Here is a 111,774-nt window from a genome sequence, read left to right on the forward strand (position 1 = left end):
TTGTTAGCTCCTGAACGTGTTGTGGGGTTTGACTGCGGCTGTGCTCCAGCTGCATCAGCGTAACACAAACACCATCCAGCCACCGCCGCGCCAGGAACTGCAGCTGCAGCAGGGGGTTCTTTGGGAAATTCTGCCCAAATCGTTTGCTCCCGTAGTCAGAGAGCAAGCGGTTTTGAGGGCGCTTGTGCACACACATCCATTCAGAGGATGCAAGAGGAACTGGGTGAACCAGAACAAAGAAGAAAATTGTTCCTTACGGTTGGCTTTCCTCTCTGCAGGCAGTGTCGCAGGCTCTTCCCCACGCATCGTTTATCTCCTCCTGTTTTCCCAGTTCTGTCCTAAACCTTCTAGGTATTCTTGAGATGGGCCCTCCTTGGTTCTCCCATTCACTGCGACTTTAAAGTTGTCTATAAATAACAAAATCAATATGAACCGTGCTAATTTTAGCATCATTTTTTTCATTGATCTGAAAATGTAACAGTAGAACAATCACAAGTGGAAGTACACATTATTAAATCAGTGTGTAATATGTAATCATTTACAGGCAGCTGTACCTGGCTGCCCACAGGACCAGCCACTGCACAACCAGACTTGAAACAGTGCCATGTGCTGTACAGTTGTATTTTAAAGAACCCTGCTAGAGTGCTTACAGTCTGAAAGGGGTGTGTGTGCACAGACACAAAGATGAAGGGCCTCATTTTCTTCAACAGTCAGTGACAGGTATCCTCCGTTTGCAACGTTTTATTGAAAAAAAAATCCTAATATTTATTATTTTAATACAGTTCGTCATTTGACTTTATAGATTCTGTTCCAACTGGCCGAGAATCAAAGATGTTAAAAAAAAAAAGAAGAAAAATTAAGAAGCATAGGGGAAAAGCTTCATGTCAGTTTTTATTACTGATACATTTTTTTAGACTCTTGCAGTTTAATGTGGAATAATAAGCTTTTAAAATAACTGTTTATATAGGACCTACATAAATGTTTGGGGCTCCTACACAATAGTTTGATAGCCATTCCTTTGGGCTAATTTAGGAGAAAGACCTGCTACTGAATAGCTTGAACAATATAGCAGCCAGATGGTTTTTGATAAAACATTAATAAGACCAGATGGTTTGTCATAAACTATTATAGAAAAAGACTTTTAAGACATGCAAGAAACGCCATCTACTCCTAAGTCTTCATTTATCATTATTGTAAAAGAAAAAAAGTTCTGTGGCTGCCATAGAACCTATAATTTAAAGTTAGAAGCACTTAGTTCATGCAGCTTCATGCAAACTGTCCTCTATTATTGTTAGAGACATCACTAGATGACTCATTAGGTAACCACAATCTATTAGACATCATCATTTTTGAGAGCAGCCCTGAGGAGAAGGACTTGGGGGGGTTAGTTGATGAGAGGCTCAACATGAGCCAGCAATGTGCGCTGGCCAAGCACATCCTGGGCTGCATCAAAAGCAGCGTGGCCACCAGGTCGAGGGAGGGGATTCTGCCCCTCTGCTCTGCTCTCCTGAGAGCCACCTGGAGTGCTGTGTCCAGCTCTGGAGCCCTCAGCAGAGGAGGGACATGGACCTGTTGGAACAGGTCCAGCGGGGCGCCATGAAGATGATCAGAGCACCTCTGCTATGAGGACAGGCTGAGAGAGAGTTGGGGTTGTTCAGCCTGGAGAAGAGAAGGCTCCAGGGAGACCTTAGAGCCCCTTCCAGTACCTGAAGGGGCTACAGGAGAGATGGGGAGGGACTCTTTATCAGGGACTGATAGGACGAGGGGTAATGGTTTTAAACTGGAAGAGGGGAGATTTAGATTAGATATTAGGAAGAAATTCCTTACTGTGAGGGTGGTGAGACACTGGAACAGGTTGCCCAGAGAAGCTGTGGCTGCCCCATCCCTGGAGGTGTTCAAGGCCAGGCTGGATGGGGCTTTGAGCAACCTGGTCTGGTGGGAGGTATCCCTGTCCATGGCAGGGGGTTGGAACTCAATTATCTTTAAGGTCCCTTCCAATTCTAACTATTCTATGATTCTATGACCCTATCCTCCCCTTTCTGCCTATTTTCTTAAAATCATGGGAAAATCATCAAATAACCACAAGGTTTTCATAGGTAGTTGTTTAGAAAGTTACATCTACTCCAAAACACAGTCACCGCAGGGATAGGAGAGCTTTTACAGTGACAGATAGGAGCCCTGTGCCACAACACCCGCACTACAGAAAGACAGACATAGCACCACTTCCCCAAATGCCAACTTCAATACTGGAGGCATCAAGATCTGACCAAGTTGGAGCAAGCAGGCTAAACCGAGTTAAACTGAACATCTGCCTCCTCCTGTGTCTGAGTGTGGCACTCTCTGGTTGTCCTTCCAAGGGACTAAATGGTCCTTTCCTCACATATGTCCCTAAAGGCAGCAGGGCTGAACCTGGCAATAAACCAGTCTCTAAATAGGGGCAAACTCATCTCACAGGCAGAATCTTCAGGTGGGTTAAATACGCTGCCTTCCCATCACTGCCATCAAGAGCCAAATGGACAGAAACTGACAGAAATGGGTGGGGAAATGCAGCAGAAGGGCTTTCTGGCTGCCCTGAGCTCACACTGTCCCTCCTGGCTTCCTGCACCCTCCCACTGATGTCCCCTGAGCAGGACACAGTCACTCAGCCTGTCACAGCCCTACCAGCAGGAGAGCGAGAGAAGGCTGTTGTTTGCAACAGGAAATGTTTCTGAGGAGTGAATGGTACTGGGGGAAGCTACAGAGCATCCCACCAGAACAGGAGATGAATTTTAATGTGAAATACAAATGAGGTTGGTGAGTTGCTTTGAAAGAAGTGAAAAAACAAAAAAAAGCCTCCTCGGATCTTTTATTCTTGCAAAAGGAAATGGGGGGAAAAAAAGACATTCATTCTTTTTGCTGGTGATTTGGCTTACGTTGCTGGACACCTTTAAAAAGATTTGCTACCCCAAATAGCCGCCTTTTCTAAATGGAAGCCCAAAATAGTTTGACTTCATTTCCATTTCCTCCACAGAACTGAAGCCAGCAGACCCTTCTCCAGCCAGTGTGAGGCTTTATAAAAGCCTAGTGTGCAGCAACAGAGAGCTCTGGACAAGCTCCTGACACCTCAAAATACAGGCTGAATTTGAGCGAGCGCCTTCCAGCCAGGCGGGATGCAGCCTGAGACACCTCACTGATGGCTACAAGGCATTATATACCATTAGTAGTGCTGTTCGTACTGAGCCCATAAAAGCATTTGGAAAAGTTTTTAAGATAGAAACCGAAAAGAAAATATGAAATAGCCATTTAAGAAACTCCCCTTTGCAGCCAATTTTGGACTTACACCCTAATGTCAATGGTTGAAAAAAATAAGGCCAGATTATGCCATCGTACAAAAAAAAATTATAAAAATCTAATACCAAACGCTTAGAGGATGCAAAAACCGGTTCTGCACCTGCTGGAACAACCATTCTGCAACGCTGACACCTCGTGGTGGCCTGTGAAGGAGCGCCTGTCTTCGTATCACACGAGGAATTTCACACAGAGGTGGAATAAGAGCATAATTGTGTTCAGTTTGGTTTCTTTTTCCTTTCAGACTACTCTTTTTTTTAGTTATTACTCACTCATTATGTGTATTACTCATTTTTCATGTTGTGGCTCTGATGTTCTCACCTCAATTTCGTCATTTATTGAAATGAGGTAGCCAAATCTTGTCCCGTACCAAAAGCAGTTTGTCCCAGAGGCAAAAGCTTCTGTTTTTCTCCTTCTGCTCTTTCTGCAAGAGGAGCTTCTCCTGCAGGGGTAATGCAGAAGGGTCTCCTAATGCAGAAGTGATGCCCTTCCTGCTTCAGCTCAGGAGATGGAGCGTGTGGCAGACAGATCCCAATGCAGACCCCACTCAAAACGTGTATTTCTCTCATACGATGAATCCTAAATGTCTCCTGTTTGCAGCCAGTTTTGATAATATCCTTTGAAGCTTCTAATTGCTGTATAGCCCAAAAACTGTTTGCTAACACCCAGACCTACGTTTCTGGCTCTTCTAATTAATGAGAAGCATCTTAAAATCATCCTATGCTGGCCTGTGTCTTTCAATGCTTCAGCTCAGGAGATGAAGCGTGTGGCAGAGAGATCCCAATGCAGACCCCACTCACAACGTGTATTTCTCTCATACAATGAATCCTAAATGTCTCCTGTTTGCAGCCAGTTTTGATAATATCCTTTGAAGCTTCTAATTGCTGTATAGCCCAAAAACTGTTTGCTAACACCCAGACCTACGTTTCTGGCTCTTCTAATTAATGAGAAGCATCTTAAAATCATCCTATGCTGGCCTGTGTCTTTCAAACGGATAGATTTCTGCCTGAAGATTTTTCTTGAAAAGATGCAAATATCCCTGGTGTGGGCACCCTGTCTTTGGTGTACACCCAACTGTCAGTAACGTCCTTAAACTGACTAGCAACTGTCACTGTTTTTATTTGCCTCCTCCCTCCCCAGGGAATATTTCCATGGTAATGCAGTTCAGTGCAACTTCCTGGCTTGGTTTCTCAAAATGTGCTTCGGCAGACACTTGGCATTTGAAATGAATCACACGTTGCCACTCCCTGGAAAAACACATGATGGCTGATGAAACGTGGGCTATTACTGGCCACTGTGGGGGGAGTTTATTACTGGAGCTAGCGATTCTTCAGCTCGGTGCTGATCCTAAAACGAGGTCTCCTGAGGATGTGTGGGTGCTTTTTCTCAGGATGAGGCTCTAAGAACGGTGCTTTGTGTTTTTTTTTATTAGTCCATAAAAAGTGAATTATCACAAATGCAGATACTTACTCAGTTCCATTCAGGCTATTGGTTTGAATTTCTGTAAGCAGGTGCAAACCCAGAAGGGAAATCAATTTATCATTGATTCACTACAGATGTCACCTGGGGAAATTAGAAAGGGGTGATGGATTAAAACCTGCTGAAATTAAGTGGAAGTTTTGGGTAACGTACATAGGTAAGAGTGGAATAAATGAATGCTACTTTAGCTATATGCATTGACTGTTACCTCTCACCCAGGGCTGTTCATTTAAGGACCTGCAACTTTCAGCTTCTTTTTGTGCCAAAGCCCATTAAGATCTGGTGACAGGGCACTTATGACTATATCCTGCAGCCTCCAACACTCTCCCTTCAAACCACAACAGAAGTACCTGGCCTGTGGCATGGTTCACTTGAAAAAAGATTTCTTGGATGTTTATTCTCTTGAAAATCTATTCCTTGAGTTTCTGCAGACATCTGTTTCTCACCACATTGGTCCTTTGCCACCATCAACCCACCAAGCTGTTTCATTCTGGTGTCCCACTGCATTCAAAAGGCTGAGATACAGCCACGGTGCTCAGTATTTCATCCTGTAGTTTCTGAACCTGTGGTTCATGCCCCCCACGCTCCATGGACCACATTTCTCATTTTCCACAGTGCTGCTCTTCTTCAAGGTCCCTTGGGCCGGGGACAGAACCTTGGCTTGGAAGCCCCCCTTCTCATCACTGCGCCTTCGCAAGGCCAACAGCACCAACCCTCAAGCCGCGAATCCCCCCTCATGGCAGGATTCTCAACCTCCCTCAGGCAAGGGGCCCGGTGCTGGCAGGCGGAAGGGATGCCGAAAGAGACAGAAATTGCCCCGGGATTTCTCAGGAGGGCCATGGCAGCTGGGCTGGGGCGCTGCCGTGGCCCTGAGGCGGCGGCCCCGCGCGCTAACATGGCGGCAGCGCCTCCGCCCGCTCCCCGGGGCGCCGCCACCGCCGCCCTCCCCGCACAGCCCGGGCACCCGGGCGGGGCTTGAGCTCCCCTCGCCTCGCCATGGCGCCGGCAAGAAGCCCTCAGTCCCTTCAGGGCTTCCACCGGGCTCCTCGCTGAGCTTCGCCCTCGGCTACCTGGCCTCGGGGCGCGGCGCGGCTCGACACACCCCCGCGGGCGGAGCTCGCCGCATCCTCGGGGATCGCCGGGAAAGCCGTGAGTAACGGGAACGGGACGGGGGAGGCGGTAGGGGCCGGGCGAGCCCCGGCCGCCGCCCATCCTCCCTTCCCGGGGGACTGAGCCCCCCGCGCCCCTGCGGCGGAGCGGGGCAGGTGGAGCGGGACCCCGCCGTCCCGCCCGAGCTCGTCACCGCGCTGAGGAGGAGCCGCTGCGGCCGCCGCGCTGCCGGCCGGAGCTCGGCTTTCCTTCCCTGCCTCGCCCCTGCCTTCCCGGCGGGGAGAACAAGGCTGAATATCGTCAGTTTCAGGCGTGGTGGCTCTGAGAGGGTCCTGCGGGGCCGTAGGAGCGTGTGAGGAGGGTCCCCGCCTTGTGTGAGCGCCCCTTCTTTGTCCGCTGAGGACAAGGGCGGCTTTGTCTCCCCTTCACACCCCGGGCCCGGGCCCCGAGTGTGCGGCTGCTGCCCCCGGGCCCTGCCGCCTCCACCTCAGGGCGGCAGCTGCCAGCCTGGGGAAGGGGCGCCGTGTTCCCCCCGGGTGCTTCGAGCCGCTGTGGCGGTGGCAGGTCTTTGGAGGCACCTGCTATAAAGTCCTGGAGGCACAACAGCAGGCTGTGTCCATGGGTAAAATTTATTGGGGGTGTTTTCAGGGACTGTGTGCATTCAAGGACTGAAATTTCTTGCGTGAGCATGGAAAAAATAGAATGGTTTGGGTTGGAAGGGACCTTAAAAGATCATTTAGTTCCAGCACCATGGGACACCTTCTGTTAGATGAGGTTCCTCAAAGCCCCATCCAGCCTGGCCTTGAACCCCTCCAGGGATGGGGCAGCCACAGCTTCTCTGGGCAACCTCTTCCAGTGCCTCACCACCCTCACAGGAAAGAATTTCTTCCTGATACCTAATCTAAATCTCCCCTCTTCCAGTTTAAAACCATTACCCCTTGTCCTATCACTCCACTCCCTGATAAAGAGTCCCTCCCCATCTCTCCTGTAGCCCCTTCAGGCACTGGAAGGGGCTCTAAGGTCTCACTGGAGCCTTCTCTTCTCCAGGCTGAACAACCCCAGCTCCCTCAGCCTGTCCTCACAGCAGAGGTGCTCCAGCCCTCTGATCGTCTTCATGGCCCTCTGCTGGAATCGCTCCAACAACATCCCTGCTAGGCTTTGCATATTAGCTTTTATGGCTGCTTTTTAATTTAGATGGGCTAGAATGGAGGTGAAAATAACTATAAGGTTTTGTAATAAAACACACGTACTGTTTGTCATGGCTTTCACATTTTAGTTGCCTTTCGGCGTAAACTCCCAACTTCATTAGGATTCAAAGGCCATTACCGCTGCTGCACAGCAGAGTTAATGCCCAACAGCTCCTCTGACACCGTGGCTCCTGCATGGTCATCTCTGGCCTTCAGGGCTTGTATTTCCTCACAGCTTGGATTGGCGAGGGGTGTGCTGACATTTGGCAATCCGGTTGTCACCCTCTTCCCAAATTCCCTGTACGCTGGGTAATCTTGTATTAAATAGGAGGAAAAAAAAAAGCTTTTCTGTATTTTTTGTAAAGGTCAGTGTATGTGTATACAGAATGTAAGAAATATTAGGCAACTGTTGAGAAATTGCTTTTTTTGCTGACAAAGGTAAACACTAATTATTCATAAAATGTTTCTTTGTCTGAAGTCGCACTATATTGAATTAGGGACCTGTGATAAAGGAAAGAAGCAGGGGAAGATTTGTTTGCTTAAGTAAACAATGAAGTTGCTGTAAATACCTTTGCTTGATCTCATTCTCCTCTTTACTGAATAATCCTCCCATAGCCCAGGTTCAGGCTATTTTTAAATTTCTCAGTAGGCAAGGAAGGTGGTACTCCTTTTTCTGTTTTCACGCTTAGCTATCCATCTGCAAGAGTGAATTCACTCTGACAGGCTTTTCCTACTACCATCGACACCTTCCCTTTTAATTCTGCCAAACCAAGCACAACTCTAACAAAATTTCTAGAGGAAGAAACTCCAAAGGCAGAGTCTTCTTCATGCTCCGTAACCGTGTCCATAACCGCTCCGTGTCCATTTGGTCGGGATGCCCTCGATCCTGGTAGCTGCATTACCTCCCTGATGTTGGCTAAGGGGAAATGCAATTGCTCTATGTCTTTGTTTTGTGAACTAGTGAAACAAGATAGTTGGGTGCATTTTTTATGTTAAAGGCACTATATCCAAAGAGACATAAACGGGATTTTGGAGAGAGTATTCTTGCTTTGCAGGTACAGCTGCACCAGCAAATATGCTCCCTGCAGAGACATTCCCAGCACAGCCAAGTGTGGGAGACCCTGACGTTGTTGCTTTGAGGCTGAAGACAGTCCCATCTCTGCTGCTTGGTGAGTCTCGGCCATCCTCATGAGCACTCTGTGGTCCTTCCCAGATGTCCCAGTCCAAAGCATAGTGAGTAGGAGTGAACTGTGGAGGAGTGAAGACAAACCACCATGAATTGGAAGTTTTAGAGGATGGTGTTAATGGTTCTTCTCATGAGATTTAGTGAGCATGTAACAATTCCAAATCATAGGAACTGTTGTTTTTTACTATTTTATCTCTTGTAAACTCCTCAGAAATGGGTGGACCTTTTTTTTTTTTGAGACTATACCCATGTGAGTTGATTACATAGAAATGGGATCAGAATGAGTGAGCAGTCATGTAAAGCACAGAGATGTTTGAAGAAGGTTATGCTGAGGAAAAGCTGCTAATGCAGGCAACGAGGATGTTTTTGATGGTCCCCTCCATTACAAATCAGTCATCTGGTTGTGAAGTACACAGTCATGCAAAAAGCAGTCCCAGGGAAAAATAAAACTATTTTTTTTGGCTGCTGGGGGTTGAGTTGTCTGTTTTGAATTATTTTTTTTCTGCTGCAGTGGAGCTGTATTACTTATTCTGTTAAAGTGTTCTCGCTGCGATTAAAGCCGGGGAAATTAAGGAGGAGAAATTTAAGAATGCAGAAAATCAATCTATCTCAGTTGAGAGTTTAGGAAAAGGTCAGAGAACAAGAAAGTCAGTGGAAATATTCCCAGTGCATGTAGGTGGGGCTGTGCTGCAGGTTTGTTGCAGCCACAATTACAATGAGAGTCAGAGTCCCAGAAGACTCTTCAGTAAAATGTTACAAAACTTTGACATTGTTCAAATCCTTTCCATGCAGGTGCTGTTGGGAAACACTCTTTACTTGCTTACATAGAGAACTAAGAGAAGGCTATAGGGATTTCATGAGAAGGTAGATACTTCAACATGAATTGGTAAATGTAATGTAAAATATTATCTGAAATGGGATTTGAGAAAAGCTAATGGAAAGGTAAGTTCCCATATGCAAAAAAAGCACTTTTTTGTTTTTTTCTGTCCTCCAACTGATACTAAAGCATGGGGCCTGTAGTCCAACCACTAATATCTTTATTCAGTTTTCCATTTTCTCTCAATAGTCCTGTGTGCTCACTGCCACATCAGTTTTTGTTTGAAGCCGATTCTAACTTACTCTGGCCAGTATTTGTAAATGACAAATCTAACATCTCTGCAGAGTAAGGCAGGTGATTAACCATGAGCGTGTGGATACCCAATTAAGATATCTTATGATCTTAGTTGACCTTTCTGGTCATTGTCAGCTGGGGGATTCAGAGAAATGCTGCCAACTTAAAAAAAGCTGATTTAATTCTGGAAATATTATTAGATCAAATAACAGAGTTGAAAAAACTCGACAAGATTAGATTTTTTTTAAATGATCAACAATTAGTTTGTTAGAATTGTGTGTTTAGCACTTGTGAATGGTCATTTTTACCATTTCTCTCATGAGTTTAGCCACTTTCCGTTATTGAAAAAGTTCCTTGTAAATACAGCAAAAGGCATTGCTTTGGAAAAAGGAAACCTTACATGATAGGAGTTGCCAATATTTTTTTAATTTAAGATATTTGAACGCTAGAATAACATAATGTATGTAGCTGTTTAGCAGATATAAATAAGAGTTGCAAATAACATATGTTCAATTTAGCTGTAGTTATGCTAATGGAAAATAGAAAATTGGAAAACATTGAAGGTAAAAAGGTTCAGAAAGAAAAATATTAATTGGATCGTTCCAGGGGCGTAATTCAGAAACAAAACTTAGTCACAAAGATGCCAGCACAAATATTTGTTGCTATTTATAGGATTATTTTTACTATCCCTCTGTGTTTACTCGCTATTAAAAAGATCAAGATAATTTGTGTGAATTACCTTATATGGAGTCAGGTGACGTTCTGTGAGGTAATAAAAGAAGGACTCTGTTCTCCTCATCCCTGCCAGTCTCTGCGGGGTGCTCATTAGTAGATGCTTTTTCTTAGAATTTCAGGTAAGTTTTTGAAGATTTTTTTTCCTCCCTAGCAGATTAATTACCTCTTGAGTGTTCCTTGAAGAAACTTTTCAGCTGTAGGTTGGAATATTTATTTTTTCACGCATTTATTTTTTTCTTCGTTATTTGCATGATGATAAATTTCATGCATTATTATTGTAATGTTTAGGCCTTGCATATCATGTTTACAGTGCGTTGTTCTTTGCTTATTCACTGTTGCTTATTTAAAATTTTAACTAAAATTCTTTCATCTGTTATTGTGAAAACCTTTTAACTTTGGGATAAGTGGTATGAACTGTCATGATTCCACCTCAGAGTGGAGAAGATTTGGTGAAAACACTAGCTGTTCCTGCAGTAATACCAATACTATGAATAACTCTTAGAGTGGCAGTGTAAATATTTATACTTTCCAACTGCAGTTGTTGAAAAACACACATATTCTTTCAGGCTTTAATTGATTCCCCAAGATGTTTGCAAAAGCAACAAAGAATTTTGTGAGAGAAACTGACAGCGGAGGTGACCTGATCCCTGTCTCCCACCTGAACGCCTCAGACAAACTGCAGCTTCTGAGCTTAGTCACAAAGAGGAGGAAATTCTGGTGCTGGCAGAAGCCAAAGTATCATTTCTTGACAGTCACCCTGAGTGATGTGCTCACTGAAGACAAACCGATAAAACCAGGTAAAGCCGTACTCGGGCAGCGCTTTTATTGCAGATAAAAAGAGAATACAAAGCCTGATCTTCTCTGCTGTTATTCTCAATCCTGTTACTAGAGGGCTCCTTTCACAAGAATGCTCTGCAGTATTCTCCATCCGTGGAAATGAGATGACTAGATCTTTTCTTATTTTACTATTCATTTAACTAAAAGCAGTAGTAATAAGTGTTTGTTTAAAAAAAAAAAAAAAGGTTTTGCCTGCATAGTCTACTGAAATTGAGTGCTGAAGGTTGTTAAGCCATACAGTCCTGCTGTCTAGTAGCAAGCCACAGGAGCTCCCCGAGAATATTTTTGGGTGATTCCAGTATGAGATAGCATGAAACTATACTGCGCTCTGGGTCAAAAAGCACTGGATAAACAGTTGTCCTGTTGGTGACAGTAGCCCAGGGAATGTGATAGCATGAAACTATACTGCACTCCGGGTCAAAAAGCACTGGATAAACAGTGTCCTGTTGGTGACAGTAGCCCAGGGAATGCTTGCACAGGCAAGGCCAAGCAAGTTTTACGACTGCTTCCTTTCTTCTTGCACAGACTGTTAAAAATGGTCGACCCTTGTACTTCTTTCTTCATCCAGCTGCAACAGTCCTAACCAGGTTTTAGGATTAATGAGCTGGAATCCCATATTTCTGGGCATGCCACAATTCCATCCAGGAAAATAAACAAGTCCCTAAGTTTAGATTTTAATTGTATCTGGCTTGGAAGATTAGCTGATTCTGAGTCAGTTCTTTGGTTTATAGGTGTATAAAATTCAGGGTTGGTTTAAGCCACTTAGATGCTTCCACTGGCTTTCAGTGGGCTTTGGGACAGGCCTGTAATGAGATATGTCAAGATAATGGCAAAATATTAACTCTATTATAGCAGCAGGTCTGCTTTGTAGTTTTCCCTAGTAGCTGAAATAAGTTTCAATCGTTCCTTGTAAATCTTCCATAGTACTTAAGCTCAGCATTTCAATCACCTTATGTTTTTCTAAAATGGCAAACTATAAAAGACAGCAGAGCAAAGATGATGAAAATATGGAGGCAGCAGGAGAAAGAGTTGTAGAGCTGTCAATTTCGTTATTTACATGCTCTATACTGTTCCTTGCCTTCATTAACTTGTCATATTTTCTGTAAGTTTCGTTTTTTCAATCACTTCAGGACTGTTTCAGCCCTTCTCTTCACAGGTTGAAGTTACTTTTATTGCTTTTCTAGTAATTGTGGAGTCTGACTTTGCAAAATACATGGGGAAGTTTGAAGATTTTGTTCAAGGAAGTATTGGAACTTCATTTGGAAACATCAGCCTGGGAGCTGGAGGGAAGAGCTATGTGGAAAACCAGTCCTCGTTTGGAAACCTGAGGAAGCAGGAGATTGACTTGCAGCAGCTTATGAAAGACGTCAAGGACAGGTACGTTTTTAATGTGGGCATTGTAATGGCCTGGAAAGATTTCTGAGCGGAAAGATTTGGGCCAGCTGTGGTCACTGAACAATTGTTTCTGTCGTGTTACCATAGTTTGAGAATTATTTTTATTGTAAACTCTTATTTTCAGGTGCTAAATCATATATGCCAAAATGAAAATGTCCAGATTTTAAGAGCTTGGTCAAACCTTTCACTTTTCATTTTAAGAACATCTCTTTGCAGTTTCATCTTATGTATTTGCATTAATTACTATGTGAAACAAGGGTCAAATCCTTCTTTGAGGGACTGTACTGAGGTGACAGTCTGGGGGGGGAAAAAAAAGGGATTAGTTTCTCTGTGTTACTGAGGCAAATTCTATGAAAACTGAATTCAGAATTACCATACTTTATATTTTTTGTGTGTGTGTGAGCAACTGTGCTAGAAAATTGGATTATTTGAAGTTGAAGTAGTAGTAAAGGTGAGCAAGCATAATCAATGCATGTTCTAGTAGTTGAACAAAACATAGTTTATTGCTCGCTGTTACATGCTGTTCTAACTGGGAGGAAACCCCCAGATTTTTCTGAACTATAATCTTAAAACCAAAACCTACCTGGCAACCAGCTGATGAGTCAGGGGTCTACTGTGTGTTGCTGAGGGACCTACTCAGGGGAGATCAGGGTGGTTCGTTGGTGACAGCACTGCACCCTAAATCTCTAGGAGGAGGTGTAATAAATTTTAATAGCCTTTGCTGATGCTCTGGAGATAAAGTTGATAGGTTTTTGTTATCAGTGGAAAAGTTATCAGAAGCAGTATAAATCTTTAGATACACTGGTGTTCTAGAAATAATCAATTCTCCATTTTCGCGGGAACAAATGGCTGCTATTTTTATCATGAGCATTCACAAATCAACAAACTTATTCCAATAAAGCACCTTGCTATCTTTGTACTTAAATATCTTATTAAAAGCAGAAAATACTGGGCTAAATATGGAATATAGAAAATACTGGCCCCTAAAATTAGTATGCATGTAGTATCAGAAAAATAGTGTCAATCAAGATTTAAAATTTTGTTTCTAACACTAGGCAAGAGTCCTACAGAAAACCAAACTAGAGTAACTTCTGCTTAGATCAGGAAGCTTTTCCTTAGTTTTCTGCAGTAAGTTAACTACTCGTTTAAAACAAATAATTCTCCTATAGCAAATCAAATTTACTTCAGCGCAGGTTATAATCCTGAATGTAACTAAATACTTAAAAATATATTGTCCACTTTTGAGTGTGGAAAAGCAGTAGCTCTACACTGATCTGAATATAACTGTAAATGAGGTTAATGTGTGTGCCCCTTTATACAAGGAGCTAATTCTTAGATGCTCATAGCTTATTAAGGCTTATGATGCAAAGTGTAGAATTGATATCCAGTCCATCTGGCTTCTGCCAGGTCACTGAAAATTATGAGGAAAACAGAATTTTTATTTTAATAATAATAATGCCGAGGCTCACTGGAAATTGTGACAGTCCCTTACAAATAAAATTCCAGTTACTCATTCGTAAGTATTCTATGATTTATGATAGATTGTGTCCAAGCTTCTAGCTTTTGTCTCATCCATGGAGCAGTGTGTGGAATTAGGAATTCAGCAGTTGGGAGTGCTGGGGCCTACAAGTTACTGGGTTTTGGATACCAAGCTTTGTGGTAGTAAGAGGACGTTTACTCCTCAGTCCTTGTGAGATGAGAGTCAGCAAAGTGTTCTTGATTTCATCTAATGACATACGTTGGTTGTGCTTGTTTGATCAATTATGGTTTCATTTATTATTTCTACATATATAGCCTAATTAAGTTCCATTTTAAAATGTTGTTCTTGTGTTAGGCTGTTCAAGTCAAAGTTGCAGATAAATAGCAGAAAGCAAACAAACAAAAAAAGTCAAAGCTGATGTGCCTTCTGAACTAAGTCATTTGAGTCTTCAAGGTTCCACAAGCTGGAAGTGCTGAGTGGCAGCAAATCGGTTTCCTGTCACTTCTTATGTGAACCTTCTCAAGGAGAATCCTACTGATCTTTTAATTAGATTCCAGATGCCACACGGGCTCTCCTTTTCTGAAAAGGGATGACAGCTGAAGGATGCGGGGTGAGATCCTTCCTGATTTGGAGAAGGAATGATATTGGAAATGCAGAACACACGTATTAACGTAATAAGCAATACAAAAAATCAATTAAATGATACTTTTAGGTGTATAAACAGCATAGTTTATTTTATATTATCCTTGCTTTTTGTATCGCATCGCACTTGCTAATTCACAGAGCAGTGTAACATACTGGTTTCAGGTCAGAGTCCTGTGCCTTTAACTCGGTGGCATTGCTACGGATTTAAGAGTATATTCCATCTTCTATTTTAAGGCTTTCAATACTGTCTGCCATAAGATCCTGAGAGAGAAGCTGCTGAATTATGGGCTGCATGAGCAGACAGTGAGGTGGATTGAAAACTGGCTGAATGGCTGGGCCCAGAGGGTACAAAGTCTAGTTAGAGGCCAGTGACTAGTGGTGTACCCCAGGAGACAATACTGGGTGCAGTCGTGTTTAACATCTTCATTATTCATCTGGGGGATGGGGTTGATGAGTGTACCCTCAGCAATTTTGCTGATGACACAAAACTGGGAGGAGTGGCTGATAACACCCAGAAGGTTGTGTTGCCATCCAGAGGGGACTCAACAGGCTGGGCTGGTGGGAACCTCATGCAGTTCAACGGGAAGAAGAAAGTTCTGCATGTGAAGCAACCCCAGGTACCGGTGTGTGGTGGGAGCTGACTGGTTGGAAGGCTGGTTTGCAGAAAAGGACCTGGACATCCTGGTGGACACCAAGTTGGACATGAGCCAGCAATGCATCCTTGCTGCAAAGAAGGCTGCTGGTCTCCTAGGCTGCGTGAGGAGGAGTGTGCTGGCAGGTTGGGGGAGGTGATCCTTCACCTCTGCTCAGCACTGGTGAGGCCACACCTGGAGTAATGTGTCCAGTTCTGGGCTCCCCAGTTACAGGGGAGAGATGGACATACTGGAGAGAGTCCAGTGAAAGGCCAGGAAGATGATGAAGCAACTGGAGCACCTCACATTTGAGGAAAGGCTGAGAGACCTGAGAAGAGAAGGCTTAGGGGGTGATCTTATTACTGTATAGAAATACCTGAAGGACGAATTCAAAGAGGACTGAGTCAGGCTCTTTCAGTGGTGCCCAGTGACAGAACAAGAAGCAATGGCCACAGACTGAAACACAGGAGGCTCTTTCTGAACATTGGGAAATGCTTTTTCACTGTGAGGATGACTGAGGACTGGTAGAGGTTGCCCAGAAAGGTTGTGGAGTCTCCATCCTTGGAGACATGATCCTGGGCAGTCTTCTCTAGATGGCCCTGCTTGAGCAGGGAGGTTAGACTAGATGACCTTCCAACCTCAGTTGTTCTGTATTCTCCCCTCCAGTGAAAAGGATTGTGAGGAGGTTATAATCTCTGGTTCCCATGGATTAACAAATTAACTTGTTTGTTTTTCCTGTTTCACTAAGTTGTGTAAGGTGAATGAAATAGAAGTCCTGAGAGGACAGTGACAGCATAGAGAAAGAAACAGGACCAAGTGGCAGCAGTCAGTCAGTCCCCATCAGCTGCAGAAAGGTTTGCCTGTCACACTTCATCATTTCATGTAAGTGATTCCTAACCCTATGATTAGCATATTAGAAAAACAGGCTAAGTGTTATTAGTGGTGTGCTCTAGCACAATTGAAAGATATTTTTATATTATTGCATATTGCACTTTAAATATGCACTTTCATTGACTCAATTATTGTCCACACTGAGACAAAAACAGTGCCTGTTCCTAATCAGAGTACGGTGGAAACTCAGACCATTTTGTTATTTGTTCTTTACAACTCCTTGGGCACTTATGCATTATGATGAGAAAACCATTCATTTTTCTACCAAAGGTGCTACATAAGAAGTCACAGAATGTTATGAGACAGGATTGAATAAAATCAATTGTGTGTGTCTGTGACTTAAAAAATAAGGAGGATGCCAAATAGAAAATAGAGGAACTATCTGTCACTTGCATTCTTGGGGAAGGTGTTCTATGAAGTACTTGTCAGGGTATTCTGTAGGGAAAATTGTGACATGCTATCAATAAGCTGACTATAGCAGATACTGCGTTGCAGAATGACTGTAAGAAGTAGGTCAGAGAGGTTATATTTGAAATGGATTAACAAAAGAAATAGTACACACCTGTGCTTGGTGGAAAGTGTCAGCGTGAGGTCTGGTGTGTTTTACTCCATGGCACTCCGTCTAGAGGTCTTTACTGGAGAAAGAACAAAGCTGGATGAAGACCCTCACTGTGCAGCAAGCAGCATTTGTATGGAAAGCATTAACTGTTAAGCATTATAAATGAAGTGGAGACGACTGAACAAGCTGATGAGTTCTGGCTGTGCAGTGAGAGATGTTTTGTAATTAGTCATGGGGATGTTATGGAAGAAGTTTCATTTGGGTGAGGCTGAGAGTGGGCCACCTGTGTCTCTGCAGCTGGGAGAGGAGGTGTCTTGAGGTGACATTTCCCTGTGCAGGGCTGAAAAGGTTTTTTCACTTGTGGGTGGTTTGGACTAGTGAAATCTTGTGCAGGCAGGCAACAGTGCTGACTTCAGTGTGAGGATGGAGAGTACTCAGAGCAGTAACCATTCTTTTTGGTATTCCTGGTAAATTGGCAGGTACCTTGCTTTGAGAATTTGTAGGCTTGGGTTACTGAGAAGACTGGAGAGGATTTGATGGAAATATGGTCCTAGCCCCCCTCCTTTGTGGACAGTCCAGTTGGGGATTCTGCACCTTAAGAACAGACATTCAGTCTCAGCTGTGGGGTTTGGAGTTGGCTCCTGCTCTCTCCCTTCTTTTCTCTACTGCTTTCCTCATGCAAGAAGAAAAAGGTTGAATAAAAATGAGGGAAGCCTTCGCATTACCGGAGAGTGGGAGTGTTTAATCCAACTTAATGTGTAGAGAGCGAAACCAAAACTCAGATTCATTTCTACTCATATTTGACCTGTAGAGCTCCCAGCATAGTAAATCATTGACCTCAGGAAGGTTATTTACACAGAACAAACAACCAAACAAAGCCCCACATCTTTTAAGTGATCTTTATTTATACAGACTCATACCCTGCGTGTTGATAATGGGACTTAGCAAAGCAGCATCTCATTGTATTATACATAGTGTTTGTTACTCTTGAGTACTTCAGCTCGGATTGTCACGGTGGGAAGGAGTAGTGTGACGTAGTGCGGGTCACACAAGATTGATGAGGGCTCTTGTACAATAGATGGTGAAAGAGATGGTGAGAGTGATAGCTGTAGAACAGGAGGAAAAGCTCTGAAACTATACCTGTAAAATCCTAAAAAATAATAATAAAGAAAATACAGTGCAATTCATGTGTCTGCATGCAATCTCAGGGATTTAGCTCCCTTCATTCAGAGATCTTCTTGATATTCAGAGTGTTACACTAGCAAATGCTCTTGCAAAAATACAGTCACAAATGCAGCAGCCATTGCCCTGCAATACTTTAAGCCCTGCTTTGATTGTCAGACTTTAACCCTGTTGCATTTTGCTTTTGATAGCTGCTTTCAGTGATAATTTAGATAAGGTGGGTATTTGCTTACCTCATGTTGTCTCCTGTTTGAATCGCTGGAATAGCAGAATGTTTTGCCTTCCCCAGACTGTGCCCCACTGATAACCTGGGATGTGTCTACACGCAACCCTAGAGTCTAAGGGGTTTTATGATGGATAATTCAGTGCCAAAAGTCTAGAGGAGAGGATTTAACTGTGTTGTCTTGAAAGAAGAGGTATTTGTGACTGTTAATAAGGGTATGTGTTACAAAGCTCTGAATCTGGTGGGATTTACTCACCAAACTTCATGGGAAGAGAAGAGCATTTCTGCCAGCCTTACAGCTGAACGTGTCCCACTGAAGTCACTCAAGTCGTGATGCTGAGGCCATGGCCATGTCTCTGCCACACAGGTCCCCAGGCTGGCTCCAAGGCAGGGTGCTGGTGGCAGCGCTGCTTCAGGGACCGAAGCTGGTGGCTCTGTGTCCCCATGGTGGTGGTGGTGTCGCTCTGTAGCCTCTGGGCTGGGGCAGCTCATCCAATGCTGTCTCAGAAATTTCTTCACTGCACTTCTTTGCATGTTTACCTGTATCTTTCTCGGTCTGCTGGTAGTTCTGCATCTGAACCTCAAAGCCAAGAGCATGAGGGGGTCTGAACCAGTACCCCCTCAGGCAGAACATGGCAAGAGTAGATGGAAGAAAAAGTCTCTTTATTTCGGTCATTCATTTGTATAGAGTTAAATCATGCTCTGTGTGCTTCTTATGTTAACGCTCATTTAGAAATAGCAAATCTCTATTTAATCTGCATTTTTCTACCTTTGATTGTTTTGTTTCTTTTGCTCTGGCTTATGGGGATATCTGGAGAGTTTGTCATCCTCTAAAGCAGGCAAAAAATACATCGTGTGAAAGCAAATGACAAATTGCTTTTGTACTTCTTCATTGTATTTTTTCCCCTGTGGCTGCTTAGGTCGAATGTTAAAATTGCAAGTTCTTAGTGCATTAATTTGTATTTTCAAGATGCTTAGCACACCTCTTCAGAATCATAAATAATTATTGTGAAGTATGTGATGTGCTTGATGGTCTGTTATTGTAGTAACTAATAGCTGTGGTTTGGCAGACACTTCTGAGAGCAGTGGTGTTTGGGATTGTTTGACATTTCTTCACTTTTTCCTTAATCCAAAGATTCATTGTGTTCCAAGCATAAAGCATGGTTTTGCACCAAAAAAAAAAAAAGTTATATTAATAATCTGAGGAATGTTTGGGGGTACTTTTCCAGTGGCTGCTGCATTGCTTCGGAGGTATTTTTCTTTCCCTTGTTTAAGCAATCAACTTTAAGGTTTTCAGACAGTCCATTCCAACTGATTGAACTTTAAGCATGTAACTCTCCAAAGATCAAAAATTGCCTCAGGATATTTTTAATTTAATAAAGAAGCAAGCTGACTTCAGACTTACACAGACCGCATAAATCCAAACCCCCAGAATCTAATAAATCTAAAACTTTTTAATTAAAAGTGGAGATATCTTGATTTAAATAAAGCGGAGTCAGACGTGTCTTTCTGTCATATTTTTGGGGAATTGCCATTTAGCCCCATGAATAGCCATTTACAGTAAAAAGGAGGAAAGACTGAATAACTTGAGCCAGGGATAGCAGTCTTTTAATCTTCCAACTGTCTTGCTAGAGATATCTCTTCATAGAAAATATGACATCTCATCTGAGAACCTCCAGTGAGTATTTTGCAAAAAGTATAATGTAATTGACACCTTATAATCAATTAAATGCAGTTAAGAAGTTGCTTTAACCATTGCCAGTAAGTCTGTTAGCACCTTGAAGACAAGGTAGTGAATTTTGTCATCTTTTCTTAGTTATTGTTCCTGGGAGTTCACTATCCTTCATCTGCTCATTCTAGGAAGACTCTAACTTTAGAAATATCTCCAGCAGGATTTAAACTCATGCTGAATGACGTTGTGGAGTAGGGATGACTTGTTAAGTTGGAGGAATGAGCTAGAGATTGGAGGTCAGTTAGTTTTTGACTGTGGCAGGTCTTGGTCATTAATTGTAAATTGTGAGGTTATACTGATGAATAACACAGGAGTTCATAGCTGGTGGGTTTTTTCAGTAATCTTCTCCATTCCCAAATCCATGAAATCTTTTCTGTATTTTCTCATCCAGCCCTTTGAAGAACTTGGTCAGTGCTGATCCTACTCAGCCAGTTCAGGGTTTAAGGGAATACTGGAACTGATCCATGGTGAGCTGTGAGGGTTGGCATTGAAGTGTCACTCTCTCTGTGTTCATCCCTCAAGGGGAAATTCTGGTTACACAGAATTTGACAGCAGCATGTCAGGGCACCCCTTGGCCTGCACATGGGCCTTCAAAGGCCAAACCTGTGTTCCTGTGTTGGTCACCTCAAGCTGTCATTGTCCATTGCTGAACATCAGCACGTGGGTGCAAAGGATCCCATGTAACCTCCCCTATTGAGAAGTGCCTGATGGCGTACCTGCAGGTAGAAGGACGCACAAAGACAGGGGTGACAGGACTGAATGGTGACAAGGAGGTAAATGAGACTGAGTTTGGCCAGAAAGTAGTAACGATGAACTGTGGGAAGGAGGGGACACTGAGGCTGGGAGCGGTGAAGAGCTGGTCTCATCTTAGGGTAGAAGGTAGCACAGAAGTCACGTGAAGAAGGGCTGGAGAGCTGGTGGGCTGTGGGACAAAGCTGAGATGAATGAGAAGCGGGGGGAAAGAAATGGAACTTGATCTGGTCAGGCAAGACAGAGAAAACCAAGAGGAAGAGTGGGGTTTTTTTTACAAAGAAACTAAGCAGACTGGAAGATTGCTTGTTATATATTTCCTAACTTCCAGTAGCTTGACTGGAGATGAGGAGAGGGTTCTTCACTGTGAGGGTGGTGGAGCACTGGAACAGGTTGCCCAGGGAGGTGGTTGAGGCCCCATCCCTGGAGATATTCAAGGAGAGGCTCGACGAGGCCCTGGGCAACCTGGTCTAGTTGGGGGTGTCCCTGCTGACTGCGGGGAGGTCAGACTAGATGACCTTTGGAGGTCCCTTCCGGCCTGGGCAATTCTATGATTCTATAACTGCAACTTCACTTTCTAAGCTGAGCTTTGTGATGTGTGGATGCTACAGTTATATTACGTGCTTATTATGTATTATGCTATTATAGGTATCTCCAGTGTGTGTATGTGCATAATACATGCAGCAGTGTGCCAGGCTGCAGGGAGTTCCTAATGCAGACCCTGAGCGCAGGTCTTCTGTTTGTACTCCCTAGTAACTTTTTTGGTTGAAATTATTCTTTTGGGTAAAGACTGCAAGATGTGACCCATTGACCGACTGACACTTTGTGCTGACGTGAGACTCTGGAGAGTTGGCTGGTGTCCCCTGCCACGGCTGTGTTAATGTCACTGTGAGTTCATGGTAGCAGAGGACTCAGTCCAGTGCCCAAGAACCTGGCTGGCTGTTTTCGTATTGTGCTGGAAGCTTAAAGTTTTTTTGTTTCCCCTTGCTTTTTTCGCTCAGAAAGTAGCCAGATAACTGCCATTTTTGCTCAGAGTAAGGAATCAAGAATTCAATACGTGTGTTGGGGCTTACTGTGGAATACAGATATTTACAGCTATGCTTGCACAGGCAAGGCCAAGCAAGTTTTACGACTGCTTCCTTTCTTCTTGCACAGACTGTTAAAAATGGTCGACCCTTGTACTTCTTTCTTCATCCAGCTGCAACAGTCCTAACCAGGTTTTAGGATTAATGAGCTGGAATCCCATATTTCTGGGCATGCCACAATTCCATCCAGGAAAATAAACAAGTCCCTAAGTTAAGTTTAGATTTTAATTGTATCTGGCTTAGAAGATTAGCTGATTCTGAGTCAGTTCTTTGGTTTATAGGTGTATAAAATTCAGGGTTGGTTTAAGCCACTTAGATGCTTCCATTGGCTTTCAGTGGGCTTTGGGACAGGCCTGTAATGAGATATGTCAAGATAATGGCAAAATATTAACTCTATTATAGCAGCAGGTCTGCTTTGTAGTTTTCCCTAGTAGCTGAAGTAAGTTTCAGTCATTCCTTGTAAATCTTCCGTAGTACTTAAGCTCAGCATTTCAATCACCTTATGTTTTTCTAAAATGGCAAACTATAAAAGACAGCAGAGCAAAGGTGATGAAAATATGGAGGAAGCAGGAGAAAGAGTTGTAGAGCTGTCAATTTCGTTATTTACATGCTCTATACTGTTCCTTGCCTTCATTAACTTGTCATATTTTCTGTAAGTTTCGTTTTTTCAATCACTTCAGGGCTGTTTCAGCCCTTCTCTTCACAGGTTGAAGTTACTTTTATTGCTTTTCTAGTAATTGTGGAGTCTGACTTTGCAAAATACATGGGGAAGTTTGAAGATTTTGTTCAAGGAAGTATTGGGACTTCATTTGGAAACATCAGCCTGGGAGCTGGAGGGAAGAGCTATGTGGAAAACCAGTCCTCGTTTGGAAACCTGAGGAAGCAGGAGATTGACTTGCAGCAGCTTATGAAAGACGTCAAGGACAGGTACGTTTTTAATGTGGGCATTGTAATGGCCTGGAAAGATTTCTGAGCTGAAAGACTTGGGCCAGCTGTGGTCACTGAACAATTGTTTCTGTCGTGTTGCCGTAGTTTGAGAATTATTTTTATTGTAAACTCTTATTTTCAGGTGCTAAATCATATATGCCAAAATGAAAATGTCCAGATTTTAAGAGCTTGGTCAAACCTTTCGCTTTTCATTTTAAGAACATCTCTTTGCAGTTTCATCTTATGTATTTGCATTAATTACTATGTGAAACAAGGGTCAAATCCTTCTTTGAGGGACTGTACTGAGGTGACAGTCTGGGGGGGAAAAAAAAGGGATTAGTTTCTCTGTGTTACTGAGGCAAATTCTATGAAAACTGAATTCAGAATTACCATACTTTATATTTTTTGTGTGTGTGTGAGCAACTGTGCTAGAAAATTGGATTATTTGAAGTTGAAGTAGTAGTAAAGGTGAGCAAGCATAATCAATGCATGTTCTAGTAGTTGAACAAAACATAGTTTATTGCTCGCTGTTACATGCTGTTCTAACTGGGAGGAAACCCCCAGATTTTTCTGAACTATAATCTTAAAACCAAAACCTACCTGGCAACCAGCTGATGAGTCAGGGGTCTACTGTGTGTTGCTGAGGGACCTACTCAGGGGAGATCAGGGTGGTTCGTTGGTGACAGCACTGCACCCTAAATCTCTAGGAGGAGGTGTAATAAATTTTAATAGCCTTTGCTGATGCTCTGGAGATAAAGTTGATAGGTTTTTGTTATCAGTGGAAAAGTTATCAGAAGCAGTATAAATCTTTAGATACACTGGTGTTCTAGAAATAATCAATTCTCCATTTTCGCGGGAACAAATGGCTGCTATTTTTATCATGAGCATTCACAAATCAACAAACTTATTCCAATAAAGCACCTTGCTATCTTTGTACTTAAATATCTTATTAAAAGCAGAAAATACTGGGCTAAATATGGAATATAGAAAATACTGGCCCCTAAAATTAGTATGCATGTAGTATCAGAAAAATAGTGTCAATCAAGATTTAAAATTTTGTTTCTAACACTAGGCAAGAGTCCTACAGAAAACCAAACTAGAGTAACTTCTGCTTAGATCAGGAAGCTTTTCCTTAGTTTTCTGCAGTAAGTTAACTACTCGTTTAAAACAAATAATTCTCCTATAGCAAATCAAATTTACTTCAGCGCAGGTTATAATCCTGAATGTAACTAAATACTTAAAAATATATTGTCCACTTTTGAGTGTGGAAAAGCAGTAGCTCTACACTGATCTGAATATAACTGTAAATGAGGTTAATGTGTGTGCCCCTTTATACAAGGAGCTAATTCTTAGATGCTCATAGCTTATTAAGGCTTATGATGCAAAGTGTAGAATTGATATCCAGTCCATCTGGCTTCTGCCAGGTCACTGAAAATTATGAGGAAAACAGAATTTTTATTTTAATAATAATAATGCCGAGGCTCACTGGAAATTGTGACAGTCCCTTACAAATAAAATTCCAGTTACTCATTCGTAAGTATTCTATGATTTATGATAGATTGTGTCCAAGCTTCTAGCTTTTGTCTCATCCATGGAGCAGTGTGTGGAATTAGGAATTCAGCAGTTGGGAGTGCTGGGGCCTACAAGTTACTGGGTTTTGGATACCAAGCTTTGTGGTAGTAAGAGGACGTTTACTCCTCAGTCCTTGTGAGATGAGAGTCAGCAAAGTGTTCTTGATTTCATCTAATGACATACGTTGGTTGTGCTTGTTTGATCAATTATGGTTTCATTTATTATTTCTACATATATAGCCTAATTAAGTTCCATTTTAAAATGTTGTTCTTGTGTTAGGCTGTTCAAGTCAAAGTTGCAGATAAATAGCAGAAAGCAAACAAACAAAAAAAGTCAAAGCTGATGTGCCTTCTGAACTAAGTCATGTGAGTCTTCAAGGTTCCACAAGCTGGAAGTGCTGAGTGGCAGCAAATCGGTTTCCTGTCACTTCTTATGTGAACCTTCTCAAGGAGAATCCTACTGATCTTTTAATTAGATTCCAGATGCCACACGGGCTCTCCTTTTCTGAAAAGGGATGACAGCTGAAGGATGCGGGGTGAGATCCTTCCTGATTTGGAGAAGGAATGATATTGGAAATGCAGAACACACGTATTAACGTAATAAGCAATACAAAAAATCAATTAAATGATACTTTTAGGTGTATAAACAGCATAGTTTATTTTATATTATCCTTGCTTTTTGTATCACATCGCACTTGCTAATTCACAGAGCAGTGTAACATACTGGTTTCAGGTCAGAGTCCTGTGCCTTTAACTCGGTGGCATTGCTACGGATTTAAGAGTATATTCCATCTTCTATTTTAAGGCTTTCAATACTGTCTGCCATAAGATCCTGAGAGAGAAGCTGCTGAATTATGGGCTGCATGAGCAGACAGTGAGGTGGATTGAAAACTGGCTGAATGGCTGGGCCCAGAGGGTACAAAGTCTAGTTAGAGGCCAGTGACTAGTGGTGTACCCCAGGAGACAATACTGGGTGCAGTCGTGTTTAACATCTTCATTATTCATCTGGGGGATGGGGTTGATGAGTGTACCCTCAGCAATTTTGCTGATGACACAAAACTGGGAGGAGTGGCTGATAACACCCAGAAGGTTGTGTTGCCATCCAGAGGGGACTCAACAGGCTGGGCTGGTGGGAACCTCATGCAGTTCAACGGGAAGAAGAAAGTTCTGCATGTGAAGCAACCCCAGGTACCGGTGTGTGGTGGGAGCTGACTGGTTGGAAGGCTGGTTTGCAGAAAAGGACCTGGACATCCTGGTGGACACCAAGTTGGACATGAGCCAGCAATGCATCCTTGCTGCAAAGAAGGCTGCTGGTCTCCTAGGCTGCGTGAGGAGGAGTGTGCTGGCAGGTTGGGGGAGGTGATCCTTCACCTCTGCTCAGCACTGGTGAGGCCACACCTGGAGTAATGTGTCCAGTTCTGGGCTCCCCAGTTACAGGGGAGAGATGGACATACTGGAGAGAGTCCAGTGAAAGGCCAGGAAGATGATGAAGCAACTGGAGCACCTCACATTTGAGGAAAGGCTGAGAGACCTGAGAAGAGAAGGCTTAGGGGGTGATCTTATTACTGTATAGAAATACCTGAAGGACGAATTCAAAGAGGACTGAGTCAGGCTCTTTCAGTGGTGCCCAGTGACAGAACAAGAAGCAATGGCCACAGACTGAAACACAGGAGGCTCTTTCTGAACATTGGGAAATGCTTTTTCACTGTGAGGATGACTGAGGACTGGTAGAGGTTGCCCAGAAAGGTTGTGGAGTCTCCATCCTTGGAGACATGATCCTGGGCAGTCTTCTCTAGATGGCCCTGCTTGAGCAGGGAGGTTAGACTAGATGACCTTCCAACCTCAGTTGTTCTGTATTCTCCCCTCCAGTGAAAAGGATTGTGAGGAGGTTATAATCTCTGGTTCCCATGGATTAACAAATTAACTTGTTTGTTTTTCCTGTTTCACTAAGTTGTGTAAGGTGAATGAAATAGAAGTCCTGAGAGGACAGTGACAGCATAGAGAAAGAAACAGGACCAAGTGGCAGCAGTCAGTCAGTCCCCATCAGCTGCAGAAAGGTTTGCCTGTCACACTTCATCATTTCATGTAAGTGATTCCTAACCCTATGATTAGCATATTAGAAAAACAGGCTAAGTGTTATTAGTGGTGTGCTCTAGCACAATTGAAAGATATTTTTATATTATTGCATATTGCACTTTAAATATGCACTTTCATTGACTCAATTATTGTCCACACTGAGACAAAAACAGTGCCTGTTCCTAATCAGAGTACGGTGGAAACTCAGACCATTTTGTTATTTGTTCTTTACAACTCCTTGGGCACTTATGCATTATGATGAGAAAACCATTCATTTTTCTACCAAAGGTGCTACATAAGAAGTCACAGAATGTTATGAGACAGGATTGAATAAAATCAATTGTGTGTGTCTGTGACTTAAAAAATAAGGAGGATGCCAAATAGAAAATAGAGGAACTATCTGTCACTTGCATTCTTGGGGAAGGTGTTCTATGAAGTACTTGTCAGGGTATTCTGTAGGGAAAATTGTGACATGCTATCAATAAGCTGACTATAGCAGATACTGCGTTGCAGAATGACTGTAAGAAGTAGGTCAGAGAGGTTATATTTGAAATGGATTAACAAAAGAAATAGTACACACCTGTGCTTGGTGGAAAGTGTCAGCGTGAGGTCTGGTGTGTTTTACTCCATGGCACTCCGTCTAGAGGTCTTTACTGGAGAAAGAACAAAGCTGGATGAAGACCCTCACTGTGCAGCAAGCAGCATTTGTATGGAAAGCATTAACTGTTAAGCATTATAAATGAAGTGGAGACGACTGAACAAGCTGATGAGTTCTGGCTGTGCAGTGAGAGATGTTTTGTAATTAGTCATGGGGATGTTATGGAAGAAGTTTCATTTGGGTGAGGCTGAGAGTGGGCCACCTGTGTCTCTGCAGCTGGGAGAGGAGGTGTCTTGAGGTGACATTTCCCTGTGCAGGGCTGAAAAGGTTTTTTCACTTGTGGGTGGTTTGGACTAGTGAAATCTTGTGCAGGCAGGCAACAGTGCTGACTTCAGTGTGAGGATGGAGAGTACTCAGAGCAGTAACCATTCTTTTTGGTATTCCTGGTAAATTGGCAGGTACCTTGCTTTGAGAATTTGTAGGCTTGGGTTACTGAGAAGACTGGAGAGGATTTGATGGAAATATGGTCCTAGCCCCCCTCCTTTGTGGACAGTCCAGTTGGGGATTCTGCACCTTAAGAACAGACATTCAGTCTCAGCTGTGGGGTTTGGAGTTGGCTCCTGCTCTCTCCCTTCTTTTCTCTACTGCTTTCCTCATGCAAGAAGAAAAAGGTTGAATAAAAATGAGGGAAGCCTTCGCATTACCGGAGAGTGGGAGTGTTTAATCCAACTTAATGTGTAGAGAGCGAAACCAAAACTCAGATTCATTTCTACTCATATTTGACCTGTAGAGCTCCCAGCATAGTAAATCATTGACCTCAGGAAGGTTATTTACACAGAACAAACAACCAAACAAAGCCCCACATCTTTTAAGTGATCTTTATTTATACAGACTCATACCCTGCGTGTTGATAATGGGACTTAGCAAAGCAGCATCTCATTGTATTATACATAGTGTTTGTTACTCTTGAGTACTTCAGCTCGGATTGTCACGGTGGGAAGGAGTAGTGTGACGTAGTGCGGGTCACACAAGATTGATGAGGGCTCTTGTACAATAGATGGTGAAAGAGATGGTGAGAGTGATAGCTGTAGAACAGGAGGAAAAGCTCTGAAACTATACCTGTAAAATCCTAAAAAATAATAATAAAGAAAATACAGTGCAATTCATGTGTCTGCATGCAATCTCAGGGATTTAGCTCCCTTCATTCAGAGATCTTCTTGATATTCAGAGTGTTACACTAGCAAATGCTCTTGCAAAAATACAGTCACAAATGCAGCAGCCATTGCCCTGCAATACTTTAAGCCCTGCTTTGATTGTCAGACTTTAACCCTGTTGCATTTTGCTTTTGATAGCTGCTTTCAGTGATAATTTAGATAAGGTGGGTATTTGCTTACCTCATGTTGTCTCCTGTTTGAATCGCTGGAATAGCAGAATGTTTTGCCTTCCCCAGACTGTGCCCCACTGATAACCTGGGATGTGTCTACACGCAACCCTAGAGTCTAAGGGGTTTTATGATGGATAATTCAGTGCCAAAAGTCTAGAGGAGAGGATTTAACTGTGTTGTCTTGAAAGAAGAGGTATTTGTGACTGTTAATAAGGGTATGTGTTACAAAGCTCTGAATCTGGTGGGATTTACTCACCAAACTTCATGGGAAGAGAAGAGCATTTCTGCCAGCCTTACAGCTGAACGTGTCCCACTGAAGTCACTCAAGTCGTGATGCTGAGGCCATGGCCATGTCTCTGCCACACAGGTCCCCAGGCTGGCTCCAAGGCAGGGTGCTGGTGGCAGCGCTGCTTCAGGGACCGAAGCTGGTGGCTCTGTGTCCCCATGGTGGTGGTGGTGTCGCTCTGTAGCCTCTGGGCTGGGGCAGCTCATCCAATGCTGTCTCAGAAATTTCTTCACTGCACTTCTTTGCATGTTTACCTGTATCTTTCTCGGTCTGCTGGTAGTTCTGCATCTGAACCTCAAAGCCAAGAGCATGAGGGGGTCTGAACCAGTACCCCCTCAGGCAGAACATGGCAAGAGTAGATGGAAGAAAAAGTCTCTTTATTTCGGTCATTCATTTGTATAGAGTTAAATCATGCTCTGTGTGCTTCTTATGTTAACGCTCATTTAGAAATAGCAAATCTCTATTTAATCTGCATTTTTCTACCTTTGATTGTTTTGTTTCTTTTGCTCTGGCTTATGGGGATATCTGGAGAGTTTGTCATCCTCTAAAGCAGGCAAAAAATACATCGTGTGAAAGCAAATGACAAATTGCTTTTGTACTTCTTCATTGTATTTTTTCCCCTGTGGCTGCTTAGGTCGAATGTTAAAATTGCAAGTTCTTAGTGCATTAATTTGTATTTTCAAGATGCTTAGCACACCTCTTCAGAATCATAAATAATTATTGTGAAGTATGTGATGTGCTTGATGGTCTGTTATTGTAGTAACTAATAGCTGTGGTTTGGCAGACACTTCTGAGAGCAGTGGTGTTTGGGATTGTTTGACATTTCTTCACTTTTTCCTTAATCCAAAGATTCATTGTGTTCCAAGCATAAAGCATGGTTTTGCACCAAAAAAAAAAAAAGTTATATTAATAATCTGAGGAATGTTTGGGGGTACTTTTCCAGTGGCTGCTGCATTGCTTCGGAGGTATTTTTCTTTCCCTTGTTTAAGCAATCAACTTTAAGGTTTTCAGACAGTCCATTCCAACTGATTGAACTTTAAGCATGTAACTCTCCAAAGATCAAAAATTGCCTCAGGATATTTTTAATTTAATAAAGAAGCAAGCTGACTTCAGACTTACACAGACCGCATAAATCCAAACCCCCAGAATCTAATAAATCTAAAACTTTTTAATTAAAAGTGGAGATATCTTGATTTAAATAAAGCGGAGTCAGACGTGTCTTTCTGTCATATTTTTGGGGAATTGCCATTTAGCCCCATGAATAGCCATTTACAGTAAAAAGGAGGAAAGACTGAATAACTTGAGCCAGGGATAGCAGTCTTTTAATCTTCCAACTGTCTTGCTAGAGATATCTCTTCATAGAAAATATGACATCTCATCTGAGAACCTCCAGTGAGTATTTTGCAAAAAGTATAATGTAATTGACACCTTATAATCAATTAAATGCAGTTAAGAAGTTGCTTTAACCATTGCCAGTAAGTCTGTTAGCACCTTGAAGACAAGGTAGTGAATTTTGTCATCTTTTCTTAGTTATTGTTCCTGGGAGTTCACTATCCTTCATCTGCTCATTCTAGGAAGACTCTAACTTTAGAAATATCTCCAGCAGGATTTAAACTCATGCTGAATGACGTTGTGGAGTAGGGATGACTTGTTAAGTTGGAGGAATGAGCTAGAGATTGGAGGTCAGTTAGTTTTTGACTGTGGCAGGTCTTGGTCATTAATTGTAAATTGTGAGGTTATACTGATGAATAACACAGGAGTTCATAGCTGGTGGGTTTTTTCAGTAATCTTCTCCATTCCCAAATCCATGAAATCTTTTCTGTATTTTCTCATCCAGCCCTTTGAAGAACTTGGTCAGTGCTGATCCTACTCAGCCAGTTCAGGGTTTAAGGGAATACTGGAACTGATCCATGGTGAGCTGTGAGGGTTGGCATTGAAGTGTCACTCTCTCTGTGTTCATCCCTCAAGGGGAAATTCTGGTTACACAGAATTTGACAGCAGCATGTCAGGGCACCCCTTGGCCTGCACATGGGCCTTCAAAGGCCAAACCTGTGTTCCTGTGTTGGTCACCTCAAGCTGTCATTGTCCATTGCTGAACATCAGCACGTGGGTGCAAAGGATCCCATGTAACCTCCCCTATTGAGAAGTGCCTGATGGCGTACCTGCAGGTAGAAGGACGCACAAAGACAGGGGTGACAGGACTGAATGGTGACAAGGAGGTAAATGAGACTGAGTTTGGCCAGAAAGTAGTAACGATGAACTGTGGGAAGGAGGGGACACTGAGGCTGGGAGCGGTGAAGAGCTGGTCTCATCTTAGGGTAGAAGGTAGCACAGAAGTCACGTGAAGAAGGGCTGGAGAGCTGGTGGGCTGTGGGACAAAGCTGAGATGAATGAGAAGCGGGGGGAAAGAAATGGAACTTGATCTGGTCAGGCAAGACAGAGAAAACCAAGAGGAAGAGTGGGGTTTTTTTTACAAAGAAACTAAGCAGACTGGAAGATTGCTTGTTATATATTTCCTAACTTCCAGTAGCTTGACTGGAGATGAGGAGAGGGTTCTTCACTGTGAGGGTGGTGGAGCACTGGAACAGGTTGCCCAGGGAGGTGGTTGAGGCCCCATCCCTGGAGATATTCAAGGAGAGGCTCGACGAGGCCCTGGGCAACCTGGTCTAGTTGGGGGTGTCCCTGCTGACTGCGGGGAGGTCAGACTAGATGACCTTTGGAGGTCCCTTCCGGCCTGGGCAATTCTATGATTCTATAACTGCAACTTCACTTTCTAAGCTGAGCTTTGTGATGTGTGGATGCTACAGTTATATTACGTGCTTATTATGTATTATGCTATTATAGGTATCTCCAGTGTGTGTATGTGCATAATACATGCAGCAGTGTGCCAGGCTGCAGGGAGTTCCTAATGCAGACCCTGAGCGCAGGTCTTCTGTTTGTACTCCCTAGTAACTTTTTTGGTTGAAATTATTCTTTTGGGTAAAGACTGCAAGATGTGACCCATTGACCGACTGACACTTTGTGCTGACGTGAGACTCTGGAGAGTTGGCTGGTGTCCCCTGCCACGGCTGTGTTAATGTCACTGTGAGTTCATGGTAGCAGAGGACTCAGTCCAGTGCCCAAGAACCTGGCTGGCTGTTTTCGTATTGTGCTGGAAGCTTAAAGTTTTTTTGTTTCCCCTTGCTTTTTTCGCTCAGAAAGTAGCCAGATAACTGCCATTTTTGCTCAGAGTAAGGAATCAAGAATTCAATACGTGTGTTGGGGCTTACTGTGGAATACAGATATTTACAGCTACCACATAACAAAAGAGGAGATAATAATTTTGAGCAGACTCCTCATACAGAAACCATTGTTATTTTTACAATAAAAGCTTCTTCAAGCAATTAAGAACATGTTTTTTCTCAATTCTAGTATTTACGTTGTTAATGGCTTCTTTTCTTTTTCAGAACAATAAATCTAAACAGTCGTTTACTGCAGCAAGTAATAGAAAGAAAACATGAAGTGCTGTGCATCTTGAAAGAAAAGATAATAACGACTCAGAAGTGTACGATATCTGAACATATCCAGATAGAAGAAAAAATCAGCGGCGTGATTGGATGCGGTAGAAAAACAGTAAAGGTAAAAGCTATTAAAGATCTGCAAGGAGCAGAACATTTGCAGATTACCTAAGAAGAAATTATGATTTCTCCAAATAGACCTCAGAGTACTTTTTATGCGTCTTTAACATGTTGAACTCGCTGTACTGCTTAGCTGTGAGACTTCAGAAAGGTAAAAAGTTTTTTCCATTGCCTCACTGGCAGAAGATGTCATTTTTTATTGTGAGCCTGGAACACGGTTTCCATCAATACTGTCAAATTGTGATTCAGTTTCTATGTAGAATCCTTCCTACAACAGAACATAAAACAAAAACATAACAATTCAGTGGAAGTTGAAGAGCGAAAAGCATTGCTGAAGCAAATTTATTTGAAAAGCCAAGTAATCATTGATCAAAAATGTTTGCAGTGTCTACTGGGTTTTAATAGTTATTGAGAAGCTCTTTGTTTCTAGTCATGAGAGTAGAGATGAACTGCATTATGAGGATATCTGAAAAATTGCCTATGATTTGAGAAAGAATTACCAAATTCAAAACATATGTTCATTCATTGCAAGCTTTTTTTAAAGCTGCAGATGTATCACTTCTGTGTAGAGGGTATATCCAGGAGCAGACATCTGGGAGTTGCAGTTCAACAGCCCTCTCTGCAAGTGCCACCTTCCTGGTACCAGTCTCCAGTCTCTTACCTGGCAAAAGGGGTGTCAGATAGAAGGGGCAGGGGGGAGGATACTGAAGCGAGCGCCCATTTCCTAGTGACAGCACTTCATGTGTGGCAAAAGCTGAACCTGGAGCTCAACTTTGTACTGGGATGGGGCAGCTAAGAGTTGGAGAGCTGCTCTTGGCATTGTGCTTCTACCTTGCTACTCATCTAGTTCCTTTCATATATATATGAATATATATGTGTGTCAAATATAACATGTGCTTTAGTTAGGCATCATGGAGAATAAAGCACATCCTTTCTCTATATTTTTCCCCTGCAATGAATTGTGTGTTTAAGCTCCTCAATAGCTGAATCAGATAAATGGTGAATAAATCTGTCTTCTAGGTATCAGTGAGTGAAAATGGAAGCATGATGAAGGATTCTAGTGTGATCCTTGAAATTCCTCCTGCAACCACTATCGCCTACGGTGTAATTGAACTGTTTATAAAGCACAATGGCCAGTTTGGTAAGTATAAAGCTCATTTTCTGTGGCACACAGTTCAACTGTGGACAGAGATGTCTGTTGGGCAATGATTTTTGCATTTCCCTGCACATGGAAGTGATGATGTTGTATGGTCTCCATTGCCTTGATAGTTATTTGTGCTGTGAAATGCTGCTTTCCTGATTTAGTGTAAGGCTTGTTCAGTTGTTTGAATAAATAATAAAAAATTTAGAATAACTTAAGTTTCAGGCCCAGAAGGTTGTGTTGCCATCCAGAGGGGACTCAACAGGCTGGGCTGGTGGGAACCTCATGCAGTTCAACGGGAAGAAGAAAGTTCTGCATGTGAAGCAACCCCAGGTACCGGTGTGTGGTGGGAGCTGACTGGTTGGAAGGCTGGTTTGCAGAAAAGGACCTGGACATCCTGGTGGACACCAAGTTGGACATGAGCCAGCAATGCATCCTTGCTGCAAAGAAGGCTGCTGGTCTCCTAGGCTGCGTGAGGAGGAGTGTGCTGGCAGGTTGGGGGAGGTGATCCTTCACCTCTGCTCAGCACTGGTGAGGCCACACCTGGAGTAATGTGTCCAGTTCTGGGCTCCCCAGTTACAGGGGAGAGATGGACATACTGGAGAGAGTCCAGTGAAAGGCCAGGAAGATGATGAAGCAACTGGAGCACCTCACATTTGAGGAAAGGCTGAGAGACCTGAGAAGAGAAGGCTTAGGGGGTGATCTTATTACTGTATAGAAATACCTGAAGGACGAATTCAAAGAGGACTGAGTCAGGCTCTTTCAGTGGTGCCCAGTGACAGAACAAGAAGCAATGGCCACAGACTGAAACACAGGAGGCTCTTTCTGAACATTGGGAAATGCTTTTTCACTGTGAGGATGACTGAGGACTGGTAGAGGTTGCCCAGAAAGGTTGTGGAGTCTCCATCCTTGGAGACATGATCCTGGGCAGTCTTCTCTAGATGGCCCTGCTTGAGCAGGGAGGTTAGACTAGATGACCTTCCAACCTCAGTTGTTCTGTATTCTCCCCTCCAGTGAAAAGGATTGTGAGGAGGTTATAATCTCTGGTTCCCATGGATTAACAAATTAACTTGTTTGTTTTTCCTGTTTCACTAAGTTGTGTAAGGTGAATGAAATAGAAGTCCTGAGAGGACAGTGACAGCATAGAGAAAGAAACAGGACCAAGTGGCAGCAGTCAGTCAGTCCCCATCAGCTGCAGAAAGGTTTGCCTGTCACACTTCATCATTTCATGTAAGTGATTCCTAACCCTATGATTAGCATATTAGAAAAACAGGCTAAGTGTTATTAGTGGTGTGCTCTAGCACAATTGAAAGATATTTTTATATTATTGCATATTGCACTTTAAATATGCACTTTCATTGACTCAATTATTGTCCACACTGAGACAAAAACAGTGCCTGTTCCTAATCAGAGTACGGTGGAAACTCAGACCATTTTGTTATTTGTTCTTTACAACTCCTTGGGCACTTATGCATTATGATGAGAAAACCATTCATTTTTCTACCAAAGGTGCTACATAAGAAGTCACAGAATGTTATGAGACAGGATTGAATAAAATCAATTGTGTGTGTCTGTGACTTAAAAAATAAGGAGGATGCCAAATAGAAAATAGAGGAACTATCTGTCACTTGCATTCTTGGGGAAGGTGTTCTATGAAGTACTTGTCAGGGTATTCTGTAGGGAAAATTGTGACATGCTATCAATAAGCTGACTATAGCAGATACTGCGTTGCAGAATGACTGTAAGAAGTAGGTCAGAGAGGTTATATTTGAAATGGATTAACAAAAGAAATAGTACACACCTGTGCTTGGTGGAAAGTGTCAGCGTGAGGTCTGGTGTGTTTTACTCCATGGCACTCCGTCTAGAGGTCTTTACTGGAGAAAGAACAAAGCTGGATGAAGACCCTCACTGTGCAGCAAGCAGCATTTGTATGGAAAGCATTAACTGTTAAGCATTATAAATGAAGTGGAGACGACTGAACAAGCTGATGAGTTCTGGCTGTGCAGTGAGAGATATTTTGTAATTAGTCATGGGGATGTTATGGAAGAAGTTTCATTTGGGTGAGGCTGAGAGTGGGCCACCTGTGTCTCTGCAGCTGGGAGAGGAGGTGTCTTGAGGTGACATTTCCCTGTGCAGGGCTGAAAAGGTTTTTTCACTTGTGGGTGGTTTGGACTAGTGAAATCTTGTGCAGGCAGGCAACAGTGCTGACTTCAGTGTGAGGATGGAGAGTACTCAGAGCAGTAACCATTCTTTTTGGTATTCCTGGTAAATTGGCAGGTACCTTGCTTTGAGAATTTGTAGGCTTGGGTTACTGAGAAGACTGGAGAGGATTTGATGGAAATATGGTCCTAGCCCCCCTCCTTTGTGGACAGTCCAGTTGGGGATTCTGCACCTTAAGAACAGACATTCAGTCTCAGCTGTGGGGTTTGGAGTTGGCTCCTGCTCTCTCCCTTCTTTTCTCTACTGCTTTCCTCATGCAAGAAGAAAAAGGTTGAATAAAAATGAGGGAAGCCTTCGCATTACCGGAGAGTGGGAGTGTTTAATCCAACTTAATGTGTAGAGAGCGAAACCAAAACTCAGATTCATTTCTACTCATATTTGACCTGTAGAGCTCCCAGCATAGTAAATCATTGACCTCAGGAAGGTTATTTACACAGAACAAACAACCAAACAAAGCCCCACATCTTTTAAGTGATCTTTATTTATACAGACTCATACCCTGCGTGTTGATAATGGGACTTAGCAAAGCAGCATCTCATTGTATTATACATAGTGTTTGTTACTCTTGAGTACTTCAGCTCGGATTGTCACGGTGGGAAGGAGTAGTGTGACGTAGTGCGGGTCACACAAGATTGATGAGGGCTCTTGTACAATAGATGGTGAAAGAGATGGTGAGAGTGATAGCTGTAGAACAGGAGGAAAAGCTCTGAAACTATACCTGTAAAATCCTAAAAAATAATAATAAAGAAAATACAGTGCAATTCATGTGTCTGCATGCAATCTCAGGGATTTAGCTCCCTTCGTTCAGACATCTTCTTGATATTCAGAGTGTTACACTAGCAAATGCTCTTGCAAAAATACAGTCACAAATTCAGCAGCCATTGCCCTGCAATACTTTAAGCCCTGCTTTGATTGTCAGACTTTAACCCTGTTGCATTTTGCTTTTGATAGCTGCTTTCAGTGATAATTTAGATAAGGTGGGTATTTGCTTACCTCATGTTGTCTCCTGTTTGAATCGCTGGAATAGCAGAATGTTTTGCCTTCCCCAGACTGTGCCCCACTGATAACCTGGGATGTGTCTACACGCAACCCTAGAGTCTAAGGGGTTTTATGATGGATAATTCAGTGCCAAAAGTCTAGAGGAGAGGATTTAACTGTGTTGTCTTGAAAGAAGAGGTATTTGTGACTGTTAATAAGGGTATGTGTTACAAAGCTCTGAATCTGGTGGGATTTACTCACCAAACTTCATGGGAAGAGAAGAGCATTTCTGCCAGCCTTACAGCTGAACGTGTCCCACTGAAGTCACTCAAGTCGTGATGCTGAGGCCATGGCCATGTCTCTGCCACACAGGTCCCCAGGCTGGCTCCAAGGCAGGGTGCTGGTGGCAGCGCTGCTTCAGGGACCGAAGCTGGTGGCTCTGTGTCCCCATGGTGGTGGTGGTGTCGCTCTGTAGCCTCTGGGCTGGGGCAGCTCATCCAATGCTGTCTCAGAAATTTCTTCACTGCACTTCTTTGCATGTTTACCTGTATCTTTCTCGGTCTGCTGGTAGTTCTGCATCTGAACCTCAAAGCCAAGAGCATGAGGGGGTCTGAACCAGTACCCCCTCAGGCAGAACATGGCAAGAGTAGATGGAAGAAAAAGTCTCTTTATTTCGGTCATTCATTTGTATAGAGTTAAATCATGCTCTGTGTGCTTCTTATGTTAACGCTCATTTAGAAATAGCAAATCTCTATTTAATCTGCATTTTTCTACCTTTGATTGTTTTGTTTCTTTTGCTCTGGCTTATGGGGATATCTGGAGAGTTTGTCATCCTCTAAAGCAGGCAAAAAATACATCGTGTGAAAGCAAATGACAAATTGCTTTTGTACTTCTTCATTGTATTTTTTCCCCTGTGGCTGCTTAGGTCGAATGTTAAAATTGCAAGTTCTTAGTGCATTAATTTGTATTTTCAAGATGCTTAGCACACCTCTTCAGAATCATAAATAATTATTGTGAAGTATGTGATGTGCTTGATGGTCTGTTATTGTAGTAACTAATAGCTGTGGTTTGGCAGACACTTCTGAGAGCAGTGGTGTTTGGGATTGTTTGACATTTCTTCACTTTTTCCTTAATCCAAAGATTCATTGTGTTCCAAGCATAAAGCATGGTTTTGCACCAAAAAAAAAAAAAGTTATATTAATAATCTGAGGAATGTTTGGGGGTACTTTTCCAGTGGCTGCTGCATTGCTTCGGAGGTATTTTTCTTTCCCTTGTTTAAGCAATCAACTTTAAGGTTTTCAGACAGTCCATTCCAACTGATTGAACTTTAAGCATGTAACTCTCCAAAGATCAAAAATTGCCTCAGGATATTTTTAATTTAATAAAGAAGCAAGCTGACTTCAGACTTACACAGACCGCATAAATCCAAACCCCCAGAATCTAATAAATCTAAAACTTTTTAATTAAAAGTGGAGATATCTTGATTTAAATAAAGCGGAGTCAGACGTGTCTTTCTGTCATATTTTTGGGGAATTGCCATTTAGCCCCATGAATAGCCATTTACAGTAAAAAGGAGGAAAGACTGAATAACTTGAGCCAGGGATAGCAGTCTTTTAATCTTCCAACTGTCTTGCTAGAGATATCTCTTCATAGAAAATATGACATCTCATCTGAGAACCTCCAGTGAGTATTTTGCAAAAAGTATAATGTAATTGACACCTTATAATCAATTAAATGCAGTTAAGTTGCTTTAACCATTGCCAGTAAGTCTGTTAGCACCTTGAAGACAAGGTAGTGAATTTTGTCATCTTTTCTTAGTTATTGTTCCTGGGAGTTCACTATCCTTCATCTGCTCATTCTAGGAAGACTCTAACTTTAGAAATATCTCCAGCAGGATTTAAACTCATGCTGAATGACGTTGTGGAGTAGGGATGACTTGTTAAGTTGGAGGAATGAGCTAGAGATTGGAGGTCAGTTAGTTTTTGACTGTGGCAGGTCTTGGTCATTAATTGTAAATTGTGAGGTTATACTGATGAATAACACAGGAGTTCATAGCTGGTGGGTTTTTTCAGTAATCTTCTCCATTCCCAAATCCATGAAATCTTTTCTGTATTTTCTCATCCAGCCCTTTGAAGAACTTGGTCAGTGCTGATCCTACTCAGCCAGTTCAGGGTTTAAGGGAATACTGGAACTGATCCATGGTGAGCTGTGAGGGTTGGCATTGAAGTGTCACTCTCTCTGTGTTCATCCCTCAAGGGGAAATTCTGGTTACACAGAATTTGACAGCAGCATGTCAGGGCACCCCTTGGCCTGCACATGGGCCTTCAAAGGCCAAACCTGTGTTCCTGTGTTGGTCACCTCAAGCTGTCATTGTCCATTGCTGAACATCAGCACGTGGGTGCAAAGGATCCCATGTCACCTCCCCTATTGAGAAGTGCCTGATGGCGTACCTGCAGGTAGAAGGACGCACAAAGACAGGGGTGACAGGACTGAATGGTGACAAGGAGGTAAATGAGACTGAGTTTGGCCAGAAAGTAGTAACGATGAACTGTGGGAAGGAGGGGACACTGAGGCTGGGAGCGGTGAAGAGCTGGTCTCATCTTAGGGTAGAAGGTAGCACAGAAGTCACGTGAAGAAGGGCTGGAGAGCTGGTGGGCTGTGGGACAAAGCTGAGATGAATGAGAAGCGGGGGGAAAGAAATGGAACTTGATCTGGTCAGGCAAGACAGAGAAAACCAAGAGGAAGAGTGGGGTTTTTTTTACAAAGAAACTAAGCAGACTGGAAGATTGCTTGTTATATATTTCCTAACTTCCAGTAGCTTGACTGGAGATGAGGAGAGGGTTCTTCACTGTGAGGGTGGTGGAGCACTGGAACAGGGTGCCCAGGGAGGTGGTTGAGGCCCCATCCCTGGAGATATTCAAGGAGAGGCTCGACGAGGCCCTGGGCAACCTGGTCTAGTTGGGGGTGTCCCTGCTGACTGCGGGGAGGTCGGACTAGATGACCTTTGGAGGTCCCTTCCGGCCTGGGCAATTCTATGATTCTATAACTGCAACTTCACTTTCTAAGCTGAGCTTTGTGATGTGTGGATGCTACAGTTATATTACGTGCTTATTATGTATTATGCTATTATAGGTATCTCCAGTGTGTGTATGTGCATAATACATGCAGCAGTGTGCCAGGCTGCAGGGAGTTCCTAATGCAGACCCTGAGCGCAGGTCTTCTGTTTGTACTCCCTAGTAACTTTTTTGGTTGAAATTATTCTTTTGGGTAAAGACTGCAAGATGTGACCCATTGACCGACTGACACTTTGTGCTGACGTGAGACTCTGGAGAGTTGGCTGGTGTCCCCTGCCACGGCTGTGTTAATGTCACTGTGAGTTCATGGTAGCAGAGGACTCAGTCCAGTGCCCAAGAACCTGGCTGGCTGTTTTCGTATTGTGCTGGAAGCTTAAAGTTTTTTTGTTTCCCCTTGCTTTTTTCGCTCAGAAAGTAGCCAGATAACTGCCATTTTTGCTCAGAGTAAGGAATCAAGAATTCAATACGTGTGTTGGGGCTTACTGTGGAATACAGATATTTACAGCTACCACATAACAAAAGAGGAGATAATAATTTTGAGCAGACTCCTCATACAGAAACCATTGTTATTTTTACAATAAAAGCTTCTTCAAGCAATTAAGAACATGTTTTTTCTCAATTCTAGTATTTACGTTGTTAATGGCTTCTTTTCTTTTTCAGAACAATAAATCTAAACAGTCGTTTACTGCAGCAAGTAATAGAAAGAAAACATGAAGTGCTGTGCATCTTGAAAGAAAAGATAATAACGACTCAGAAGTGTACGATATCTGAACATATCCAGATAGAAGAAAAAATCAGCGGCGTGATTGGATGCGGTAGAAAAACAGTAAAGGTAAAAGCTATTAAAGATCTGCAAGGAGCAGAACATTTGCAGATTACCTAAGAAGAAATTATGATTTCTCCAAATAGACCTCAGAGTACTTTTTATGCGTCTTTAACATGTTGAACTCGCTGTACTGCTTAGCTGTGAGACTTCAGAAAGGTAAAAAGTTTTTTCCATTGCCTCACTGGCAGAAGATGTCATTTTTTATTGTGAGCCTGGAACACGGTTTCCATCAATACTGTCAAATTGTGATTCAGTTTCTATGTAGAATCCTTCCTACAACAGAACATAAAACAAAAACATAACAATTCAGTGGAAGTTGAAGAGCGAAAAGCATTGCTGAAGCAAATTTATTTGAAAAGCCAAGTAATCATTGATCAAAAATGTTTGCAGTGTCTACTGGGTTTTAATAGTTATTGAGAAGCTCTTTGTTTCTAGTCATGAGAGTAGAGATGAACTGCATTATGAGGATATCTGAAAAATTGCCTATGATTTGAGAAAGAATTACCAAATTCAAAACATATGTTCATTCATTGCAAGCTTTTTTTAAAGCTGCAGATGTATCACTTCTGTGTAGAGGGTATATCCAGGAGCAGACATCTGGGAGTTGCAGTTCAACAGCCCTCTCTGCAAGTGCCACCTTCCTGGTACCAGTCTCCAGTCTCTTACCTGGCAAAAGGGGTGTCAGATAGAAGGGGCAGGGGGGAGGATACTGAAGCGAGCGCCCATTTCCTAGTGACAGCACTTCATGTGTGGCAAAAGCTGAACCTGGAGCTCAACTTTGTACTGGGATGGGGCAGCTAAGAGTTGGAGAGCTGCTCTTGGCATTGTGCTTCTACCTTGCTACTCATCTAGTTCCTTTCATATATATATGAATATATATGTGTGTCAAATATAACATGTGCTTTAGTTAGGCATCATGGAGAATAAAGCACATCCTTTCTCTATATTTTTCCCCTGCAATGAATTGTGTGTTTAAGCTCCTCAATAGCTGAATCAGATAAATGGTGAATAAATCTGTCTTCTAGGTATCAGTGAGTGAAAATGGAAGCATGATGAAGGATTCTAGTGTGATCCTTGAAATTCCTCCTGCAACCACTATCGCCTACGGTGTAATTGAACTGTTTATAAAGCACAATGGCCAGTTTGGTAAGTATAAAGCTCATTTTCTGTGGCACACAGTTCAACTGTGGACAGAGATGTCTGTTGGGCAATGATTTTTGCATTTCCCTGCACATGGAAGTGATGATGTTGTATGGTCTCCATTGCCTTGATAGTTATTTGTGCTGTGAAATGCTGCTTTCCTGATTTAGTGTAAGGCTTGTTCAGTTGTTTGAATAAATAATAAAAAATTTAGAATAACTTAAGTTTCAGGGGACTGCAGGAGGTCATGTAGGTCAAGCCGCAGCTGAAGGCATGGCCAACTTTAGAAGTTTGATCTGAGGTCGGAGTTAGATGAGATGCTCGTATCCTCGTCTGTTCAAGTTTTGAATATCACCAGAGACAGAGATTTGATTCCATCACCCCTCTGGGCAGCCTGTTCACCATCGAGGTGAACTTTCTTTTTCCCCTTAATACCTAACGAGAACATCTCTTTCTTTAATTTGCATTTCTTGCCTTTTGTCCTGTCATCATACAGAAGAGTCTGGGCCCATCTTCTCTTTGTGCTTCCATTGAGTAGTTGTAGACAGCAATAATATTTTCTCCAGGCTGGAAAACCCAGTTTCTCAGCCTCTTCTCATACGTGGTGTTCTCCAGCTCGTAGCGATCTTGGTGGCTGTTTGCTGGACTGCCCTAGTATGAGAATGTCTGTCTTGTACTGGGGAGTCCAAAACTGGACACAGCATTGTGAATGCAGTCTCCCAAATTGAAAAATCACTTTCATCGATCTGCTAGCTATTCTCCTGTTAGCACAGCCCAGTATGCAGCAAACTCCAGTAGCTGCAAGGATGTGTTGATGATCCTCTCCAATTTGTTGTCTGGGTCTTTTTCTGCAGGTTTGCTTCTAGCTACCTGGCCCCCAGCCTGTGCTGGTGCCTTCACCTATTGACAGGGAGAGTGAACTGAATATAAATTGACAGTCAGCCAGGAATATTTGGACAACAGTCATGCTAAGAAAAGAATTATCCATAAAGTATAGCACTGGAATTTAAACTCTTCTGTCTATTTTACGCTTTAATATACAGATTGTTCTTAGAATGATTGCAGAAATGTCCCTGTTGTGTTTCTAGTCGTGCTTTACTTATTTCAGGTTGAATACTTTAGGTATCGAGTTTTAAAAAAAAAAAAGTTGAAATTGGCTTTGGGGGGAGTAGTAACTCTGCTTTGCAGAATCACTTGGGTTTTTCTTTCTTGTCTGTCCTCAGTTGAACTCCCTGACCTAAAGGAGGTTTCAGGGGATGTTATGCAAGAAGGAAGGAAATGAGATGGAATTTGTAGGGCAGGTAGTTGGAAGGGACTGATGTGGAAAGAAACAGGAGATATTTTTGAAGAAATAATTGAAGTGCAGTTGAGTTTGAATCCAGGATGCACCTTTATTTGGATAAGAAAAGCAGAAGATCCTCTCCATCATTCTCCTTCAACTGACTTCTGATATTAAGGAAGTCTGTAGGTACAAGAATATAAGTAAATATCATGTAACCTGTAAAAATTTTTCTGAAATGTGAAATTGCTCTGCCATAAACCGAACTCAGAGATATAGCAGAGGGCATTGACTTCATGATCATAATAGAACCATAATTCAGAGTAATCAGGTGCAATTAAGGCTGACTACATAGGTGTATAGCTGATAGCCTACTCAGGTGATTTCTAAATGTAAATACCTGTGTCCTGCTAGCAGGTAATACATGGGTCTTGTTAATGATTTATATTTCTCTGCTCTTTTTCCACTTTTTTTCTTTTTCCACTTTTTTTGTTTCATATTTAATGTTTTGTCTTTTAAGCTTCAAAACCAGCACAGCTTGTTTCATGTTTTATCCCAAACAACCTATGTCTTGCCTCTTTTTTTAATTTGTGCCATCTTCCCTTCCCTGACTCTCACTCAGAAAGTAAAAAGGAGGAACTAACAACAAAATTAGGGATTTGACAGCAAGAATAAGGTAGTGGAGCGTAACCTTCAACTTCTTAATGTCTGAGCAGGGATCAGTGTCTGTTTATGGAAATAAAAAGTAGCCTTTGAAGTTAACTTCAGAGACTAATGTAGTCCTTTCACATAAAACAGAAAGTGACCAGTAGCAGGTGTAGCATAATAGGATTCTCTTTGCAGACAGTTAAGGAATAAGGTGCTTTTAAGGTTTCTTTCTTTCTTTTTCTTTGCCACTGACAGTGCTTGAGTTATTCTATAAGGAAGAATGGTAGATAAACTTTCTTTAAAATGTTCTGGCTAACGTGACTGGACATGCTTGGACATTTTTATAAATAAATTTAAAAAGAAAGACAAAAGTTCTAATCCTTTTCTGACCCCTTTACTGTAATGTTTTCCTGTAATCGCTCTGTCTGATTTCTGCAGGCTAATTTTCCTCTACATGTAAAAGCTGTTCCTGCTAAAGGCTTTGCAGTTTTGTGTCTCTAAAGTTTCCCTGCAAGTCCTCTTGTTCTTGCTTTGCAAAACAGGAGATACAGTAGCACCTGGCTGATCTGCTTTGTTCTGTTCATTGCTATATATGTGTGACTTGCTTCCTCTTAAATGTCTGTAAGTTAAATAGTCTTAAACTTTTCAGCTTCTCCACGCAAAGGCGTCTCTTTGCCTTTGATTGTTTTCACTGATCACTTCTGGTTTTCTTCCATTTATGTTAATGTTTCTGAATAACAAGATCTTACTGTGCTATTGGAGGTTTGTCAACAATGAAGGTACTAGAGTTCAATAGAGAAAATATCACAGTATTGTGTATATTCTTTCATTCACTTTTTTACCTTTTTTTTTTAAAGACTGAAAAAAATAATGAGATAAAAGTTAATTAAGAGTGCTATTAATAGAAAACTTTCAGAGTCCTGTGTTTTCCTCTGAATCGAGTTCTGTTACAAGATTTAACAGCAGGGTCTGTATCTCTTAAACCTTTTCACGTGATTCTGTGTGGTGATTTCCCTCATTAGCATCGTTCTGCCTTAGGAGGGCAGGTAGTTTATTAGCACTATTCCTCCTTCAGGGTTTGTGTGAAAGCCGCGTTATTATCGGTGAAAGTAACACAAGTGTGTTGGCCTTAGGGTGCCTTAGCTGCTGTCCAGAGTCTTGTTGCTTTGGGAAGTTCTTTAATTTGTGTTAATCTCTTTCTGCTCCTCTGTAGCTCACCCTTCTCTGCGAAGGGTTATGCAGGCATCAAGGTCTCTGTCGTCTTTCTTTCTCTGTGGCAGAGATTTCTTTGTCTGCTCTCCCTTTGAAAAAGCTCTTTGCTGATGGAGTGTTCTCCGTGCTTTCTCATCTGCTTTGAATGTCCTTAATTTGGTGAGACAGACTCTTACAACTGCAGGAAGGTTATATTTAGGTTTTGTGCCTGGTACATGTGAGCACTGTGCTTGATTAGTTCCTTTTTTTTTTTTTTTTTTTCCTTTGCTGTCAGGTATGACTTGAAAATTGAGTTCCTCTTGGTAGCCTGCCTGTGTTCTCTTCAGACCTGCTGCAGAGTGCCAGGGGTACAGTTTCAAATCAAAACCATGATCAAAATAATGCACGGGGCTTTGATTGTATTCTTCATCTTTGGGGTACAATACTGGCCACATGAGCACAGAACTTGATATTCCAGATTTCTCAGCCCAACTCTTAGAAGGGCTCCCTGGGCACCTTCCAGGAGTCTCTTGGCTTCATCAAGTTGGGAGCTCTGGGGCGGTCTCAGATCTTCAGCTATCCCTGAGGTTTCATGTCATTACTAATGATAAAAATGTCTCTATCTTTCTGTTCTTTTTTTTTTTTTTTTTTTCCCCTTTGCTGTCAGGTATGACTTGAAAATTGAGTTCCTCTTGGTAGCCTGCCTGTGTTCTCTTCAGACCTGCTGCAGAGTGCCAGGGGTACAGTTTCAAATCAAAACCATGATCAAAATAATGCACGGGGCTTTGATTGTATTCTTCATCTTTGGGGTACAATACTGGCCACATGAGCACAGAACTTGATATTCCAGATTTCTCAGCCCAACTCTTAGAAGGGCTCCCTGGGCACCTTCCAGGAGTCTCTTGGCTTCATCAAGTTGGGAGCTCTGGGGTGGCAGGAAATAGGCAGCCCTGTTTGGGTGAGTTAGGCCAGGGCTCATCATGCAGATGAGGCAGAAAGACTAATCAAGCCAGGGTGTGTTATTTTCTCCATGCAGTTACTGCAAAGAGACAGTATATTGCAGAGCAATTCTGTTAGTGAACAGAAGATGAAATCCTTTAGAGACTCTGAAAAGCCCCTATTTTTCCAGTCATCTGGAGAACCTGAGGATGGACCTGTAGCTTGGCCCAGAAAGAGGAGTCTGTCAGTGCCATGGGCAGAAGCAGCTCTGTGAGAGACTCTCAAGAGTTCTTATGCATCTCAGAAAGTGCTTTCGTGTGTCTCAAACCATGAGTAGATCCTGTAGCCTGCATTGCAGCACATCTCTTAATTAGCAGAAGATGTGAAGAATTCTTACCTGCGTCTCTTGTTCAGGTTTACAGTGCTGGTGAGAAGTTTTCCTGTTATTTGCTGTCTACGTTACTTTAATTCACAGGAGCTGCTGTCACATCTTGTAGTTGGTACCTGCACCTCTGTTGGACCTTTTCCTGTGCACGCTGTACCAAACCTCAGGGCTGCAGTAATGCTCAGTGAGTCCCATAGGCAGCAACCCCTGGCATTCTTGCCATCTAGACAAGACAAGGCATGGAGAAAACACACACAAGAACACCAGATAATATAAGCTAGCATCTCATTCGGTAATTGCTTGTGGATTTTATTAATTATTTTTTTTAAAATTGGGTTTCTAATTACAGAATTCTGCCTGCTAGATGAACAGCAAGGAGGTTTTGAAAAAGAAAGCAGTGAAGACTCGAGTTATCCCCATTCAACACTATTCAGGGATGCTTCCTTTCTCTATCAGCCAGATGCTGTTGATAATGAGATGTACTCTGGGGCTGAAAACCCCCTTCCCAGCGGTGCTTCTTTAAGTGTATTGAAACAAGGTATTACCAGAAATGCTTTACATGATTACATTACAGTGAGTTAAGCAACATGATAGGAAGAAATAATCTGGTATGATAGTACATAAGAAATTATGTAGTTCATTCTAATAGCCCTTATCAGGAACTCTTGGGGGAATGCACTGAAAGAATAGAAAAATTTCCTTCTGCAGTAGGTATATGCAGGGGACTGTTCCCTAGGAATAGCCTGAATGTCTTTGTCGTAAATATGATCTTACAAAATTAGGGTTTTATGCCAGTTCTGTTACATTCCAGATAAGCTCTATAAGATTAGTGATGATTTATGCTTTCATTCAGAAAGGGTCACTGAAGATATTTTTTTCATAATTCGGAAAATACTATCATTAAAGCTTCTCAGTTAAAAGTTATTTTAAATCTCAAAAATTACAGAGATGTCTCCCCCACCTTAAACTAGGCTCATTATTTTCTGAAAAACTTTATAGAAATCTTTGATATGAAGTAAAGCTGACAAAATTTAAATGTGGTTTAAATGGAAGCTTGCAAATTGGTATAATGGGCCAGGCACAACTTGTTTATTGTAGGGATGTGGAAGGAAGGGGCAGGATTGTCACCAGAGGAATGAAAAAGGGAAAAACAAATCAAGGCCTCGGAACACAATTTTCATCAGTTCTAGGTAGAATTATTACTGCTGGTTCTAACGATGAACATCATTTTTGTTATCTCAAAATTTCACCCTTTGTTCATGGTTGTTCAATAGACTAACTGTGACCAAAATAGGTACTTGTTCTCCTGAAATCAATTCCGTCATTTTCCAGTGTAGACTTGTTTTAAAGGAATGACTGTGTCTCCGTGCGTATATAAAAAACACGTACTTGTGAAAGAATGATATGCCACTGTTTGGGGTTTTGTTTCAGCTTAACATACCTTTGTGCCTTTCTTGCTTAAACAGCCTGGAGATTTCTTTTAATTAATTAACCTGAACTGTCTCTTGGAAAAAACTAAAAAAATTGTTTCTACTAAAGCAATTTAAAGTAGATTTCCTCTTTTGTTATTTGTATAGACGGTCATACAATTGCATCAGGTACAAAAAATGTCTGCCTCTGGCTGCGTTTTTACTTTTTTTTTCCTCAATGAAGTAATTTTTAGATATAAAAGGCATCTTTAGAGAGAGCGTGTTTCTTGACTGGAGTGACATGAAGGGAAATTTCTTTTAAACAAGATTAAGAACGCTTGCATGCCCCTATTTTTGGCATGTGCAGAAGCACATTCCAGCCTTCCTGTTGGCATTATTGATTTCAAAAGTTTACTTTTAGCAAAGTAGTAATTTGATGTCATAAAATATTTTGGTTTAGTGTCATAGTTGTATTGTGGGGAAAGAAGTGCAGTGAACTTTCTTGTGCTTCTTTTGTATGTATTGCAATCGATTCAATATTTTAATCAAGAGGAGATTTCTGTAATAATAATTTGGTTGGGGTTGAAGGGTTGTAATTCTTTGATGCACCTGATGAAAAATGAGGACAATATCCATTTAAGATCGCAATAGGAACTTTGAATTCTGTGTGTGGACTCATACCATTAACTTTGTAATTCATATTAACCCACAGATTAAGAAGTAAGGTTATGAGCAGAACAATTAATTCTGCCTTATAAATGAACATTATCTGGAGATGAACTTTCAAGTGAGAAACTTAGTACATGGTTAGTTCAGTTAACATTAAAATACTGAATTCTAAAATACTAAAAAAATTGAACAGCGAGTGTTGATCCTTAGTAACTGTTCTTCTTTCTTAGAATTGTCATTGATGCTTCATTGGCTCATTAGGGAAATACAATCAGGTGTGTTCTAACCTTTCATTAGAACTTGTGATGACGGAAATCAGGATGTCAAGATGATGTGATAAGTGAGCTTAGGAAACATATAGCAAAAATGTTAGCAGTTTTTACTGGCATTTGTGTAGCAATACTGAGGTTTACTTTTTACTGCTTTCTCGGGAAAGATCTGTCACGGTTGAAGACTCAGTTCCAGCCCTTTGTGAAGCTGCCAGAAGACAAGCAAAGAGCTTTATATAAAACCCTCTGTGAACTCTTGCTCCATGAAGAAATGGTCACTGCCCTGGAGGACGTGGTAAGATGAAGAAACTTTTGCTTGCTTCCTAAAAGTAATTTCTGACTAGAGCTAGCATTCTCTTCTGCTGGAGCTTTGCTCTTTTCAAGAAGTCACATTTATTCTTTTTCTTCAGTTAGATGATATCTGCACAGGAGACAAGCCAGATCTGGAGGAGTTAAAACCCGCGCAACAGCGAGACCTCATTGACTTCTTGCAGCTCTTAGGATGCAGTTCACAGAGCGAGCTGTTGTTGCAGAAATGTCACCCTCAGGATGAAGAGCTCTTCTCAGCTGCTCACCTCCTCATCGGAGCTATCTCGGGTATGTTGTGAATGAAAAGAAGAGCCCTTTTTTTTTAAATCTATTTTCTTTTTAGAAGCTCCCTCTGTGTTAAACCGTTCATGGCTCTTTATGAGCAGTTGGTGAACTGAGTGAACATAATTTGTTCTGTTCCTTTTTATGGCTTCGGCGTACCACGCTTAGCATTCCTGGCTGTGAATTAAATTCAGCCCTTCAATCAGTGACAGATTTTGCTTGTAAAATACACATTCCCCCAAGACTGCTCAACTCTGCTTTCCGCTGGATGCGGGCATTTCCAGTTTGGCAATCTTAACTGCTGTTCTTGGTGCATGCCAGAGTTCATCCCACCTAAACGCTGAGATTTACAAATTAGGTGGTGTCTTCTGTGTAACAGCGTGGATTGTTGAGCTGCAAACTATATTTAGCAAAAATGAATTTAACATAGAGATGCTGCAATTAGAGGGTTGTTTTGCAGCTGCTGAAAAAGGAGATTAAACATAAATGTCAAACAAATGCCACGCTCACGATCTCGTTGGCACCACAATGTTAATTAAAAGCTACCTGCAATGTCCAAGACAGACTTTCCTGGCTTTTTCTCCCCTCCCTCAAATATAAAGAATTTCCTGACATTAAGATAATGAAGGGAAGTCCAGTGTGGTATTAGTTAGATGTGGTGCTGTGCAGCAAAATGTCAATGTGCATCCATATACGCACTGTACCCGGGTAGGGAAAGCTTAACTCATTTGCAGAGACAGAAAAGTAATAGAAACCAGAAACCTGCTGATGTGGTAACACTTGTCAGATGCTATTAACAGCAGGGCACAGCTAATTGAGTGTGCTGTATTATCACCTGGCTCTGGACATAATGTCTGCGGCTAACGTCCAGGCGTAAATGTAGTTGGATCAAGAATCAAAAGCTGTTTTATGCCCATTGCTTCTATTAGGAGTTACAGCCTTTGAGGTGCAGAGTTGAAGGGCACCACGGGGATCATTTAGTCCATCTCCCTGCCCCAAGGCAGTCTCAGCTGTGTCGTTGCTCTCAAATGGTGTTTTTACTGAAGTCAGCGTTTCATACAGATTTTGAGAGCGGAGGTTCTTGTTTTATTCAAGGCCTGAATCGTTCATCCAGCCTGCAGCCTCGGAGTGAACCATGGGGGAGATGCTCAGGGAGGAGACAAGAATGGTGGGGAGGAAATCCCCTTTTCTGGAGGCTGCCTTTCTGTTCTCAAGGGCAGGGGTAGTCAGTGTGGAGCCCGTACCCATCGCCCGTCCTGTTTTACTCTGCGCTCTGGGAAGTGGGCAGGAAAGGGCTGGATCAGCCTCTTCCCAGTGTCCAGCAGAGCCCTTGTGACAACTGTCCTCAGCATCGAATCCCTGTGGTCTCCCACGGCCCTTTCACGAGGTGCTGTACCTGCGGGTGGGCCTCAAAAATGCTCAGCAGGAGAACCCCGTAACAGAGCTCAGCGTTAAGAAAGTCCCCTTCCCAGCAGCAGCCCCGAGCAGTATTTGCTGGAAACAATCTTCCCCTTTTAATGTTTCCTTCACAGAGCTGTCTGATTACACTCTTGTCCTGCTGCGTGCCTGCTGTGATCTTCAGGTTGTTCCGGCGTTGTGTTGTTTGGTGAGTAATCAGAATGTGTCCGTGTAGCGTGTGGGCCCCGGCAGCAGTAATGGCTCTTCTCTGCCTTATTGTGTTTCTCACCCAATAAAGAAGATGTCCAGCTCCTGGGTGAATTTCAGCTGCGGGTGTTGCTTAGGCAAGGTCAGAGTCTGACAGTGGCAGACGGTGCAGGTAGTTTCCTGGACACCAAACTTCTGAAACTTCTCTGTATCTGGGAGATTTCATCGGCTGAGAGCAAAAGGAAATTGTAACTTAAGCTCAAACTTTAATTTTCTAATAGTCTCACTAGCCTGTTTGAAAGTCTCAGTAGCAGTAATCTCCTGCTGGAGAGACACTGGAACAGGTTGCCCAGGGAAGCTGTGGATGCTGGAGGGGTTCAAGGCCAGGCTGGATGTGGCCTTGAGCAACCTGCTCTAGTGGGAGGTGTCCCTGCCCAGGGCAGGGGGGTTGGAACTGGATGATCTTTTGAGGTCCCTTCCAACCCAAACCATTCTGTGATTCTATGATTCTATGCTTGGGCCTGGGCAAATTCTGAAGGTCCAAAACTCTGAGGCCGTTCATTGAATCTGCTGAAGGAATGGGGCAGGGCTTTTTTAAAGCTTTTTAAGCTCACTGACAAAAACAATAGTAAAAACCTTTAAATAGTTAGGGGCAAGGGGAGTGCTGTTTGCTCAGAGTAGGAGTGAGAGTTAAGTGTGATCCGTGCTGAGGGAAGTTGGACTGGGGGAAAGGATGCAGTAGCTGTTTCTCCTCAAAGGGTGACGTAGAGCTTTGGCTCTGGATGAGGACATGGCACTTCTCAAGGCCAGTAATATGGGGAGTCTTGCCCTTTTGCTGCTGCCTTGTGAGCTCTCCGGTGGTTTAGTAAGAAGGAGCTGAGCGGTGCGGTGGCGGCGCTGCTTGGGAAGCCTTTTTAATCTCTCTGTCTCTTGCTCTCTCTCATAAATCCAGCCTAAGGTCGCTTCAGCCGATGGCAGCGTGGCCCTGAGCAGTCCTTTGGTGGCACCTCTCGCTGACAGAGGAAGATTTGATGTCGTGCAAAAGCTGTTTGCCTCGTCAAGCATTAATTTGGAACTGACGGAGTCTTCTGTAAAAGCTGTAACTATGAACGAGCCGAGGTTCTTCCCCCTTGTTCTGTATGTTGCATTGTATGGATTTCACGCTTTGGGTGGGAACGTATAGGATCTTTGTCGAGCACCCGGTTATCGCTGTTGCCTGTCCTTGCTTTTGTCCCCCTGCAGTGTAGTGTTGGTGTGTTTAAGGAAGAGCTGCTCAGCTGAGTCCTTATGGTAGTTTTGGAGGTCAGGGGGGACCGGGTGAGTGCTCCTCACTGCCCTCGGGTGTGCTGCTGCTCTGCTCTTTCACTAGGGTACGTCTGCAGTGGAAAACACTTAAATATGGGATGGAGGGGAGGAAGGAAAAAATGAAAAAGACGAGCCTGGAACAGAAATTGAACATAGCTGCTCTGGTGGCTGTCAGATCCGCAGGGCAGCAGAAGCCTGATTGCTTGCATTAATATGCGTGGGGGAAAACTGCAGAGCACCAACTGCTTTTTGTAAGCAAGCAAACAAAGAGGCAGTGGTTTGAAATCCAGGGCTCTGCAAGGCAGTAAATGGTTCAAGACGCTGTGCAGGATGGCTTCACTCTGGAGCAAGTGGAGTGGAGGGCTCTCAGAGAGGTACTTGATTAGGTGTTCGTTTATTAAGTGTAGTTGGGCTTTGTGGATGTGAACTGCACGCTGCAGGAAATAAAATACTCTCTTTTTCAAAACCTAAGACCACCTGAGGGATTTATGCCTCTGTACAGCATTTCTCTTAAGTTTTTACTCACCTTAGCAAGTTTCAAATTGCATTCTGGGCTTTCTCTCTGAGGTACGGTGGTGCCTTTTGGTGTGCGCACATGGGATTTCCTTGCAGCACTTCACAAAAATGATCATTTTACCTGTATGACATTTTGAGTGCAGATATTTTGCTTGTTTCCTGCACTAACGGCAAAGTGTCCGAAAAGCACTTTGTGCTTCGAACTGCTTTGCCTTTTTTTTTTTTTTTTAACTGTAAGTTTTTGTAATCATGTGAATGGGACAGAAATGCAGCAGAGATCACTGTAAATGCAGGCTTGGGAATGTGATGTTCCAGGAATATCATAGAACGGTTTGGGTTGGAAGGGACCTTAAAGATCATTGAGGTCCAACCCCCCTGCCATGGGCAGGGACACCTCCCACTAGAGCAGGTTGCTCAAGGCCACATCCAGCCTGGCCTTGAACACCTCCAGGGATGGGGCAGCCACAGCTTCTGTGGGCAACCTCTTCCAGTGTCTCACCACCCTCACACTAAAGTATTTCTTCCTAATATCTAATCTAAATCTACCCTTTTTCAGTTTAAAACTATTACCCCTTGTCCTATCACTCCCCTCCCTGATAAAGAGTCCCTCCCCATCTCTCCTGTAGACCCTTCAGGTACTGGAAGGCTGCTGTAGGGTCTCCCTGGAGCCTTCTCTTCTCCAGGCTGAACAACCCCAACTCTCTCAGCCTGTCCTCACAGCAGAGGTGCTCTGATCATCTTTGTGACCCCCCTGCTGGACCCATTGCAACAGGTCCATGTCCTTCTTGTGCTGAGGGCTCCAGAGCTGGACACAGCACTCCAGGTGGGGTAGAATCAGTGGTTTCAGGTAAGACACTGAGGTGGCTGATGGGCAAACGAGCAGGCACCTGTGCATGTGTGGGTGGGCTGTGATCAGTAACCAGACCCTGCAGCTTCACCAGTGGGTGGGAGTCCTGGGTTCAGTTTTCTGCTCTGTTCTGACATGGTCTTAGGCAGGTTGTCTACGAGGTCTTTAAAAACTCGTGCCAATTAAGTTCTCCCTGAGGAATCTGGCTTTGCAGAAAAGCCCTGTGGTACCTCTCCATGCCCTGGGGGTGCAGGAGAGCCTTTACCCTGAGCTGTTGGTGCTTCTGTGTGTCCTTTGTTACATGAAGCTGATGGTGTTGCCTGAACCTTGCACTGGTGTCTGTGGAAATGTCCTTCAGGAGGACAGAAGCTTGTTTGCTTCTGTGAGTGACGCGTGTTTGTAAACGGGAAAGTCTTCATTTGCTAATCACTACTCAAAAGTTGCCTCTGTAACCAACTAATTTATCAAAACTTTCTATTAAATGTTATGTCAAAACAGTAGAGTAACTTACAACCTCACGCATGTAATTTTTATTGTTCTTTTTTTGAGGGGGGGCCATTCCCTTGGCCTTGAAAGGTGGTGGGAAGTGGCCGTGTGGGCACCCATCTTCCTTACAGAGTTTTGGGGTAAGCCTTATGTCTACTAATATTGCACGGGTGCTTACAGGGTGTGCACACTTTATGGTGAGAGGGGATTTGTTTAAAAAGAGCAGGGGAAAAAAACCCAACAGACTGTAGGTATTCTATAGAAATGTATCCTATAGAAGGACCTCTAGCCCAGCAGGTAGCCTAGGATGTGGCCTTTTCAGAACGGCGCCGTACAGCTGGGGGGAACAGAAGCACTAAGGTTGTTTCTGTGTTCATCATTTTCCCTCCAGTTCCTTCTTCCGTGCTCTGGAAAGCAGGATCCTTATGCACATTAGTATTAAAAATAGCTCAGACCCGGGGGGGGTAGGAAGATCCAAGGGAAGAGCAGAAAAAAATGTGTCTGTCTCCAAGTCACTCTTGTCCTGCCCTTCCCTGAGCTAAACGAGGAAGCCTCTTCAGGGAGCCAGCCTAAGCTGCACCCATCCAAATTAATTCAGACTCCACTCCAGAGGAGGAGGATGTGCATCCACATCTTAGATAAAACAGTGATTGCGTGTGACAGGCTGTCCTTGTACAGAACTAAATGAGGCCTTTCCTAGAAAACGGAGGTGGTACAAGGGTCCTTCAGAGGGAGTTGGAACCTGTCTCATAAAAGGTTTGATTTCACACAAATTCCCTCCCCCAAATGTTACTCCCTTTGCTGTACTTCTGCAGTCCCCAGGAGGAAGGGAGGAGAAACCACCCCCTTCCCATTCAGAATGGGAGCAGGACCAGGGCAGACGAGGTCAGCAGCCTCTTCTGGAGGAGCATGTGTGCCTCCAGGGGCAGCAGCAACAGACAAGCTGCAGTCCCCAGCCCTATGGGCTTTTGTACCCTGGCTAATTACCCCCTGGGCCCAGGAGACCGGCTCCCTCAGTGCTGGGGGGCTCAGGAAATAAGGAGCCCAAATTCAGCCATGACATCTCTAGGCTGGTTGAAGAGGCCCCAAGACAACGGAACAAGGACTCGGCCCAGTCAAGAACAGCATCAAGCCAAATGAGACCCACGGAAAAGCTGCTCTCCTGAGCTTTGAGCACCCGATGAGGCGCGGAGGAGCTGGATGCACCATCCTCGGGGGACTTAAACCAGAGCAGCAGATGGTGAGCAAAGCCCAGTCTGTGCAGGTGGGTTGGTCTGGGCAATACTGGGTACTGACACACCAGCAGGAAACACCTGGTGGGTTAACGTGGAGCCAGTCCTCAGCAGCAAAGGATATTGCTTCTTGATAGCTTCCTTATGTGGCTAAGATTCAAGAGCAGGGCAAAAAAAAAAAAAAAAAAAAAAAAAAAAAAAAAAAAAAAGCAAAGAAAAAAGCAGCAATCCCTGCCTCTTACAATCCCCCACAAAAATGTGAGGGAGATAATAAAATCCATATGCACGGCAGGCGGCCCGCGGCGAAGGCACCGCCGCGCACAAAGGCACGGGCTCGCCCCCATTTCCCAATTTGGGGGAAAAAAGCTAACTACATTTTTTCAATATTAAATCTTTATTATATACAAAAATATTTTGTTGGGAATTAACAGAATTTCACAATTTGTACATTTAACGTTTTTATGTTTGGCTGTGTTTATTGTGAAAATATTAGCTGTGAAAAAAGACAATGGGGGTTTTAGAAAACAAGTCACAATTTAAAAACATCCGATGGATTCGCTGACTTTCTCGGTGTGAAGTCAGAAAGAGAACAAGTCCCATCCCCTCAGCCTGCTCTATGTTATTGTAGTCAAACAACAATTAGGTACTAAATCAGCTTCAGGTTTACATTAGAAAGTTTAGCTAATAGTTAAGATCTTTTTTCAGCTAAAGAAAGGGTTTGGTTTTTTTTACAGGAGAGCAGTTCTTACAGTTTTACAAATATCAAATCCAGTTTAATTTAATACGCTCTAGAAGAAAAAAAAAAATCAAAACAGGAGAGTTTCCAATAGGCAAAAACAGTTTTGAGAAGGAGGAAGGTGAGGAACGGCACGGTGACAGATGTCTAATACACACTGAAATCCAAACAGGTAACTGAGATTTTACAGTTCTTTCCCCAGTCGGGGGTGGGACAGCAGCAAATCTGTGTCTTTTGAAACCTAAGGAAGCCCAGACCCCCCTTCTTACACCCCAGAACCCAAACACTGCGCCGGTGACGTGTGGGGAGGGGAGGGGATGGGATGCTCAACACACATTTGCCACGGGGTTAAAATACATTTCAACCATCACTTCCATATCTAATTGTGTACAAGACCTAAACCAACAAAAAAATCATCAGAAAATAGTTTTTTGCAGGCAACAATTTTGCTGCCCCCTCCCCCCCGAACTGCCCAAAGCAGCGTCACTCGTTTTGCTCTACAGTTTGTATCGTGTAAGAGGGCAAAGAAGAGAAGTTAGGTGGGATTTGGGAAGAGGTTTTACTGTGTTGTAGGTAACTCGGTACTTATGGAGCGATACTTGGATTGGCAGCGAGGACAGCTACACGTGCGTGGAGAGGCATGACCATGGAGCTAAGGGCATTAAAAGGGAAAGGATAACAGGGAGAAAGTGTTTCCAGGACTGTAACTATATTAGCTGGCAGGTGGGTGGATGAGTATCCCACATCCAACCGCTGCCTTGGCAGCAAAAGGAACTCCACACCCCACTAGCATGGGAAAGGGTTAAAAATGTTGAGAACAATATTCACATTTACTTCAAGTGCAACTAATTCTATAAAATACAAATATTGCTGAGACCCTGTCGGAAAAAAAAAAAAAAGTAATAATCTATTTGGAGGTGAAACTGTGTAAGAGCCTTCACCAAGCTGGGGTTTGTTTTTAAGCCTGTAAAGGTAATTTACCCATAAAGGTAAATTCCAGCTGTGGAACCAGCGGCTGAACTGAGCATTCGGAAGATTAATATGTGACCCTTTAGAATTCTCCCACCGTGGAGAATTCAGGTAAATTAGCAAATACCATCTGAATTACCTGCAGTACTTACCCCTCAGTTCTATTTCTACACGTGTGTGTGCATGCACACGAGCATGTTTTTAATACATTTGGAAGCCAAAGCTGCCTCTGCCACTTGGTTGCTCTACAAGTGTTTTCGCTCTTTGTAGCGTCTGTCTCGGGACTGACCAGAGGAAGTTACAGCAGCTGAGAATCCCCGACAATTCCCATCAGGAAACTTGTTAAAAATACATGAAAACCAAAAAGGGAAGGCCAAAAAAAAGAAACTCGACAAAAAAGAAATGAAAATTGGGCCAGGATTTCACCACCTTCAGCAATGAGAGTTCCTCACAGAACCCAGAGCAGAGGAGCTTTAGCTACAGAAATCCTTTTATTGGCCCAGGAGAGGTTTCATGTGGGACCGAGGGCGGGAGGGGGTTTTAAGGCAAGAGGCCTGGCAGAGCAGGAGTCTGTATCCAGTAACCCCGACCTACACACACAGAAATCCATTTCTCACCACTTCTGCAGAAGTAGTATCGTGAAATTTGGCAAGAACAATACGGTGCTTCCACTCCTCAGCATTTGGGTGAGGCGATAAGCCCTGCACGCAGCAAACAGGCCCAACACACCTTTCCAAGACAGATGCCCCAGCCCTTCACCTGCAGCTTGTCCTAGAGCTGTACCTACAGGCACACGGCGTGACGGGGACCTACTGCAGCAGGCACTACAGGTATCAGGAGGAACAGCATCTGCATCAAAGTTCAGCCTGAATGAAGAAGCAGGACAGAGGAAGCCTGGGTGGGAAACCAAGGAAGAGGTGAAGGACCTAAGAGCTCACATGTAAAGACAGGTGATAACCTACCTCCTGGTTCCTGGCGTGCTGCTCTACTTGATCCTTCTCCACTGGACCTTAAGCACAGCAGAGGCAAGCTTGGCTCCCAAGGGGACCCAGCCAGAAATTTTCTGTTTCAAAAACTAAAAAAACTTTCCTGTTCCGTATCTGAGTCACCTTCTTCCCAACCCAACCCAGATGAATTCCTGAACACCGAGCCACAGGCCATTTGTACAGCAAGTCACTGAGGTACGATTTTGGAAGATGCCATGAGAATGGTACAGAGGATTGGGGGAAAAAAAAGCGTCAGGTTTTAAGCCTATCCAAGATGTGACAGTTTATATCAGCACAGATTCGGACACGATGAGCTGACCTGCCATCCCCCTCCACAAAGCTCTGTGTGGCCAAGCAGGTGGAGCTGCGCTGATGGGAGACCGTGGCACAGGTTAAGGTCACTGCAATGGTCACCAATTCCATTTCCTTCACCTGCGCCACAATTCTCCTCCAATTTTACTTTCATTTCACTTGTAGAACATTTTAAAAGACCTTTATAAATCTATGCAAGACAACGTATCCCATTGTAACTCTCCCACTAAACTGCATTAAACAATTGACAGCATCTTGCCACACGGTGTAGAACCTAAAGCAGACCCGCTAGTGGGACATGTAGAGACAGCAAGGTCACCCCTAGGGTACACGTGCACCAAAGTATTTACATTACAGTTGAGATTGGTGCACACTTCAGGGAATTTTTGGTGCATTTAAGGAAATAACTTAGGGGTCCTGGCGTACTGCCTGTACTCATGTGTAACTCCTCATTCACAGGGCAACTACAGTGTTTCCTCTATTAAGTCTCTATATGTACAGAATTTTACAGCACCTCATGCACTGTCCAAAACAGATAGAAATTACAGATAAATATAGAATTTTTAGATTGAAATATCTGTATATTTAGAAAAATATACATTAGTAAACACAATAAACCAGGTAGAGAAGTGTACCAGTTCTAAAGTCTCACATGCAGGTAGGTTTCTGGATTAAGTCATGGTAGCTTAGTAATGAGATAGCAGACGTGAGCAGGTTTTGTTTTACCATCCACATACATACATATACACAGACAACTATTTGATAATTTACTTTTCTAAACTACTTACATATTTATCTTGTGATACATACCACATATCTTAAACATTTAGCAGCATCTTCAACCTCGCTCAGACACACCTATTGTTATCATTAACAGTCAATGGAAAAGGTTTCCTGTTAGTATCTGGAAAATAAATGTTCGGTACAGAATGAGAAACATGAAATCCTAGTTATTGTAACTCCTCCTCCAAAATACTTCAAGCAGCTGTTATATGAAATATTTCCAGTCGCTCAGAACTAGCTGTCCATAGTGTCCTTCTCCCCAGGTCTCAATCTAAGATCTGATCTGGCACAGCCTGACAGGTAGAGATTGTCACCTCTCTGTATACGCTGAAACAGCTCCGTCATTCTAAGAACGTCCAAAAATGCTCTTTTGAAAAAAACCCTGTAATTCTCACTCTAGTCTTCCTACCAGTTAGTGACAAACTAAGCACAATATCTGATGAAAATTGGATTTTGCTGAAAAACAAAACAAAACCCACCGCCACACCACCAAAACAACTCCTCTCCCCCCCCAACATCACATAATTGCCAATCTGAACTCTCAGTTTCCAAGATTTAATTCCTAGATGCAAGGAGTGAGGTGCTTGGTTTTTTGTGGGTTTTTTTTCTTTTCCTTAGAACCTGAATGTGGACATCCCATTAAAACCCGCAGCCATGTCGACAGGACCTTTGCGTGCACCCTAAGCAAGTCATCTTCTCCTACAGCTTCAGAATTGTGCTTCTCACTCCCACCTACACTCTCACCACCACACGTCAGCCACCAGGCTCCATGTGCCCACGGCTTGATTGCAAAACCCCTGTGTGACCCTGTGGGGAAAGCAAAAGCTTTAGGCTTTAGCAAATACACGGCTATTTGGAGATATTGCTAACTAGGGGAACTCTTCTGCCAGTATTCTCTCTGGGATGCAAACAGGAGCAGAGAGGTTTTCCTGACTAAACCTTGGTGCCCAGGATTCATGTGTTTCATTTCGTTAAGGAAACTTACGGAAAAAAAATGATGAAAAGAAGTGATATGTGCAATATAAAGTACTACGGTGTGGAAACTGAACAATCTTCTCATTCCATTCATTAGGGAAGAGGGAGCTCAGCCCACTTTTGGCATCACAAATAGAGTATTTTCTAACTCATAATGAAAAGGCATCGTATCTGTCCAGACAGCACATCTTATTTACAGCAGGTGTAGGTCTCCCATGACACAGTACACACACCCAGCTTGGTCACATTGGGCACAGAGTGCCAACAGCAAATCATTAGAAGAGGCAAGGAATGGCTCTGCTGTCATTGCTGCTGCACACAACGCCCCATCCCGCTCCCAAAGCAGCCTCGGAGAGACAGGATCACAGAACATGTCCCCTGGGAAAGGACAATAAACCTCTCACGCTGGTGCCACATTTAGAAGCTCTGCCAAACTGAAAACCAGAGAAAACACACCCTGAAAAGTATAACAACAAAACAAAGTAGTGGTAAAATTTTCCTTGGAGAATTTCAGATTCCCTCTAAAAGACTGAAATCCCACTATTAAGACTCACAAAGACCTCCTGTGCCATACGCAGTTTTGACTAAGATTTTCCACGCTGGGATTTCAAGCCCTCCCTGCCCCTTTTCCCCCACAACAACCAACTTTATAGGATTTTTAAAACCACCTGTAGTTACTGGTGGTTTGTTTGAGACTTACACTTTTCCTATACTGCATCAACTCCAGTTTTTTTTCCCTTGTGCACATAAAAGTCTTCAAGAGCCCCAGGAAGCAATACCGTTTTACAGTGTCTAAGCTTCTTTTCCTTCAGAAATAGTTCTGAGGAAGTTGCCTTCTGATAGCATTCCGTGGTGCTGAAAAAGAATTCCAAAGCCAGGTGCCTGTCACCAGATGGAAGAGAAATTAAACAAACAGATGACTTCTGTGGAGACACCTAACCTGGTACGTGATGCTGGATGTCACTATATACAACAGCTGACACGGTAATATAAAATATGGTCACAAGAAAAGCCAGCCTTAGCGACAAGCTGTACTTTCCTTTTGTTCTTGTTAAGCAGAAATTTACATCAGCACAAGTTTTGATTGATGAACTCGAACCTAATACGGATTATATCAATGAGCCTACTAAGGGGAGAACTGTCACTGAACAAAAGGAAATATGTCGTAAAACAAAAAGGAACAAACAACATTGCTTTTTAGCAGGAAGCTTCCAATTCACAAGCTATCTAACGAAAAACCCAACTAAAACCAATGTAACAAAAAGCACAGAAATTCCGTTACATCACGCTGGTAAGAATACAGCAGTTGATCGCACACAAATACTCAAAAAGATAATATCGAACTAGTAGATCTCACAGGAAATTAAGCCACAGATCACTACACAAACATCAAACAATGTCCTATGAAAAGAAAATGTACCCCCACCTTTTTCTTTTTTTTTTTTTTTCTACTTTTTTTTTTTTTTTTAAAGCAATGTGTTTTCCCAAGAGCGAATAAATACTCCTAGCCATTGAGCGTCCCTCTACAAGGCTCCGTGTTACCAGGGTCTCTCTCAGGCTCCTTCATTCCCCATTTCTCAGACTGCACCCCGTTACCTCACGTACCAGCACCCCGTTACCTCGCGTACCGGCTCCCCAAGGCCAGCACCTTTGGGTGCTCCCAGGAACGGTACCAATCGCTGTATTTCCAGAGACACGTAGGAGGGAACCCACACAACAGTCGTCTACATCAAGAGACACCAAGACTTTGTGAAACATCAAGAATGCATCAACTTTAAGCCCAAAGAAGCAATGGAGCTGGGTGTTGGTTCCTGCTGTTAATATTTAAAATTCTGCTCCCATAAAATTATTAATTTCTAAAGAAGAAAAAAAAAAAACCCTCAAAGAAATTAGTGTTCTTTCCTAATAAGAGCTATAGGCTTTTGACCAGTTAAACACTGACGTTAACAAGTTTTACAAAATTGTTTCAAGTATCCTTTTTTTTTTTGTAATCACAGTGAAAATGTAAGACCAAGATGTAAATGTTGAAGTGAATGACTGAAAGTTTCTTAGATGAAAAAGGCAAAGGTACTAAATCAAAACATATAAAAATGCTTAAACGCATTTCCTTCATGTGATATGAATAGAAAGGTTATCTGTAAAAAGTTAGAAAAATTAAAATAAATTACATATTTAAGTACACTTTCCCTTCAACATTTTTATAAAAATTCAGAATAGTGTACTTTTGAATATACACAGATTAAAAATGCACAGGTGCCGTAGGTTACCGTCGGTATCTACACAACGTCACGTTAGGGTGTTTGCTGCAGCTCATTTTATTTGTTACTTAAGCTCCTCTGGAGAAATCTCAATACACCCAGCTGATGGGGACCCACTGGGGCTCCAGCCGCAGCCTCTCGATGGCGCTCTGGAGCTTCTCGAAGGCTTTGTCCAGGTTGTCATTGACAATGGTCAGGTCAAAATAGTGGTTGTAGGCCCTCTGGATCCGGGCACTTTCATCCACTGTTTTTTTCAAATCAGTGTCCTGTTGAAGAGACGTTAAACGTTACTGAGAACGTAAGACTTGGGAAATCCTTAGAAATACAACAGAAATAGCCCTTCATTCATACTATTTAAAGCTATATACTGAATGTATTTCAAAATTAATGAAAGTTTTATCATAAAATCCACAGAAAACGTAAGCTCAAATGCATTCAAAAGGCTGAAAATATTACAAACTGTGCCAATAACATTAAATTTGGCAACCAAATGTTTGCAAACCTTGCAATTTTCAAAAAAGTCAATAGAAGCACATGAAGAATGGGCAGTTAATTGTTTTGCACGTGCAACTGATGATCCAATGAGAATAAAATGAATGCTTTAGGAATGACCGAGTTAATCAGTTATGTAAATATACTTCTGCCCTTTCTTTACATGGAAAACACCCAAAACCCCAAGAATTAAACTACTATGAAATAAAAGACTGAAAGATACGATTCTAGCAGGATAAAGCTCTAGGCTACCTAACTCCTTTTAGGGGCTACATTTCAGCCTTGCTCACCAAACATCAGTTCCTCCTCATTTGTAAACTACTGCTGTATTTTTTCAGTTCTGACACGAGCTGTGAAACGTGCAGGAAATTTACGATCCTACATTATGAAGCCTTGATGAAGTGCTGCCACTGAGCATTTTTTTTACGTTTCATTAATCCTACATTCTTAGAAAATTCCTCTCTGCTTTTGCACAAAGGCAATTGTTTTGTAAGCAGTTATGAGATTCGTCCCCTTGACAATATTCATTTTAATATTTTCAGGTCCTGATACAGTTGTCAAATACAAAAGCTAAAATGAAAAAGGAAGTTTGTGAATAGACTTTCCTTCACAGCCAATGAAGGAGAGAAGCAAATGTAGCACCACAAGAGCCAGAATTTTTGCAATGGCTTAGGATGGTAGAAATCATGAAGAAAGCCCCACGAGCAAGCAGAACATGATCATTTAAATGACATTTGTTTTTCATTTGTTCCGGAAGGAAAAGAATATGAGGTGGGAAAACATACTCTTAATATACATGTGTACAGATATGATTTAGACTCCATAAAGATACATAAATGTATATTTTAAAAGTAACTATCCTCTTTATTATTCACAAGGACAAGTGAAACAGAGGCAAGGGTGTCCCCCAGGGAATCGAGTATTAGGAAGTGCAGGAAGTTATTTTTATAGTTGTCTGGACAGTTTTCACCTTGCCCTCTTGTGTAGGCATCACAAAATTCGTTTGGGGCAGAGCACTCGCAGAGATAATAGACTCTGTAATAGCCAGAATCCACAACTAGGACCCGGCAGTCTCTCGTGTGGTTCAGAGAATGGGATCTCACAGGTTTGAAAAGGAAAAAAAACAACTAAAAATCCCATATTCAGATTCACAATGACAAGTGAAACAAAGGCAAGGGTGTCCCCCAGGGAATCAAGTATTAGGAAGTGCAGGAAGTTATTTTTATAGTTGTCTGGACAGTTTTCACCTTGCCCTCTTGTGTAGGCATCACAAAATTCGTTTGGGGCAGAGCACTCGCAGAGATAATAGACTCTGTAATAGCCAGAATCCACAACTAGGACCCGGCAGTCTCTCGTGTGGTTCAGAGAATGGGATCTCACAGGTTTGAAAAGGAAAAAAAACAACTAAAAATCCCATATTCATTTAGTCCAAATTAACCCACACTCATTTTATTGCTTTGAATGCCTTGTCAAGATACCTCTACTGTCTAAGCTGTGGCACCACCACTGTGAGTTTCAGCAAACCATGGCTTTTCTCAGATGGGATCACTTTACTGTTGAACACAGAGGAGAAGTTTTCTTACTCCTGCTCAATCTGGCTTTTTTTTTTTTGCTTTGGTCCTGCAGCTGGGAAAGTTCATACCCCTACAGAAAATTTATAATTTGCTGCGCTGGAGGAAGCGTGTCTCATTTCCCTCTGCCACACACTGCATCTCAGAAAAGGAAAGAATGAACAAAATGTGCCACTTGGTTTTACAGGACAAATCCAAGGAACTTCAGGGCAGAGAAGCTACTCAACACTTCTCACCCCGGCAGCTCCCAGCCATTCCCAGTGCAGCGTGTGCTCCTGGAAACAAGGCTTAGTTGCATTCCGTTGGGGTTTTTGTGTGGTGGGCTTTTGGTGTGGGTTTTTTTTTGTTTGCTTGGGTTTTTTGGTTGCATTTTACAGATTCCATTTTTAAAGCACACATATTATAAGACAAACCTGAAGAAAACATTTCGGGAGGGAGAGATGGGGAAAGTGAAGGAAAGACATTTACATAAAAGAACAATTCCCACCGTCGAATATCTATGCAAATAATCAAAGGTGACACTTCCCAAAGAACACATTACAAGTAATTTTTGTAATCAACACTTCTCTGTAAGAGGTCTATTTTTAAGAAAGAAGCAATCTGCCTTATACATAGCATTTGATTAACTTCTACTAAGTAATCAGCAAAAGTATTGCCTAACTTTTCTTAGAGACATTAATTTCAGAAGAAATTCAATCTAAAATGAAAGGTAAAAAAAAACATCTAAGAATATCTTGTTCAAAGCAAACTACATATGAAATAATCTGCTTACAGTGAGAAGTTTGGTTGTAATTCCAGCATCTACCACAGCCTTGTGCATAGCACGCAACGTCTCCAGCTCTGGCGCAGCAATAAACACTACATAGGGCATGAATTCTGAAGTCCTCAATATTTTCAGAGCCTAGAAGTGAAGAAAAAGAAAAAAAAACCCTAAGTTTGAGAGTGACTCACCACATGTCCCCATTGCTTAAGGGGCGCTGCAAAACTATCTGTTACAATGGGCAGAAACACATACGCAAAGATTCTTATTTCTATTTTAGAAACTCCTCTCCTTTTGAGATGCTCAGCATCGTTCTTCCCTTGGCTAAAAAGATCACTTACTGCTCTGCAAGACTCCTCTTCTACGCAGAATCTAAGCTGGTTTTTTTCCATCTTTTTAACCTGTTCCAACCAAGGGCCAGAGATACCAGAATCCAGTCACTACTGTAATCTCTAAACCAGGTAAGAAGCCTTCCAATGCAAAGGCAGATCTCTGCAGCGTTCCACCCCTGCACGTGCAGTGTAACGTTATAAATGATGTACCTGTGGATTCACATCCAAGATGCAGGTCCTTCCTGTCTGAACAACTTCAAGGATGGAATCAATTTTGGTGCCATAAAGATTTCCTTCGTATTCTCCATGCTCTAAATATCTGCCAGCTTTGATATCCATCTCCATCTCAGCTCGTGACACAAATCTGTACGCTTGCCCATCCTTTTCATCATCCCTGGGCTTTCTTGAAGTAACTAAACAAAAAATTTAAAATAGAAATTGAATGCTTTATTTTTATATTTGCAATACAAATATGGACTGCCTATTACATTAGGGACAGTATAATACACATTAATATACAGTTATAATTGCTCCATATACAGATTAATTAATTATTCTAGTGCAAGTTTCAAAACTGAGCCAAGCCCCTTCTGTTCCCTTTATTTCTATTCTTTCCTGTAAGTTGCTTACCAACCCATTTGCTTATTGCCTATTACTCCTTCATGCCATATATAATGCTCTTTCATAACATCTTTTTAATTATTCACTTAATAAAGTAATTATTTACAAGGCTTGGAAATCAAATGGAAATTTAATTCCCAAACGTCAAATGTACTTCTGAAAATAACTGAGCACACATCAAAATCTGCTCCTCCCAAACCTTAGCACATACTTTGCTCGCTCTATTTGCCCTGTTATTCAGAGTAGAATTACCAGAGCCAGCTCCACAGAAAGTTAGCTTAAATATCAGAAGCAGCCCAGCCACCGTAGCACAACTTGGGTGGAGGCCAGATAATGCTGCTTTCCAGGACAACTTACCCTTTTTAAAGCAAGGTAAATTCACCACAGAGAGATTAAAGCCTGTATTTAAGTAAAACATTAGCAGCTGTCTTGGGTATTGGCTAAACTGTGCAGCACAGACATTATTTAAGCAAGGCAGTGAAAATAAATAAAATTAAATAAAAAGAAATAAAATCAGATTATCACCCACTTTGCTGTCCTATCATCATATTATCTGCCCACTGCTTGCATTTAATTAGATTTGAACTCTAGAATATATTAAAGATAACAGTGAGTGGATCCTTTTGGTAATACTTGTATCACCACTTAGTGCCACATCCCCACTTGGTGCAAGTTGGTGATACAAGTGAAAACCATTCTCCCCCTTCCAGTAATTCCTATCAACATCATCATTATAGAAAATGCTCATCCCAGGAGAAATGATCTTCTCAAGCTGTTAGCAATAAACGTTATTACTAGAACATCTAGTTTTAGCCAAGATTTTACAGAAAGATTAAAGCTATAATGGTTTATAGGATACAAAAAGTAATCATATCAGTTTGAAATAAATTTTGGAGAATGAGCTTTAACAGTTTACAGCCAGAAGATGACTTCACAGTTTCTTCACAGTGAAGAAAAAAAGACACACAGAGCACCATTTGATGGATTAGAACTCAACACCGAGGACATGCTTCTCCCCATAGCGAAATGGATTCACTGTTTCAGCCATTTAAATGTTTCAGCCATTTAAAAAATCCCCAAAACTCAAAAAAACCAAAAACCCCAACACACAACCCAATATTCATTTGTGAACAACCAGGAGAGTTTTCTTCTGATTGGAGAAACAGGCCAAGTAAGATTACTGATTATCCTACTTAAAATCAAAAGTAGAGAGGATATTCTATATACAATAAACTGTGTACTGCATGTGTGTGACCACATTGTCAGATTGCTAGGTTGGAAAAGTTAATTTTTATGCCTTTGAGGGGTGAACAAGAGCTCCAAGCAAATGCATTTTAACAATGCATCGCATTACTTCTATATATTTAAGCATCTAAATAGCATTTTAAAGAAACCAGTAATTTTGAGGGCCTTTTTGAAAGGGAATAAAGAATTTTAGAAGTAATAAAGTTTCTTACTGTTTTGCCAATATAAAATAATGAGATTCCTAGGGGAAGACTTCTTTAAAAAGCAACACTGAGAAGTGAACCTTGTTATCAGTCACACATACCAATTCTTAGTGCCTTGGCTGGTTTTGGTGTTACAGATTCAGCAAGTGAGAGAAACTGGTTTTCTCGTGTTGCACAATTTATCTTTGAGACCTGTCCCTCCTCCCCTATTATCAGATCTGCTCCTTGCCCACTGAAAGCAGAAAGGAACCGACTGGTTTTGATATTCTGAAAAGCAGGTGGCAGGAGGAGAATAATAATGCAGGTAGGGTGGATTTCTCCGGTCAGCAGCAAAAGGAGGGGGCAGTTAAAAAAAAAATGAAGATCTTGTAAATGAGCAAAGTAACTATCAGGATGGAAGGCAAGAAAACAGAATGTGAGTAAGGGAAGGGGTCTTTTCTGAAGCTGACAGGGAGAAAAAAAATAAAGATCATGGGCTTAAGGCGAGATGTATTGAAACATCAGATTGTCATAAAAATCTTGGAGATCACAAACACTTCAGTTTGATTGGAAGTTTGTTGCTTTTCCCTACATTTCTAATACTACAGTAACAATTTATAAAGCCTAGGGAGCTTCTACAGATGGAAAACTAAATGGCAGACCTGAGAAACTCCACTGGCTATTCAGTACAGGAGACTAGGAAACTTCCAGAATCCCCTCGGTAACTGATGCCGACTTTCACTGAAGAAACCTACCAGACTGAAATACTGCACATGCAAAAATAGCTCTTCTGCAGCATCAGTAACATTTAATTGCTGGTTACAAATATTTTCACTGTCATCATACGTTAGTTCAGTTGCCTGAGAAGATAAAGAGTCTTTTGTTTTCCCACTCTATACAACTTTTACACTGTGATAAAATTACTCCTACCCTGAATCACTGGGATAAACATCAGATATTTTGCAGATAATCAGAGACTCACTGTACGATATTACAATATCATACTGTGTATATATGTATACATATATATATTTAGTATACGATATATACAATGCTGGCAACTTACATGGCACTGTAGTTCCAAACCTGGTAGGATTCAGTACTATAAACCTGTTCTTCAAACTCCTTCGCCCCACTCCTTGGGCCCCAATTAAGACCAGTGTCTTCCTCTGAAAAGGAGGCATTTTGGCTACTTCCTCATAGATCTGGATTTCATGACGATCAAATTCTATATTGAGAAATGGACAAAAAAAATACTTCATACACAGTACTGCAAGAAAAAAAAAAATAAAGCAGTCCTGCTCTATATCAACAGGCCACGTGTGAATATAAATAGTACTCAAAGGGCATTAAGTCTGATACAAGCTTTCTAGCTTTAAATTGGCATGGGAATAAAACAGATACCCTTTCATAGGCAGCATAAGGTCAGATTGTTACCTTTACTTCCAAGAAGAAAATTCAAGACTCATCAGAATGGGAAATCTTTCAGCTTTGAAAACACTAGACTGCAAAGTTTAGAAGCCTAGAGAAATTTGACTCATACATAATATTAAGAGATACCTGCATTTCTTGTAGTGAGATACATCATCTTTTTCTTTTTTTTGCTGCTTATTGTTCCACAGAAAGGCCCTAGAAATAAAAATTGAGACAAACTCATCATTTTTGTTAAACGTATTTTTCCAGGGCTTATTACATGAACATATGCAAGTTTAATCTAATTAAATTTATAAGGACTATTTTAGAATTTCATATCTTCTAGGGTAGGAGATCACATCTATTTTCGTACACATCAAATAGTACAGTAAGAACCAAACACAGAGAAAAAGTTAATTTCCCTAGAAAGCTTTGTAAAAAGCAGCAGAAAAATTCTTCAAACATGATTAATTTGTTAACTTTCAGTGCATACTATAAAAACATAATTAAACCAAAAAAAAAGGAGCTAATTCTTATGCCTTTCCCACCTTATTTAGCTTTTCATCAGCAGGTGGCAAAACTGACTCATATATCTATGAAGACTAAGCATAGACTTCAGCTTTTGTCCTTCAGTCAAAGCCAAAATATAATAATTAGCATTTTGCAATATTCTGTGTATTCTCACACAGTAGTTTTCTAGTATCTACAAAGGCAGGAAAAGCAAAACAAATGGAGTCAGATCAAATCCTATGCCTGAAATGCATTAAATCTCACCTGAGTTGTCCCAGTCCCTCCTAACAAAGGCCTTTCTCTTCTCTTCCAGGAACTGGCTAGGAATAAGCCCTGCACTTCCTCCTTCTTTGACATGACTAGCCTGGGGTAAAAAAAAAGAAAATCATAGGTTACTTGTGGGAAGCATTTTTCTCATCAATGTGGGGTTGGGTGACTTTCACACTGCCCGAGTTTCGCAATGTGAGTATTGATACATTTACTATGGAGACTTGGCAATTTAAACTCAGATGTGGGTATTAAAAGTCTGTCTAACAGTAGCAGCATCTTGGCATTGAGTACTAGAATTCAGGAAAAAAATAAAATAGAAGTTTCATTACTGCTTCCCATTAAGTTAGTAAGCTCCTATAGCCATAAACCTTTGACATCAAAATCCTAAAAGGATTTCTATGGCTCCAGATATTGAACTCCCAAGTGACAAATCTCAAGACTTTCATGCCTAATCATGCCTTCAAGCTTTTTGCACTAACAGATTTAAAAATCTTAGTAACTTCAGTATTCCTAGTAATGAAAGTTTGGCAAAGATTCCCTATAAAATAATTTCATGGCAAGCTCAATTCTCAGCAAGCTTAAGATGTACAAACACTTAGTTATGAAATGTTACACTTTTCTTGTCCATACGTGGTTGGCCTCTCTCTTGCTAACAGGAACTGTTTGCTTTTCAACTTGTATGCTTTTACCTATGACTAACTGATTTTTCATAGTTAGCAAGTTTTTAAACAGTCTAGCATTTCTAGAAAGCACAAGGGAAAAACTATCTTTTTTTCCCAGTGGCATGATGTGCACAGCAATCCTTGCAGCACACTATACTGGTTTAACACATTACATTTTTGCCACTGATCAAATGTTTCAAGATTTATTTCCCCTGGACTCCCACAGGTTACAACTGGAGAATCTGAGAAGCAATACAGGAGACAGCATGCAAGCTAAATGTCAAACCGCTCCAGAGTTTTGGAGTCTCTAACTTCTGAAATTAATTAACTTGGCAGTAATACATTTTCTGTCTTCCCTCACAGTTCTTAAGTCTCTTTTTTTTCTGTTATTACTGTCACTGACAAGCAACAGAATTTAGCAAGTACCGAGTACTTTTGTTGCCCTTAAAGAAGTCACAGTTGTTGATGTATATCCGAGTACTTTTGTTGCCCTTAAAGAAGTCATATATATTGCTCTCAAGTAACGTCTGGCTCACTATTGCTTGTTATCTAGCAAAGAGTGAGCAATCTAAGGGTAGAAAGGAAAATTAATAATGCTAAACTATTTGCCTAGATTGCCCCTGCCACTTGCAATTTGAGAAAAGCATCTTAAGGATACACTCATCCCACTTTCAAGGGCACTGATGATGCTTAACTCTGTGTATAATGTCTTAGAAAAAATAAAAATACCATAAGCACCGGATTACATTTCTACTGAAGGACTGAATGTAGAAATACAACCTTAAAGTAGGATGAACTGTTAATATCTGAAATAGTGCCAAACACTTTGATTATGAACATTATGACAGCTCACAGACACTGACCACCACTGTGGAAATAAAAGATACAGCTTCTCCAAATACCTATTCTCACCCCTCTTCAAATCCCCAGGGTTAACTCCCTTCTCTCTCCTTAACTCTGAGCACTCAGGAAGGGGTCCACTTCTTCCACAGTCACTGTCAGGGAAGTCTTACCATAATTAACACAATCAGCCTAAGACTTTCTGCTAGAAATTGTGCACTTAAACTGATTTTGGATCGTCTAGGCTTATCGTGTAAGAAAAAAGACAAATAAATAGCAGTAATAGCAAAATGAGTGTTACATACACAATTTATACCATTCAATTTTCTCTAGTATTTCAATTGTTAATATCTTGATATTAACAGTGTAGTATATTGCAGTGTAAATATTTTTCCTTATATCTACTGTTAAATGGAAGACGATTACAAGTTTATTATTAAGGCAACTGGTGAAGCTTTTCAGGTTTTTATTTTATTTTTTCAATCTTTTTACCAACCTGCCACCAATTTGGATCTTCCCGGTTTACAATCTGAAGAATTTCTCCTTTAGAAAATTTCAAACCTGCTTCTTTGCATGGGATGAGGTTGTCATTATATGGATTATAATCAAAATGACACTTCACAAAAACCTGAAATGTGTAAAAATTTACAAAGCTTAAACATTATAGAACACATTCTTACTAATTTCTCTGTCAAAATGAAGTAACATCTTTACCTACAGCATAAAGAGTTTGACATGATCAAAGTTGAATTTGGCAAGTAAAGTACAATATATGGAAAAAACTGGCATATACCAGCTGAGAGAGTAGAATAATCAACAGTGTAAACCTTGTTTGAAAGAGCTTCATGATAAAAATAAAAAGCCAACTGTTCTATTTGGACAACGTATTACAAAACACACATTTTTGCATTTCGGTATGTCCAACTCAATTACAGATACATAGAATTGCCTAGGTTGGAAAGGACCTTTCAGATCATCAAATCCAACCATCAACCTACCACTGACAGAAGCCATCACTAAACTATATCTCTAAGCACTATGTCTGCCCAACTTTTAAATTACTTAAAAATAAAAAAAATTCTCAGAATGCGAACACTGTATTCAAGGCTTGTGGACTCTTAAGAATTAATTTCACCATGAACTCAATGTTTTAAAACAAACACGATACGTGCCTGCTTAAGACTCCATTTTGATGCAGGGGAAGAACCAGTAAGTTGCACCAGTAGACTGGAAATATCTTTGACTTTTTTTCTACCAGGTTGGGGAGTAAAGGAAGCAGTTACACCTGCCTCAAAAAGAGCACATTGCCTCCGCATCTCCTCATGTAAGCATAACCCATCACAGTCATGGGCATTAAGACTCACTACCTGAAGGACTGTCTCATAAGATGGTTCAAATGCACTGATTTTAGAGCCACAAGTTACTTTTGCAGTGGAGAAATCAACAGCCTACAGCAACAACAGAAGGCTAAGGAAAAGCCACCACCCAAATTCCGACTTAAGCCAGGGAGTTCAAGCTCATCTGTTGAGTTCAATGTGTTTCTGAATTCTATTAGAATTTTTTAGGCAAGCATATGAGGCTTATTCAATATGATATTGAATAAACCCATTTCCAAAACATATTAAATGGTGAAAACAGGTATCTACGGTTTAGCTGCCCTGCAAGCATTAAATACACAAAACAATTAAAATACGTCTAATCCAAAATCTCAAAATAATCTCATGCGATAAAGTACCAAAGAGGAGGTTTTTTAGACAGAATTGTTAGAAATGTGCTACTGACCTGTTGAGGAATAACAGTATCTCTGTAGCTGGGGAGAATCTTCAGAGTGACACTGCCACTAATATTTTTCAGCAGTTCCTGCAATTCCTTTGGATTGTTTCCAACCTCGTGGCCATTCACCTCTTTAATAATGTCGCCGACATGCAGAAGACCTTGTCGATCTATCATCCCGCCATGAAGAATCCGGGCTATTACCAGATCATTGTTCTCAACTCTAAACGTAACACCCTGAAAGAGGTATGGGACACCTAGTTCACCATCGTTTGAACTTCAATTTCGTTTTACCATTATCTCGAGCAAAAATACACAGCTATGGGATATTCTATCCACCCCAGTGCAAACAGACAGCAACAGTTATGGCAGTGTAAAAGTTCCTAATACACACATAAGCTCCAGGTGACACAAAAGTACTTTCAGACAAGGTTTTCATACGACTGAACAATGACTCTATTGTTCTTGACTCTGTGCAATCCTGTCATTTTCTATCAGGACCAGACAGATGTTGTGTTAGTCATTCAGCCTAGTGACTGCCTATTCACTATCCCATAATTTTTTTAAAGAGAACAGAATGAACAACACACAAGTATCTTCTTATTTCAGCCTCTCCACACTGGTCCTGTCACCCACTTAATCACACAACATCTTAATAGCAATAATTAAATCATAATGCAAGAAATCAGGCACATGCAAATGTTTTCACTTGCACTTTAAATGAAAAACACACTTATCTTCAATTACTTACCAGTGGTTCTCCTGCTCTTTTGTGAATTCCAAGGATACGAATAGCATCTACTGGAACAATCTGGTTGTTCACTGAAGAATTATTGACTTCTGGGCTAGAAGGAGGGGAATCGTAACATTTTGAAGCCACAATATCATGTGCTTCCAAGAGTGACTGCAAAGGAACAGGAAAAGCCTTTTTGTTAATCATGAAATAACCTTTTGCAAAAGGACTTAGTGCTGAATAACCACTGAATCTGTCCTTTTGGTACCACACCATAAAACTCTTACTTCACATAGAATGGAGCAAAAATTGACATATAAGTACTCACATGTACTGATAAACCTACTGTCTTGGCAAATATGCTCTCTTTTGTGAATACAAATGCTTCCTCATAAGGAAGTATAAGAAAAACGTAATGAAAGTGGGAAGAATGTATGAAATAGCAGGGAAGAAGATGGAAAAAAAAGTACCTAACATTGTCTTTCATATAATGAGACAGTATCTGAGCAAATGGTTAAAGTAAACAAACAACCCACTGCAAAAAAAATGAAGATAACTCATCATTAGTTACTTGTGTTTAATGTAAAATAGTTTTCCTCCGCGGTAATTTGGATAATTACAGGTATGCAAGGATTTCTAGCAATCTGCAGAATGAGTGCTTTCTGCTTGTATACAGCCAAGGCAGAATTCTAGCACCAAACAAATCAAGTCAACAGAATTAACTTTCTGGAAGATAAGTGCTCAGACCTTACAGTTAATGGTGTTTTCACCAATCCACATATATAAATAAAAAGCAATAGGAGGAAATGCAAATAAATACAAATGTCTTTTGGAGACAATGACATTTATACCCAATTTTCTCATAGAAGATACTTTAAGATTTAAAGAAAAGATTATAAGACAATACATATAGGTAAAACAAGATCAAACCTGTGAAGTTAGTGGAAATTTCCTGTCTTAAAGAGGAAAAGGCACACCTTATAGCCACCTTATAGCCACCATATGCAGTAGTTCAAGACAAAGCATCCTCTAGCACAGAGAGTCTCACTGACAGATACAGAAAGAAGAAAAGAAGTAGAGGAGATGCCTCAAAGAACATAGCCTTGTTTCAAACAGTGACCTGCTGAGATTCAGTCCTAAGTCAGATCACAGTAGCTAAAAAGAGAAGACACCACAGGGACTATGACTGATAGTGATGAGCACATGCCAGGGGAAGACAGCAAACTACTAGAAAGCAGAGCAGATGAGCAGAAAACATTTAAGAAAATGTAACAATTTTGCTATGCAGTCGGCTCCATCCTTCTGTAAGCCACCTCTAACCTAAAAGTTATGCAACCTTATTAGTTCAGTTATAAGCTCAACATGCAAGTCCTCAAAGTGTCACAAACCTGAACAGTCATTTTAATCTGCCCATTACATCACGACCCTGCTGAGACTTCAATTTGAGGTTAGAAGGAGGTACTAATTCACTCATTCTGCCCCTGCCATTAAGACTGAAGAGACAGCTGCTTTTATTGTGGCTGCTCTGATACTGTGGACATAAACCAAATCAAATTAAATAGGAAAAACAATCATTTATTAAATCAAGCAGCTGTCAGATGGTAGCAATTTCTAATTCTTCATTATCCAAGACACATCTAATCCAGAAACCAGGAGAACAGATCTCTCTTTGCCAATGTTTGCAAGCAACATTTTTGGATCTTTCTACATTTCCAAAATGAACCCAACTAGCATCAATTACACATTTTAACACATTACCACTGACAAAACCAAGAAGATACACCAGTATGACACTTTCAGTTTTCTCTTTCAGTCACATGCTAGAAAAAGTTGTTCCCAAACTTTCTGGCCACAAACCACTAGATTTCTAACGGAGCCTTACACATAACTGTGTTTGTACAGCTCATATAATTTATGGGTTATAACCTGCCCCACAATCAAAAAATACTACTAAGCTAACCGTCTGTGTCACCCTTTTCAAATTAAAAAGGACTATCAGGCACTGCACGTTGCTGCCAACAACTATAACAAGGTTTCTTTAAGAAAAGCAGTTACTGGTTTCCTTAAAACAAGCCATAGTTAGGTTACCACCTTCCCATTTCTAACTCTCAGTTCTAAAACTCAAGAATCTACACCAGTTTTAGAGGACTGCTTCCAGCCAGCCAGGTCACGGCATACAGTCCTAAGACTGAACACTTAAAGCCACCTGGCAATGTGTCTGTATCCACTGCCAGACTACACGCCAACATTTTATGTCACTCAGTGACTTTCTTATTTCAGTAATACGGTTGAGTGACCTGAGAAATAGTCACATGAACTTGACTTGTTTCTTTCTTACGGTATTGGAAAACGTAATGTGCTCCTGAGCTCCTCTGCAATCTCTGCTTTCCCGGTGCTAAAATGTTTATAAAACCACTGCCAAAATGTGCAAAACAACATGGGCTGAACAATCAACAGGCATAAACCAGTTCAAAGTTTCCTCTACAGAGGGTATGTAAACAGGATCAGCTGACTATCCGAGACTGGGTAACTGTAGGAAGGTTCTCATAGAAAAAATGGCAAGGTTGCTGGAACCAGGCATTTTTGTGATATGCAGAGTTCTAAGATATCACACAACAGACATGGAGTCTTCTGTGAGACAAGTCACGTACAAAATACTGTCATAAGCAATCCATAAATTTAGAATATTCACATCATCACAGCAGCTTTCTCTAGCTGTACTAATTTGACAGGTTAAAAAAAAATTAAAAATTGATTAAAAATTCAGTAAACAAAGAAACATTAAACATCTAAGGCTTCTACAGTGCTGGAGCCAAGTTCAAATTCAAAATTTGTTTATCCTAAAAAAATTCTCAGCACGATCTATACATTTTACAAAGAATTGCCTGCCCTATATAATAACTGTTTTTCCAACTGTGATTCAATAGAACAATTAAATTACAAATGAGGGCCAGGGAGGAATACACAAGAGCAGAACAACTCTAAGGTCTTATATTCAGGACTCCTTTCCTAACGCTTCAGGCCTCAAAAGTACTTAAAATACTTCCATTTCTCCTTTATGTACTAAATATGTACTAGTCTTCTCTGATAACACTGTTTAAATATTAGGGCTTAATAAATGGACTACAAGTCCCTTGTGTACATGTGAAAAGATATTTTTAAAGGCTGTTCTGAAAAAGTGAGGAAATCATTTAAGATCTTGGAGAAACCAGAGGGGCTGGTAAGAAGGCATGAATACGTGGGGAAAATAACCCTATAAATTAAGACCTGTCTAGGAGAGACCTTACAATCACTTTTCTAAATGAAACATTTTAAAGGTATGATTAGCCATTATAAAGCTAACTATTAGAAGAAAATATTGGCTGCTTTTCAGATTAAGCGTTTTTTTGCCAGCAGAATCTACTGTTTGGCATGAATGGCTTGAATAATTGTTGGAAAGGTGAAAGTAACTCCAACTGTGCGATACTTTCAACTCCTCCCTCCTTTCCCAAGGCAACCTCTCTTACCACTCCTCTCTTCTGCTCTCAGGCTACTGTCTGGTAAGGCTTGCTAATGCCTTTTCTATGCACTGCCTGTGTCAGCTGGCTCTGCAATTCCTATCGGCCTGATGGCTAGCCATCAGTACCATGGCACTCAGAAGAACTTAGTATCTTCCACACTTTGACTCTTGAAAAATTCAGTTAAAACTAAAAGACGCAAAAAGGGGAAGGGAACTAAAATAAAGGAATGAAAGGAGAAGTGAGAAAACAGAGGGAGGAGGGAACAAACAGTCAAACACAGAAGCCAGTCCATCCCCAGTGTTCTTCTATAAAAATATGCAAAAGAAATGGAGCTCCGTAATTCGGTACTTTTGGCACTAAATGATAAATTCAAATAGGTTATGCTACTGAGGACTTGTATACCACATTTGATACTTGTATGCCAAGGCAGGTTACAACTGTAAAATGTCGCTGTGATAAAGTGGCACCATTCATTTGTAAAACACAGAATCTGCCTCTAAAACAGTTACACAATAGTGTCTGTGAAACTTACTAGAGTCAAGTCAAGATAGCTTGTTTACACAGTTACTGAACTGGAGAAGGGATGCAAATTACATTTTCTATAATTACAAATGACATTCTGTTTTTCTATTCTTCCTTACAGGTCCCTTCTCGCAGAAATTGGAATATGCCTCCTTGCGCCAAATGAAGCAGAAAGGATAGCACTTATTTCTTGAGTATTGAGCTAATTTTCTGTATCCTTTTCAGAGAGAGAGAGAGAGAGAGGTAGCCTCCCCAAGTGTTAGAAAGAGTACTGCACCCACATTTTGGTCTGTAAATTTTCCTAAAAGCTCTGCTACAGTGGGCACAATGATGATATCAGTTAAATAAAAACACTTTAACATTAACAATACTACTTTGGCCTCAGCTGTCTATGTTGCCTGCCTCCAGACGGGGAACGGAAGCACAGAATTAAGGGCTGAAAAGCATGCCCTAATTTTAGGTTTCCAAACTGAATCACTTCAGATCTACTTTGAAAAAGTAAGTTGCTAGCTGCTTTTTGCCTGTATGCAGCAGCCAAAACTACTCATTGTTTCTGCAAACGAGACTCACAACAAGCACTTAGAAATGAAAAAAAACCAAACCAACAACTTACAGCTGCTTCAGACTTTTTCTTTTTTTTTTTTAATGAACTCTAATTCTGACAGAGTGAAGGATAGGTTAGTTCTCCAGGGCAGCATTTAACTATCTTAACCATCAAATAGTCTTTTCTCTTCCTTTCATACCTAATTCTTTTGTCCCATCCAGGTTTTGCAGCAAATGAAGTAGGGAGCTCTAGAAATAGCTTATTTCTCTTACATACCCATGACTCATGCAATGGTATAGTGAAAGCAGCAGCACGCAATCTTCTTCATAGCATGCAATAATCATTACATGAATTTTTAAACTGGGTTCCAAGGAACAGTCAACAAACTGCAAACCAGTAAGACTGATGTTGATACAACACAAATTAGAAGTTTCCATAAAAAACAGAATGATTGAATAACATAGATCATGGGAAAGCATTAACATGCTTTAATAAAGGGAAGTCATGCTTCTCAAATCTAGTTAAGTTCCTTGAAAGAGTAACCAAGCATGGCAGTGAGGCAGTTACAGTTGATAATATAGACCAATTTCCAAAAGGCCTTTATCAAAGTCTTTTAAAGAAACTAAGCTACTTTTGGATAAGCAGTAAGGTTCTCAAATAGATTAAAATATTGATCAAAAGACAGAAAAATTGGGGTCAGGAATATAGTAGTATTAGTTTTCATAATTCATGTCCCCAAGTGCAGACTGGTCAGTATCAGGAACTGAGAGAGACCACCTCGAAATACTAAGGATAAAACCTTCAGGGAATTGTTATGGAAACTCCAGTCATATAGGAAGTAAATGTTTGTCCAAGATTTATAACAGAAATTCCAGTGGATTTTCATACAATGAGTGAAGATATTCCTGAGGTGATATCGTAACATAAAAATCATGCTCATTTTTAACCCCACATGGCTTCTGTTTTACCTTTCATTCAGAGTAAAATCCTACATATTCAAGTTTGCTACAGGTCAGGTTTTGCTTGGTTATTATTTCTAGATCCATATGTAGATACTGAGACAGTTCAGATGGTAATACACAGGAAAAAGGTGGCACCTGAAAATGAGGCTCCTTGAGTATTCCAACCAATTCTGCAATATTCTCATCTTTATTTACTAAGGGACTGATGTCTTCAAGAATTTCATTCACCAGCTCCAGGTTGTTGTCACTGACTGCCTCAAGTTTAGAATCTTCCAGTCGCTCATGAGCCTGTAAGATTAAATATATGAGACTATACTGTAAATAAATTTCAAGCAGTTCCAATTTATAAACCTTTTAAATAATTTATTGGTGCAATCTTTAACAGGAAAGCCGGAAAAAAATACATATGGTATAATCCGTGTATTTTATCTTTATAAACTGCTGAAGGACTTTGCATGCTTAACTATGTGACTCAGCAAACTTTATGAGCAGCACCTGTCAGAGATTCTTGTGTGTCCTTATTTCCTGTAACCTCTATGCTATATACACCAAACAGTCCACTCTGAATGATACAGCACCTTAGATCTTTTTTTGCTTTAGAACCCAGTACATGTGTGCCTTCTTGAAAAATGACAAAAAAAGGAACTGTGGGATTCACTCAGAAAAAAAAAAATCTGCAAGAGAAGCATTTACCCCAGGCTCCTCCCATTCAAACATCTTCAAAACAGCAAATTCTAAAGGAAAGTCTGTATAACTAAAGTAAGTGCTGAAGAGGTCTGTGGCAGAGGTGGCTAACACTATCCTGGGCTGCACTAAGAAAACTGCTGCCAGAAAGTTGAGCTCTGCTCAGCACTGGTGAGGCCACACCTGGACTACTGTGTCCAGTTCTGGACATACTGGAGAGAGTCCAACGAAGGGCCACAAAGATGACAAAGGGACTGGAGCACCTCACATTTGAGGAAGGGCTGAGAGCTGGAACTGTTCAGCCTGGAGAAGAGTCAGGATGGGATCTCATAAATGGATATAAATACAGAAAAAAGGACAGAGCCAGGCTCTTTTCAGTGGTTCCCAGTGACAGGACAGGAGGAAATGGGCTCAAACTGAAACACAGGAACCTCTGTCTAAACATAATAAAACACTTTTTTCACTGTGAGGGTGACTGAGCACTGGCACAGTTTGCCCAGAGAGGTTAGTCTCCCTCCTTGAAGATATTCAAGAGCCATCTGGACATGGTCCTGGGCAACCATCTCCAGGTAACCCTGCTTGAGCAGGGGGTTGGACTAGATACCCTCTCAAGGTCCCTTCCAACCTCAACTATGTTGTGATAACTTTTTATCTCTTTCTAGAGCAGTTGTTGCAGGCGTAATCCTTTCCTAAATGCTGCAAATACTTAATTCATTGAAAGGCAGGAGCTTTTTGCTGCAAGAGAAACATCTTATTAATCCGAATGCTTCACTTATTTATTACAGGTAGTGCAGTAAAATTAGGGAATAAGAGGAGGCCAAAAATAACTAAGATTCTCAAGGCACTCAATTAAGAGTTATTTACAACAGCATAGCAGCAAGAAGTTAAAAAAAAACCAATCGCTTTGGCAAGTAAAAAACACAACAAATAACAGATATATTTGTGAGTCATCTATATACACTTCACACATATGTAATTTGAAGGTATGCGCACACATCTACTTTCTTATTAGTGCTTCAAAACAGATGTTAAAATAAATTTTTGCTAAAACCAGAAAGCTTTGGTTCTTGAAATCATCCGAGCATTAAATTCTACTTCATATGTATAAAATGTTATTTCTGCAGGACTGATGATCAAACATGGGAAAGGGTAACTTAATATAGAGAAAGACATTTCAAACATTCCCCAACACCAACACCAAACCAAATGACCGTGATTACAAAGTCATAAGAAGCTTGGCACCTACACACATTCTCCTTAATGAGGGAATGCTATTATCTACATAATACACACACTAAACAACGCCCTTCTTATAAAGTTTACTTTTTTTACAAGCAAGTAGAAACACAATTCTATTGACTTTTAAACATACTCCAACACCTCTGTAAGATTAGAGAGTACAGGTTACCTTCTTTCTCACTTATTTTCTTTAAAATACAACAGAATATAACCTAAATACAAATATCCTCACCCTTCACCCCAAATAAGATAAGACAGTTCAGTAGCAAAACCGAGTAATATTCATGCATGTTCCAAATCCAATAATAACAATTCTAAACGCTACTTAGGATTGAGCTTAAACATCAGTAAATGAAGGAAAATGCACTTTACAGTGATTACAGCTACATCCCCTTTCCCCTACCACTCACTAAAAAATGGAAAGGTACAGTAAAAGAATCCTATCTGAAAAAAAGATCTGTAATTTCCACTTCAATGCCTTTACTCCCGACAGAAAAAGTATCAGATGAACTTAACACAATTATAAATGATTAGCCAAACTTTGCATTGCAAAATATTATAAACTAATTAACTACTTTGCTTATTGCTTATCTTCATGTTTTTTAAGGATAGAGAAGAAAAAACAAGCTTGTATGGCTCATGGCACGTTTCCCTAAGTTTCTTTTTGTCCTTTTTGGGATACTTTACCTAATGATGAGTCTTAGTAATTGACTAACAAAGAAAAATGAAAAAGCTTTTATGTTTCTGGCCTGGTCTAAAATTAATCTGCTTAAATAATCTGACTATCTCAGGGTCCTAAGAATTGCCTATTCTGTGAAAACTAGCTCTTCTAACAGAAAAACAAGTTTTATGTATTTTTCAGAGATAAATGGCCGTATATTAACGACATATACTTCCTGAAATATGTTGTCATTTTGATCTTGTCCTTATTTAGCTCTGCTGGTTAGGACTGAGTTTTTGGGTTTTATACTGAAATAATTACAAAAGAAAATATAAGTGAGGTCATGCCATATGAACACAATTAAAACCTTTCAATATTGTAGATAAACGAAGTTTATAGTTAAGACTCTGTTTCCATTACAAGCACGTTTTTACATCTCCTAGTCATTAAATTCCACAGAATTGTAATTGGCCATTAAAGCAAAAATTCTTGATAGGAAAAAAATGCTATGCAATGAACATTTTCTTCATGATAAAAATTAAATTAAAGATGATGTGTGCAGCAGATACAGAAGTTGGAAACAACTCTAAGTAAGAAAATGCTTTTACTTACTCTAGTAAATTTCGTACACAAATCTTTCCCTCTGCAGTCATCTCACCAGCAGATGAGACACTTCCATTATTTCTAAGTTTATTACTATGCAATGTCTTCTACTTACAACCAATTTTTTTGAACAGCTGAACAGAAGTAAATTCTTATGTGAATTCTTATGAGAAGTTTTCCTCTCAAGATCTTTATACTGAGCAAAATCCCTGCACAACAATTCTTAAGCTTAACAGAGTATTTCATGCCTGCCAAAAGGGCATTGCTTTCAGATGTCTATTCTTATTAAGGAGACAGCTACATTTAAGTCAACTGTTTTTTCCTCATGAAAGGCACTTATTTTTATGAAATAAGACTAAGAAAGAATTTAAGTGCTGTGCAATATTGACTCCATCTCCTAGTGGCAATTTAAGCTACATTTTAATTATAGAGTCCACAGATTTTTTGTAAATATCACCTTACATATTTAGAATTGATTGCTACCATCTACGAATAATAGACCTTTGTAGTGCAAGACCAAAACTAAAGATAGCCCTTGTCTCAGAGAGCTGACAACCAATGGTCCCACCATTACTCTGAGATCCAGGAAAGGGCACGAAGATAATATTTCACTGGGCTGATCAGAAAGTCGTTTTAAGCCAAAGAAAAAAAGAAAACTTGTTTATGCCATGGAAGAAAGAAGGTTATTACTCTCACTTTTCATCTTTGGCAAAAGTGTTGAAAGTTAGAAGGCATATGGGGTTTGCACACAACAGTGGTCATGAGACTGTGTTAAAGCCAACTGCTTCTAATTGCAAGTATTTTGACATTTTCTTTATAAACAATGTTACCACATTATTTCTGGAGTCTCTGAATTTTTCTTTTTCCTCTAGAATCTTCCATACAACAAGAAATCAGCATGCATAGAAATTACATTGTACCAAATCTTCACCTTCAAGAACTCCTTCAACTCTTTTAATAAGATGTACCATCCCTAAAAGCCATTGTTACTAACTCAATCCATACTCAATGTTCACACAATATTTTAAAAGTGAAAATATTTCCAGATTCTACTCAGAGCAGCAAGTTTAAATACCTTAGCAAGTGATCTTACAATAGGGTTTTCCATAATTCCTTTCAGGAAAATCAGGTCTATTTCTTCAGCGCCTGTTGACGTGGGCAGATCAGTAAGGTTATCCAGGACCTGCTGCATGACTGCTGACAAAAGAAAAACAGAAATTAAGTACTGACCAAAACAAGCTTTCATAACACCACAATATTAGCTTTAGAGATGCTAAGCAGCCAACAACATCTATTGAGAGCAAGCGGACGGAACAGAAAAATAACTTGTTTGTTTGTTTGAAAGATGCAAATAAAGGATCTGTCCAAATCCTTATCACCACGATCAATTCAAATCCAGGCCCAGCACATTCCTTTCACAATTCTCTACTACTTAAAGATTGAAAAAAACAAACAAGTATAAACTATGTATAAGGTATGCATAATCTTCTACCCACAATAAAAGCAACTCATTCATTACTCTTTTCATTTAATCTCTCTCTCAGAGGAAGGTTTCAGCCCTCATACATACACCGACCAACTGTAAGTTTTACAGCTCTTGTACAGGCAGATGTCACTGTTTTTAAAACAAGCACATCATTTTAAGGCATCTCTTACCCTGGGGACACTTGTGTCCATCCCCAGCCGTCCTTTACAACCAGTTCTGACTTATTGCACTAAGTGTGTGTAGATGGTGCAGATGCTAACACCAACCTGACACCACAACACACTGCGATGGGAAGTACACCCTACAAGGTGAAACATATCGTGCCTGCCCAGTACCCTCAGTGGAGATTTTCCTGGCTGTCTATAGCCTCACAGAGAGAACTGCAGCAACTTGGGTGAGAGTGAACAATGGTGCCTAAGAAAAACTCTGAAAACCCCACCATCCCAGCTGTCTTGTCCCGTGAAGTCACTGAGGTGAGTGATGAGAATTTATTTTATAACTGTGTTAAAGTTGAGCAGAACAGATCTTTTATGTTAGACAATAGGTTCGGTATGTTCATGTATTACAGAGCTCCTGGCATTTGGGCATGTGCATAGCAACCCTTAACCAGGATTACACCAGCCCCAAACTTGTAGAGATGAATATGTGCCAGTTATATGTGCATGCTCAAACAGACACATACGCAGGTATTTAAAAAAAAAAAAAAAAAAAAATCTTCTATTGAGCTCCCCAACAAGCTAAAAAGCACTAGAACACCCACTGTGTACTGCAATGCTCCCCATGTTGCATAGCAGCACGTATCAAGGGAATTAGAAAGCCTATATGCCCCTTCTCCCACACAGGAATTTACCCTTAACTTTCCTCATTGCTTTATAATGAAAGCTATTATGAAACGCTGCACAGTAACAGAACAAACAGCATTTCTCAACACCTACTTTCTAATTTCAATACTTCCTAGAAAATTCCATCCCAATAAAAAAATGTTCTGGCCATTCTTTGTGTCAAGTGGAACCAACTTTTCAACAATCAGATCATCTTGTGTGCCACATTTTAACTACAGCAGTGTATGTCAAAAGACGGCATTTAAAAAAAATATCTTTAAACCATACTTCTCGCTTTCAAAAAGCAAATCTTCTGTGAAACCATGAGTAGGAGGGAAAATGACACTTACTTTACGCTTTCAGATTTTGAAGCAATATTATTTCTACTTTGTAACAGACAAAGCGCTGTTAGCAATCACACATTACATAAAGTCACCAAATCAGCCTGTAAATAGTCCACATCTTCCTCAGACCAGGTATGTCCTATATCTTGACTCATTCAGCTGCAGATGCAACTGCCTTGTTTCATGTTTTCTCAGTTCCCAGTTATAGATTCATCACTCAATGCAGTCACCCAAGCTACACTATTTGCAGAAGTAGACAGATGTTTCTAGCCAATTTATATAGTGTACTGGGGGCTGCATAAATACTCCAAGTCTTATAATAATAAGTTTTCTTTACATGTTTAACAGTTATGTAAACTGTTTTTACAAGACTTCAGGTTAGTGCTTTTGCTCTTATAAATAATCTTAGTGAAAATATAAAGCTTCCTTCAGGTCAATCTCAACTACCAGTTGCAATTCCAGCACTTGATGTTGATAGAGGCGTGCATAATAAAGAAATTCCTTATATATCTCCATGTTAATAGGCTGTTTCTTACATAAGCTTTTCAGAATTCTGCCTATCTTAGAACGATCAAATTAAAAATGAAATCCCTACATAAAAACTTTATCATCAAGGAAAAACTGTTGAGAGCAACATTAAGCTTCACAAGAATGACTTTCAAGCTTCATGCAGCTAGACAGGGCATTTTCAAATGAATGTTTTATTTAATAAAGGTTTCACAAATTCTAGCATCAGAACTGCTTAGGTATATTTTAGCATTCCTGGAAAGGAGCAAATACCTTTATCAATGTGCAGAGTTCAAAAAATTCACAAAGGCAGACTCACATCTTAGGTGATCAACACCAAAACGATCTATTTTCAGAAACAGCTACCTACTGCTGTGCACCTGATGGTTGCCCTCTCTCATGGCACAGCCATTGTGGCAAGAGTCCTCTTAGCTATGAATAGTTGCCTCAATATTAGAAAGAAAAACAAAAAGGCAGGCGTATGTAAGTTGGGATAAGGCACCTTTACTCTCCCTGGATTGTTTACGCTTGAATGCAACATGGATCTCTATATTGCCTCAGTGTAGCTAGTTCCTCATCTTAAGTGGAAGATCTTTCTAAGTAGTTGAATAAAAAAAATAATACTTTAAATACTCCTTTATTTTAAACAGCTACAAAGTTAAGTAAAAAAAAATTAGTACTAGAGAAAGCTTTAAGAAGCTTCAACAACATCTTTGCACCTGTTACTAGCACACGGTAACCAGGAACTAGAGCAATGTTTATATGATTCACTGTGTTTCACTGCTTTACATTCACCTGGCAAAAAATCTAAGAACATGACCAAATGTTATTTCTCAAAGAAGTCATCAGGAGCACCTTCCAACAGGAATTATGTCAGCCACTTTATTTAAAAAGAACAGACAACAATACATGGGTATTTTTTGTGAGAGACTAGAGTAAGCACTTTAATTTCAGTGTTTTATGTTTATTATGCAAGTCATGGGCCAGCTTCAAACGTTTAATGTGAAATGCTAATATTTTCTCACATGTGAAAATGACTTTGAAAGTCTAAGCAACATATTGATCTACATACGCCTTAGGTATTCCTATGTGTTCTTTCAAACAATTTGATTTATCCAAAGACAATTGGGGAGTTGGGGGAGGAAGATACCTTGATAATTGTATTACAGACCCTCATTTTATGTATCTATTCAACAGGCTTTTGTTTATTCATTTCTAGGGAAAAAAATCTTATTAAAATACAAACAGCAGGAGATACATTGTTTCCAGGCTTAATTGCAATGATCTTTGAGAATAACGAGAATAACGCAGATACACATGGAATTTCAAGTAGCAGTCTTTAAAACAATTTCACCTATTTTTTTTTTTCCTGGGGCAAAGCCACCTTAGCTCTTTAGAAAACTATCTTATCTTTGAGCAGCAGGAATGAAAGCTGAAGATGTAAGTACTCATACAGGAAAGTTTTACTTAAAAGATCAGGTCCTATCAAGCAAGAAACAGATGGAACCAAGGAGTTCAGAGACTACCAAATCTAAATACCCCATCAAAAATTGCCTTTTGAGCCCCCCATCTTTTCTTTGACAAATCTGCCCTTGAAATGTTCATTGATGTTACTTGCTGGGAGAAAAAAAAAAACCCAAAACAAAACAAAACAACAACAAAAAAAAAATAAAGCCCTGTAGAAATGACATTTAAGTAAGGCATCCAAGAACGAAAGACTACAGTGAACGCACATGCATCCTGGTAAGCGGTGCCTAAGCCAGGCTTGTCAGGAGTGCTCCTTATTGTTCAATACTTTGGTGTCACATAAAAAGCGTATGTCTGCTTTTCCTTCAGTGGAAAATTAATTGAGTCTCTCTTGCCTCCATTGTGCCATCTTTTAGAGGAAACTGGTAACAACATAGTAATTTTGAGAGCTCTACTATGTACCTCCTCTCCCTGAAGACAAGCTGGCTTTTGTATTCAGAGACCCATCTGGGTAAAATTTTAAATTCTCATCACAAAAGGACTTACTTTTTTTGCGAGGACAGCACAAGACAGGCATGGGTGGCTACAGTGGTTAAAAAAACCATCTAGGAACACACACATTACAAGAAACACCCATTGACACCAGCCTCCAGACAGAACAGAAGGAACCGATCAGCAGAAGCAGGCTCTCAGTTGAGGCAAGGTGTTGAAATAAAGGGATTCTTAGGGACAAGTGACAACAGAACTGAGTTTGAACTGGGATTCTGAAGAGAAAAATCCAATTACAGTGGGATATTCTCCCCTCCAGCCCCTGGCTTTGGTGACAGGGAACATACAATAATTAATTTCCACAGTCAGTTTTCAAAGAACATCTTCATAACCATATGAAGTTTAAAGCCTTAAGCAAGACTCAGCAGGAGGGTACTGGTCTGCTGTGTACATGCATTGAACAACTTAATCCCACTGTGCATATGGCTCCATACTCACAGAAACTAGTTTGTCATTTGAACCCCATATCAGAAAGGGAAAGGGGGGAGAAAGACGTGTTAATTGATCTCTGTAGAAAACACAGTGCATCCCAGGGCATAAGAACACAGAAATCCTACTAAAGAATACAAAATTTGCTAACCAGAATTAACTCCTCCTAATCCACATACAGCTCTTCAGACAACCAAAGGATGCTTCAAAGGTTTAATCTACACACTGTACCTTACAATAGTAAATTCAGATCAAACAGAAGTAAAAGATACTATGATAACTCTTCTCTTCTTGTATTTATAAGAAAAAGACAGGTTTTCACCAAGCTCTCAACTGTGACTTTTCTATCAAATCTGATTTTACTCTTTCTTTCAGTGCCTAATTCTTGTCTACATTAATTCTATGTAAAGGAAAGAGGAAGCATACATTTAAATAAATTTTCCAGATTTGCAGACAGAAGACAAATGTGTCACTCACTGGGGAAAATTAAAGCTTTCCAGAGTGAATATCTTGAGCTGAGTTTTTTAGCTCAATTTCATTTTATTAGTCTCTAGGCTTACAAACTAAGAGGAATTAAAAGAAAATTATGTATAATATATTTAAATAAATATTTGCATGTTTATTTCCACATGATCTACTCATCTGGATAGAAAGGTATAATAAATACCTCAAGGACTACTGGTGAGGCTGGTGCTTCACACAAAGTCTAGAAGGTTAGATTAAATTCTCATCTATCCATACACTTTGGAAAAAACTGCTTGTGTGATTTAAAATCTTTCCAAGAGGGATATATCCAAAAGAAAAGTTTCAAAAGACAGCAAATATGCACAGACAAAAGAAGATTCTTGTTTGTACTCAAACAGCCCTTAACCAGTGACAGCTGTTTGAATTTTTTCCATTTGCATTCATGTTCTTAAAAAAAAAAAAAAAAGCTATTTTAAAGGTATTTTGTGTTGGCCACTTCTCTCCCCGGTTACAAATCATAACATTTTTGGCAGTCTAGGTGTGGGAAAAGGAGCACCTCTGAACAACTTAATATTTTGAGCTAGTACAAACAAGTTCACTCACTAACAGACTATTGACCAAAAGGATATGAAACACTGACAAAGCTCTCTGTTAGAGTAAGTTTCAGAAACCAGGTTTTAAGGTAAAAGTCTCCAGGAAAGCTTTATGCAGTGAGCACATACACCGTTACGTTAGCATTGCCACAGCAGAGATAACAATTTGAAATACCTCCAGAGAAGCACCATGAAAGTCACGTACGATTGCAGTTTAGCCCATCTATTCCTCTACACTGGACTACAAATTAGAGACATAATCCCAGAAAAGGTACACCCACGTTTTTTATTGTAGTAGGGTACAATGACACTTGGGCTCTCAAGCATCCACAGACTTTACATCTGCATCAGTGTGAGGTTTTTTATCCTCTGTAGCATCACGTAGGCACATTTTCTAAACAGGACCCCTTCCTCATTCACTAAATACAACGGATCTCCTCTAGAAAGACCATTAAGACAGCTTAATGAAGGAAGCTGTTGTCTGCAGCATGCATACTTGACTGACTGCAGAATCAGAGAAACAAATGGCATGTACAGCAGTGAAGGAAGTAAAGGAAGGAGTAAAAGTCTAATTGACAAGAACGAATGCTCCTCTGGATATTTAAATTCTACTCAGTGAATTTTTGCATATTGAAAAGAAATAACATAAATGCTTAGAAATATTTACTAATTTTTTAACTTCATTTTCTCCAAGTCTCCTGGCAAGCCAAGATTGAGCTATCTTAGCATAACTATACATAGAAGCAGGAGCAGTCCCCACCCTTATCAAACCTAGCTTGCTCAAATGCATCTTACATGCCCATTTTTCGTGACTCTCAAGGTCACAAAAGCTATGGGAGAGAGCTAACAACTCTTCCCCATCCCAAACACCGCAGACATGCTTCTTGCAGGCTGTGAAGTTTGTCTAAAAAAAGATGAAGCACAAATTTTCTGATGAACAGATGGACCTCACAGCTGCATCTTTTGGAAAGAAAAGCACTATTTTAAAATTATTTCAGCAAAGATAAAAAAGGAACAAAGTATTACATCTCCAAACCCAGCTCAATTATAAGGTTAAGTCTTATTTAAATTTATGTATCTTGACCAGCAATAAAAAATCCAGTACTGTGGAATTTGTGTTATATTTCTTTCTTAAAGGAGTAAAGAAAAAGATCTCAATTGCGAAGCACAAAGGCAATTAACTTAACTTGACGCTCACTAACTAAGCCTGATGCTTTGAAGATAAGCCTATACAGGTGTGAAACATTAAGAAGTTTGGTGACATTTTTTAATTAGAGAAACAGTATTGTTTTCTTCTGTTTGGGAGAAATAATCTTTGGGGAGGCCTTTGAAAAAACTTCAAAACACGAACATTTCTCTGCACCTGCCAAGTTGCCCAAATATGAAGACCAAATATTGCAGACATTGAAGAATTATTAACAAGTGTTTAAGTAAGCCAGAAATCTAAATCTGTTGGAGGCAATGGAGGCCAGTGGAATGAAAAGGAGATATTCTATACTTTTGAAAGCTTATACCTACAGCCCAGAGAAGTAGGGCTGTATATGTAAAAGCTTTCATTGTAGGAAAAAACTAAGTGTTCCAAGAGAAGAGAAATTGAAAACAGTATTGTGTCTCAAATTACAAACAGCAGTTGTGTTTGAAATAAAATACAGAAGGAATTTAATGCAAAAGCTTCAACTACCATACAGCACTAACTAGAGTGTGTAAAAGCAAGTCAACTAAAAAGCTTTTTGAAAGCTTTTTAAAAAGGCTGAATTAAATTATTTCTTTTTTTTTTTTTTTTTTTTCAAAAGCTTCAACTACCATACAGCACTAACTAGAGTGTGTAAAAGCAAGTCAACTAAAAAGCTTTTTGAAAGCTTTTTAAAAAGGCTGAATTAAATTTTTTCTTTTTTTTTTTTTTTTTTTTGGTAATGTTCTTACTTTTCAGCTATAGACGTTAGGAAAGTATGTATTGATGTCACACAAAGACCACTGTACTTTAAATGAATACTAGCATATGCCCCAGGAGAAATTTCAATTTTGGTGAACAAAGACTGTACTCCCTTAGCTCTTCAGCTACTTCAGTAATTCAGAGAATATTTTCAAACGGACTTTTACAAAAGAGGGCAAAACATATTCAGTGGATATGCAGTCTAAGACACCACTTTGTACCCAAAGTTTCAGTACAAATTCAATAAGTTTCAAGATGTATCCTGCACAACACTCAACTTACACAACAGACTGAACTTATTGGATCACATCAATCATCTTCCCTGGTATTTTGCAAGAAACAGCTGGATGAAGAAACTTGTATTCTCTGCAGTCACACAGGCAATTAATGCCAGTATTTATGAAGTCCAAAATGCCAGCATAATAGATGCAAGAAAGCAAGCACAGCTTTTGAAGTGTGCCTTTCTCTCTATCTTAATTTTTCAGCTCTAATGTGCACCCTTCCAAATGAATCAAAGCTCTGCATTTCTGTCACAGGACTCAAAATTATCTATCTGTTGCAGGGTGACAGAGCCTGAAGACAGCATAACTGACTGACAAAATGCAAACACCACAAGTAAAGACCACAGTTACATACCCAGGAGCAAGTTATGTGCAACAAAAAAATAATTCAGTTTTCCAAGTGGTTCTTCCTTCAGTACCACTTTTCTTGGTGGTCATGCAGAACCATCTATGCAACTTTATCCCATTGATAACTTTATTTTAAGGCCAATGGGAAATCTATGAAGAGGTCTTACTAAATCAGATCCTTTCTTCATACAAGTACTAAGTTTAGACCTGAAGAGAACATAGTCAACACCTTTCCAAAGGGAAAGGAGAATTCTACTTCAAATGTTACATGCTTTTATCTTGTTACTGGTCTCCAATCAACATTGTCATAGTGGATAAAGGTGAGCTGTGAAACTTGTGAGTTGTACGTTCTGCCCTACTTCTAAGCACAGCACCCCAGCAGCAACAAAATGGAAGGGTCAAGTCCTGTTAGGAACACGTTTCTTCAACCATTCCCACTTGCATCTAGGCACGTGATGCAGGCATATTTTCAAATACCTGAGCATTTCCTTAAGCTTGGTTTAATATGGAACTTACCTTAAACAATTCTTTCTGCTCCCTGTTCTTAACCCAAATTATTTACAGCTGGCAAACAACGCCTCCGTTTTCATTATTCTGAGCTAAACAGGGCAATTTCTCCTCTCCTATATAATAATTGGGAAAGCAGCAAGCTTGATATAATTCCTGTGTACCTCTTCCAGTCTGCATCTTTTTTTCCCCAATATCAAGTCAGAATTGTGCAAAGCGTATCAGACAAGAGGCTCATGAGTACCTTGCACAACACCATTAATACTCCCCTCTCTACTGACACAGATAGATCATGAGATCTATTTTGGCTTTCTCACAGTTACATCATACTGTCAGCTCAATCTACTGGTCTGTCACAACAGAATATAAGAGATCATTCTGTCTCCTCCAAACCTTAAATTTGTAGCTGAACAAAGTGTCCTCTTACTTAAGTGCAAAACATTACATGTATATTTTGTCCCACTGCTATTACTCTAGGCTTCAAATCAGTTTTCTGCACTTTGGTTTTGATCCTCTTTTGCTTCTGAGAATGCTCAGACAATGAATTTCACCAAAAACCAACTTTCATCCAGACACAACTGCTGCTTTTAACACTACATCTTTCTACAGCTTTAAGTGTAGGAGATACGGAGGAATTTTAGCAATCAAGAATTTTATGATGAGAGGGTTTGATATTGAGTAAAGCTGTACTAGCACATTCTCAGATTTACTCATAACAACGGCAGAATGCTTTTTAAATGAAAGCATCCAAACATAGCAATTTCAAATTCTGATTGCCCCATTATGATGCAGACACTCCGAAACCTACACCTATGCCCTTTTAATACATCATACCCATATATTAACATTTCATGCATGCCCTATTGCACATTTCTGTTATTGTGAAGTATTTGTTTAATTATCACTTCCAACCTAAAACATCGGAGGATTTAAATTAGATCTGCATCAATGCAGACATAAAAATATTTTTATTTGAGGTTCTATTACGAATGCCACACAAGCATTTGGAAATTGCTCAATTCATATGCAGAAAAGAAATACAAGACAGCTTTTTAGAGCACAAAATAAATTAAAGCACTTTAGAAAAGATTTAGACTATCTCAACACATTATTTAATAAAAAATGAAAGTGATTCTACTCCATTTTTCTAGAAAAGGAAAAAGACCCACCATGCAAAACTTCCATAAGGAAGTTTCCAGTTAATTCAGAGTCTGTTTAATTTCACTGAACGTTTTTCTCTGCTTTGTAACTTGCAAGGGAAAAATTTAAGACAGGAGTGAAACTGCAAAAACTATAAAATTTAACTATCTCTGGCCCAGGACCTCAGTTTTCAATTTTATGTGATCACCTAGTACATTTTCCAGAAGTTTCATTTGAAGATCATTCCTATACTCTAATGCTCCCACTTCCACTAAACTAATCCCTCTTATGCAAGCACTCCCCATCTCTGTCCAAACAAACTTATTCAGAAGCTGTAAAAGCAAGTTGCTAAATTAACAGTGCTATAGTTCAGGGTGACTTGCAACAGGAAAAAAAACCAACCAAAACTAAAATGTTTTCTTAACTACCCTTGTCATATGACGCAGTTCTTGCTTACTCTAAGGACACAAGGTAAAGCCTTATCTACAAAGAAAATTTACCAAAACACACTTAGAACGTTAGCAGTGATGTAGTCGACAGAAAATGCCTTTTCCAAATTTGTTTGCAGAACAACACTGCTGATGTTTTTAAATGGTGAAAAATACCACATAAAACCTTTGTACTTTAATACAGAGATGGCAAAACATGATGGCATGTTAAATGCTTATTTGACCTACATGAATGCCCAAAAGGCATCTCAGTCACTAATAAGAGATTCTACTCCGAACCTTCCTTTCAATTTAATGCAGACATAATTACTTCAATTCATTATCCTCAACAGTTACCCTCCTTTAGTCCCTTCAAGGGTATGTTCGAGAATCCTCGAAATGGAATAAAAAGATCACTTTGACACTCAGATTGTGAAGGGAACTGAAAAACTCCGTGGAGTAAGTAACACTGCACTTAGTCTTGTGTTTCACCTCCCAGACTACTTCCCCGCAATATGCTGTCAGGATTTATTTAGGATCACAAATGCTTAATTAAAAGCAGGAAATTAAACTTCAATTTAAGAATATCTGGGTACAACACCATAGGGAAAAGTTATTTCTAGTTGTCTTGAGACAGTTTGCATTAAGAACTACGCTTTTATAAGAAAATTAGCACTTTGAATGTTCACCTTCACTTTCAAGTCAGTTTCCAACTTAGTGCTATGAGCACAGAATGACAATGTTCTGTGTTTTATAAGGTGGACACAGACACAGAAATGGCAAAGGGTATCTTCAAAATGGTATTTTGCACTTGCACCTGTGCCACATAATGGCAAGTTTGAAATTTTCTACTCTATTTCCTTAGAATAGCAAGTTTGGTTTTACTAAGTTTTGCCTAAGAACTTCTCAATTTTCAGTCATGTACTCTGTCATGCCAACTGAAGCGAAACTTTTAAGTAAAGGCTTACAGTGAATAACTTGTGATCAAATAGTTACAAGTTTTCTAATTAAACAAAAAGTTTTAAACATCTTTCCATTCAACTCCTCCTTTGGAAATGGGATACCAGATGACAGAAGCTCAAGGACATAATTGAACCTTCAGAGTAGTGGAAGAGCTGCAGTAAAAGATATGGCTTTTATTTCATGCTCAGAAATATAATGATCAACTTCATATATAAACAAAAATCTTGCTTCCAGCAACTACTGACGGCTTCATTCCCAATGTCCAAAGAAAGCACATAGAGCCTAAGAGCTGCTGTAGTGCAGGGCAGTCATCTCACTTCAGTTTATTTCTCTTCTTTGACAGCAGTAAGTATTCAGATACATACTTCCAGTCACTCACATTACACAAATCACTCCCTCAATTACTGCTGCACAAGCCAAGTTCTGCAGATCTTCAGCTCAATTTTTTTTTTTTTTTTTTTTAAAAAAAATTCTGGCAAATGCTAAGATAGCTGAACTTTTCTTCTTGGACAGTTCACACCACTGCAAAACTTAATCAAAGAATACAGTCTATCAGCACTTTTTATCATTTTCTGAGACAGGTAAAAGGCTGTAATAGCTGAGAGTAGAAATGCTTAGAACTACAACTTTTACTTGTATTTCATTATCTCTTTTATAATATGTTTTCTTGTAAAAATGAGGCATGATGGAACTTGGCTTTTTGAGTACGTGTGAAACATGAAAAAAATCTACAGAGGGGAAAAAAATTAAAGAAATTTTAAGATCTATTTTTTAATAGTCTCCAAACTCCAATTGCTGTTTCTTAAAAGCAGTTCATACATGCCCTCATATGCTACCTCTCTTCAATCCCATTTATGATGAAACAGTAACAGCCACAGACTTTCTTGGATTTGACCTAAGCCCTTTGTTCTGTTCTTTTCCCCACCAATTAGGGGTCTCAGAGAAAGGGATGGGAGGAGAGAAGAGAGGAAGATGTTAGTTCAAGCTGTACCCGACTGGGCCAGGAACCTCAAGGGCTTTGGCAATGGAACCTCTCAGATTCAGACAAGTTTCTAGGCCCAGTTACTTAGGTATCAGTGGTCAGAATTACTTGGAATATAAAACCATCAACAGAAAAGAAGTGGAGAGGATGCTCAAAATAGCCTCTTAAATTCCTGCCACGTACAATCAGAAATGGCACATTGGGGACCATGATTCTTCTCTATCCCCAGCTTTGGAAATCCACTGCAATAGGTAAATAATTCCATGTTTCAGCTTTTCCACAAGAACGTTTTATGAAGTCTGGATCCTGACCTGGAAAAGAGTAATTGCTTTGCCAGCCATCTTCAACATGGCAGCAGAGGACTGTCTCATCACACTAAATGAGTTCTCAGAGCAGTCAGTCCCATCCATTGTAGTTTCTGCTTATTATACTCCCCATTAAATTCCTCTTTACCAGAAGAGTATTGGGCCTGAGAGATACATAAAAAGAGAGCAATGTACCCTCCTATGGATAAATTGGTTCTTTGGACACAACTAGTTTCAAGATTCCAGAATAATTTAACATGAAGTTACCCTCAAGTTCCCAAGTGAACTTAAAAGGGCAATGGTGCCTTTTTCCGTAATGCTAAGATACCCAATATTTTCTGGGTATTACAGGGTTAAAAAAAACATTCATGACCTTCAGAACTACTGGCAACAGAGAAAACAAGTACTATTTCAGCAGACAGGTCATACAGTGCACACAAGGTAATAGGAATCAAACAGATGGAGTAATCTTTGACTCACACAAACTCAGCACTGAAGTTAAATGGTCACTTTCTCATAATTTTGAAAGGTATGAAACAAAACAGTCTAAGAATAGGGTCTCAGAAAACATAAATTCCTCTTGGTAAAAAGGAAATTGACCTGTTTAGTTGTTTTTTCAAATAATCAGCTATATATATTTCATTTGCAACTACACTGTTCATGGAGACATGCCCAAAACGTAAGTGAAATCTTGATTCTGCTTCGACTTTTCAGATACCCTGTTAACGTGGTTCCCAGTATATCTGCACACATTGCACTTGTCCTGTGGTGCAAGAACAAGTCTAATACTCAGGACAGAATCAGCTTGGCTGTCTTTCCTCAAAGAGCAGCTGAGATTTTTAAGCAGTCCAAGCTTGCAATTCCCTAAATCAACAAATCCTGGTAGCTCACCTAGGAGCATCCCACATGCCAGCAAAGCCACAAGGTAGCATGATGAACTTCAGCTTGTTTTTCTAGGGGGAGAGAAGGATAGCTTGAGGAAACAGCTCTAAAGTAAACCACATGCAGGTAGACTGCCAGAACACCTGTCTTTGGACAGATCCAACAGCACAGTAACAAAGGTTCATAGCCAGGCAAGCACTCGTGGGATTGCTGGTCCACCTAGTAGCATTAATCTGCACACAGAGATTGATTAGAAACATCAGACCTTCATGCTAAAACTTCCTTTGGGATATTCAGTTTAGAAGAGACCTTAGCACACTGCTTGGAAAGGTATCTTCTTATTTTCATTAATATAATATCCTTTCCATAAATCAAGCTTACTGATGGCACTGAGTACTTCTCTACAGAAACTTGCCATGGTAGCACATAGCAATGACACTTGATCCTATAAGAAGGAATTTGTGTTCAATGACTGAAGTAGTTGAAACATGAAAGAAGCTTTCTCAGTTGCAGACATGCTGGCAGAGTTTCTGTTTTTCTAAACAGTGTCAGGATTTAAATACCACATCACTTCTCTGCACAAGTTTTCAGACCTAGACAAGCCAACTTTCACACAGAAGGAATCAACACTTGCTTTTTAATACCAGAGAGACTGGTTTGAATGAGCTCCTGCCAGTAGTTCAAAACAGAAGCCAAGTTTCTGTATTTAAAAATTCCTTTCTCAATTACCATCCCCCTGTCCAGAACAATTGACATCAAGGCCCATGAAGGAAGAAAATACAATCAAGCATGCATCACATTGGCTCAACAGAAGTTTAAATTATGGCTGAAAGAGTAGAGAATCAAATAGTCTAATGATATTTTTTACATATATTCTAAGTACTTAAAATTCACAATGCAATTACATAAATTTCACATGTGCTCAAAACTGTGGTTTTTCTGTCCTTAATAAATGAATAGTTAGCATATTGAATAAGTTTAAGCAGAGTACAGAGCCTTGTAACTTCCTGGTCTTGTATGCCTATTGTACTTTTCTTGCTCTGACAACACCTGTAAACTCTGGCTCCATATAACTCCTCTTGACCTATATTACCCATACATAACTACGAGAAGGGAAAGAAGCCTAGGAAGCAAGAGGACATACGTATACCCAAACTTAAGATTGAACATACAAACTATGATTCAGAAACAGCAATTCAGGTTTTCGCTATTGGCAATAAATCGAGTTTTGTACCAATAGATTATATACCTCTTCAGACTCATGAGGTGTCAGTCTTCTTTGTTCTTACAGGTAGTGAGTCCAAATAAAATTAAGCACTACCAAATCCACTGACTGCCTCGAGACAAACAACAGAGTTCAGTTACACACATACTATTGCTGTGTATGACAAATGTCAAATAAGAGTCTCAAGAGACTTATTTGGTCTTAAAGCCAAAAGTAGTCAAAGGCCCATATTCAGTAGTATAACACATGGAAAAAGAGTCTAATCTTAAGCATAAACCAAAAAACTTTTTCATTCATTCTGAAGACAGTCCTCAGTAACAGCAGGAAACTGAAAAACCCTTCCCCTAAAGGATTTTCACCAAAGACTTACAGATAAAGCACTGACAGAGTTTTCTCAATTCTTCCATCACCCAGGAGACAGTTCTTGTTCTAGACAGATACCTGAACCTAAAGGTATGTTTTTGTGAGAAAGGACTGTTCTTACTATGTTGCATGAGAGCATATATGTCAGTTCTCTCTTGATTTAAAGTACCAGGAAGACTATCTTAAGGTCAAGGCTTAATAAAATAAATAAATCACTAAAATCATTCTACCAGTGTTGCTCTTCAGTTATGGTGCTTTCTAAGAGCATGTACCCACATACATGTTTTTCTGTATAAGATGACTGACAAGAAAGGAGGTGAGTAGTGCAGCATAAACTTGTTAGTTCAGCAGAGCTGCAAGACTCTACTGAAAATCTAAGCATGGAAGTATCACTACAACTGCATCCGAGACATTCCTGCTTTCCCAAAAAATTTTTACCTGAATCTACAGCACTAACAGCAAAGCCAATACAACACAGTGTCCTATGATTTTTGAGGACAGGCAACAGATTTTGTAAGAGATACATGCTACAATAAGAGACCCCAAACAAACTTACAGACACAGAACTTCTGACACATGGTACAAAGATGCCTCTAATAGAAGAACTAGATGATTTTAATCCTTTGAAGCTTTTTGTTGGATTATATTTTGGGGAGAGGTGGAAAATATATTTTAATGAGTTTAATAACCACTGAGATGCAGAAATTCAAGATCAACTTAGTGTCAGATTATCTCTCATGGTTTTTTTGCAGTCATCTGTTTTGTACATTTCCAAATAACACCAGCCATCATAACATACACACATACACTCCAACTTCATTTTTCAAAACATTCAGCAAAAATTTAAATCCTACCACAGACAGAAAAGCTGATCATCTCTCCAACACAGAAAGAACAAGAGTAAAATTTTGTTGAGGCCTGAAAGTCCTGAACACCTGTTTAACAGTGAACTATTTGGCAGTCTATCGAATAAAAGGTATAAAATGGCTGGAAAGTAAGCAACACACCACGATGAAGTTAGAAAAACTAGATACAGCAAAAGAAGTGGCTCAGAAGGAAAACGAAAAAATGTAAGATGGTTTATGGCACGTTCCAGCTGGCGGCCCAGGAACTACACCTGGCCTGTCATTTTGCATACTAAAAGATAGTGCCTTCACCATGCTGCAAGGGGTAGTGTTTAAACAGGAATGCCACCTGCTCCACCTGTCCTCATGTACACAGCCTGGCACTTCTACCTGAAGAATTATACTTACTACTCCTTCCTTGATGGGAAAGAGAGGGAGGTTCCCAAAGCAGAGCAGGTTCAACTTCCTCCTTTTTCAGCCTGCTGCCTTAAAGAAAGTTCTTTAGACAATATTACAGAGAAGCTGGATTCGCTGAAATATTACTGAAATTATTTAATTGTAATTTATTATACTGTCAGCTGCAAGCAAGTAAGTAGTCCCAGTGACTTCAAAGTTAAGGCATCTGTTAAAGTTGGTTTTGGGGAATTGGACCACATTAAAAGAGCATAAAGGAAGGAAGTGACCTACTTGAATGAAAGACTCAGTCTGAGGTTTACATGATCTCCTCAAAAGAAGCTGACAAGAGGTATTTGCATATATTTCCTTAAGTACAAACTGTGAAATGTCACAAAATATAACTCTTGATTAACCCATTTGGTTCAAAAAGGTTATTCATACTCCTATATACTCAAAAAAATACTCAAATGCTTAAAAAACAGAGATTCAAACCAAAATGGCTCCTTAGCCACATTAAAACCATGAGTTGTTTGATTATAAGTAATCTGTGCTATAGAAATTTAGAGATCTTTCTAACATGTTTAAATTCTATTTTAAAAGATGGCCAGGATCTAGAGTCTTGATGACTCTTCACTTCTTTTGTCTTTCTTCATCTTGTTAACTCAGTCAGAAGCTGACAATGAACTCTAAAAACCATGTAATAAAAGCTTTAGCAAGATTCTAATTTCGGTCACAAATAACTAAGTATAGTAATTCTAGATAATATTAGCTGAGATTTATGATGTATTCAACATCTTCAGATGCACAAGAGTATTTTGGGCCATCACTTGAACAGACAATATTCAATGTACAGCTGGTAAATTTTACTTCTCTTTTTTCTCCTGTTTCTATACAAGAAGTATATGCGTGCTGCACTTTGTCTCAATTTCTTCCAAAGGATCTATTTCTTCAGCAAAAGACAAGTCTAGTCAAGTCTCACCTTAAGACATCAGAAGATCAAACTATAGCTGCTTTTTAGAATGGAAGTTAGATATGCCATTGTCACTTGTCTCAGCAAGAAGTACCAATAGAGGATGACCTGCCCTCCCAGTGCAACTTGGGATAAGAAAAGTTGGTCAATGTTTTCTGGGCTCCGCTTATTTGTTTTACCCACAGGGATCAAAATCTCTTATCCCAAGAAGAAAGAGCACCGCAAAAAGTCTAGATCAAGTTCTTGGTAACAGAAATGCTTTTACTTTTATACACTTCTCAATTTACGTCAAATCTGAAAACTTCTACATTCCACTTCTTCCAAACGAGGGGTTTGTCAGTGACTACAATTGTTGTTCAAAGGTAATAAGAAAGTCACCTTGAAAAAATACTTTTAAAACATTTTTAGAAAAATATATTGGGATACTGCTTCCTTATTGCCTCTTCAACCTACTGATGAAGGAATCACACACAGCTTTTTCCAAGTCTCTCTCTATTCTGATAGCAATCACTGCTTGGATTCTAAGATCTCCTATCAAGCTGATTTCACTCATCAAAACACATCTGTTCACCGTTAACACAAGATGGTCTAGAAGTCCTGCCTCCATCCTTCTTACTTCCATCAGAGGACTGAATCAAGAAGCTTAAAAGTCACTGGGTATGACCGTAAACTTGGAACTGTTTTCCAAGTGACAGTGAACATAACAAACTGCTAGCTACCTGTAGAATGACTGACGACTGACACAATGACTGAAAGATGAGCCAGTTGCTACACTTTGTTCTCAATTCTGAGTACAGATATAGGACAATGTGAAGAGGGACTTTAGGAAGAATGTTTGTTAATCACAGCAATCTAAAACAGATCACTGTTTCCTTTTTATCTATGCATTTCCACAGATCAGCTGAAGGTCTGTTTCCAAGCACAGAATACCATACTGGCAGTTCCACTTGAAAGAGTATTTCTAGTGCTAATCTAGAAGACATTCCTTCAGCTTCAGAGGACCACCTGTTATCAGCACAGACATGTAAGCTCAAAGGGAACCAACCAACTCAAAATTCAAACTATTAAAATGTTCTTTGTTTAGCCCCTCATATTGTATATTTCTGTGTTTATTAAGACCCCACACTGAGGGTGGAAGAACCTTTAAAGCCACACCACGATCAGCAGCAGTCAGATTTCTGGAGAGCAGGTAATTAACGTAAACAGGCATATAGACTCCAGTGCTTGGAGACTAAACAGCTATTTCTGCTGTTCCATCTGGACCCATCATTAGGCAGGATGGACCAATGGCCAACCAAAGAACATTCTGTGCATATCCTGGTCAGTCTGACATGCTTACTAAACTACACACATGGGTAATCATTAATCTGCTGCAAACTTACCACCATCTGTATTGCAAAACAAGAACTAGTACCAGTTCATCCTTCACAGTAGGCTGCAATGATACACATATCACATCTCAGTTATCAAGCACTCCAGAGAAAATCCATGTCAATTATTTAAAGAAACTAAAGAGTAATCCAGCCCAAGGATAAGAGTTTCTCATGTTTAATCAAACAGATCTCCAGTGCACAGTAGCAATTTATATATGAATACTAGTCCATGAAACATTTGAGACTAGTTTTGAAATGGAAGGATCTTGAATAGGAAAAGCACACAATACAAATTACATAAATAACCCACAAACCTCATTTGGCTCAAAAAGTCTTCAAGATAAAGATTAGTTGGGTTCTGGGACATTACCCTGGAAAATACCATGTATGCTTACTTTGGTTTTATACTTTCCTAGACAGCTTATGGGTGCTGGGCTTTTTGTTTATAGGCACATGTTCCGGTTTTTAAGATACATATATATATATGAATGTCTGTATATACACAGATACAGTCTTAACACACATATGTAAAATACTGTACTTCCTTTGCAGAGGGGTTTGAAAACTAAGACAGCAGAATTCTCTCTTCTATATATGTATACATGTATGTGACTGCACACACACACAAACCAAAATAATATTTTTTTTTTTAAAAAAGGGCTTTAATGGATGGACTGTCAGCTCGAACCCATAACTGATAACAACTTTGTTCAGTTCAGATGGGTAATATCTCAACATAGAGCAAGATCACATCAAAAAGGAGAAAGGTCCTGATGCAGGGCTTTTCTTCAGTGCAATATTAGGGAGTAGGAATCTTTTTCTTACAGGTAGCCATACCCACAGCTGCTTACCTGTGCCTGGTATTTTAGATCATCCTCTTCTACTTATATAATTCCTATTATTATTTCACTCCCTAGTGACTTGTAGAAAAGCAAAGAAAGAGAAAGGGTGGCAAATGAGTTATCTTTGTTGCCTATAAGGGGACAGACTTTCTAGAGGCCTTCAGTCTTAGGCCTTTAGCATTATCATCATTCTGCTGTCTTAGTTTTCAATCCTTCCTGCAAAGCAATCAGATCTTTTTGGAAGTTGTTAATGTGCAGACCCAGGGCAATTATATAAGATGTTATTTTAGTCGTGAACAACACATTATATTTCGGATTCTGCCACTGTTGCAGATTAGCACAATGAAATTCTTTACCAGTTTGTGACTAATGACGTCTAGGCACTTGGGGACCATGATAAGCTTCTTTATCCCTTTCTGTAAGCTGAATTTAAGGCTATCCAGACACTAAATTTTATGGCTCCAGCTCCTTCTCAAGAACAGGCACCCATGTCTTCTGGCTTCTTGAAAAATCTGCTCAGAGACAATGTTAATAGGAGCTCCTGATAGATTCTGAATGGCTTCAGAAGTTGCACTGCATGTTGGAAAAAGGATATGGAGTTAGATGGACCTTTGGTCTGACCGAATGACCATTGTTATTATTTGAAAATACCATCCTAAACAACACCCAAATACTTTCAGGTTTTTCATGGACTCAAGTGTTATATAGCTAGGCTGTAGGATTTCACTAACAATGAAAGTAACAAGTTTTACCCATTAATGTTGCATTTCACAAACAAACAAACATATCCTGGCTAGTCTTGTATTCAACACAAACAGGAAAGCATGTCCTGAGACCTCAAAACACCAAAGATATTTCCTTCTGCCCATTTCAAAACGGCGCTATATGCTCAAACAATGAAGTTAACTTACAAATTCATCTTTGCAGATTTCTTTAATGCTTAAGTGCATAGCTACTTCTTATAATAAGTAAAATCCAAATAGAAAAAGGCCATTTATAAAAAATCATTAGCATTTTGGAATTAAGTGTCCCATCGTGGTTCACAATCATCTATCCAAAGAATTGCCCTTCCGGCTGAAGTTCATAAAGAAAAATGGGAAAAACATTTTCTTCACTGGATATCCCAAGACTAACCCTGCTTCTTTGCATCATACTGACTGGCATTCTGTCCTAAAATTTTGTTATAGAGATAAAATGTAGTAACTTCATTCACACAGCTTACTGCCAAACTACTTGAAAGGTTTGCAAACCTAGAACTCTGGAAATACAGATTTAACAAAAACATTGCTCTCACTAGACTTACTTAAATGTCACAACTGAAAGATTTAGTGTGCTTACTCTCTGCTTATTAAGTAAATATTTCCAGTACTTCCAAATTAAGAAGCTTTACAACTGAGCCTAAGTGGATACAACGTAAGCTCCATGAGTAGAGCAGATATCTACCTGCAGAAAAAGTTATGGGTAAAAAAAAGTTATTGTTAACCTTTAAAATGCAAGTATTCTTAGCTATCCCAGTCTAGAAATAAGGAAGAGTAGTAAGCATTAAAAGTGATCTGAATTTTGAAGTAATTACAGAAAAATAAAACTCAATGTATTAACTCACCCTGGAGGAAAAAACGGAGTAATCTAATTCAAACTAGTCTATGGCTGTCCAGAGAGATTACCTCTGGAAGTACAGTAATTATATTTGTAAAGTAAAATCACTTATGCCTCGGGTGTGGAGGCCCAAGGGATTCTTTTTTAATTTTTTTTTTTTTTTAATTTGAAATGTGTAAAAGCTTGATAATGGCATGAATACTGAGAAAATAAAGTTGTGTACAAAAGTATACATTGTGTGTAATGGTCTTTTTTGGTGGTGGTAAAGATACGTGTAACCAGTAAGGCTGTAGAACACCACATCAAGCATGAACAGACATATAGTTCCACTTTTCCATATAGTCTCCATACATTCTAAGCTAAGCAGGAGAGTGTTTTGGAGCTTCTTACAAAAGCACTTCTTGCCAAATTTGTGTTTAGACTAATCCTAATAACTCTAATGAAAATATTCCTACTGCTTTCAATGAAAATTTGTATGCAGGTTTTTGCTAATACCTAACAATTGAAATTTCTTTAAAAAAATAAAACACTCTATTCTTCTGAGCTCTAACTTAATAGTTCATGTAAAGTGTTTTAATTCAACATCTCCAGTTAATAGCAAGACCTAACAGCACCATTCTGACAGTGTGACCATGATACAAAACTGTCTCAAAATAGTTTTTGGTGGCTTTACAGAAAAAATAAGATGTGCGGTCAAACAAGGCCTAACCTTATGTCTTGTCTGAAATAAAGAACTTTACTAGGAAACAGAAGCTCAAGTTTTTAACAGTTAAAAAGAAACAAAGCATAACAATACCAGAAGCTTGGAATCAGGTAGGAAGCATTCACTCCTCTTGGAAATTCCAAATTACTTATGAAAATACATCTTGAGACCTCCTACTACATTAGGAGTCCAGCTGCTGAACAGTCCACCTTTCCCTTTTCCATTTCCTATTCCTTAGTACCAACGAAGTACTTCCTTCTGAAGACCCCTGTTCAACAGTTTTACTGTTGCTGCTTACAGCCTTCCTGAACTGTAACAGCATGGAATCTGACCTAAGACTGAGAACTGGATGGTAACTTGCTAAGAACTACACGTTTCATTCCGCTGCTCAGTCAGCCTGTGCTGTTTGCAGAGCTATTTGCCAAGATTTGACACTTAAATGAGTACATTTCAGTTCATAGCTAATAAATTCCATTCAACAGTAACCTCGCATGCTTCCAAGCAACAGCACAGAAAGTCCCAGCAAACAGACCGCAGTGATTTCCCCAAGCAATAGACGACTGCAGGGGAGATTCACTTTTTGACCCAGTTCCTAGACCAAGATTTCAAAACGTATCAAGCTTTGTCTACAGTCGATTTTTTTTTAAAGTGTATTTAGCTACTTGTTAAGTAGCACTGGCTTCTTTCTCACTGTAGGCAGCTAAGCAAGTAAGCACCCATGCAGACAGAGTGGGCTCCTGTCACCCAGGCAGAGCAATAATCCCGACTTCCCCGAGCGCCTCCCGCACGTCGATGTCACAGTGTCACCACGAGAGGGAGCGCTCGAGCTACGTTTCCAGCGAGAACCAGGAGGGGCTCTGCTTTCATCCTGGACACTCGGGACGTGACAATAATGAACTAAAAAAACACCTTTCTGCACCTTTTAACAACGCTTGTCGGTGTACACACATAGTTACTCTCCCATCCCAACAGCAAAATTTCTAACAATGTCTTGACCTAAGATCCACACCTTGGGAGCCGGGGGGACAGGATGACACATGGACATAGGGACAGATGGATTTTTTTCCTACCTCATTACGTTTCAAAATTAAGAGACAATTCAACTGCCAACTCTTCAGTGCTCTCCTACACCTTTCCTAACATCTTTTCGTGTATTTATTGCCTGTCCTCAAAACTGCCCAAACGTTTCTCCCTTCCAGCCACGGGAACATGAAACGGACCTGATCCCTGCAGGCAGCAGCAGAAGGATGAGGGTTCACCACCATCAGTCAACATTACCTCTATGTGACCACCTAATGTTACAGAAGCGCTGTTTAAAGCCCAGTAACGCTGGTTACCAGTTTATCTTGCTTTCCAAAGAACAGCGACTCAAATGTAGAGTATCCATTTTATCACTCTTGAGCCAAGACACCTACGAGCTTATCACAGAGCTAATGATGGACAACTCCTCTCACACAACAGGTTCATGCCAAGGTTAAATTTTATCTATGCAGCAAGTGGGCCACCCTGGAGGAAACTAGAAAAGAAGGAAACAAAAATCACAGAGCCAGCCCAAATACCACTAGCGTTTCACCTCATAAACAAGCTTCACTCAAACATTGCTTTAAATATCACTCAAAGCAATGCAAACAAAGAGTTTGTCCTCAGGGGGAAGATCACATATGACAAATGCCAACTACATCAAGCGACATGCTTCTGGAAGTTGCTCAAATACTACATATATTAAAATCTATATAAAAGAGCTTCCCTGATCAGAACTAACCAAATCAAGCCCTGCTCATCCCATTTTGCTGCTGCTTACCAAATCTAGTGTAAGCAGCAAAATTGTACCAGTAGATCTGGGAAGGGTGGCTGAATATCTGCATCATTTGCATTCAGATGACTACCTTACAGTCAAACACCCTATAAACATTAAGTTTCACTTAACAATTTCTCCCTGCCAGCACATTCTTCACCAATGAATGCATAAACTGAACTTTCAATTGTTAATTACACCTCCTCTTCCTGCCCTTCTAGTGATCCGAAAAGTGCAAGTGCAGCTGTAAACGACTACAGTAAACTTAATATCATTCAAACAATTTCTGTCCATCAACACCGTGCTTTGCTACAGCCCAACAGCCCCACAATACAGTAAGCCAGAATTGCTTGGAAAGGCGAAATAAACTTTTCGCTCATTTCATTCACTAGACTGCAGTTTGCCTTCCCAGTTTCAGAACTTCTGCTGTATAAGCAGTTTCATCTTGCCAAAAAGACTTCTGTAAACTTCAACAGTGGATCAGGAAAGGCATGGGGCGGAATTTTAATACGAAGATATGCAAAGGCTGACTTACCAATTGGCCCACTGACTTGTTAAAAAAATAAATCAATGTCCCATAAAAAGCTGTTGACATGTTTCACATGCAAAACCTCTCACATGATAGCTGCATGCGTATCTCTGAACGTAACAGTGGTAACTAACAAATGAACATGGAATCAGATATTTTAAAAACTTATCAAGGAATGTAGTAACACAATCAGAATGGCTAATACATCTTTGCTTTCATTCCCCTACAGATTTACCTGAGTGCCCCCCTACCTTGTGGTGTTAGTCTTAAGAAAAAGCTTTACCCTATCTTTTTACCCTCAGTCTATTTAACCTATTTACCCTCAATCCACTTTCCTCTGTCCTGTGTTCAGATATTTTAAAAGGCATCACTTTAACTTTTCATGAATGCACACTTGACCAGTAGATGAAGACAAGGCTTGTTTTAGAAAACTAAACTATTTGAGTACAAAAATAACATTTGAATGCCAACACTACCTCAGCAAAAGAAGTTTAAATTAACTATCTTAAAATAGAAATTTAAACTACTTTTCTTGCCTACTAATTTTCATTATTTCAACAGTATCTTGACAAAATATTTGGAATCAAAAAATAAAGGCTTAAGCGTATTTGAAATTAACAGCTGTGTCTCCACCTACTGGAAAAGTGAATTTTACTGAAACAGTAATTTGATCCTTTGAGATTTGGGTAAGCAAAAGCTGTAAGAGCAATGTTTTTGTGTAAGATGCCAAGAATTGGTTTCATCCCCCCTCAAAAAACACGTTTGCAGAAACCACTGACATCCCCCAAAGACAGCAGGGATTTCACAAGGTTCCTACTCTCAGTCAGTCACTTGTCAGAATGCAAAACTCTCAATATATCCAAGTAGTTTCTTAAATAACATTTGTTGCCAGTAAATCTGAAATGGCATTTAAATTCACTACCTTGTAAGTTTCTACCATGCTTACATGAGACCTAGACACTAACGTTACAACAAGTTCTTTAAATAACTAACCTGTAAAACCCACAGAATGGTTGCTAATATGAAGCATTCTCAATATGCAACACCTTTTTTTTAAAGCCAAAGAGACCTTGAAAATAATTAGAGATAAAAGTAGAGAACCTCCCATTTTCAAATTTTTATTTTTATTACTTCATACAAGTTGTGAAATTACTTACCATCATTTTAAAGACTTTATCTCAAAATGGGAATGTAAATGTTTTGATATGAAAAAACACCTCTAACCTTTCTCTTTCTCATTTTTGTCTCCATTGCTCTTGTAAGAATGACATCAGCCATAACTAAATAATACAGGCTTGCTTTATTCTGAAAAAAAGCCATTTTTAAGCCACAGGATAGCATGCTAATATCACAATGCTTTGTTCATCCCACTGCAAAAGACAACAGTATTGACGGAGTATAATCTGAGACCCAATTGCATGGCTTTAATGACCACAGAATCAGACAATACCTTAACTTAAAAATGATCTTAACTCCTTCCCCCAGTACACGAACCATCATTCTGACATTTTGTTGAACTCATATTAGAAAGACTTTAGTCACAACCATACTGAGCCAGCCAGTAACACCTACTGGTCCAGCTATTTGGCACTGCCTTCTAGCTAACACATGCTTAAATAAAATCTTAGATCAGTTTTCAGCTATGAAACATCATCTACTATTTATCCTGTGATAAATTGTCTATTATTATTATTAATATACTATTTGTCCTGTGATAAAAAGTCACATTGGCACCTCCCTGTCAATGAAAACAAACCATTACATTCCTCTAATAGTATTTGTGACCAGCACATATGTATTTCAGCCTGCCTCTCACGTCAGCCTGAACTAAACCAACTTTTCCCCAGGACTCTTTATGACCACCTTCTGCTGTGGCAGACAGTAAAACCACCTTCCCTCTCACAGACTCACTCTTAACCCTGCCATCATATCCCTGCTTCACATTTCCATACAAATAACTCCAATAAGTGTAAGTAAAGATTCACTGATCTATGGAGCAGTGCCCTGCACAGAAGAGCAAAGAGCACTCACAAGAGCCTGGAACAGCCACATCAAGTCAGAACTTTAAACCACTTATAACTACAGCAGAAAGCATGGTTTTAAACTTTTCTAGAACTGCATTCAAACTGTAAGTTATTTCTACAAATACATACATTTGGAAAAACAGAATGATTCAGGGACTGAGTCACTGTACAAAGAGACTCATGCTAAAGACTCTTTTGTCTGTCATTATGGTAATATAAAGTTTTAACCAGATCACTGACCTTTGTTTCTGCATGTAGAAATACCCAACACCAGGACCTAATATCAAGCTGGAGCTTGATTCTGACTCAAGAAGCTGAGTGTTTGAGGACAATGCTCAGATCACATTCTTAATAGCTCAAAATAAAGCCTGCCAAATTATTTGGTAGATTATTGGTTTTCCTGCTTTTACTGTGGTTAAACATCAACCAAAAATGCCAAAAGTAGTAAGTCATATAACCTAGATTTCGGTTTCTTTCTACCTTCCAGAGGTTTGCGTACATAGTAATTCAGAAAAAAAGGTCAGATTAAAGTTTTATGCTTCAAATAAGGAACTTCCTAAAAGTCAGGGTTCTTGCAGATACGCATCCTCTCTATGAGCCTTCACTAAGGCTCCTTCATATTAGCCAGGCATGTTTTCACTACTTCCTTTTTTATTTTATTAAAAAAAAAACCAAACCATATGTGATTAAGCCATGATTTAAGTTAATAGCTTCCATTATTTGTTTAAAGAAAAAAAAAAGCAACAAGAGGTAGTTCAAGAAAGGTCCAACCGCACATATGTTGCAACAGCTTTTCAATCATTTTAGAGACTTCTTGTGTGCAGTTAGCCCACTAACATAGCAGCAGAACAGACACCATTCCACACAGCTCGTACAGTATATTTGTCAATAATTTCCATATTCAGTAGTTCTTGACAAGACAGGCTGAAACAGCAATGATCCACAGGATCTGAAACAAATGCAAGCCCCCAAGAAGCTGAATATACACACTTTTAGTTAGATGAAGGTTCCATTAAAAAAAAGAAAACAACCCCCCCAAAAAAACAATGAAGAGAGTAGTAAAGTCTCACCTAGAAAAGATGAGGAAATAAAAATCTAATGGTACCAGAATTACGACACCATGTCTCAGTCCTGCAGATTTTTCACAGCAAGATGGGTCTCAGGTAATCTATATAGTGTAATATCCCAAGAACAAAACAAGGAGAGCAAGATCATAAATTCCAAACATTTCAAGGGAGGGAAGAGGAAATTAAAGATTTCTCTGAAGAGTCCTTTAAAAATCACATTAAGATGAGCTCAAACGAGATGAGACAATTATCAGCACTTTATTTAAATGAGAATTTTCTCTATGATATTTTCAAGAATAATTTTGTGACAGATGTTGCATGGTCCAGTCACATGTCAAAGTGTTAAAATCCAACCACCTCAGCCGAAATAAAAGGAAACATTATGATGCTAGTGTCAACTCAACCAGTTTAACAGACACTATCTGTTCAGAAGCAGCACGCTAAGATTTGTTCAAAGCCTCCTCTAGTCCGACATCTATTTATAGCTGCCCAGCCTCTCTACAATTTCTCACAGCCCCTCCTCCTCTCAAAGCCAAGTCAGGGAAGTTTAATGGATATAATCCTGGGCCTTGTGCCGCAAGATTGTCAGAAGACCTGCAACTCTCCTCCAGCAATCCCATGTGCCATAAAACCCGGAGAGGACGGTCTAACCAACACAAGAGCCAAACGCATGGGATAAACCTTATCTCTCCTCTTTAGGAACAAACTGGTTTTTCCTCCGCCAGCATGTTGATGGTAATGAACCACATAAGCATCAGAGCCTAAGCAAAAGATACCTGCCTCCTTCCTGCTCACCACAGAGCAATAGTCTAAGCCAACCGCCTTGGATGGCTTCTGTCTTGGCTTTCAAGTCAGCTTTGACCCCTGGACACCAGCAATGTCATCCATGCACCTTCCCACCTATATTATAATGTTACTACTGTACCTTGTACCTTTCCCAAAGAAATTAGGAGGCTGTTGGCTTCCCCCCAGAGCACAACGCCACGGGCTGAAACTCTGCCATAAGCTTTCTACATCCTTGGTGCCTCTCCTACCACCTACCAGCCATGGATGTGCCTGTCATTTATAGAGCCACGGATCCAGATAGGCTCTCTTTCACCAGCATCTCCACCAACAGCCGTTGCATTGGAGAAAGGTTACGTATATTTCCCCGCATACGGAGCACAACACCACGGGCTGAAACTCTGCCATAAGCTTTCTACATCCTTGGTGCCTCTCCTACCACCTACATCCACTTGCCTGTAGTACTAGTACGGAGACCAAGGAGATGACAGCACTACTGGAAACTCCTGCCCACCAGATTACAACCACATTTTCTCCTCTTTCCCTAGTCAGAGGCAGACGGAAGGGGAGGGATGACTTCCTCGGGAGGAAAATAAGCAGGGAAAGGCCGGGGGACAGAGATCAAGAGAGGAGGAATCACCCCAAAGGGAGCGCAGGATAATCCCCGAGAGGCGAGGCTGCGGCGGGGCATAACCGGGGAGGGAGGGACAGGGACAGCGAACCGGGGGGATAATCCGGCAGGGAAGGGGGGAGATAATCCCCTCGGAGGAGGGGGGCAGGCGGAGGATCCCAGCGAGGGAGGGGCGGGAAATCTGATAATCTCCAGGAGGAGAGAAAATACCGGGAAGGGGGTGGGGGAAAGGAGGGTGGGCGGGTAGATAATCCGGAGAGCGGCAGATGAAGAGCGAGGCTCCCGGGGACGCATCCGGAGGCGGGAGGA

General features: G+C 40.5%; 2 protein-coding genes across 3 annotated transcripts; one reads left to right on the forward strand and one right to left on the reverse strand.

Moving 5' to 3' along the window:
- Nucleotides 1–5,749: 5,749 nt before the first annotated feature.
- Nucleotides 5,750–61,294, forward strand: DFNA5 (deafness, autosomal dominant 5). Its single transcript, XM_014937637.1, is given in 13 exon segments — nt 5,750–5,955; nt 8,159–8,272; nt 9,082–9,231; nt 10,702–10,932; nt 12,157–12,349; nt 31,835–32,006; nt 33,026–33,146; nt 46,176–46,364; nt 48,341–48,468; nt 48,584–48,770; nt 50,297–50,370; nt 51,322–51,571; nt 61,098–61,294. Coding segments are annotated over 10 exon segments (1,722 nt in total). The 5' UTR covers nt 5,750–5,955; nt 8,159–8,272; nt 9,082–9,231; nt 10,702–10,721.
- MPP6 (membrane protein, palmitoylated 6) lies at nt 55,150–83,090 on the reverse strand. 2 transcript variants are annotated; one of them, XM_014937820.1, is made up of 11 exons: nt 82,969–83,090; nt 78,842–78,994; nt 73,197–73,349; nt 72,455–72,682; nt 71,169–71,300; nt 69,165–69,264; nt 68,538–68,606; nt 68,044–68,205; nt 65,140–65,342; nt 64,610–64,738; nt 55,150–62,040 (listed from the first exon to the last, which is right to left on the reverse strand). In XM_014937820.1, the coding sequence occupies exons 1-11, from the start codon at nt 83,083–83,085 to the stop codon at nt 61,864–61,866; spliced, it is 1,623 nt and encodes a 540-aa protein (XP_014793306.1). In that variant the 5' UTR covers nt 83,086–83,090; the 3' UTR covers nt 55,150–61,863. The 2 variants fall into 2 exon arrangements, with proteins under 2 accessions (XP_014793306.1, XP_014793307.1); XM_014937821.1 differs by having other exon boundaries at nt 82,987–83,085.
- Between the last annotated feature and the right edge of the window lie 28,684 nt (nt 83,091–111,774).

The sequence above is a fragment of the Calidris pugnax genome, unplaced genomic scaffold (assembly GCF_001431845.1).
Source record: "Calidris pugnax isolate Ruff unplaced genomic scaffold, ASM143184v1 scaffold11, whole genome shotgun sequence".
Lineage (NCBI taxonomy): Eukaryota > Metazoa > Chordata > Aves > Charadriiformes > Scolopacidae > Calidris > Calidris pugnax.

Excerpts from the sequence above, each read along its gene's own strand:
- MPP6 (XM_014937820.1), bottom strand. The coding sequence starts at position 83,085 with ATGCAGCAGGTCCTGGATAACCTTACTGATCTGCCCACGTCAACAGGC. Across the intron at positions 72,683-73,196 it reads AAAGAGCAGGAGAACCACTG|GGTGTTACGTTTAGAGTTGA; the intron begins GTAAGTAATTGA and ends TACCTCTTTCAG. Across the intron at positions 64,739-65,139 it reads TCTTGGATGTGAATCCACAG|GCTCTGAAAATATTGAGGAC; the intron begins GTACATCATTTA and ends CTTCACTTCTAG.